At 44.4% G+C, this 142158-nt stretch overlaps 5 protein-coding genes across 11 annotated transcripts; 4 read left to right on the top strand and 1 right to left on the bottom strand.

The window, feature by feature from the left end:
• Window positions 1-2618: 2618 nt before the first annotated feature.
• Window positions 2619-12203, bottom strand: LOC131674377 (profilin). The gene is made up of 3 exons (XM_058953015.1): window positions 11790-12203; window positions 6778-7047; window positions 2619-3043 (listed from the first exon to the last, which is right to left on the bottom strand). Exons 1-2 carry the CDS (start codon window positions 11898-11900, stop codon window positions 6778-6780), a joined length of 381 nt encoding a protein of 126 aa, XP_058808998.1. The 5' UTR covers window positions 11901-12203; the 3' UTR covers window positions 2619-3043.
• A 714-nt stretch (window positions 12204-12917) lies between these two features.
• Window positions 12918-16408, top strand: LOC131674376 (nucleolar protein 10). The gene is made up of 11 exons (XM_058953014.1): window positions 12918-13174; window positions 13312-13357; window positions 13467-13681; window positions 13748-13884; window positions 13993-14205; window positions 14283-14511; window positions 14601-15026; window positions 15101-15374; window positions 15596-15833; window positions 15942-16038; window positions 16133-16408. The coding sequence occupies exons 1-11, from the start codon at window positions 13109-13111 to the stop codon at window positions 16226-16228; spliced, it is 2037 nt and encodes a 678-aa protein (XP_058808997.1). The 5' UTR covers window positions 12918-13108; the 3' UTR covers window positions 16229-16408.
• A 600-nt stretch (window positions 16409-17008) lies between these two features.
• On the top strand, window positions 17009-18762 carry LOC131674378 (uncharacterized). The gene is made up of 6 exons (XM_058953016.1): window positions 17009-17143; window positions 17208-17446; window positions 17527-17895; window positions 17969-18149; window positions 18227-18442; window positions 18512-18762. The coding sequence occupies exons 1-6, from the start codon at window positions 17009-17011 to the stop codon at window positions 18752-18754; spliced, it is 1383 nt and encodes a 460-aa protein (XP_058808999.1). The 3' UTR covers window positions 18755-18762.
• A 593-nt stretch (window positions 18763-19355) lies between these two features.
• LOC131674382 (cytochrome b-c1 complex subunit Rieske, mitochondrial) lies at window positions 19356-21806 on the top strand. Its single transcript, XM_058953024.1, is given in 5 exon segments — window positions 19356-19647; window positions 20244-20396; window positions 20483-20654; window positions 21245-21329; window positions 21331-21806. Coding segments are annotated over 5 exon segments (822 nt in total). The 5' UTR covers window positions 19356-19436; the 3' UTR covers window positions 21532-21806.
• Window positions 21807-22056: 250 nt separating this feature from the next.
• LOC131674379 (zinc finger protein chinmo) lies at window positions 22057-79581 on the top strand. 7 transcript variants are annotated; one of them, XM_058953019.1, is made up of 8 exons: window positions 27394-27409; window positions 41406-41669; window positions 42407-42640; window positions 54829-55049; window positions 55133-55491; window positions 55942-56192; window positions 56310-56591; window positions 68322-79581. In XM_058953019.1, exons 2-8 carry the CDS (start codon window positions 41591-41593, stop codon window positions 68558-68560), a joined length of 1665 nt encoding a protein of 554 aa, XP_058809002.1. In that variant the 5' UTR covers window positions 27394-27409; window positions 41406-41590; the 3' UTR covers window positions 68561-79581. The 7 variants fall into 7 exon arrangements, with proteins under 7 accessions (XP_058809005.1, XP_058809003.1, XP_058809002.1 ...); XM_058953017.1 differs by lacking the exon at window positions 27394-27409 and adding an exon at window positions 30048-30300; XM_058953018.1 differs by lacking the exon at window positions 27394-27409 and adding an exon at window positions 37595-37841.
• Window positions 79582-142158: the final 62577 nt, after the last annotated feature.

A 142158-nucleotide genomic window follows, 5' to 3' on the forward strand; every position in this document is an offset into this window, starting at 1 on the left:
TTGAAAATTAATTATACTCGCAGCAACGAAGAAGTGTCGGATAGTGGTTTCAGGTTAAAAACGCACACACATACACGAAGCGACGAACAAATAACTGAAATTTGAAAACTAAAACGACGAAAGTTCGTAAGAGCGTGGGATGGATCTGGTTAGCAAAAGGATTCGATCGTTTGCAGTTTTGTGCGAGTTTCGATGCTACACTAAGGACTAAGGAGGACTCTTGAAAAATAGACGATATGAAATGATTCTACGCGGGGTTGACTCGGATATTTCCGTTCGACTTTTCTCTAAGCGATGAAATTTCTCAAGAATATAATCGCATTTGAAAAATATTATTTGTCAGCCTTATACAAGATCCAGATGAAGTTCACCCTCTCGATAGAAAGAAAGAACGAAGCAAACCAAAAGATTTCACTTATTTTTACAATATCAATCACTGAGAAAAGTTTATTCCCTTTCTCCTGCACGTTGTTTATCGACAAAAATCATTACATTGGTAGTTCGGACCCGTTGCTTGGCAAGACTTTTTCTTGAAGCAATCAGTATTACAAGTTACAGTAATAGTAGCAGTAGTAGTTACAGTAGTAGTTTATATGTATGTTGTAGCAGTTTACAGAGCGGCAAACAATGAGAGTGGCGTAATGAGTAAAACTCGATGCACACCGCGAGCAGCTTCGGTAGTACTCTTCTATGTCGGATGCAAGCTCCATTGCAAGTTTTAGCGACGACGTCGATACCTCTTGCAATGAATCCGATACTTGATTCGGAATCAAGTCACATCCAGTAAAAGGAGAAAAATAATGTGCATAATAGTTCGTCGCGGCAAAGGGCGTTATTTAATATCGAACCTCCACTCGCGTTGGCAGCTCTTGCATCGCTCGAGCCTTTCCTCATTCTGCTCGCGTGCATGAATCATGCGCTTTTTTTATGTCTTTCTTATTGCGCGTATAAAACGAGCGTGAGTGTGTGGAGTGTGTGTTTGTGTGTGTGTGTGTGTGTCGGTGTAAGCATGCGTGTAATGCAATTTCCATTTTCTAGCCAGGCAAAGTGTGCCTTCGATCAATGTATTTTCGCGTGTATGAATAATGGCGTACGATGAACAAGCGAATGAACGAACGAATGAATCGAGTGAGTGTTCATAGCAGGACTCCTTTTTGATCATCCTTACTTATACTTATATTCGTTAAACTTGACGTTAAACGCGCCCACGACTCCCGCTCGTGCACTAATAAAACTCTCGGTAAATACGGCATAGACGATGTGGTTGTGCCCGTAGCGTGTAATCGTAATGTCGATATCGCTGCAGAGCTTCTGCCGAGCGCTCGACTCTTCCTCCGGGTCAATGACACTTTATCGCAGCCGCAAGCTTTCTCTGCTCGCTTACTCGATCCGCATCCTTGTCCAAAATGCCCACGCGCAGCAGCGATGAGAGTGGCGGTGATAATTAGCAGCTGAGAATGCGCGTGGCCGAGCGCAAAAACTTGTGCGTTTGGCGCGCAAACACACACGACATACAGAGAGAGATTTCATTCGAGTTAGACTCTTAGCTGCGTATCCGTCCCCCACCCGCAGGCACTTTATCGTCAAAATCTGCAAATACAGTATGTATACGTGTGTGTATCGTGGCTCGTTTTCTCGTTAATAGATTGGCCTCTTCCCCCGACGTCGCAGTCGAGCGCAGCGTCCACACGAGTACCATGCTTATAAAACAAGAGACTCTCCCTATGGCACCTATCGTCTTGTCTATCGGTCCGTCTATCGCGTCGCGCGCGCGCACGCACGCTTTATCAAGTTCTCGACGTATGTGTTAAGGCTGTATCTCTCTGGTCCAATACAACAATAAGGCTCATATACGTAATATCTTCGTCATCGTCATCCTCGTCTACGTGATCGTCGTTACATTGTCCATTGAGTATCGGTCATCAAAATACCTACGAAAATTCCCGTGGCTTTTTATTCTTTTTCTATTTCCATATGAAAAATCTGTTTCAGTGTGCAAAATATAGTCGTCATTATCATTATTATTATTACTATTATTATTATTATTATTATTATCACTATCACTATCGTTCTTCTTTCCGTCAGTCTGTCAGAGTATTCGCGTGTGTGTGCCTCGGAGCGCTTAAAAAACAAGTTGGGGAAAGATAGGTTGGCGAGCAGGCACGCTCCGGGATATGTGAAAATGCGGAGATGCAAGGAAGAAGGAAGGGGAACGAATTCGAAACAAATAGAGGAAGAGCAAAATAACGTCTGCGGAGGATAGGTTATTTTTTTTCAAATTACATACTGTTCTCTTCGTAAAATGTAAACCTTAATGTATTTGTGTTTTTTTTTTTTTTTTTTCAAATTCATCTCATCTCAACCGCCAATAATAAAATGTGATGATTCGTGGCTTGTTTGTCGTATTTCACTATTGCCTTCCAGAGAGTGTAGTTGTGTATGCTGCTCGTCGGAGAAACAGTGTATCTCTACCTGCTGGCCTCCTCATCGTTCAGCCAGAGAGAGAGAGAGAGAGAGAGAGAGAGAGATGAGAGAGAGAGAGAGAGAGAGAGAGAAGGAGAGAGAGAGAGAGAGAGAGAGAGAGGAGAGAGAGAAGAGAGAGAGAGAGAGAGGAAAGAGAGGGGGAGAGGGGGAGAGAAAAGAAAAGGAGACACGAAAGCGAAGAACTGCTTCTGGGTCTCTGAAAATTAGGTCGATCGACGCAGGAGGCTGCCGCTGCTGCCGCGCTTCGACTGTGCGGGGTTCAAGCGAGGCGAGTCTGAGTGTCAGTATTGATGCGTATGAGAGTGTAAATGTTGGCGCGCGCGTATCGTTTAGGCGAGCAGCGGGCCTGCGTCGCTGCCATGCGTGCGGCGCCAGAGCACGTGTGATTTGTTCTTCGCGGTGTCTCGCTGCTAGCTTTTCTTCTGCCCTCTTATTCTTCTCGTCGCCATTTATAAAATCATCGTCGACCGACATATACGCTTGTTTAGTTTGCTTTTTTTTTATTCTTTTTCTTCAATTATTGATTAAGGATATCTGTGTGCTCGAGTCCCAAAGGTCACTGAAACATTCAAAGAATGACGTTAGTAGGGACGCTACACGAGAGCCGATCTGTGTGTGGGTACAGTATGCGAGGCTTTGCGTGTTGAGGTACCATAAAGACACGATCGAGTTAGAAGTGCCGCCACGAGATCCGATTAGAGTCGAGTTCGACGAGCGCGCTGCCAGAGGACTCCGAGGCCCGCGATATTTCCGTTTGGCGGTGCTGTTAAGCCTTTAGTTGAGCAACAGCGCCCCATCAACGTTTGTTTGTTAACCGCGGGCGCACAGTTTTCGGTCGCTTGGCACTCTATTCCCGGAGGAATCCAACAAATTTCAAGTTATGATATCGGGTTTCAGCGCACGCGTACCGGGCTAATTTTAGATTCTGGCAAGCGCGCGCCCGCCAAACTCTCCACCTGTCGGCCTGCGATCAGCGATACTCGCGCGTGGTTTTTCCGCGACGACGACACCACGGGGGGATCCGTTAACGATCAAATTCGAGCGCGACTCGACGGTAACAGCGAATCCGCGATCGTTCGTCACGCTCGTTTAACGCTCGCTCGCGCTGCTGTCAGCCACGACGACTCTGTACCTTGACATCGGAAAAGCGCTGCCAACTTTGTTCAAATCCATTACTCCTACGTTGGATCGTTTTTGCCTCGTGACTTATTTGTTTTTTCCATTGCCCTGCTTAATCTCCTTTGGTACGCGTATGGTTGTCGCATGCATTACTGCTGCCTGAGTCACCTCGGTCCCGTACGTCACGTATAAATTGACTCGATCGAGCGTCGTTCACCTCGCGGCCGGGCGGCAAACTAATGCGCGCGTGCCTTATGTCACAACGCTCGAAACCTCGACGAGGTGACACTCATCGGAACAAGTCGTCGATTTGAAAGTAGCTTTCAAGACTGCTTCAAAGATATTAGCTTCAATTATGTCGCGTGCTCGAAGCGCCACATCACCCGCCTCCTTCGGCTTCAGCTCAGAGCAGATGATTTGGACTATTGCACGAGAGCGTCACTTTTAAAAAGGTCACGACGATTCGTCGGCGTTTGTCCAGCCGTAAGTTTCGATTTTCCGCGCTGCTTACTTAAAACGTCGAGTTGATCGAGGCATTGATGGTCAGATCAGCAATCAAAATTGCGCTTTGCAAATAATTTGTAAGCAAAATTGAAAGCGCATAGAAACTGATCGTGATAAGAGCCACTCGAGACAGCGAGAGAAGAAGCGGTGTTAACCGTCTAGAAGAAGCGGTGTTAACCGTCTCGAAGATTTATATTTAGCGCGAATGAATACGTTTTGCACTGCACGTTACTCCGACCGACACACGAGTAGTATCTATCATCGCGAAGCTCAATAAAGTGTCGACAAAAGAGCTTTTCCCCGACAAATCTGTACATTCGGTAGTCAGCTAGTTCTCTCGTTGCTCGTGTACGCGTATACCTTATTAGCCAAAACAAACTGAGAGCCGTGGAGTAAAAGCCTTGAACACGAGCGCGAGCAAAGAGGAGTCAGCGGTCGATTGACGAGGTTCGATTGTTCGCGTGGAACGTTCTGCTAATGCGATTCTATTCTTCTCTTCGTCTGCGTTTAGCTTATTACTTCTGTATTGTTTACGATTTGTATTTGAACGCGATCAATCACAGTTCAATTTATACCAAAGTGTGTTTCATAAGAAATTTCCTCTTACAAGAAGTCAGAAGTGGGATACTTCTCGCGTTGCTCTAACGTGACCGTAGGAGTATTTGGCGTAAAATAAGCACTCGCGAGAGAAAAGAAAGCTCGCAGTCGTAGTCCTCGCCGTAAAGGGAAGCAGCACGGGCGATCTTTCAGTCGCGTAGAGAAGGGGAGAGATGCACGCAAAAATAGGGAATGAGATTTCGTGAAATTGGCCAGCGTTCCGTCGGGTACGAGTTCAGCTTCGAGAAATGAAAGAAACATTGCCGCCGAATGGGTGGACAAGGTTAATAACGCCGAAGAAATGCGCAGTTGGCGCGGTAAAACCGAACCGTGTACCTCGCTACTTTTAAATTAGCCGATAACGCTAAAATTTGGGAGGAAGGGTTGCAGGATTCCTTGTTGGCCTGGGAAGTGTTTTCCACTCGCTGTTAAATTTGTTGTTGCGAGTAAGGACCGTTTTACCCGTCAGTTGATGCACAGCCGCGCCACTACGTATCCTCGCGGAGCGACGATTACAGCCAGTTGCGTCACGCCAGTCGAGCTCGAGCGCTCCTTTTTATCTTTCTCTGCTCGCGGAACAAAACGAAAGAGCGCGCACGGACTATGGGCACGAGAGTGCGCGCTATTCCGCGATTTTTATTGGCTTATCGTAGTTTCAAAGCGATCCTTATCCGGCGTCGATTTCACTGCCAAAGCGGTGCGAGACTATGTCGCAGCTCGCAATGCTATTGTTTAGCGTGAAAAACAGGCAATTACTGCCGAGGATGGCTGGCGAGTGCCGACGAATGCCGAATTTCGCAACTGGCGAACGGTACGCCGACAACGGGGAGAAAGACTAAGCCTAATAATATCCGGAGCTTAACGAAGCGGGAAAGCGAGGAAGGCTCTTTGCGCAAGCGTCGTACGAAAATCCGTGTCAATCGCCCGGAAGCGTCGTCGTCGTACAATGAACAATAAAGCGCGGCTCGACGCATCGATCGCGAGCAGATTGAAGGTGAGTCTCCTTGTTAGGAGAGGCTACGACGACGGCTCTCCGGTTAGCAATGTGTAATAAGCGCACTCGCCAAGGCTAGCTGCCACGGCTCGAATTGAATTTTCCCGGCGGCGAGATATTTCATTTTGTCGCCGCCGAGGCGGCTATGCCAATTTGTCTGTTTTCGTTATTGCGCTTGCCGATGATGATGAAGGTTTTCACTAGTCTAAGAAATCAAACAAGAAAAGTCGCACAAATTAGTTCAAAGTTTTATAAAATTTATTCATGATAGTAAATCTTTTTCGCCCTTGCAAAGCTGTTTTGCTGTTCCGATGTTACAATCATCGTTGAGAATCGCTTTCAACATCAAATTATTATAGATTAATATAGCCATACTTTCCGAATATACCTTCACAATGAGTATTAAAAAGTACACAATGTTTTTCGTAAAAATTACAACTTATCAGCTTCGAACAACAAAATTATCGCACAGTGAAACATTAAATACAATGGTTTACATGTTTTTCTCTGTTTATCGATCAATTGAATTTTCTTTTTCATTAGCGACTGATAAGAAACGAGGACTGCAAAAAGTAGAAGACTAAGAATTACGGGGTGGGGTGGGGTGGGGTGGGGTGGGGTAGGGTGGGGTGGGGGGAAGTAGCAGATGATGACACGATGCTTATACACATGAACTCAACACGATAATAACAAACAAGAGTGTATAATGATATCAATAAATCCCGTGAAAATTAGTACGTAAGATATCGAATTCATACTAAGTGTATAAAAAAAATGAGATTTTTGTCTCCATTGCGACAACGAGCATGCACGATTTACAGCTGTCCGAAGTGCGAGTTTGTGCACTGCTTTTCTCATACTCTATTTTTCTCTGTCTATCTGTCTGTTTCTCGGCGCACAGCACGGAGGCACAGCCTTGGGGCGCGAGAGTACAACGCACGCCTGAGTTTGTGATGTGTTAGACGACTTGGTGTAGAGTTGGGGATGCTGGACCGGTGTGGGCGTGAGCGTATGAATGTGGTGTGTGTGTGTGGCGTGTGGATGCGCGTGTGCGCGTGTTGTGTATTGGTGGTGCTGACCTAATAGCCGCAGGACAGGAGGTAGTCGCCCAACTTTTCGACAACGGAGGCGGCTTGCTGTGGCTGGATGGGATCCTCGTAAAGCGATACGACGACCGCCTGCGACGTCTTCATACAGTGCACGCCGACCTTGCCGAGCTTTGCCCTTATCACTCGGTCTGTGCCCGACAGATAAATATACCTATTGCCGGCCAGGGTCACGCCCGACGACGTCAGTACGCTCTGGTCCTCGAAGCCTTGCACCAGCTTTGCCAGCTCGTCTTTGCTCACCTGCAACACAACAGCAAGCGCGACAAGCGTTAGCGTCCCGCCGATCGTGGAATGTGCTGCGGCGCAAACTGCCGGTTTCTCGCCAAATCTCTCTTGGCCGAATTATCGTCGCTGGAGCCGTGACCGATTAAAGGATACGCGCGCGCCGTGGCCGTTTCGTCAATGGCAACGGATTAGCATTCTGCAGCCGTCGCTCGCGTTTCCCTCTCGTTCTTCAATGCAACGCTGACTCGTCTGCGGATATCTCGCGCTCGACTTGTTATGAATTTATTTACAAACACGTCGCGCAACCAGTGCGGGACAAAGCGCAATCCAAGCGCTTTGTCGCGCACCGGCCCAAAGAAGACGGTAAAAAAAGGAGGACTAATAAATTAATCTAGTTGGTTAGCGTCCGTCACGCTTGGCCGTATATAGATTAGATTAGAATCCGTCGGCTGTCTCTCGTTAGTGCAGACGTGGCTAATGGTCCGTGGAATATCGAGGCACCTCGCTTTATTAATACATAAGTGCTCGGCGCCCTTTCCCCCGCGGCCCCGCGGCTAAATCACTGATGAGGCATTATTTTTTCTTTCTTTTTTCTTTCCTTTTTTTCTTTCTTTTTTTCTTTCTTTTTTCTTTGTTTTTCCGGCTGGCCTTGGACCGCGGCAGCCTTTCGGCGTCGTCTTCGTGGAGGCGAACATTGAAAATGCAATCGACCCAGAAAGCGAACGAGTACGATTCTCGCGCGACCACGAAAATATTTTGCTGATTCAGTTGTTTACCGCGCGATTTCGTCAACGCTATTCATAGTTCATTGTCGCGCAGACTAAATTGATTGTGCGCTGAAAAATAGCACTTGTTCGCGTGAAACGTAAATAAATGTTTATTTATACCTAAGCTTCCACGGAGTCGAAACTCGGGTCAATTGGCCGACTGATGTCCAACTGGTAAGGCGTTGAAAACGCCCGTGTCAACTGTCAACTGCGCGTGCTTGGCGGCATTTTACACGTTCAATTAACAATAGCCTGCCAATTATTACGCCGAGGTGTTCGCGCGCAAAGCCTAATACACACGGCAATCGGCTATTTTTTCTTTTTTCTCTCTCCACGGGACGGCCTTTGAAATGTGTTGCCCGATTCGCGGGACGCGCATAGATGGAAGTGCGCGCACACGCTGCCCCGTGGAAAAGCCGAAAGTCGGCCCGGAAGCACGATCGCGATCGGCGCGCGCTCGGCCTCGCTCAAGGTCTTGCTGCGCGCGTCTCTCCGCTCGTGCAAGGTGAATTGCCGCCATTCGGACGGAAAAGCTGTTGCACACCGCCACGCGGTTCGGGTTGGCAACGGCCATTCGAAAGCCACCCGCGACCATCAACAATTTTAATTGCGGACTCGATCCATTTGGCACTACTAGACGCCGAGACCTAATACCGCTCAACGTAGAGTAGAGAGTGAAATAAGAGAGCAGGAGCTGTGTCAAAAGCAGAGCTTGCGACTCCAAGTGACGTTTCAATTTAGCCTCGCGAACGGTATTATTTTTTTTCTCTCTCTCTCTCTCTCATGGTCGTCGCCGAGAATTCCAGAGAAATATCGACGGACGCGTGGCGTTGGGCTTGGCACGGGCTACGCGGATGCTGAGCAGACTGCGCCGCGCTCGCGAGGCGTCGAGAATGAATCACGAGACGTAGGCACAGGTATGGCGCTAGAGGTATAGAGCGCTCGAATCTTGACCGACATACGGCCAAATGGATTCACCAGGGCCGTCCGCGGCACGAAGGGCTACGCTTCGATTGATCGCAGTCTCGCGTATTCGTTGTGCGCTAGCTATCCGCAAACAGAGATTTCACCCGAGCGCGAGCAAAACAATTATTCCGCTCGTTAAATATTGCCAATCTCGGCGGCTCGATCATTCTTCGTTATTAGAAAGCCGCTCTTGGCTACTGCAACCGATCATTACCACTCTGACTTTTGTTTTCTCAAGTAGCTCCATGGTTATTATTACTACTGGCATTCGTCCCTTTGCTATTTACCATCCACTCTTGCCAGCGATCTTCAGCCAGAAAATCAACTTTTAATGCTTGATATTAACGAATATTCCGTCCTAAACGCACGGCACATGACTTCTGTTTCTGAATTGCAGATAACTGTCATTTAGTGCGTTTAACTTCTTCATTACTAAATGCCGAAGTAGCTGTGCTTGTAATAAAACGACTCGCTACAGATGCTTTGCTAATGAGCCATGCGCTCAAAGTAATCGTAAGCATGCAGATAATCTGTCCAAACTTTATTGATATTAGAACAATAAGCCAGTGGTATTGAAAATGCTCTCTGAAACTTCTTTAAAACTATGCCGGTAATCGCGTAATTTTTCACGGAAATAACTCACTCGATCTCGTCCATTAATAGTTTCAAAGTTTGTTGGTGCTTTCGTTGCTATTAAATTAAACACTACCCATAAAGACGAAGAAAACAAGAAGCTGCTCAAGTTTATCGTTCTAAAAATAACTACTATTAACAACACTTACGAGTCGGCTTTGCAGGAGCACAAACAATTGACGTAATCAAGAGAAACAGAAAGTTACTGCATGGTGCGAGCGAACGTTCAACGATTCGAGAAATAGCGATAAAACTATGCAATGGGCCTCGAATGACACCATTCGCGAAATGGGTTATGTACGGCACTGGCAAGAGTAGCAGCAGGAGCAGGGTTGCTGCCCGGCCGGCGGCAGACTGCCGCCATTTTGGCAGCCGTGCGAGAGAGCCTGAAAAGAGCATGTATTCGCACATTCGGTACACGTCGTCGTGTAAACGGCAACCGTGTGTGCATGTGTGTGCGTGTGTACGCGTACGCGCGCGTGTGTGTGTGTGTGTGTGTCTGGTTTTATCCTCTTTTTCTCTTTGTCACATTTCCTGCTGCTGTCGAATTTTTTATTCTGCTCCGTTTTGGCCGAAAAAAACTACTTTGCGCGCACACACACTGAGACTAACGGAGTAGCTCGCTCGCTCGCTCGCTCGCTCGCTCTCTCTCTCTCTCTCTCTCTCTCTCTCTCTCTCTCTCTCCTCTCTCTCTCTCTCTCTCTCTCTCTCTCTCTCTCTCTCTCTCTCTCGCCAATTTCCGCTTCCACGCGAGGGGTAATATGCATGCACGCCCGGCGCGCACAAGCGAGACCGAGATAGGTAGACCAAGCGAGAGAGACGTAGAAGAGACTCATCCGTGCCTTTTATGCGATTTTAATAGGCCTTCTAGCAGTACGTCAAGCAGGTTATGTACCAGCAGGAGAAAGTACAAAACCTACGAGGCACGCGTGTATGCCTTTCAATCATTCCTTCTCAGAAACAGATGTGAAACGCTCTCGTTTCCGTGCGCTGGAGATTCGAACAATTAGTTATGACTATTAGAGATTATCATAATTGCCCTGCGCGCTGTCGTCATTCATTCTCCAATAAGATGCGCGTGAAACAAAACACTCCACGTACTGTCTTAACAATTACAAGCGATTGCCATTGTATTTACTCGCTGGTAATTGGTTTTCGCGAAATTATAACCTCAATGTTTCATTCTTTCCTGAACTGCTATTCGCTAAGACTCCGATTTCATAAAATGGAGAAAAGAGAAAGAAGTAATACTGACGTAACAGACTAAATTGGCGAGCTCGCGAAAAAAGCCTGGGAAAAGGCCCTCAACGAATACAAAGCACGTCGTGACTTTCGAGGTGCACGCGTGTCAAAACTTTCCTCAGCTCGCTCGGTCCAGTCATTCTTTCCGTCTCTCTTTCTGGCCGTTGTTCGAACAGGCGCCAAAGAAAGCGCGAGCAAGAGCAGGGCCGTGCGCTATTTTCAGTAGTGTGCGTTCGATCGTGTCGTCTCTCCTGCTTCCTCCTTCTGTCCAAGAATGAGAAAGAGTGAACGAGAGAGAAAGCGCAAAAAAGGAAGCTAAGCTGTGTGTATTTCGCGTGTGCAGAACGACGCCGCAGAGATAGCGGCGCCACACCCTGAAAGCCTTTTCGGCGGCTGCCGAAAGCACATGCACACCCTCGCGACTCGACAGCTCGACTGCAGCTTATCTTTCTCGAAAATTCGCCGGACGAAAAAGGCAGGAGCGCGCATAATGGAGTCGAGAGAGAATGAAACGGGAGTCAGTCTCGAATTCAAGAGAGGCAGACAGAGAAAGAGAGGCGTGCGTGTATGTGTATGTGCGGTGGCGGCGACGCGTGCACGCACGCCGGCTACGAGGAGAGAACGTTGACGGATCGATACGTATGAAAGAGAAAGAGAACGAGCGAGCAAGCGAATGAGAAAACGTGAATGCCTAGCCCATGATAATGTTTCTAGCTTGGAAGTCAACTTGTCGATTTTTATAAGAAAAAAGAAGGAGAAACGCTGTTTACGTGGCGATTGTGCGGCGCCAAAACGACCGAGCATCTGCTCGCTACACTTGGAAAGCACGCCCCGACTCGGAGAGGTTAACGTTGATATATCTCTATATCTCTATCTCTCTATCTCTCTATCTCTCTCTCTCTCTCTCGCTCTCACTCTCAACGCGCACTTGCTTTTGTAACCGTTGCCGACTCAGCATCAGCCAAATTGCCGGTACAATGAGAACGGTTGCATTTTTTCTCGTGAACGATACGTTTCGAAGCAGTGGCAACGATGGCCAGGAACAAAAAGGAGCAAAAAGGTGGGGGAGAGGCTCTCGCGCTCGGTTGTCTTTCTCCGTAACAGCATCAAAAAGGCTGCATGCGCTGGTTATTTGGTTGCGGTACTCACTTCAAAGCCCTCGGACTTTGCCCAGAGGTTGCCGTCGTGTCCGGCGATCGCCGCCTTGGACACACACCTCGAGGCAAGCAGCTGCTTGTCGACGTAATCCTGCCAGCTCATTGTGTCTGTTTTTTGCTTGCCTCTCTCACCGCGACTCTGAACAATAATGAAAGATAGCCTTTGACTAGGCTCTCTGTCGTGCCTGGATGCTTCGTTGGCTGGAGTCTTGCGCTCACACTCGGGACTGACTCGAGACCACGACTGTCGGCGTGTTGGGAGGACAAAATATCAACAATACAACGACTGCAGGAGGGCGATTAACTGATAGAGAGCGACAAAAGTAACTTCACTGTCACCAGCGACCTATCAACCCGTCACCCGTCTGACTCTGCTCGCCTGCGACTACCGACCACGACCAGCTTAGCTCCACACAGAGATTCGCCGCGCCACCGCCGCGCTCGCTCTCCTCGCACCGCTCTCCCGCCCATCCACCCGTCGCCATCCTCGTCCTATCCATAGCTCCGAATCATCCGACCTTGTTCTGCATGAGTGCGACAAGGACGTACAACACGTTCGACAGAGCCAACGACTTTTCCATACAGCCGGCGACATCTGCGGAACTAGGATGCGCGCGCCAATTCGGCAGGTGGCCATGTTTTTTCGGCTTTCACTGGAATTAAAGGCTCTGCTGTCGCCGACCGTGAATTTTCAATTTTTCTTTTAACGCAAAAAATTATAGTGAACAAATTATAATAATAATTTAATAAATAATTTGCATACAATCAAGATAATTTTTAAAAAATCTTGAGTTAGGTATAAGCATTTATCTATCACTGAATGCAAACTTATTATTTCTTTTTTGAGGAAATTTTTTATAACAGACCACTAAACCTTAAATCATTTCTATTTACTCATTGCTAATTAGCGTATTTTAATAATGCGACTAAGAATTATGCATAATGTTATAAGTGCATATAATAATTCAAAATTCGTGCACACGCAAGTGTTTGAGTACACATAAAAATATATACCATATATCTGTTTAGCGGCAATGTTATATACACCATCATTCGCTCATGAAGAGTGAGAACCGGAGACTATATATATTTACAATAAGTCACTACGCAGACTAACATTAGTATAGTCCTACGCGGAACACGCGGAGGCGAGATGGTAGTTATATAGTCTCCAGACTCCATGCGCTATAGTCTCAATTTGGTCTCAATAAAGCCATAATACGTTTGTGTCCATGCGTGCCATTTGTTTGTTGTTCAGCGGTACCCTCAATTTGTAACTCGTTATTGAAAGTTAATTAATTAATAATCAAAATGTTGGTGTCAAATCCAAATGACGTGAAAATTTACAATTTGAGCGTTGGGAAAAGTATACCTGAGGTGAGTTAATTTGAAAAATCATTTGATTGTAGGTTAGAATTATTATATTATGTAGGTTAGTTATTATTATTTACAGTGTATGTAATTCAATTTATTTGTTATACATTAAAAATGATTACTAAAATATTTTTCTGCAGTGGCTGAGTGAAAGAAAACGAAGAAAATTACTAAAACACAATGTTGGTATGTATTATGAATTTCATCGTATAGTTCAATGTTTATTTATGTTTTAAGTTGATGATACTTTGCTTATAAAGATGTTTTTCATAACTTTAATTTAATTATTTCTTAGACATGCGAAAAAGTATTAACTTAATTCAGGATTTTGATATGCCTGGTGTTAGCACATCTGTCAGAGCTTCGAGAGATGGACAGTACATCCTTGCAACTGGAATATACAAACCCAGAGTAAAATGTTTTGATGTCAATCAATTATCGATCAAATTCGAGAGATGCTTTGATGCCGAAGTTGTCACTTTTGAAATTTTGTCAGATGATTACAGCAAAGTAATTGCATTCAAAATATTATTGTCCACTAAAGAAAACTAATTATTCAACATTGTTCATTTTTAGCTTGTTTTTTTGCATGATGATAGGAATATTGAATTTCATGCTGCACATGGAAAATATTATAAACTTAGAATACCAAGGTTCGGCAGAGATATGAAATATCATTATCCATCTTCTGACTTATTTGTTGTAGGAGCTAGGTAATTTTCAATTTTTATATCTATTTTTTATTGAATATGTATAAAAAAACATGTATCTGATTAGTAAGGACTTCTTCAATAAATTGATATGTAAAAATTGATTTATAGCAATGAGATCTACAGAATAAATCTAGAAAGAGGTCAATTTTTACAATCTTTCGATTCTGAAAGCTCATCTATAAATAAGTGTACCATAAATCCAGTTCACCATTTATTGCTAATTGGAAATGAGGAAGGTAAAGTTGAGGCTTGGGATCCTCGAGATAGAAATAAAGTGGGATCACTTGACTGTGGTTTTAGTTGTATTAAGCAAGACAATAGGTACCTTTGTTGAAAATATATAAAGTTTATTTTATTAAAACAGTTAGTCTTATTAAACTATATATTGTTCATTATAGGATTGATAGAATTCCATCTATTACAGCTTTAAACTGTCACAATAGTTTGACTCTTGGTGTTGGAACTGTAACTGGACAAGTTCTATTGTATGATTTAAGATCCAGTAGTCCTTATATGATAAAAGATCATATGTATGGTGAACCTATTAGGAATATTGAATTCCATAAAAGTATGGATTATGTTTATTCTATGGATAATAATATTATTAAAATATGGGAAAAACAAACTGTAAGTATTTTAAGTATAAATATTTTTATCAATATTTAATTCAATTAACTTATTCAAGAGTATTGAAATTATGTTATTCTAATGTCTAGGGTAAAATATATACATCCATTGAAGCAGAGTCTACAACCCAGTTCAATGATTTGTGTATCATTCCTGATACTGGATTGATGTTCATAGCTAATGAAGATAAAAAATTGCAAACTTACTTTATTCCCAGTCTTGGTCCAGCACCAAGATGGTGTAATTTCTTGGACAGTCTTACAGAAGAATTAGAAGAATTGAATTATGAAACAATATATGACGATTACAAATTTGTTACAGAAGAAGATTTAGAAAAATTAGATTTATTAAAATACAAAGGTACTCCTTGTTTAAGAGCTCACATGCATGGTTTCTTCATAGATATTAGATTGTATCGAAAGGCAATGAGTATTATGGATCCATTTGATTTTGAAAAATTCAAAAAGAAGAAGATACGAGAGAAGATTGAGGAGGAACGACCTAAAAGAATACAGGTAAAATATTGGCTTTCATCTAAATTAAAAATTATATTATTAAATCAATAAAAGTAACGTTGTTCTACTTTTAGATACAAAAACTACCAGTTATTAATAAAGATTTGGCTATGAAACATTTAGAAAATGAATCTACTACTGATTTAAAGAAAAAGAAGAAAGCTACACCAAATTTGTTGAAAGATGATCGATTTAAGGCTTTGTTTGAGAATCCTGATTTCCAAGTTGACGTGTATTCAGAAGAGTATGCTCTTCTTAATCCTGTAATCTCACAAATGGGTAAAACGAAAAAACAAAGAGCTAGTAAAGTAGTAAATGAAAATAATATTGTAGAAGAAAGCGATACTGGTAAGGATTATATTGGATTTTTTTTTCAGTGAAAACTATTATTTTTTAATACTCAATCAACGTGTTTTATTCAAAAATAAAATTTTGTGATTGTTTTGTAAAAAGTGTTTGATAAAAAAGTTTTTTAAGCGTTATTATGTTGTTGAAGCTCATAAAATACTTTAATTTTGAATGATATAACATTTCATTTCTAAATTATTTTTAAAAAAACTTATTTTTAGAAAATCTACGTTCTGAAGATGAAGATATGGCTGATAGTTCAGATGATGAGAAACCTTGGGCGAAAGAGGTTCGAAAACAATACAAGCAAGTAAAGGAAAATGAGAGACGACGTGAAATGGAAGAAAGAAAAAATGAAGAAGACTCAAGTGAAGAAGTTACCAAAAAACAAGTCAAGTTTTATGAATTGAAAGATGGTATTTCTTTCAATGGACCAAAATACATGAGACAGAGAGCCAAGTAAGTAAACTTTGAATGGTAAAACCCTATCATCATTGAAGATGAAAGTTGCATAGATGAATCAAACTGAAGATAAATTATTTAATGTCGATACTTTTTCCTTTACAGACTTAGTCTCGGTGACAGATTGCAGAAAGAGGAAATGCATAGAGTTAACGTGACAGGTTCAAGAGGAAATAAAGAAATGACGTTCACTATTAAAAAGGTATTTAATTACAATGTTTCGATTCAATTTAAATTATTATTCGAAAAAATAGACCGTAGATTGGCAAAATAACAGTTTCTCTTTTTTTTTGTAGAAAAATTTCAAAAAACGAGTTGCGAGTACAACAAACCGTCAAGAATTAAAACATTTACTAAGGCCTGCAAATAATATAGGAAAAAGTAAAAAATAAAAATTTAGTGATATATGCTTAGATAAAAATGTATTGCTATACAGTTGTAAATAAAATTTATTTGTATTTTATCATAAACATATTTTTGTTTGGTACTGTACACTTTTGTTTACTGATTTTGTTTTTATGCAACCAATTTATTAACTTGCTTCAAGAGAGATATCTCTTACGAAAGGTGAAATGTCATCATACCCTGCTGATATATAATTTACACTGTCTGTGTTTAAAGATAATTTTAACATGTGTGAATGCAAATATATTGAAGTTGTTAAAAATACAAGAGAAATATGTCTGATTGTGAAGTAAATTATTCTCAACATCTACAATAATGATTAATTATCAAAGAGTAAAAGGCAAATCCTATTATTATTATTCCTATTATTATTAAATGCTGTTGATATCTTGGAGCTGTGTAGGTAAACTGTGTATACATACTCATTAGCTACAATGAAGGTACCATAGAATATTTACTCATTACTTATTCATTGAATTTAATTATTATATTTGTGTCCAGTGCTAAAGTAGCTATTTCCTTAATATACCAAAAGTTCTTAATACCGCAAATTTTCGTTTTTTATTTGAATAAATTTAAAATTATTACAAAATGAGTGAATACAAAATACTTTTGGTAATTTTACTTATTTTTTCTTAATTAAAAATAGATTTTGCCCATAAATTTTTACACAACTTTTTATAAAAATTTTCTTGGTAATAATTATGAAAAAAATTAAATTTTCAACATTAAATGTTCAATATTTGTTTAATTAAAATATTTATATCATGACTTTTTTTCAGACAAGTAGTAATATTAGTGACTCAATTCAAGGTAAAGAAGCACCTTCGCAAGAAAGCGATGAACCCTGTCAGTCATCCACGCCATCATTATTATCAGAATTACAATTGCAAAGTACAGAGGTAACAATTTAAATCGATCAATTAGATAATAAGTGCATATTATTTAAATTTTATTCTTTTCCAGATTGGAGAAATAGCAGAAATGCCAGATTATGAAACTTTGAGCACATCAGCAGTTTTGCACTACTGCAAACATAAAATATTGAAACCATATTTAAGACTTCTAGGTGTTATGGGTTTACGTCCTACTAGTGAAGAATCTGAACATTTTTCTCGTTATTGTATATTAGCTAACTTTCATACATTTCAAGTGATTATTTTCATGTGCTCGGGATATGTTTTGCAATATATGGCTTGTTATAGGTAGAAGAGTATATTGTTTTTAAAGTTCTTTTAATTTTTTTGAATAATTATTGTATCAATAGTAATTTATTCTGTTGTAGGAGAGATAGAGGATTTTGTTACGTAGCATCTGTTCTAAAAACTGAAATATCTTTGGAACCACGTACTTATGATAGAACGTGTCATGGAAGTGCTATATTTGCTTATTTTATTCCCAGTGCTCTTCATTTAGTAGCTTACTTGTATACAGTTTATTTATTTCGCATCAAAGACAATGAACAGTTACAAACCTTGATGGAAAGAGCTTTTCTGTTGTCTTCTAATCCTGCAAACTGTGGTAGTCAAAGACGTCTTGTGAGAATATTATGGTTATTTATTGGTTTGGGTGTTATCTGGATAATTATAGCTTTGATAACTGTAAGTTTTATGACTAATAAGGATGTTGTGAATTTCCAGTGGTTAAAACGCAGGTATACTGTTATTGGCTTATTTCTTTATCTATTAATTTTTCTTTCACTAATGTTATAAAAAATATTTGTTTAGCTCTACAGATATTAAAATTGCTTTAAAAATTTTTCTTATACTGTGCACATTATGGCATGACATGGTGCAGGGTACCATAATAACAAGTTATTGCATGCAAGGACAATTGTTAATATCACACTTGCATTTCTTGAGAGTAAAGTTACTTCAACACACAATACCAGGACTAGAATGGATGAAGGTAATTTACATTTCAACATAATTACATTTTATAATATTTGAGTCATATGGTTATCGATTACACATCAATATTTTTAGGAAATAAGTGAATTCAGAAAATTATTGAAGTATTTCAATGATGAATATGCCCCAGCAGTTTGTATATATACAGTTGTTAATGTATCTTGGGCAATGTCAGGTACTGCTTGGCTCTTGAGCTATGATAGTACAAATGCTTTAATGGATCCAATCACCTATGCCAATATAATAAATGTTGTTTTATGGATTTGGATATCATTAGCTCCATTTATACAAGTATGTCTTTCCTACAATTGATGTACTTTTTTTTTATAATAATGTTGTAATAATTTTTAATAATTTTAGGCTGCACGCTTGACAACAACTTGTTCTATGATTCAAAGTATTGGACATGAGGTACGAATTAGGCCTTTTGTATATCAAGGTACTCCTGGGGAAGACTTGGATACCTTGCTTTTATATGCATCATCGTTAAAAATGAATGCAAGACTGTTTAGAATCCCAATTACAGGCAGGTACCTGTGTTTACTATTGACTTTTGCAGCAGTGACCACCCTTACTTTAGGACAATGCCAATTTTTTGCATGAAAATATCCTGTAATTTTCCCAGCATATTAAAAGTGTTTTATTATGTTTGAAATGTGATTTTTATATTATATATTAATTGTTGAAGTTAATTTTGTTTAAATTAATTTTTCCTACATCAATTATGATTATTTGATGTCATTTTATGCTAATGTGCTCATAAATTATCAGTAAGTTTTCCTCACTTGAAATATAATTCTGTGTAATATATGACATTTAATGTATTATACAATGAACCAAATATAAATAATCTTTAAGACCATCCTTTTTATGGATAGAATGAAATAAAAATAATGTTCCTTGTACATCAAAGTTTTAAATTGTTTGAAATATTTGAGTGCATTCAAGAAATAACTATTAGGCGACAATAATAAAAAATATGTCTGAAATGAATACAAAGTTTCATATAAAAATATCTCATATATATTTTTATGTGAGAAATAAAGTTTCTGGTGTAAAATATTTCAAGTCAAATAATAAACTGAACAAAACATTTCTCAATATTTTGGAATTATAAACTAGTTATAGCAACTATAGTAGTCCGATATGGCCAACCTGACGAAAAGTAGGAGCGTTTTAAATGTAAAGAGTGCCAGCACTTCATTGAAGACGGCAAGCAGCGACATCCGTATCTTCTGTCGTCTGGTGCCGTGGGTACGTCTTTTACGGCGATTATCCCGTAAAAATGAACGTGATCGCGAAGTCAACGAATATCGTGCCCTTCGCCAAGGCTACGGTGAATGTCGTCACTGTGGGTACAGAGCCAGTGAGGACAGCAAGCAAAATCGCCAAAAAGAAGATCATTGCAGCTACTCCTATTCAACGACTGCTCAACTACACACTCAGCCAAGACCTTCGATTACACGGGGCTCTACGTGTGAGCTCAGGAATCGGTGGTATGTCTCGTTTTGTTGTTTTAATAAAAAACAGTTCCATTCAAGTGTTCTATTAAATATGGCAAATCTTTATTTTCAATTTTTAATTATGTAACAATGTTCAGAGAGTTCGATAACATACAGGTCACTTTATTATCAACGGAGTAAATTACGTTTGACTGTGAATATCATGTTAGAAAATTGGTTAAAAAGTTATTTTTAACAAAAATATCAATACGTAAAGTGTATCTAACTATCTCGTTCAAGGTATTTATTATCTACATATTGATGTGCAATCTCCAAATTTCAATCAATGTTTATTTAAAGTTTTCATGAGAGGTTATAAATGAGTAATAATTCGACCTGTCAAGTGTTTTTGTCAATGTTTTTATCTTTTACATTGAATATATCTGTACATACTTATATTCATCAGTTATTTTTAAAACTACGAAGAAAATAGAAATGGCAATGAACATTGTTGATAGCTGTAGACAAATACTGACTTTAAATTATTCATCACAAATGTTTAAAATGGCAATTCTTATTTAAGTACTGTTTGCGATTTAGAAATATTTTTATGTAGAGATCAATCTCATAACAATTGTTATTTTGTTTAGTGAGCTCCCAGGTAATACAACAAAGGTTAGCACATACAGACATACGAGTACCAGATTTTAATGATTACCGCAGAAATGAAGTTCAGGATCCACAAACTAAAAGTCGCGATTCTGCACCATCACGTCAAGCTATGCAGTACTTGATTGCAGCAGGTATTTTAAAGCATACTAATTTAAAAAATAAATTGATATTATGAATTAATTGAATTGTCGAGTCATAAATTTATTTTAGGTACTAGTGTTTACTGGAGCCTACGTAGCAAAAAGCCTTGTATACGACCTGGTTTCAACTATGTCTGCATCAGCCGATGTCTTGGCCATGGCTAAAATTGAAGTTAATCTTTCTTCTATCCCGGAAGGAAAGAGTGTTGTTTTCAAATGGCGTGGAAAGCCCTTATTCATTCGTCACAGGTCTGTATCAATAGATAATCTTAAATACAAGATAAGTTGAATAAATATTCTATATGTAATTTAAATAAGAAAAAAAATATTAATAATCTTTTGATGCAGGTTCTAATAAAATTGTCTGTTAATATAGTATATCTTGTAGGCTTCTTGTAAACTTAGAATATTCATATTATCATTTAGTAGATATGAAGAGTTTATGTATCTTTTATTTAACTGTTCAAAATCAAATATTTTTTGGTAACATCAGGTTGAGAGAATAAGCAAATCAGATAAATAAGCAATTTACTTTTCTTATATTTTTAATTCTTTACTTTTATATTTTCCTCAATATCTAAGGTAATTGTAAGTCACTATTTAAAAGAAAAATATATTCAAAACAAATAAATTGCACTGTTATGAAAAGTACTTTATACTTAAACATTTAAAAAATTTTACTCCATACATTTATAGAGGAAACTTTCTTAATTTATCAATTGTGAATTTAATATAAACCCAGCCATACATACATCCAGTTGTATATGGAGATAAATTGAAAAAATTCAGCTTAAGTGAGAAGCTAACAATAAATCTTAATGAATATTTTCAATTTACAGGACTTCATCTGAAATTGACAGAGAGAACTCTGTTGATGTTGGATCTTTGCGCGACCCCCAGGCTGATGCAGATAGAGTAAAGAACCCCTCAATGGCTTATTGTTATTGGAGTTTGCACGCACTTGGGTTGTGTACCAATTGCAAATGCTGGCGAATTCGGTGGTTACTATTGTCCATGCCACGGATCGCATTATGATGCTAGTGGAAGGATTAGAAAAGGACCGGCTCCTCTTAACCTCGAGGTTCCCGAATACGAGTTCAATGGCGACCTTGTTGTAGTTGGTTAATTATTTAAAAGTTCTTTCGAACTGTAGAGTATTAACAATTGGCATCGTTACTGAAAACCGTCGTTTATAAAATTTCATTTACAATCTAAAAAAGCCAAGTAAATCAAATAGGCTCTCAACATTTTAAAGTGAATACGACGACTGTCGTTATTTCCAAACAAGCAAATTTGTACAGTCGTTAAAATAAATATTTAATGATTTCCAAAGTTAATTACGTCACTTGGATTAATTTGTTTTTATTGCGAACGGCAGATCAAAGCATTAAAATAGATACAACGATATATTTTATTATAATTTCAGTGCTTTATAAGCAAGAATAAATACAAGTTATAGTTTTTTTTTGTTAAATTTATAGCTTCATTTTTTTAAGTGGTGAGTTTACTGTTTAAATAGTTATAATCCAATAAAATATCAAAAGTAATTCAAAGATCAAAATAAATATTGTAGGATCCTTTGATAGTTTACGACGAGAAAAAGTTTGAGTAGATGTATTTTACAAAATAAGTATTAGAATGATATATTTCAACAAAAGAAGATTAGAATGAAGAAATTAATTTGATAAATAAATTAACGAACAAAAGGAAGTTAAGTTGTAAGAAAGATGAAAGTATTACAAGAGTGAGAAAGATATGTTATCGAGTAGATAAAGAAGCAGGGAAAGACAGCAATGCAATGATTGTGGAAGAAAATCGAGTCGAGGGGGATAAATTGGGGTCAACTGCATGATAGGCGAGAGGGAGAATTAGAAATTAGAATGAATGCAATCCCGCGAGACGGCGCTCGGATCGAGCGCATCAAAAAAATTTTCGGGATTTCTCGTTGATCGAGTTACTTGGTGCGCACTTTTATACATGTAGGGGGGTTTGAAACGCACGCACGGCACACACGCGCTTATTCGCGCGGCAGTTGTCGGTCTTCTTCGCTGCCGGCAGCGCGAGAAAGACGCGAGTGCACATGCAAAGAAATAACAACAAAATCTCATCTTTCGAACTATACTCTTTTGGACTTGGCACTCGCGTTTATTGTCATCATTTATAAAAAAAATTGACATTCTGGATCTTTTGTTATGATTTGCATCAACTCGAGAAATCTCGCGGAATTTCAAGAAGGTGAGTCTTACTTTTCTCTATTCTCGCAGGTTAGGGTTTGTTAGAACAATGCAACGACGTATTTAGATCTGTATAAATAATTGTTGCAATCGTGTACTTTTCGCGTGTGCTGCGACATCAATTATTTTGTTCACGTGTACGACTGACGTGACTTATTGATTTCTGCATGTGTTTAAGACACTCAATCGAGAAATGCTAATAATTCTCGAGATAATATTAAAAATGTATGAAAATTAATCTTGGTTGTGATTTGTTTCGTAGCTGAAATAACAATGTCGGTAATGGTTGCGAACGTTTTTTTCATAGTTGCACACAAAAGTATGACGATTGTCATCGTTTCGTTTTAATTTATCGTTAAAGAAGATAAGTTGATATATTTTTGCAAATGATTTTTCATAGATCTTGGACATTGGAAGCTTGGACATTCTAAAGATATTAGCTTAGTTTTCATTATCCGAGGAGAAACGTAATTGTTCAATTGAACTATTTCGAATAACTCGGGTACACGCTTCGCAAATTGTTTTGGCTAGACTGTCTACGGTCGCGCGCATAAAAGCATGCGCTTTCAATTTGGCGAGAGCAAAATATTTTATTTAACGCGGTTGAGAATGTTAGTTTAACAAAGGTGTATTAATCGAGGGAAAAATGTAGTACGGGGATGAACGGATGAAAAAGTTGTGGGAAAACAAGCGAGTTTGAAAAAATGATGGTCTGGCGGGTGCAAGTAAAAGAAATGGCAATAAATCGAAGGAGGCAGTGTAGATCAATGGCGTCGTCGTAGAATTTGTAAAGGTTGCGTGTGACACGGTAGAATAGATATGGTGTTGTGCGCTGCATGCAAGCCGGAGCGAGCAAAGAATAAGTTTTGGGGGTTGCAGAATCCAGTTTTCCTTCTTCGACTGCTTCCCATCGCGCTCGTCGGAGACTTCAATTCCCCTTGGTCCTATATATCCTGTATATCTGTATGGGTCTAGAGCAGCGCACTTATACGCGTACATGTACACGCATCCAAGTAGGAGCATGCAGGCAGCGCAGGGAGAGCTGAGAGCGAGAGTTGGTGCGTGCGCTTTCGAAAGTGAGTGGGCCAACCCTTGGCAACGGAGAATCAATAGATGCGCGTTGCATCTTACCCCTCCGCTTTCTCTCTACACATAGGCTCTCTCCCTGCTTTGTGCTAGCTCGCTGCTACCGCTTCTTCGCCTCCTATCAGCCCAGCTCTCGGTCTCTGTTCTCTCGTCTATCTACTCGATTTTCGTGGCTCTCCCTCTCTTTCTTTCTCTGCTCTGCGCGCGTGTCCCTCGACCACCCGTCCGCCCGCCCGACCGTTCACCCGCCGTTTACATGTTCCCAGTCGGGAGAGTGCACTCGCGAATTTCTCCTCCCTTATCGCACCGACACGCACACACCAGAGCACTTACCTACTCGGCTCTAGGCTGCCTGCGCGTGTGCGTGCAGCAGCCTCCAGCCTCGTTTTTTCTCGCCTGCCGAAAAATCGATTCTCTCTTTTCTCGCTCTTCTCTGCGCTTCGCGTAGACTCTAGTCCTTGTTAGCCTTCTTCCCACCGACTGCTTTTCTTGCTCCAATCTCTCTAGTTCTATCGCTTTTCTTTCTTTTCACTCGGCTTGGCTATTTTCAGTCGACGATTATAGGAAAACACACTTGTCGCTGATGCTCCCTCGGCAATTACCTGCACCAATGGCCTTCGAATACCCGCGGTATTCGTCACTCTTTGAGCAAATTGCAACCTTCAGCGTGTGTGTCTACTTAAGTGAAAGCTTATTCGTATATATCAATTACGTACGAGCTTCAGTCATGGTCAATTACAATATTAACGTGTTACCAACTTTGTATTTTACTTTTTTCATTCGACAGTTATGCGTTGTTTCACGTGTCTCGCAAAATAATTGCCGTACATTAATCGACTTTTTTCTTTGTCAAATTTTGTACTCGGCTTGTCGTTGTAATAATTTAAATGGAATCTGCTTTGAAAGTGTGATTCCACGTTCACAATCTATTTTGACAACAGATAGTTCCTGATACGGATCATCGAAAAAAATTCACAAGACTAAGGTCAATCAATCAAAGACGTGAGTTGTAAACAGTTCTGTTTGATATGCATCGTGGAAATATCTGACTTTGCGACTTTCCAAAAGTCAATAGAAGCAACGACTTTGGCAAAAATGTTAGCTTGGTCCTAGCGGACATAAACATATTGGAGAATGAAAGGTTCCCCTAGAGCAGCGAGATTCAAGAGAATCCAAACATGATTCGCGAGGATCCATCGTAAACCACGGCGCATTTGGTGATACGCCAAGTCCGCCGTTGAGCAAGGAAATTCCAATGCAACATTGGGAAGCTTTCGAGGTCAAAAGGGCGAAGGCGGAGACGAAGGGCGCGCGGGGTGGGTGTATAACGCGAAGCCTCGGAATCGCGGGCGCACGAAAGTGCGAGATTCGACGGGAGTAGAGGAGAGCGTGACAAGCGGCGCTCTATATATAAACTTAACGAGACAGTTACATCGGGAGAGTAGGGAAAATGTGAGCACGCCGAGAAGGCGCGCACAGGTGTGCGAGCGTCCGAAAGCTGTGTGCCTCGCTGCGTATGCGCGGCGGAGAGGCGGCGAGGGGAGTCGGTGAGGGGCGGCGAGGCGAAACTCGAAGGTCGCGATATCGGCGAACGAGTCGAATGGAAGGAGGTTAATGATTGGTTATCCTGCGCGCGTGCGAGCGCGGCAGGGGCTGTTGCCGGGTGCAGCCTCTCCTCCTGGGCCTGTGCGACGTATTCGCGCGCGTCGCGTGCGCCGATATAGCGGCGAGCCACGCCGGAAGAGGCTCCGCGTCGGAGCTTTCTCTCTCGTTCGGCCGCGCCATGCCGGGCACCCCTCTCTCCTTCCGCCCGCCGCTCCGCGCCGCCGTAAGCACAATTTTCGGGGCTGCCGCGCGCATCCGACGCGCCCTCCGCCCGTCAGGGGGTGCAAGGTTATTCTCCCTACTCCGTTCGCCGGTGCGAGCCCCCCCTCCCTCCCCCCGACAGCCCAGTGATGTAGCCACAGCGCGCCCTCTCTCCCACTCTCTCCGACCTGTTTTTACATTCCGTTAAAAAACTTATTGCTCTCTTGGCCCCCCGCGCATCTTTCGTCCGCCGACTGTCCAGCGTGCACGCGCCGATGATTTGGCGGCGCCGCCGTCGGCAAACGAGCGACCACGGCTGCACGTTTGTTTGCAACGCTGCAAGCCCGTCTCGCCCTTCTATCTACAGCTCGAACGCGGATTGTCCATTGAGAAATTAGGTTGAACGAGAAAGCAGCGGATCAGTCCCGAGTATCGTAGCGCGAGCAGAGCCAACGAAACGTTGCAGTCCGCCTGATTTACACCGCGGGAGGTTTTACGCGAGCGTTAAAAATGTAAGCCTTGCCGCTATCAATAGCCGCGGGGGGGGGGGGGGGGGGGTGGAGATCGGGCAGAGCGGGCAGAGCGAGCAGAGCGGGCAGAGCTTCACAACGGGGAAAAATATTCAAGCCTTATACATTCGCGCGAATGGGCGTAGTCTATAGACAACGGCCATTTATCCATGCGAAATTTCAGGAAAAATGTTAAGGCCTCCGCGGCTCGGAGGGAGCCAGCTCGAGAGAATAATGAGCCACTCGAACAAATGCATTTGAAGCGTCGTGCAGATTTCTGTGTGCGCGACGTACGCGCCGCTACCCTCGCATCCGCATTCATCACTGCGAGTCCGGAACTCGAGCTTTTCAAATGCTTCTCTCTCTCTCTCGCTCTCTCCTGTTTCTCTCTTTCGCGAATTCATTATTTAACTTGCTCGGGCTCTTCCGCCTCTGACGCTGGCTCTTCTCTTTCCCTCAACGTTCCCGTACGGCTGCCTATTCTTTCAGTTTTCCGCTTGGCATAACAGGCTCAGCCACGCTAGTCCTGCCAAGCAAACGTTGCAGGCTTTCGGGGGGCTGCGATCGATCGCGCGCGCTCGATCGACGGTCAGCGGGAGGCCGACTGGCGCCGCGCGAGCAGCGAGCTTGACACGGAGCATTGAATCGCAGGCGGCTGAAGAGCCGAGCAGCTTTCCGGGAAAAGGACGAGGAGCGAAAAGCGCTCGAAAAAAAGCCGGCGTCGGCCGGCACTGGCAACCTTGTAAGCTCTCCTCCCGGCAGAGCGCGAGGGAGCAGGGCGGGGGGTGGGTGGAGGGGGGCAAAGCGGGGAGGTGCGGAGTGCGCGCGAGAGGGAAAATTGGCAACGGGACACAGGGGACGAGGCGGTGGGAGGGGAGAAAGAGAAAGTAGTTTTTAGCGAAAGTGATGGGCCGAGCGGCGTGGGCGGCCCTCCGCGCGGCAGCCGGGGGCGCCAGTGGCAGGAGCAAGGTGGCCGGCGGCCGGGAGGAGGAGGAGGAGGAGGAGGGGGGAGGAGGAGGCTAACCTTGGCAAGCGCGCACGGCCGCCCGGCAGGCAGCTCGCGGAGCCGGCCGCGCAGCGTCGGAGGAGGGGCGCGGCGGGCTGGCGGCTGGCGGCTGGCGGCTGGCGGCAAGGGGGTGGCCCGTGCGTGCAGGGGTGCGTGCGAGAGTGCGCGCGCGCTTGCAGCTTGCGCGAGGCTCAGCCGCGAGGAAAGCGCCTACGCGAGCGAGCCGGCTCTCCCTCGGTAGTCGCCGCCGTGGCAGACAGTGACGGGCGTGACGTAGTCGGAGGAGGATGTACGCCCCGGTCGGCACCGGCCCCAGCAATCATCGCTCGACCCTGCTCAATTCGTGGTGGCTTCAACCACCAGGTACGTACGCAGCTGCACCCTCTCTTCTAGCGCGCCCGCTTCTCTCGTCCGCGAGCCTTGCCCTTCTTCGCTCGTCGACGATCTCTCTCGAAGTGCAGAACGCTCGCCGGCGACCGTTCGCGTTCGCTTTCTCCTACTCGCCGTTTCTCCGGGCTGCTACGCCAAACCAATGTTCATTTGTGCGCGAACTTGCGTCGGGCATACTTAGTCTGCGAATCTCGACTAGAGGACGCACCACGCGGCCGACGGCTTATAGCACATACGCTGTTGGGTTCGCGTATTGTGGGTTATTGGGGGAGGAGGTCTAAGGGCAAGAAGATGGCACTGCTGTGTATATACACCTAAGCCGGCACGGCTTATCGCGTTCGAAGCTGCGGCTCCGAGGTGTTGTTCTTTCGGCTGACGTACGCCGGCTTTGCCGTTCTTTTCCCAATGTTCCTTGGGCCGATGCTAATTGCACGCGCGCGAGCGCTCCCCGCTCTAACGACGTCGTCGGGCGCCAGCCTACGAACACGAGAACAAGGAATAGCCGCGCGTCGCTGTAATTTTTACGCGTCCACAGGTCCTTCGCCATTTCAATGCTAGATATATACGTACGCGCGCTCGCTAATTCCCAACTCCCCGCCGAGGGCAGAGCTCGAGTTTACGTTGCGCAAACAACCTTTGATTATCGCGCTCGCGCGCATTCAGCGGATTTTCACTCATCATCCCTATTTTTTTCCTTTTCGCTCTTTTCTTCCATTCGAAGGTTCTTGGCTTTTTTTTCTCTCTCGTACGCTAAATATCGTATAGACTGGAAATCACTGACTGAGCACTTTTCTATTGTGTACTCGGGAGTTTGAGCGAAGTAGTTTCGCTCGTAATTCTTTTTTCATTAGATGTTTCTTGTTTGTTATTCATGCTGAATGTGATTACGAAAGACCCCACTCACGACCGAATCGTTTGCTCGATGGCAGTTTCGCCGTTGGAAAATATATATTGATCGGGCTCGCGGATCTAATAGACGAGGATATAAAGTATAAATCCGTTGTCGAGTGCGAATGGAGGCGTCGATGCACGGCTCATCCAAGCGGAAGGTTAACGCGCGCGTCTACTGCCCAATCCACTCGCATAATTGATCGCACGGTGTAGTTCTGCACTGTGCTTGTTGCGCTCGCGACCTTGGTCTCTCCTGCGAGCGCGCTCTTCGCTCCGTTAATCCCATCTCCCAGCGCTGTCCTTCAAGCTAGAGGCAGCACGTTTATCGTCACGGGAAAGCGTCAGATTACTCGTAGACGTTTACAAATTCGTTTCTGCTTCTTGTTGTGTTCGACGCGAGGGCGACGCGCTGGCTCGGGGTGCATTTGTACGGAGAGACGCGCTCTTGTCGCGCGCTCGTAGTTTTCGTCCATTTACGAGGATAATCGACTCTCGGAATAGCTCGACGTAGGTTCGTCAAATCAGAGTTTCATCCTTCGTTTAGGCGCGCGACTTTTCATTATTCATTGCATCCAACCGAGTATGCCAGACTTGGACGAGGATGATCGATCGAGTTACCGGAATGCCTTCGACGTTACACTCGAAAAATACCGCAGAGAAAGATCGGCAAGTACATTTGATTGCGTGGCTAAATTTTGCACGGTGTAATGGTCCCTTCGCTAATTACATACACTTTTTCAGTAGATGAAAGTTGCCGCACAAGCTGTAATTAGCTAATTATAAACTACCCAGAATTCCATTTGTATTAATTCGAGCAGGCTATTTTGGCGAAGAGGAAGCCGAGCGTATTATCTGCAAATTTGCAATTACGTAAGAAAAGTGCTCGGCGAAACTCACAAAGCGATGGATATTAGCAATGCCTTTGGCCTGTCCCCTTATGTACCAATAAACATCGATTAAGCATAGCTTCTTCCGACCCGCATTCGTTGTTCGTGGCCACTGCGAATCTGCACGACTTCACTGGGTAACGATTGCCAGTGCGATAGTATTACCTAAGCCAATGCAGAGAAAAAGCGAAGGAGGTGGAATCAATGGTCGATCGGACATACGATAATATCGCAGAGAATGATGAGAACGATGGGCTCGTAGCGATCGAATAGTGCGAAAGCGCGAAGAACGAGGGCTAATGAAAGCGACAAAGGCGATCGGCGCTGATTCCGAGAAGGAGGATGTAGCGATCGAAGGGAGAAGGAGGACGAGGATCGATGGCGGCGCACGTGTAAAATGGCAAACAAAGTCGGCAGCAGAGATACACGTGTCGGGCTGGACTGGCCAGGGGGATGATCGGCGCGCGCGCGTGCCGAAGGACCGGCAATTCGGGCCGCGCAGCCGTACACGGAGATAAGCTGCGGAGCACCGCGTGCGCGGCACTGCGATCCGCGCACATCCAGTCGCGAAAGCCGCGGCCTAAAACTTGAGCGGAGCGCTCGCAAGAGAGCGCGAGAGAGAAGGAGAGGGAAGCACGAGCAAGTCGCGAGCGAGCGCGAGAGACGGCTAAGCTAATGCCGGCATGCCGGCAGCGCTGAGCGAGCGAGCGAGCGAGCGAGCGAGAGAGAGAGAGAGAGAGAGAGAGAGAGAGAGAGAGAGAGAGAGAGAGAGAGAGAGAGAGACAGAGAGGAAAATGTGCGTGCGCGCGCGGCTCAGTCCAATTCGAGCCGCATTCGCGCCACCATCAGCTCTAACTACACCATTTAGCTCTTCTCTTCCGCCTCCGTAGCCTTTTGCATTAGGCTGTTGTTTACCTCGCGACGACAGCGACCACGGCGATGACAACGCCGGCACGCGATCGCAGCACTGCGTGAACCGTGAGCGCGGCTTTGTTGTCCTCGGCGCGCTGCGAGCAGGCCAACCGGCTGCAATTGCAAGCGGGGACTCGCATAGCCTTCTAGCCCTTGAGGGAAGCTTTTCTGCAAGTAAGTCAATGTCGATGTTTCGCTCGATTGGCACGTCTGCAGGCTCTCGCGTGCGCTTGTGTTTTTGTCAAAAGGAGCCGCAATCGAGTCACGCGCGCTCTCCCGTACGGGGATTACACATGCACCGCGCGCCGCTGCCGCCTTTGTGCTTGTGTGCGTGCGACTCTCTCTCTCTCTCTCTCTGTTTACGTTATGCATTCGCCACTTCTCTTTTCGCTTGTTTATCGCAGGCCCACTGCGTATGCTTCGCGCCGACCCGACGGTTTTTTTTCTGTTTTTTAGTTGCGGGCTTTGATATGGCAAATGTATCGACGCCGGAAAAACAAATCATTGCCCTTATCGATAAGAGAGTGGCTCGAGTTGCAGTGTACATCGCGCGTCGTCGACTCCTATTTCCACTGCGGCCGAATGCAGATTCATTGTCCAAGCGTTACCGAGTGAACTCGGGTCGGAGGCGAAAAACTAAACAAAGAGAGCAAAAGCTCCTCGCAGAGTGTACCGGGAGCAGTGTCTGTGTTTCCACTGGCAGTCTAACACGTCGTCTCTCGATGAGCGTTATAGCGAGTTTGGCTCGCGCTCTCGCGGCCACGGCGTCGATAAACAAATCGCGCGCGCACGCAGGTGGAACAGAAGGGCGCCGCATGGCGGCGATGCAACAACAACAGCGGCACGCATCGCCTAGCTTCTCTATATTTTGATAAACACGCGCGTGCGATCCGTCGCGACGACAATATACGAATGCGAATCGATTGACCGGCGAGCTTTGTTTCACGGAATCCAGCCTTGACGTTCCACGAATTTCGGGCAGTCGCGCCGCGAGCTTGCGTTCGGTGCGCGTCGCGGGATCGAGCACGCGGAGGGCAAGTGGCTGTCCCTCCGACTCCGGGTGGCAGCACAGCGCTAACAGCGGTTGGTCGGCTCGCGCGGGAAGGGAGACTACGCGCAGTCGGTTGCGGGCCGCGCCTGGCGTTTCTCAGCGCGCGCGGAGCGGAGAAACTGCGCGACCCCACTGTCGGCTGCACGCGCACACGCGCACGGCCGACGACGTCTATTAGAGAACTAGACGTCTGGGAATAATGGCAATAGGAGAGGGCCCTCGCCGCGGCGCGCAAAAATAAAGGCCTGCGCGGCCGTGCGAGAGCCCCATCCAAGCGCCGCGCTCCGCAGCAGGATGCACTGGTCGCGACATCGATTTTTCCCCGGCGCGCTCCCCGTTCCCCGCTTCTCGCCTAGTCCTAGGCAGTCGCCCTCTGTGCCGGTGCACCGATGCCAACACCTGCTCCCCGCGACTGCGACCTTTCTCATGGCCGCGCTGATACCGGTATTCCCGACTCCCTTCTACCATTGCATTGTTGCATTTGCCCATTGTCGCGGCACACTTCTCCCGGCGATTTTCCACTTGGTACCTTTCGTTACCCACTCGACGTCGTCCAATTACGCTTTGTCCGCGGCGAGCGAGCAGCGTCGCGCCAGCCCGCCTGCCTGCGAAAATCATCCGTCAGTCGTTGCTTCGGAGGCGGAGCTGCAGCACGCTGGCGGACTGGGAATGCAAATCAGGAAGCGCGCGATATAGATGAATTGGCCCAGATTTCGCCCGTAGCCGGCGACAAGGAGACAAACCTGCACCTCGCTCTCGGAAGAAGAGGGGCGGACTTCTCTCTCTTTGCTGGCGCTAGGTGCGCGTGCTCGATCGGTCACCGGTTCTCCTGTAAGCGAGCTGCTAGCGCGATGCGCCGCGCGTTTTCGGGAAGGCAAAATGCATCTTGTTGTTCGATCTTTCTTTATTGCCATCTGGATGCCACCGTCCTTGGTCGTGTCACGGCACAGCCGCGTTCGCCTCTTCGATGTCTGTCAATTAACTCGAGTGCGTGTATCAGTGCCGATTCATATTGTGTTGCCGAGTGAATGGTGGTTTATCGACCCGCTGGCGGCTTTACGAAATTTCGTATTCTTCCGATGAATGAAAACACACTGTGGGTCTACTATATTTTACGCGCGCGGCTCATGCATATTTTATTATTTGAAAAACATGCTTCTCTGGGACTGCTTGATGTATTCCTGCCGGAACGACTGGCGAACGGTCGCCAACTTTTGGCCCGCGTCGAGAAAGAGAAAAAAAAAATAAATAAATAAAAATTATAGTAAAATAAAAGGAGCGCGAAACTTTTCGGCGAGAGCAGTGGCCAGGATGCACTCGTAAACCGTCTGATAATTGATTCAAAATCCATAATTAAGGCCGAATCCCGTGTTGTTTCGTTGGTCAGTTGAGCGTACATGAATTTTGCAGCGGTTCGCGAAAGAAAAGAAGAGACCCGAATCATGCGTTTTGATTAATTAATGAGCGGCAGTCTCGCGGGTGCGGGGAGGTCGAATGATGAATATCAATTATTTGGACTGCGCGCGCGTCGCGCACAATGGCGCGCGAGTATCGGCTATCGCGTGTAATGGCACATCGCGCGAAAGCGGAAGCAGGCGGGCCGTCGGAGAGAGGGGCCACGGAAAAAAGTTTTTCGGTGATTTTAATTAGCGCGCGGACTGGCGTCCTTTCTGTTCGCCGCCGCGCGGCCAACAAAAAGCGCGCGGGGCGATCGAGCGAGCGAGCGCCGAACGGAAGAAGAAGGAAAAGCGTCAAAAGCATCAGCGCCTTTTTCCTCGTTACGCTCATCTTCGCTCTCTTCGTTTTTTCCAATCGGCGGTGGTGGGATAACAGCAGTAGCAGCAGCAGCATCGTCCCCGCGGCGCTGGCTTCTCTCCCTCCCTCCCTCCCTCCCTCCCTCCCTCTCGCCTCACGGCCGAGAATCTGCGCTTTCATCAGAATTTCTATCGTGGCGGCGGCGATGGCGGTGGTGGCGGCGGCGACCCCTTTCGCGCGCACTTCGTCTAGCGCTCGCCCTTCGGCCATCGTCGCCTCTCTCTCGCTCGCCCGTGCAGGGGTGCTGCAGAAGAGGGTAGAAAGCAAGCAGAGCGCCCGCGTACGCACTGGGGTGCGTTGCTGCAGTATTGACTGTGTGCTCTCGCCCCCCGCCGCGCCAAGAGAGAGACGAAACGACGCGGCCTGGGGAGTGAAATAGACCGAGAGAGAGAGAGAGAGAGGGCGATTGCCGAGAGGGATGAACTTGCGTGCGCTCGGTGGCTCTAAAATTCTTCCGAGCAAAACGTTGCCAAAAATAACATCGCGTTGGCATGCAGCGAGGCGCCGACCGAAAGCCGGCACTCGCCGGCAAATTGATAGGTTGCTCCTGCCGCTTCGGCCTTCGATAACCGCGAGCCGCGTGCGCCGCGTGCGTCGCTCTTAATGAACAACCGGGCTGTCCGCGCGGCGATCGATAGCCGAGCTCGAAGCTCGTTGCCCGCACTCGCTCCTCGGGCTCCAGCTGGAAAGTCCATTTGAAAAGGTTGGGCGTAGGTGGCGACGCGGGCTGCACCGGCGGACTCGACCGGCGAGGAAAGCGACAAGGAGATCAGCTCGGGGAGGCTTCGGCGGCAAGGCTGCGACGTCATCTATTCTGCATCCCCCGGCGGTCCGGTTTCCTTTCTCCGGCTCCGTCTTGCAGCCCACGCCCCCTTCGACGAAGCAAGCCAACCCTCGGTTCCACTCGCGCCTCGCTGAAAATTTGCGCAGCCTCATTCCTATTGTATGCACGGATGCCAATAATGGGATCTCTCTCATTATGCCCTCGGCCGTTTTAATATTCCCGCTGCGGGGGAACTCCGGGGCTCTCGTTTCGCCCGCAGCAGCGCGCTCCGTTACGAGACGCGTCCTTTGTCTTTGCGACAAAGATGCCGGGAACACCGTTTGGCTCGATTCTTACCCAATCGTCGCGCGCTGAGCTTGCGACGATCGAGCCAGTGCTGCTCGAGAGCGCTCGTAATTCGGTTGGGCGCGCGAGAATAGCGCCGGTTACGAGGACGCCGACGTGCGCGCTAGCCTCTCGCGGGCAGACCCGGTCAAAGCGAAGTGTCGAAGCTGGCTAGAGCTTGCGCACCCGTGGGTTCTGCTCGCGTCGCCATAGCGACTGCACGTGCGCGCAGCCGATTTTGCGGGCTCTCCGACTTTCCAAAACGACGACGCACCCTCCAGGGCGTAGCGCCGCCGCCGCCGCCGCCGCCGCCGCCGCATACTCTCTCGTACTCGTCCTTCTTGTCGTTGCACCTTGACAGTAGCTGCGTCGTTGGCCCGCGACGTGCAACAGCTGCTCGCCTCGGCTGCAGTCGCAGGGTAACTTTCCACGAGGATTGCCGCGAGAGCCAGTCCAAATGCAAATTGGCCGTGGACGGCGGAACTCGGAGAACAGCCAGACGCGGTAGACACGGCGCTTAGCGTGCTCCGGCACATGGTGTAAGGAGGCACTCAACGCCCACATCCGCATCCGCACAAAAGCGCACGCGTGTGCCCGAGTGGAGGAGCGCGCCTACAATGCGAGCAGCAACACACGTACACGGGTCGGGTGCAGTGGCAGTGGCGCTAGGCGCCGCTCCACGGCCATTGTGCAATATTTATGCGCTGGAGGGGACGGCGAAGGAGCCCGAGGAGGGGCGAGAGGAGGAGGATCGGCGCGAAAAACAGAGGAGGCGTTTTGCGCTTTATTTGGCCGATCGGCGATTCGCAGAAGCGATCGGCAGTTGAGAAGAGAAAGCGGCGCGTTATACTTTTAGGCAAAGCGACTCCTATCATTATCCCTCGGCGCTAGGTGCCCACGCTTCGGCTGCATGTGCTGTGCTCGTGAATCACTGCTGCAGCATACTTTGCCAGAGCTGCGTCTCTTTTTTACATGTCCCTCGCCTCTTCTTTTTTATTTGTTGCGTGCGCTCTCATGCTCGTAGCGCAGAAATTCTCCATGACGTCAGCGCCAAAACATCCACTCCACCGGATCCCGCCTCTTCTCTCTCTCTCTCTCTCTCTCTCTCTCTCTCTCTCTCTCTCTCTCTCTCTCACTCACTCACTCACTCACTCACTCACTCACTCACTCGGGCCCTTTCTCGCTCGATTCCCTATGTAGGTCCTCCCCTTCGCTGCGCTCCTGGCCTTGCCTGCGTTTCGAGAATTCGGCCACGTTCGATGCGCGCGGGCTGTGCTGGTTTGGCGTTTTGCGCCTGGCGACGGACGTTTCCCGCAAAAAGACGCTCTAGGAAGTTGCCTCGCGCTGCTGGACTTGCGCTTGCGGAGCCTCGCCGCTCGACACATCGCTCGCGCGCGATAAAAGTTGGCGCTGCAGTTGCTGACTACTCTGGAATTCCGAAGTCGTCGGCGCAGCGCGATAAAAAAAGAAAACACGTGCGGATAAATTTGCCGAACGCTGCTATGAGTCAAGCGCACGCGTAAGACTGAAATCGTTGCCTGCGCGCCCGTTACGTGGCCTTGAGATTGCACTCGAAAAAAAAAATGGCCATGCGCTCTCTTTCGCTCTTCGGCCGCTCGGCTGATATAAGCCGCGCGCATGCCGGTAAAACCCCGCCACGGCTGCATTGGAGCCGAGAATAAAAGTGGGTTTTGGGCGAGTTGTCAAAGGAGCCAATTTCGGCAGGCGCAGAGCGGCGCAAGGATGCCTTTTTGCCTGCTTTGCTCGGGTCTCACGATAAAAGCCGTAGCCGAACCGGGCTGGAACGGCGAATTCCAGAAAATGAAGAAATGTTGGCGCGGATCTATTGGGCAAACGAAGCGCGCGGTAAAGAAAGAAGGCGGCTGTTACTCGAGTCGGCTCATAGCTGCTGGGGGACAGCCAGCGCGCACGTTCCTCGCAGGAGAGGATGGCCTCCTACGTCCACATAAAACTCCCGCGAAGGCTCATCTCCGCGAAAAAGGTCGGGAGGCTCCGTGCGCGCGTGTGCGTGCGCGCCACGGCCGCGGCGGACTCGCCGGGGCGACGACGATGCAAAAGCCGAAAGTTTTCGTTGCCGAAAACGAAGCGGAGAGAGCTAGCCGAGGGGATTACGCAAGCGGCATGCAACGACCGCGGGAGAGCGGCAGAGAGGAGAGAGAGAGAGAGAGAGAGAGGGAAACCTAATCATCGCCGTGTCGGGATTCATGCTCTAACAATGCGACTTTGCTCCCTCCGCGCACGAGCTTTCTCTTCTCTCTGCCTGCTTTTTTTTCTCCCCGCGCTCCTCCCCACGGCCGCGCGCTCCCTCCTCCTCCTCCTCCTTGCTGCTATTTCAACTACGAGCTACAAGTTTCGTCGAGGTCGCCGAGACCGAACCTTTTTTCGGCTCTTTTTCTGCTGCGACTGCAGCATGCAAATCATCGGCCAGCTCCAGGTTCACGTGTAGAAAGGAGCGAGCAAGCGAGCGACTGTTTGTCGGGCTTTATCGCGAGCTGCTTACCATTTTTCTAAACTGCGCAAATTTGGCAAGCCGCGAAGGTGCCTCACTCGGCACGCTGTATACATCGCTATCTCGATTGTTTACGATCGCAGACGCCCGATATACGTGGCCGCGCACGTGCGGAAGTTTGGCTGAATCGAGACAAGCTTTTCGCAATCGATCGTTGCGCGTACGCGAGAAATGACTCGAGGCAGGCCGCTGCAATGGGCGGCCATGGGGTGTCGCGACGAGAATATTGGTGTATTTTCGTGCCAAGTGAGAAGCGGCCGGCGAAAAAGAAGAGACGAGGAGGCTAGTCTAAACAACAAAAATGATGTCAGTCCTGCGGCGGTGCACAAAAATACACGCGCGGGCGCGCGACCATTCAGTGAGTTCCGCCCATTACATAATTAGACGCTGCGTATGTATACGAGCGCGAGGCTCCTTGAAAATTGCAGCGTTATTTTTAATGAACGGCATCCTCGTGCGTAGGCACGAAATGGGAGCGCGAGCGAAACGGCGGCGGCGGTGGCGGCGGCGGTGGCAGCGGCAGCGGCGGTGGCGGCGGCGGAAAAAGTTACGTCGATTACGAAACGAAAAGAGCGTGCAGTCGCTGCGACGTGCTATCCGAGGCGGCAGCGGCTGCGCGCCTGCCCCTCCTTCCCCGATCGGCCGGCCGCGCGCACGCACGCACACGCACACGCGCACGCACGCGCGCACACAGGCGCGAACACGCGAAAGTCGGGCGATGCAGAGGCGCGCGTGCGGCCCTGCCGCGCGACGCGGGGCCGGCGGAGCTCGGCAGCGACCTTGGCAGCCAGCCCCACTCTCGCCCCCACGCACGCGCGAATTTCGGCTCCTTCCCGGCTCCGGCTATTATGTGTGCTGCACGCGCGCCCGCGAACGCAGCGCCAACCGAGATATAGACGAGCATAGAGCGAGAGGCGGCCGCGCCGATTTGCCTACAGCCGGCTCGCAGCTAGCAGGGACGCAGTGCAGCCAGTGCGGATTTCTGCCGGATACGCCGGCGCGCCTCCTCTTCTTCGCTCGTCCTCGGGCCACAGTCTACGCCCGAGACCTGCCGCTCGCGCGCCTTCTCCCGGAACCGCCCGCACTTGCCGTTCTCGCTCCGCCTGTTCTCGCCGCCTCGCCTCGTCTCATCCTCGCGCAGGCACTTGCTGCGACCTGCCGGCGCATGCCTCCCGTCGGTGCAATGTACGATCTGCAGCTCAACTTGGAAGGTAACCCAGCTTCGCCCTATTCTCTCTCTCCTTATTTCCCGCGCGTTGGATGGCCAGACGCGAGCGGCTTCTTTCTGGCGCGCTCGCCGAAACCAGCCGCCCCCTTCTCACCGTAATCAGGACCAACCCAATAGGGAAAACATTGAAAACATCGATCGGGGAGCGCATCGAACGACTCGACAGCTTCCTCTCGCAGCCTCGGCTCGCTACGATGGCTGCTAGATTCACTTCTTACTCGACCCAAAGACGTTTATCTGGCAACTTTAACATGGGATCGGCTGGCTATCGCCGCAAAAAAATGTTTTCGCTCTCGCTCTCGCGCGTACTGCACGTACATTAACGTCTTGTCGCTTGACCCACATTTCGATTCACACGCGTCACGCGATAAGAGGGGAAATTAAATCGGTCGACATTTTTTTCGACGACGCACACTACGCTGCATCGCCCGCTGCCTACCGATTCTCGTTACTGATCGCCTTTCCTTCTTGTGCAGCCTCCTTTTCGCGTGCGTGGCGCAAGTCGCGCGAGAATTGGTGCAGCCACTGAAAGTCACCGGAAGTCATCTGGATACACGTTGCACTGGAACGGCGTGTTTTGGAAAGCAATTGGGGATCGCACGAAAGTGCATCCAAGCGGGCGCCGTCTATTATATACGCGCGATACACCAAGCGGAAGTGGCCATACGAAATTTTAATCGGAATGTGTTTACGTATTGTCCGAAACGAACGGGAATACCATAATGTGCCGGAAATTTTAATGAAGGTTCATATTAAAAACGGAAACCTGTTACGGCTCGGTGAAAGCGACGCCAATTAAGAGATCTGGTTACCACTGAAATGCAGTTGCAGTGATGTAGCGAGAATGCGAGATATGCAGGAATCTCGAACTGCCGGTAAAAAAACTAACCGAGTAAAGCAAGGCGAAAGACGTCGCGACGGATTGCCAGAGCGAATAATGCACGCGCAATTGGCGACTGCGAAAAGAGAAGCAAATAACGCGTGACGCGTAGCAGAGCAAAACGCCGCGTGCGCTATTGATAAGTGAAGATGGTGGTAATACGTTGGAGCTTAATTATCAAGGCCGCATAGTGGCACAAGACGAGCGCGAAAGATGTCATTAAATTGCAGCATGTTATCCTCTGCGTCGACGATATATGCCGGTATAATGCGCGCACACATATAGCGCGTACAACAGAGGCACGAGTGGCATTAAAGTCGTCACATTTGCGCCCCGCGTGCATACACCGACCGTCTAAGAAAGGCGAAGGGGGACACACCAAAATGTACGCGCGTGTGCGCGCGCGCGTGCTCATAGCATTCGGCAGTAGTGGCCTCTGACGATGATGTCATTCTACGCAGCTGCGCGCTCGTGTGCCTGTCTATCTTCTACTTTTACGACTCGCGCATGTAGCGAAAATGCGCGCGGGGCTCGTACTATACGCGCGTGGATCATCGTCGCAGTATGAATCATTTCGTCAGTGGCCCATGCCTCTTTCTTCGCCAGCATAACATTTTATTGCTCGTGTTTTTTTTTTTTTTTTTTTTTTTTCTTTTTATTTTTTCTTTCGATTTCATTTTTCACGTCTTTTCAATTCGTACGATCGTGCGTCGATTTCGTCTGCGCAAATGTCAGTCGCCGTAGTTTCTGCGGAGCGTCGCTCGACAATCCACTTCTTCTGTCTCTCGTTTTTTATGCAGATGCACTGCCTGCTCAGCCGATTGTTATCGCGATATTTTATTTCCGATGTGAAACGTTTGCTCGAAATTTGATTGAAAATAAGGTTTGTTTATTTAAGCATTATTCTACAAGTTTCTTAAAAGACTGACTCAACCGGATCTTCACCTAATGGAAAAAAGTCGTTCGGTGCACATGCAACGAAAAAAGTAGCACGTGCCTTCAACCACACCTTTCCGTTTCTACTTGTTGAAAGTATATACATTAGCTATTCAAACGGTTGTTTGAGGAGCTTTTCGAACGAAATGCAAATGGACACCATGGTTAAACTAATACACGCACGCGTACGCACACAGCCCACTAAAGTTTCTCCAAGGAAATGTACACGCGGACGAATTCTCATTGTTCCATCTTTTTATTCATCCGAATGACAAGTCTGCAGACAATGGATCTATCGGCGATTCGCAATCGAAAGCGCAGCGATGAACGATAGTGCAGTAGAATTATTTGTTCTCGGAGACGAATGTCAAGGAAGCGCTCTCACGTGAGATTTGGCCTACATTACGATGTACATGGCAAATAACTACTCGCTCGATGTTATTACCATGTCACCTTGAACGCACAACGACAATCGATGCTCTGCCTCGCGGTTTACCTTCTTCATTAACGTTTGCGCCTGCTGACCTGCCTCCGCTTATCCCGCTGTTATGTCACTCTTCTCTATACCTCTCTTCACTTATCTCATTCCCATCTGTCGTAGCTTCTTGAATGATTCCAATGTACGTCCACTCGGTTTTTTATCTCGACTTTTCATTTCCTTCGACACCTCGACTATCCGTTACTGTCAGTTGTCGATCTTCGACCGAGTTTCGGGGATCAGGCAGTTGCAGCGATGTCGTAACATTGCACGAGCGACGAGCGGATAGTCGTAACAAGAGGCGGGAAATCGGTCGGCCGTGGCGTCACGACGCTCGGCTTCGGAGCTCGCGCACGAGGAGAGAGGCGACCGAGCAGCTGGAGCTTGACATTGAGCCTCTTCGAACAAAGCGGCCGCGCGAGAAAAATCTGTACCGATTTCGTCGACGGGATCGACTCGCACGGCGAGAAATGCGGCGCGCGCGCGCGCACGCGGCCCTGGATAGCGCGGCGACACGTGCGCGCCTCGATCGTCGACTTTGAGCGGTGGTGGGGCCGATTTGACTGCATGCGCCGCCGATGTGCGCGTGCGTCCCTCGATCAGTGCCACGCGGATTTCCCTCGAGTTTTTTCTTCGTATCCCAGTGCAGAGGCAAAGCACCGCCGGGGTCTATAGTTAGAAGTCTAGACGAGAGCCAGTTGTGAAAAGACAAAGAAAATAGATGCGCGGCATCGAAGGAGCGATCCGACGAGTGGCCCCGCTCGAAATAGAGCATCGATCTCGAGCCGCTGCCCAGCTGCGCGAATAGCAAAGAGCGGAGGAAGAGGAGCCGGGCTGGCCGAGTCGCGGCGGCTGGGCTACGCGCGCACCCGGGCCCGGGCCAGTGCATCCGCCGAGCCGAAGGCGCGTGCAGGAGATCCACGTGTACGCGCGCGAGCAGCGCGGAGGCGCGACGGCGCGCTGGTGTGAGTGAGAGAGCCGCGGGTAATCTAGGCTGCGGCGCGCGCGCAGCACGGGCAATAGAGAGGCTCGATTTTTTGGGCGCCTCGGAGCGCACGGCGCGCGGCGAGGTCGCGGTGCTTGCCGTGCGAGAGCTCGTGGCGCAGCTCTCCATTTGGTCGGTCGACGCGCCGCCGAGAACACGCTCTCCGTAGTACACTTGCGCACGCTGCCCGCCAACGTGCTTTCGAGCTTACGCGCGGTCACTGCCAGCAGCCGAGTACCTGATCCACGCTCCTCCTTCGATGTCGTAGCTTTTTAGTGAGCAAGTGACAAGTGCCAGTGAGTTGGAGAGTGGAGTTTGTCGAGCGCGAGATAGACCGCTGGCACACGGACGGACCGGGCGGAGCGGGCCTCGCTGCGGGCTCCCGGCAGCACGGCCGCGATCATTCCCTCGTGCCAGATCCCCGTCCAGGATGCCGAGGAGGGCAGCTCTTGTATGAATGAGGCGGCTCAGCGTAGGAAAAAGCCCCCTCGTCGATTCGTAAGGCCGAACGTCGAGGCGGACTTGGTCATTGGTACGTCAACTCGCATTCAGCGCAGATCCCCGACAATCTTCTTGTTTACTATCTTTGCATGCACTCGCGTCAATTGACGCGCATCGTAGCAGGTAGCAGTGCCGACGTCGCTCGACGTGTCATACGCGTAACGCCTTTTTTCGTGCTGCCGGCAATTAGCCATGGCAAATATTTGCAGCGAGGACGGTGGCAGCGGCTCGTCGAAGTTTGAATGGACGGCGCGGGAAAAAGCACGGGCAACAACAGGTAGAGAGAGAGAGAGAGAGAGAGAGCGAGAGAGCGAGAGAGCGAGAGAGAGAGAGAGAGAGAGAGAGCGAGCGGAACAGAGCGGAGCGAGCGGGGCCTATGAAATTTATGCGACGATTAAAATAGCTAACGGTAGGCCCCCTGCGGCATTAGAATATTGTCTCGGAGGATTTCTGACGCTGTTTCGAGGTTAGTGGAACGCCGACGGAGCAGAGCACGAGGTTGACTTATTAGAAAGGTGGTAGGTCGCGCGGCCGCGCGACGCACTGCCCAGCAGCCGACGAACTTGCAGGCAACGGGTTCCGGCTGGTCCGAGCGTCCGTCCTTTCTAACGGCTCGCGGTCCGCTACTCCTACGTTTGGCCTTGGCCATGCCTCGATCCGTGAGCGCAGCCCGACTCGAGCAGGCGCATAGATGGCGCGTACGAGCGGCCTGTGCAGGATCCCAGCGGAGAGCGAAGGCGCATAATCGTCGCTGCTTGGTTGTTTCAGCTGGAGGAGCAGTCGGGCACGGGTGCGATAGACAGGGCAACTCCATTCTGGAGGGAGGCAGCGGCACCGATAGGGCTGGCGAAGCTTACGGGGTCGGCCCCAGGGGCGGCATCATGGACTCTCACCAGCAGCAATTCTGCCTCAAGTGGAACAGCTTCGGCAGCAACCTCGCCACCGCCTTCTCCAATCTCTTCAAAAGCGAGAGCCTCACCGACGTCATTCTCTTCTGCGAGGGTAAGTGGCGCTCGGCAGCTTCTTTCGTCACTGCGCGCGGTTGCGCAAGCTCTGCTCGGGAAACCGGCGAAAGGGCCGCCGCGCTTGCTTGCGAAAGCGCGACCCATTGGTTCGAGCCCAGGCGCCGCGTTGGTTTCGCAACGCCACGCGCGCTTTCACCGCGCGCGTTTCCCGTCGTCCGATTTCCCATCGCGAGATCGCGGCCGAGGGTCCGCACAGCGACGGCCCCACGGTGCGAGCGGACGGAAAGATGGAAAGCGCGCGTGCGAGTCTCCCGCGGCGAACGGCCATGTTCGCGGCAGGCGAAAAAACTGCAACGTGGGATGCACCGCAGCGCGAGATTGGCTGCAACTGGTCTCGCGCATTCGCCGCCCCCTCTCCAATGGCGAGCGCCGAGCGCGCGCATTCGCCAACCGCCGCCTGCATTGGCAGATCTCCTCCTCTGCTCCTACTCGGCCTCTGTGCTGCTACGCATAGTCGCGCGTCCGTGCAAAAACCGAGTCGAGGCGTTCGCCAAGTGCAGTCGCCTCGGTGCGCTCGCGGGCGCCGTTTCCCATGCAGTGCGCGCGCGCAGGCCGAGCCCTCGCCGTCTAGTGCGCGACTCTCGCTTCCCTTCGTCCCTCGAGAGTTGACCGATCGTTTCTCGGTGAAATCAAGTCGAACGGCCATCGGAGAATCAGCGAGACACGCGCGTGTTTGCCGAATCAGCGGGGATATGCCAATGGTGAATAGCATCTTATTTTTTGCGTCTTGTCAAAGTTCAGCAAGGCTGCAAGCCGACCGCGAACGGTCGTTCGGGCATTATCCGTTTGGTGCCTCTCGTGCCGATAAGCGCTGCGGAAAGACTGCAATTCCATTGACGTTCTCTTTTTATTCTCAAGACTTGTGTATAGGTGCGTGCATGTGCCTAAGCGAGTACAAACCGATTAAATAAAAGAACCGACCATTTTTTACTCTCCAAGTTGACTCTCCTTCGTGTTTTCTTCTCCCAAATTCTTTTGTTTAATTTAGATAACACATTTTGCCCATATGTCTTTTATGAATATTATTTTAGTTTGAATAAGCTATTGTTTCGTCGATTTCCTATCAACAATTGCTATGTACGATCTCGTACTTCGTTTGGACAGGCTCGAGATATCGAAATTGCGCTAATAAAGAGAAAAATATGATTTGGGAGCTCGTGATCGTTTGCGAGCACCTTGATAAGAAGTGGCATTCGCGTCTCGCTGCCAACTGTACATTTTACCAAGTCGAAATTAATGAGCGTATCAATTCCTGAAAAATAACTCTAGTTGAATGCGAGCTGCGCGGACGCGCGTGCAAGAGTTGACAGCGATTGATTAATTTGATCAGCGCTCTCTCATAGTCGTGCAAAAAATTCAGTGAGGCCAAGTCGACTTGCATGATAGATATTGTTCGAGCGGCGATAGACGAGGCGAGTTGTAGCGATAGAAGCAGAGAGAGAGAGAGGGAGAGAGAGGTTAGGCAAGCACGAGCGGCCAAAAGAAGCCAAAGTAGGTCTGGGTTACAGTTAGATCTAACAGTGTTCGCTGCCGCTAGAAGGGGCCGCCCGCTTGGCGAGTGCTCATACGCGATGCACGCGGCGCTACGTCCGCTCTCGACGAAAAAAAAAAAAAAAAAAAAAAAAAAAAAATAAAGAGCCACGGCCGCTACGCATATTACGCGTACTTGCTGCTCTTTGTGCGCTGTAGGCCTCGCGCGCATGTAACTGCCGATGACGCCACCGCTCGCCCATTGTCCCGAGGCGCACCGCCACGAACAGAGAGCCCTCGGCAAAAGTGCAATGAAATATTTTCTTTTTTATGCTTTTTTCACGCCCTCCATACGTGCATGTTGTCGCGTTTTTACGACATCTTCGTACCCGTTAACCGAGGCGCGACCGAGAACTTTACGATGTGAAACTGTCACGGCTTAGCTTCCCGAAGCTCTGTAGTTTCACACGTTCGCATTCGAAATATTTGTCAAACAATAGTCTTTTAGTTAAACTTATTTTCTCTGTTTTATAATGGCTCCATAGCAGCTTTCCACTTATCAAACCGTCGTTGTGATAACGGCTCGTGTTACAAATCAATAAATGAGCGCTTTCTTCTCGTACATTGCTCGGCTCTCAGTCTCTTTCTCTCGCTCCACTCAATAAAATACAGAGAACTACTCGCGTATCGTCTCGTAAGTACTACGCCGATACGCGGCGATAAATCAGAAGGGACGGTCACTTGATGCAAACATCGAGAATTTTAAATTCCAATGAAAGTCAACGAATCGCCGCGCATCGTGAGCTTTGAACGAGAAAATCATTGATCAAATCAATGTCGTCGCGGGTGACAAGGAAAAGCAGCCGCGCACTAAAAATCAAACGAGTCGTCGTTCGAGTCGGAAGATGCGTGCGTGCGCGCTGCGACCCACATACTATGTATAGAGAGATAGAGAGAGCAAAGTAGGTCATGGGGTCCGCTGTGTGCAGCGAGCACCGAATTATCGACTGCGTTGCGTTACTGCTGCGTGTCTATACGCTGCCTAACGCGGCGCGCCGTCCAGAGAGGAAAACTGGGACGAGCGCTTCTCGCTTGGTTGTTCTTTCTCTTTTTTCCTTCGGCGATGCAGCAATACATCCGTTCGCGCGTTGCTGGATCCGAGCCGAGCGCACGTGTACGAGGCGCCGTTTCGGTAATTGCGCGGGAGCTCAAAGATGCATCGACGTGTAATTGAACTCGTAGACCGGGATGAAGCTCGTTTCTCGATCGAATCATTCGTTTTTCACAATCGCTGTTTATACAGCTAGCGTAGAATCTATTTCAAGTGGGCGCACATAGTCGTGCAGTCGCGTCTCTCGCCGTAACGACAATGAAAAATATGAGCTTGTGGCCCGGTTTCCATCGATAGTTCATGCTACAAGTGTATATTCAGTGCTGGGATGCGAACGCCTGAGAGTTTTCGTCATCGTTCCAAGGGCGGAATCGCGCTTAAAATATCGCCCACACAGCCCGACATAGATGCGTTACAAAACCGCGGCTCTGTTCGGCCCCCACGAAGCCAATTTAATTATTGCACCCAGAATAGATCGTTTCTCTTCTGCTATCCGAATATATATAGATGAATCGAGCGGTTCGATCGGCCAAGTGAATAGCACGCGCGCATTTGGACGCACTAATGGTTACGCAACGGCAGGCGCGTGTAATACACGACTCTGCCACGCAACCCGTGAAAATTGAGCAGAGCGAGAGAGGTATTGCGGTCGATCGTTAGAGAGGAAGGAAAGACGAGTGGCAATGCGAAAGAGCGAGAAAGCGAAAAACGGGACACAATACGAAAAAGGAAGAGAAGAGAGAAACACAAGCGAGCGCGCTGGTCGCACGTGCGCGCGGGTGCAAGGCACTTGACCATGCCGAAAGAAGTCAAGGAGCCGGTAACCTTGAGCGCGGGAAGCACAGTGTGGCGCGGACGCAGAGGTGTGTGACCGGCCAGAAGAAGAGAGCTACACGCCAAGTTTGCGGGGGCAAGGAGCGAGGAGGCATAGCCAGCAAACATAGCGATAAATAGATACTGCCCAACGGGGAGATGGACTGCGTTGGTGGAGGGGCCGCGTATACGCGAGCACTCGGCGCGGAGAGGCAGATTGCGCGAGCCGACTATGAGACAAAGAGCAGTGCTGCTGCTGCTGCTGCTGCTGCTGCTGCTGCTGCTGCTGCTGCTGCTGCTAGCAAAGTTTCACCGATATCAATACGCTCTCACGGGCCATCATTTGGAATTCCTCGGCATCTCTTCGTTGCCAAAGCACGTATTTTCCCTTGCGTGTTTAGCATAATGCCACTTTTATTGAATTTTGATAAGACTACCTGCTGCTTTTAATTCGCTTTCAACGTTATTTATTGATTGTTGATTTTTAACCAATTTTCTTCGATTATGTTAAATAAAACAATTCAAATGAGCAAGCATCGCTCCCCGCTTCTTTCTTCTTTTGCAAACCAAGAGGAGCTCTAATGATCGGTAAAGGAGTATAGAAAACGGCAAGCTCGTGAGTCGCACAAAAGCATCGAGCTGCGAAACAGAAGAGAAAAAGAGCAGCGAATAGCAGAGCAAAATAGTAAGATATAGAGAGAGGGCGACGAATCGCAGAGTAGGTCGACTCTTAAAGAGGGAGGAGGGCGCAAGGGGCAGGAAGAGCGAGCGAGAGAGAGAGAGAGGCAGAGCAGCCGAGTGAACGCACTGTAGGAAAGCAAATACACAGAGCACGAGCAAAGTACGTACTTCCTGGGGAGTCAAGGTTGGCACTTTGATGCAACAGGATCTGACGGACCGTCGACATGCCTCTGATTTTTTTTTGATTTTTCGATTTTTTCACTTTCCGTCTCTGTACATGCGCATGTACCTGTGATCACGGCGCACTTTAGCCATTTAGCTTGTTCCAAGTTTCACTTCCACGCTTAAGCGTATATTTACTTTCGTCTTGGACGCAATTGCAGAACTGTAACTGTGTTTTTCGACCAAGTATGCCTTGGACTCGTTGAGAAACTCGAAAACTTTCTCAAGTTTTCTTTTCGTCGTTTCTTTCATCTCGGGAAATTGGAGAAACTTGAGAAAGCAGCTGGGATTCTCGAATGAGGATGCAATTATATAAAATTGAAATGTTGTCCGTGTAGTAGAGCTCTCTACGTAACTGTACTTATTTCAAAAAAATTCAAATTTTTAACGGTCTGCATGATATCACTGCGGGTGCTCTCTCTCTCTCTCTCTCTCTCTCTCTTGCCCAGATTCCGCCGGCGTGCCGCGGCGATAAACCCGAGTGATGCCTATCTCGATAGTACGAGTTTTCTAATGAATGCAAGTGAGCACATGGCGAGTTATGGCTCACGGCTCTCTGCTCAAAGCACGAGAAGACATGACTTGCACGCGCGCGGAGTGCCAGGGCGAAGAGAGGATGACTCCACAGTTGCGAAAGCCCGGCCGCGCTGGCGGCTCGACGGCGCACCCAGCGAGAACGACGCCGAGTGTTGCGCGCGAGTTCCCGGCGGCCCCTCCGGGCTTTTCGCGCGGCGCCATTGCGCGTACGCGCGACTTCGCTGGCACTGCTATCGCGATCGTGGCATCGCTTCGAATCTTTACGCAGCGCGCTCGGTTATCTTCCTTTCCGCGGCTCGCACGTCTTGCCAAGGAGGCCTTCTGCCCGTTGCCGTTCGCGCAAACACCTTCGTACCGAGCTGCGCTTAGAGAAGATCGGGCTACGTGACTACTTTCCGGCATACGTATGCCGTCTCGTATAGTGATCGCGACCAGTTTACGATGTTGAAAGAGAGAGGCCGACAAATCGACAGCCTGATCTGTATGGCTCGCCATTGAAAGAGCCTTGAACTTGGATGAGAACGCTCGGTGAAACATCTCGACCGTGAATTAGGGGATAGTGAAATCTATCCAACAGTGCTATCGCACTTTCGTAAGGAAGAAAAAAACACGAGGCAGTCGAAAACACGTTGATCGTTAGAACCGGTTCCCTGACCAAAAAAGCGCCCATTCCCGCGCGCCGATTTTCCATCTCGAATCGATCAGCGGCGAATCGTCGAAGGGAGCGACACGGCAGCGACGAGGAAAAAAAAAAAAAATAAAAATGAACGGCAGCGAACGGTCGATTTTCCGCGTTCGGCGCTGCCGCGCTGCTGTAGCATTGGCCTCCGCGCGATACACGTGCGGATCGCGGAGCTGCTCTCGTACTAGGCTCGCTGGCTGTTTTTCACAATAGATAAGTTAGGCCGCCTCCGTGCACTCGCGCAGTCGAGCGAGCGGCTGATGTAGCGCTTTATTTTTAGAAGTTGCCAGCCAGCGAGGAGCTGCTGCCGCGACGAGTACAGGTCAAACGCGCAACGCCGCCGCATTATCTATTATCGCACTTGTGCGAGTTTTGCGGCTCGTGCGCTCGCGCCGCGATGCCGTCGAGTTTGGCGCTCCGCCGCCGCGGCGGTAATTTTCCTAACGCGCCGAGAGTTGTTCACCTGGCCACTCGCGGCGGGGCTCCCGGACCGAATTCAAATGGCTGGCGGCGCGGTACCGCTCGGCTGTAATCGCAGGACGAGCCAAGGCCTTTCGCCTGTGCGGCCACTGCCACTACGCGGAGCAGCGCTCGGTCCAATTAGCCAGCAAGTGGTTTCGATCGCACCACACTGCACGAGCGGCCGAAGAGCGCGAGATAGCCGTATTCCAGATAGATAAAAGAAGGAGTCGAAGCGACATTAATTATTTTTCCCGATAAGAGGAAAGCCGCGCGTGTCGTTGGCGCGCGGAGATCGTCCGCGGCGTGCAGGCGCGTCGACCGACCGAACGAAGGACGCCGAGGCGCGAGGGGTCCAGCCCTGGACGGAAGCGAAGCCGATCCGCTGGCAAAACAAACGAGCAAAACAAACGAGAGCGAGCGAGCGCAGGCGGCGGCCGCCGCGATACCGAGCCGGCTACACGGACGGGGCACGCGCGCGCCCCGTGCCTTATCTGCGCCGATGCGTCGTCGCTGGTGTCGTTGATCTGCAGCGGCCGCGGCGCGCGCACGCGAGCCGAGCGACCTTGATCCCGCGCCGCTCTCGCTGCCCGCCCGGAGGCGCCCTCGCGATAAGGCGCCGCGGCCGTCCTTGGCGGGCCGTTGACCGGCCGTCCCGGCCTCGCGGCCCGACCGCGTCCCGGCGGGCCCGGCCCTGCGGCCCGCGCAGGGCCCCTCGCGAAAGCCAGTCGAGCCCGAGCGCTCCTCCTTTCTCTTTTTCCGGCTGCGAGCCGCGGTTCTCTCGCGCGCGCGCGCCGCCTCGCTGACGCCGTTCGCAGGTTTTCCGCTGGGCGCTCGCCAGCCCGAGAAGTGGGCCGCCGCTCGAATAACATGGCGCACGCTTGTTTTTCTTCTTTCGCGCGAGCTCTATCTTCCGCCTTGGAGCTGGCCCCCGGGGTACCCCTCGCGGTCTAAAAATACGAGCGACGCCGCGATATTACGCACGCGGCCGCTTATTACATCGCTGGTGGCGGCGCGCGCGCTGCGAAAAGGGGTCGTCGACCTTGCGCACAATTCGCACGCCGACTGCAGATCTCCTTGGGCAGGCGCTGCTCGGCTGTCCCTCGAAGGGCCGTCGCGCGTACCTCTACAGAAATAGCGCCAAGCTATGCGCCTGTGCTTAGCTTCCTTCTCGCTCAGTTGGCGCATGGGTTGCGGCGCTAGGAGCGAATAGGAGCGCGTCCTTGGGAATGAAATCGATGTGCGTACCGAAGCGAGGTGAACGCCCAGAGAGAGAGAGAGAGAGAGAGAGAGAGAGAGAGAGAGAGGCGAAACTAGGCGTGGATGTACTTTTAATTAGGGCTGTCGGACGACGATCAACGTTTGCGGTCTTTCGCGGTTGCTCGGCAAAGAAAAGGAGAACGGCGCTTCCTGGAAGAATCGCTCGAAGCCGCAGCGGCAGATCCCAGCGCCGATAATGGAGCGCTGTGCTCGTGCGACGCTTTTCGCGCCGCACAGGTGCATTGAACCTTTGTTCGCCAGTAAAAAAACAAATACACGCCAGGGCGCTGGCTCGCGCGACGGCCAAGTGCTGGTAATACCGAAGGCAATCTTAGCCGCTTAGCTCGTTACGCAATGATCCTTCGTAAATCCTCGCTTCTTTTCCTCTCTCTTTCTCTCTCGTTTGCCTTTGTTTCAGGAAGAACGATGCCCTTAGGCACTCTCCTCATCCCGAATGCGCGCTCTGATCCTCTTTCGAGCCGCTCCTGCTGCTGGCGAACAGTTGTTGACCGCTCCGCATAGGTGAAGCCATCGTTGCCATATCGTTACGTCGTTAAGCGCAGACCCGACTTCGCAAACTTCTCTTTCATCGCAAAAAAATGCATTAATTCGCTTATATTTCTATAATGTGTGGCCCACTGAAAAATATTATGCCCGTACAAGTGCTCGCATCGATAGATTCGAAAGCCTTACTTTTACGGGCTTCTAAATACGAAAAATAATAGCGTTTATTTCACTTGGAATTCCAATTTTACGAGTCCTCGTAGACCGGAAACCATGCCTTTCGGTTTCATTCTTATTCACATTATTGGCTCTTGCAGAGCTTCAAAATATAAATGTAATTACAGCGATAAGTCGGTTGCGTATATTAATACGTCGTTAGTGAAATTATCGTTATTAATTTTAGCATTTTAGATTGAACTAATAAAATAAATGAATGTAATTGCAAAAGAAGAAACGCGAAGTGAATTTGAAAATGTGGCAAAAGTCGGCGCGATGTGATGCATTTTTTTGTGAGGTTGGTCATATATCAGCATTACGTAAACGACTTTTGTTGTTGTCGTTAAATACTGCTGACTCGTGGTCGCGATAAGTCCAAATATTCGCGACCTTGCAAGTTGGTCATCGACCCTCGGGGGGCGTTGCGCGTCACGCAACGCAAGCCAGTCATTCCCTAATGATTTTTCTTACTCCCTCGCCTCTTCTTCGGCAAGTAAGTTACCCGACACTCTTCCAAGTTCACTCTCTGTATATACGCACGCACGTACTTGTAGCATTCGCGAGCGCACGCGGCTGGCAGCAGGGTCATTGGCCCCCACTTTCCTCGAGCTGCCAATTTCACGCGCGCTCACGAAGAAACGGGGTCTGCGTATGTACAAGTGTGCAGATAATGACACAATTTGAAGAGTGAGGTGACTGCTCGCTGCGCCGCGCCGCGCCGCGCCATCGCTTACGACATCGCTTCTGCAAACCAATTTCATTTTGTTCTCTTCTCATCCTACTTTCGGCCCGATGCAATTCCCGCCGACTTGCTGTTTTTGGCAATGGCGAGTCGTTTGCCGTGTGCTCGGACATTGGATCGCGCACACTTTTCCACAGTTGCACGCGCGTACGCGCGAAAAGAGCTACGAGAACCGGGTTTTTCAGAACGAGCGAGTGCTTTGACCTCTTTATCGTCGATAACGTGCGAGCGATCGCGCTGATGATTCGCCGCACTGCAAAAAAGAAAAGAACTCGTATTCGTCGCACCTATACGTACGTACGTGTACGTGCGCGCGTGTGGATGTTTGTGTTTGCGGACGTTCACCGCGCGCGAGTCGCGAGTTATCAGCGAATCGCTGGGGTCGTTATCTCGTCGGTCCCGAATTTGCAGATGTGCACAAGGCTCTCGATGTAGCTCGTACGCCGATAAAGAGACGTTAGGCCGGCGTGCAGGCGCCACTCCGGTCATCCCCATCTTGGCTCCGCTTGCCTCAAAGAGACACAAAGTGCCACTCTGTGCACGATTGGGCAACCATTCAATTTGGAGACTTTTGACCGCAGCCTCGAAAATACATGCTCTCTGTCAATATTTAATCTATTTTTAAAGTTTTACCGAAAGGTCTCGCGTTTACGAGCGATGCCGTATCGATTCGATGTACCGTCGATCGTCGAGTATTTCTGGCGAGTCACGCGAGCACTCGCGAGTATTTATTTGGTCGTTAGAAAGCACGCAAACACTTTCTACGTATACCGCTATTTTTTCTAGCAATTACAGCCGATCGAATAATCGAGCCTAATGAGAAATAACAAACCGCGATGCTCTAATCTTTTCATAGAGGCTCTTCCTTATCGCTCGTTCAAATTGCCATTATGATGCTTGAAGACACACGCGGCATCAAACTTTTATCGGTGCGCGTTGTTCTTGTGCAATCGCAGCTTAGCTTTTGCGCAACCGACGGCTGTTGGACGAGAGTGCAATTGTAATCCGTCTTCGAGGGGCTTCTTTAATCTTTCTCTCTGCTGAATTTTCCGAAATAAATCCCTCTCTCCTTTCCCGCCCGTCGTGTATAATTTTCTCAAGGACACCCTGATAATTATAGTGCCTGCGAGCTCAAATTAATGGTACGTGTGCCGCTTTCTTTTTCTACATTCGAACGATCGATCGATGGTTTACCCCGGACGACTATTATCTAATTAAACGGCGGTGGGCATGTGGTTCGATCGCGCGGGGCAAATCCGACGAATCGCCTGTGCCTATTGGCTCTACGACGTTTCCCTGTATGCAGGAAATTGATGAGATAGAATCGAGGACTCGAAAAGCCGTGAAGCCGCGAAGCCGCGGAGAAGACAGGTGGCTCTCCTTTATGTGGCTGCACCTGGCAGCGAGCGCGGCGTGTCACCTTCCCTCTCTCCCGCTCGCTCGCTCGCCCGCTCTCTCTTCACGCCTTCTCGATCATCAGCTATACATGAGAAATCAGACCTCGTCATTCTTTTGTCTACTTTTTCTTTTTCGAATCTTGGCACCGTCAATTTTTCTACGGCATCCGTAAGATTGCGATCACCTTTTTTTATCATTCCTTCTACAACTAACGGAACTTAAATTTATTCCAAGAGCACTTATTAGCTCTTGTAACATTAGCGTCGGTGCGGCCAAGTGCAGAGACCGATCGATAACCGTTACGTGGCAAGCCATTTCGCTTGAAAATCAGTAATGGTTGTGGTAAAATTGGGACATCCAAGCCGTGCGGATCACTGTGCCGCGCTCTAACATTTTTCATTCACAATTATTGTGATAATAATATACAAATTTTCTCAGGATTTTCGAGAATTTTCGTACAATGCTCGATGAAATTGATGACCCCATCGCGTTAACATGTACTGATGGTAACTAACTGGTAATTCACTAACACTAACGCGAAACAACGCTGAAAGTCGAATATGTCATAATGTGCTTTGTTTTGAAAGTGAGTTAGACGAAAGTAAACAAAGATTACGTTATTGTGAAGATTGTGCAAGGCGTTTAAAGAAATTCACAAAAAATGATGAAATTGGATGTCGAAATTCATAATCCGAACTCTAGAGTATTACGAAGGGGAATCGGCTCTGTTTTATCGATTGAATTTGTTGATTTTGAGGAAGGGGAACGTTGACGTTGACCATGACGATTTTACAAAGTCTACGAATTTCCGTTACAAATTTTACGTTCTAGCTTAACCGTAGCGCACGGTAATTTTCACGGTGAAACTCTTGACGGTTGTTAGAAGATATTTCTTTCGGTGAATGACATTAGCATGAGGGAGCAACAGCAGTAGTCGGTGTACATATAAAATCGCCTCGTACAACGAGCGTCAGCGCCCTCGCTTTCTCGTCCTTGTGCGCGTCAACAACACATAGCGAGGTTGCGCAGAAGGAAAAAGAAGCCCGCACGCAGCAGCGGGGCATTGGACTATGGGCGCATATAATATATATCGTGTTACCTTCATCAAGTATGCGTCGCTCGTTTTCACCGAAAGAGTTTCACGTGAGAGAGTGAGAGAGAGAGAGAGAGAGAGAGAGATCAAGCTCAAAGATGGCCTACTTAGCCGCCGAGCTGCAAGAAAAAGGGAACTCCTTTACACGCATGCGGGAAAAAATAGAGCGAAGGAAAAAAAGGGTAGCTCTAGCTGTGTAGCGCGTGGGCGTGCTCAGTCGGTCAGCAATCGCGCACACACGCTAATTCCAGAAACAGAAGAAAGAGAAGAAGAGGAATGCGCGAGCGCATACCAAGGCTATCGACCTTATCGACGTTAGATCGTCGCTAGCCGATCGGCTCCTAATTTTCCGCTCGTGCCCGTCCGCGAGTGACACGCGCCAGCGTTTCTTTCGATGCCGCCGGAGCGCGCCAAGAGTGCAAAGCGCCGAGCGTCCATTGCTTGGCATGCCAAACGAAAAGCTGCTGCGCGCGGCTGCCGGTCACCTTTGCCGCGCCATTGTTTCCAGCGTCTTCCGGGACCTTCGCTTGCACGCGCGTGCGCGAGCGTTTCCGATTTAAATGCGCTCGATCGTGTGAGCGCTTTTCATTTTTTTGTTTTTGTTCGCGCACGCGCGCAAAAAAAGCGGCACTCGTGGATGCGAGCAAAGAAACGTTCGTATACCTGGGCCAGCGCGTAGGTGCGCCCACGGAAAGAGAAAGTGAGCAGCCAAAAAAATGAACAACTGGGTAGGATTTGGGATGCCGAGGCAAAAAACGCGCGGCCCTGTTGTTGCATTCAACGAGGAAGTTCATTTAGATTTCATTCATGCGGGCCGCACAAAGGGGATTAGATTATCTCGCAACACGGCCGTGAGGAAATCGCAGCGATCTCTCCGCGCGTTAAGGGACAGCCCCGAACGGCCGGCCGTCTCACGCTGTCAGCGGCGTTAATCGCGACAAGCAATAACGTCGGCGTGCCGTTGTTTCTCGTTGCAGGCGTCACATTCAAAGCACACAAGCTGATTTTGGCGGCATGCAGCAAGCACTTTCAAGAGCTGTTCGAGGGCATGCCACCGTCGCCGGCTGGCCTCATAGTCATCCTCGACGGCACGAGCGCCCAGAACATGGCGGCCCTGCTCGAGTTCATGTACCGCGGCGAGGTGCATGTGTCCCAGGAGTCGCTCAGTTCCTTTCTCAAGGCTGCCGAGTGTCTGCAGGTGAGCAAAGGCCGCGCGATTCGGAGGCGCGCGGCGCGCCCGTCGTGCCGTTAGCGACTAGCCCGGTTGGTTTGTGCGCGCAGGTGAAGGGCCTGTCGATAGAGCACGAGAAGCTGGCGGTGGCGCAGAGGCACGTGGCGGCCGAGGGCACGAGCGGCGCGGCGGGCGCCGAGGCGCACCAGCACAACGGCGGCCCCGGCGTCGGCAGCAGCGGCGGCAGCGACAGCGCCAGCAGCTGCAACGGGCCGCTCACGGGCAGCAGCGCGGCGAGCAATAACAATGGCAGCGACGCCAACGACGACAACTCGACTTGCCTGCTCGGACGGGGCTTCAAGCGCAGGACGCCCACCCCGGCGCCGCCCTCACCGGCGCCCACCTTCAGCCTGCCCAACGTCTACTCCGCGGCCCACTTCTACGACAGCCCCCAGAAGAGGCTAATGAGGTGAGACTCGGTGGGCTCCTCTCCGTCCACCGGCGACTCGCCGATACCGTTATTCCGTCCCCCTCCCTCGCCCCTCACCGTGCTCCGCGTCCTCACGCGCCTGCTGTTGCGACCGAGCGAGGGTGCTCTTACGCAACCGGCTCTGCGGCCCACCTACCTAACTACCTACCTACCTGGCTGGCTGGCTGCCTGCCTGCCTGCCTGCCTGCCTGCCTGCCTGCCTGCCTGCCTGCCCATCTCCTTTTCTCTTCGTCTTTTTGCAATCTTGGAAGTAGATTATCATGTAGCTCGGCAGCTGGGCTCGGGCAATCGGATACCATTAGCGTGCTTTCGATGCACGCTTGCACGCTTACTCCCTAATTGGCGCTCGGCCAATCCCCGATTACGCAGACAAACGTTTACGTGGAACTGACTGGCCACCTTTACCGTTGTATATCCAATGAAACGCAGGTCGCCGAGCGACGTGGACAGCCTGAACAGGGCCTCGGTGCTACGGGACGGCGCGGCCTTCCGTCCGGCTTCGGCGCCGCATCCAATGCAGCTGGAGACTCACATGTACCAGGCGTTCAACCACCCGGAGACCCCGACCCATCCGCACACGGCGCCACACACGCCCACCGAGCTCGAGAGGGAGCACGAGCGTTCGCGCTCCGAGGAACGCGAGCGCATCAGCCACGAGAACAGGGACAGCGGTGCCGAAGGTAATCGTACATCGCAGCGCCCCACACTCGTCGCCTTTCAGCCTCACCGCTCGTTCTCAGCCGCCTCTCGACTTCCGAGTGCTATTCCGAGCGCTTAAGCTATTCTTCTGCCGGCAGATCTGCGAATCAAGCAGGAGCCGGGCTCGTACGGCGAACGAGAGCGCAGCAACGACAACATGGCGGAACGCGTCTCGGCCGAGGCATACTCGGGCAACCGTGGTGCCTACAACTCGGTCAACTACAACAGTAACGAGCACCTGCAACACAACCCTGCTGCCGCGGGGATACCCAATCGAGTGCCGGTCCACCCACCCACACCCGACCGTAGTCCGGCACCACCCACTCCTGCCCTGTGGAATTCCAAGATCAACAAAGCCGGCACTGTCACCACGCCCGACGGTGAGTATCTATCTCTTCCTCGCTCTGCCAGAACAGCGTCTCCGGCGTGTGACCCGAGGCTGGCGCAACCGCGCCTCGCTCGTGCTCTCGGCTGCTGCGAGCCGCACCTTCGCGTTCGTTAGTAAGAGTGAAAGTTTTCCGGCGCAGCAGGAGAGTCGCCGCTGCGTCCCGTTATTCCGAAGGCGTGCGCGTGTATCCGTGTATCCGAGGAAAAGCCCCGTTAGAAAATGCAGCCGGGGTCTCGCTCGCGTCGCTTGGGCCGGATATCGCATACGCTTCAATTTGAGGATGCCGTAAATTTTTCGAAAGCTCGCCATCGCTATATCGGAGGAACGGAGCCGGGCGTCGGTAAGTCGCTTGTTCCTCGTACATTCGACATTGCAATTTTTTGGGCGCTCGAGCGCTCAACTACGTGCTGGAGTCGCTGGAGTTGTTTATAGCAGCAACGGCGAACGATATTTTTATCGCCTTGGCGTGGAGTCGCTGGACCGAAGCGAGAGAGTGCATTCATGCATTGGAGGTGAAAGTCTATAGCAAAGGCAATGGGTTGGCCGCGGACAAAAGGCGTGGAAAGACGGCGGCGGCCTGGCGCTTCACCCGAAGCGCATCGCCTTGCCCCGGCAGTACTCTACCGGTGCTGTACAAAGTTCTCACTGTCGCGGAAGAGCGAGCGCGCCGAAATCTGTAGCGAGCTCGACTTTGATGCACGTGCGCATCGGGATGCCGGAGCTTCTTTATCGGGGCTCCTCAAAGTCTGGCCGGTGCTGCAGGTTGCGCGCCGCGGCTAAAAAAGAACGAGGCCGTGTCTTTACGTGATCGCGCTGCTGCCCACGAAAAGCCAGCCACGGGCGGAGGACGGTGCAGCGACGTTGCACCTACCGGCCGTCTGCTTCGACTCAGCGAGCCAGCGAGCGCGCCGAAAACTTGCCGAATTATCGGCCACAAAGGGCGCACCCCTCCCGTCGTCCACCGAGAAACGACTGGCCGAAAAGTCTTTTCGGAGCCCCGGGCCGTGCTCGCGCTGTAATTTTCTCCTGCCGAGCGTGAACCTCGCAAGCTCTCTCTCCTTGATGTGCGCTATCGACGCAGGCGCAGCGCCTCGCTGGCATTGCTTTTGCGCCTGCTGCTCAGCTCGACAGTTTCACGAGCGATCGAGCTTGTCGGCTCAAGTTCACTGAAGTTCAATTGCGGACGTACGCATGTACTTTATCCCGATGGCCCTGCCTAACGAAAATTCGTTGCGCAATCGGCGCTCGCGCACGAGAACTTGCACGTATTTTTTTTTGTTATATTTCTGCGACAGCTCAGGAGATTGTTCGCGGCGAGCTTTCGCCAATTCTCGCAAATGAATATTCCAGTGACATCGTAAGTATGAAGAATTCGAAGGCGACGCCACCATTCTATTTCTAATTTACACTGGTTAACTGATGGCGTAAAGTGAACTTGAGCTGATCGTTTCGACGAGCGTAGCCCACAAGTGCATAATGGACATCGCGTGGGAACTCGAGAAACTTGTTAACAGAAACCGAGTACATAAGAAGAACTGAATAAATAATCGTCATAACGTGCACATAATTGACGAGTACGGCAAACTGGAGTTAGATTTTGTATCAGCTGCGCTCTTTGCACACAATATAGCCGTATGATTACGAGTCGTGAGAGAGAGAGAGAATCGCGCGAGGGTGAGCTGCAATTTGCTGCACGAGTGAAAGTCGTAGCCATTAAAGATTAACAAACCTAATACGCGTTGAACTAGCGAGACACGCACCGGCGTTCTTCGGTTATATGCACGCCCTTGTTTTTTCCTCTTTTAAGTGCGTAATTATCGAGCGAACGACGACGCGAGCGCGCTCCTCGCAACGACTGCTGTTTCGCCGCAAGTATCGCGCCGACGATCAGAACTTTGTCGATTCGTTGAAAAATTGCGCGCTACCGTATGAAAATGCAATAATAGATCGAACGCATTGGAATGGACGGTTGTTATACAAGCTACGCGCTCGGGGAATCCCCGTGGAGAGCCTATCGCCTATATCCCACAGCTGCTCTGAATGCGGACGTGGATGCGGAGTATAACGTATTCAAAATTAGACACGAGTTTGTGCTTTTAACGTGCCGATATGGGTCATGGCCGAACGATTTTTATAGTCGCGCGCACATGTATATCGTAATCCTGAAACGCAGCGAGGATCCGCTCGCGCTCCATGCTCGCCCGAATAAACCAGCTACTCGCTGTCGCCGATTATAAGGAAGAAATTGCAGTTAGTCCATTTGAGCGAGCAACGCTCTCGAACGTTCGATATTCTCGACGTACGTAGTGCGGCGCACGCTTCCTTTTTCAACTGGTGATGTGATTCCATTACGACACGTTGGCAATTTGAAAGATTAAAGACTGCGATGACACGGGAGCCGGAGATCAAGCCAATTAAGAAGCACTCGCCATCCTGGTTGGATCTTTTGCGCGAGAAATGGCGCGCGAAAAAAAGAAAAAAATTGGGCTCGCCTCTACTTAAGCGCTGCGAAATCGAATTATGCTTTTGTGATAGGGCCGCGTGTCTCGCGTCACCGCCGCGTGCTTGTAATAAGAATGCCACGCGGCGCTACATCGGATAGCGAAAGGTATCTAGGCAACGCGCGCCGCGGATGCCGCGATATCGTCTCGTATGAGTGACATTCAAAGACGCGCCAAACGAACCAGGGCTGTGAGCGTTGGCATGGGCAGGACCGCGCGAAGCATGGCTGATGTGACGGCGAGAGAGCCGTCCGTGCAATCGTTGAAAAGAAAGCCAACTACGATGATATACTTATTCTCTTCCGCGCGATCGCTTAGCTTTCGGGCTTCTCGATGAAATTGCAAATGAAGCCAGCTCGCTTTTGGAGCGGCTGATCGAAGTGAAACTCGATTCTCGTATCAGTCGTAATCAAAATAAATGCACTCTCAGGAATTCAGGCGAATCCATATGAATCGTAGGAGTAGCCGAGTACAGCAGTAGCCCCTCCGATTCTAGCTGTGCCAGTCAGCCCCTGCTGGAGCTTTTCCGCGTGCATTCTCGTCCTGCCTGGCCTGTCCCCCTTTTTTTAGGCAACGCACACAGAGGAGAAAGCCGGGGCGAGAGGGAAGGAAGTCGGACGTCCCCCCGTTAAAGTCCGCATGCGTATTGATCGCGGCGCCAGCAGCAGTAGCAGCAGCAACAGCAACAGTAGCAGCAGCAGCACTGCGCCGATATGCGCCAGGCCGCGTAAGCCGAATTAAAGTCGCTCTCTCTCTCGTTTTCCCTTTTCTCGCTCGCTGGCCGAGCTTTTATACACACACGCACGGCGGCGGCGGCGGCGGCGGCGGCGGCGTCGGCCGCGTGATATACCGTCCGTAATATTCTGCGATTTACGGGGGCTTTTTAATTTTCGAGCTTTTCCCGCCCGTCCGCTCGCTGGTTGGCGGCGATGCCGATGCTGATACCCTTTTCCTCCTTCCCTTTGCCACTTCTCTTTTCTCTTCGCTTCTCTCTGCCCTCGCTTTTTGTCCCTTTTTTGCGTGCGCGTACACCCTTTCATGTGTGCCCTAGGCATTTTTAGAATTCACCGGGACTTTCCAGGTGCTACAGCCAGCTAATTGTGATTAAAATTTGTGCTCTGCCGCTCAATTTGTCCAAGTAGCAGCGTGCACAATCTATTCGTTACAACTAGTCGAAAACGACGAGGATCAATCGGATCCGAGGCGAGTGCGCACACGCATTAACGCGGCGGATGGAATTAGCCTGATCGCCGCGGCGTCGACGGAACGAACGCGAGAGAGTCCCCGCGAGAGGAAGCGTTTAATTATGCTTAGCTGCAAGTGTCCGAGCCGCCGTGGCAGGCCTCGTGTCGCTCGCGGGTCACTCGGCGCGCTGGCCTCTAATCGCCTCGCGAGCGGAATTCATAAGGCATGCACGCGCACGTGCACGCGCCTCTAACGGTCGCTCGTTCGCTGCGGGGGCGTCTAACGCTTATCGCGAATGCTCATCGCGCGAGTCGCCGGATATGTATGGTGCGCGAGGCCGTAAATGCCTTCCGAAAAAGTACTTCCACCTCCCCCCTCTGCCGGTCTTTCACTCGCGCGCATGTGTCGGTGCGCTCTTTGTCTTACGCACTGCTCTCGCATTCTATTTCCTTCGTTTTTTTTAATTACGCCGGCCGCGCGTATCTTCCTCGTTTCGTTCTCTCTTTTTCGACGGCAGCGGCTTCGTGTTTGTCGAGCGTTTCACGGCTCGTGATGGGGAATTTTCGGGTACAAAAATAGTCCTATTAAAACGGAGCATGCAATTACGCGTGTCGGCGGATCGCTCGGCGCCGATTATACGAGGCGTAGGACGCTCTCCCGCGGGTGCGGAGGTGCACGTGGACGGCGCGACGAAGGTGTCTCCGGAGTAGATCGCTCGTTATCGAGCGCGCACCTCGGGTGGCGCGAGGCCGAAAGCGAAAAAAAAGCGCGTGCGCTCGCGTATCGATCAAGCGCGCCCGGCCGAGGAACAAAGGATTGCGCCGCGCGCGCGCGATCCTCGTTATTAATGCTCGCGCGCTACGACCGGCCGATCTCGTTATTGCGTGCCAACTCCTCCGTGATTGACGATAGAGCGCGCCAACTGGTCGGCTCCTTCGAGCGTTGTCGAGTCGCGATCTCGGTCAGCGGGCAATGATTAACGGCATTGGATTCCAGGCCAAGCTCGCGAGCAGTGGCCGTTTGTCGAGTGCGCGCAGACGGACTCTCTCCCGTGCGTGCAGCCCGCACGGCGCACAATGCTGCTGCCTCGCAACCCCATCTCTCCTTCTCACTCTCAGCGCGCGCGCGCGTGTGTGCGCGTGTGTGTGTGTCGCTCCCGCGCGACCGAATAACGCTAAATGCCGCTTGCCAAGGCTGCCTTTTCAGAGGGGCGCCTGCGGCATGAAATGCGTTTTCGGGAGGCCGATTATCACGTTTTACGGGATATTGCAGCGCCCGTTGCATTAGTGATGAGTGCACTCGGGGATGCCCGTGTGTAACTTTTCGTAATTGAATAACGGATTAACCGGCTAACATGCAGCTTTGCTTTTCAATGAAAAATCCATCCTTTGATGCGATTGCCTCGGATTATATCCAGGTAACAATGGAGAGCGAGGTTATCAAAGCGAGAGTGCCGTTCTCGTTTCTATGTACACGCTGTTTTTCACGTTTCTCATTAGAAATGTAGAAACAAACGAGGGACGGCAGCATCGTTGAAACTGTACGAAAATCCGGAGCAGGCAATGGCGACTCGTCAGCGGGGATGGGGCTCTAATCTACTCGACAATTGGTACAAGTGCGAGGCATATCTCTATCGCGAGCAATCGAATGGAATAAGCGTGCGATGCACGATCGCGCGCCATGAAATATTTCACACAGCTAACTGTCGCGTGGTCGTCGCATTTAATATCTTCACGCGCGATCATTGGGTCGGTTGTAAATTTTACACGCGGATCGATATACATATAGCGCTGGCAAGCCGAGATCGTATAAAGCTTAAGCCAATTCAGCGCTGAAATTGCGCTCGATACATCGATAAAATCTTGATGATCGCGCGCTCTGCTGATACGCAGCCTTGTATCTGCTATCGGCCGGCTCGTTGCCGCGGAGCTTTTTCTTTTTTCTTCCTACTCGCTCGTCGTTAACCGAATTTTAGGTCACGCGAAGCGACTCCGAGCAGCGCGTATACGCACACAGGCATGCGCGTGGAGCAACCTTAGCCGCAAGGTCGCGCCTTCGATGTTTTATCAGAGCGATAGCGAGCGCACTGGCATGAGTTCTTTGTTCTCTCTCGGGCCATGGGGCTTCCAGCGATACGTATCGCGAGTCGCTCGCGAGCGAAACGGCGAGCGTCGAGGTGCGCTCGCCGGCGAAGCTGCGCCGTGGCTCGCCGAAAATGGTTGCGTGCGCCGCGTGCCCGCGTAGCCGCGGTGGCATTGCGTGCGGCGACATTGCCGGAGCTTTTGGACGCGCTCGCGAGACCGCGCCACCTGCCCGCACTGCTGCCCGTGCACGCAGTACGCGCTGCCGAATCAATACCAAGATTTAACGGCCGCGAGCGGAATGAAGCGCACGCGAGGCGAGACGGAGAAAGAAACGAGGAGCGAACGCACGGAGTCGGCTGGGAAATGTCCGCGGGCGCGCCGCGCGCACAGGAAATTGACGAGGCAGACGGCCGAGCCCGTGAAAAGCGAGACGGCACTTGCCGCTCTCTACTCGTCCCCTCGAGACGCGCGCTTAAGCTCGCGCCGAATGGAAGCTGCTGTTCTCCGGCTCCGATGAGGCCACATGCTGCTGCTGCCGCCGCCGCCGCCGCTTCGATTTGGAAAAGCCCGTGAGTCATCGGTTGGTGCTTGCCGCAAATCCGTAGCGTACCGGGACATTGCCGCGAGGGCCGTAGCGCAGCCGCGACCTTCGGATAAAAGGGCCACCTTGAGCGGGCGGAGCGAGCGTCGAGGGGGTGGGGGAGGCGAGGTTCGCTGGGAATAGGCAACTCCGACGATTCCTCGGGAAATGGACCATTGCGTAGGTTATGGTTTTCTCGGCAGTCGGGTCGCGCGGAGACAGACGTACACGTGTACGTCTGCAGCCGTGCGCCCCCTCCGGCTGTGGCGCGCGGGCACAAGGCGAGGCGGCCGCCGCTTCGCGCAAGCAGCCGAGAAAGCAGCGGCAAGGCTAAACTCTCGCTTTCCTTGCGCGCCTCGGCGGGCAGTCGTCGTGGCGGGCTGGCGGCGCGGGAGGCGCGCCTCCCCTTCGAGCTGCTCGCGCGATTCGCCGAGCTGCAACGCACAGCGGGCCGCGCATCGATTTTGCCCTCCCTCCCTCCCTCCCTCCCTCCCTCCCTCCCGCCCCGGGGCTGCGTGCCGTGCGCTCGGCTCGGCTACGCGTTTCCTCCGCGCTCGCTTCTTTTTGCTTTCTCGACGCCGTCGCCGCCCTCCTGCTCCTCCTCCTCCGCCTCCTCCTTCTTCGTCCTTCTTTTACGACTTCTTTCGGAGCTTGGCCGCGCTGCCCCCTCCCCCGACCGACCGATAGTAACTCTCTTGCTATCCTCGTGTAAGGGCGCCCAAGGAGAGCTCGATTTGGCGCCAGCCAGCGAAATAGGTCAAGGCCTGCGACTACATAGACCTTTCGCGCGCTCGCTATTTCTCTCTCCTTCGGCTTCGCCGTTCCGGGCGTTGCCGCACGCCGCTCTCTACCTATATACCGAACGGACCATTCTTACGTAAGCCTGGATTGACCCTTGGCGGTGCTCTTTTCGTCAAAAAAAAAAACTCGATTTTCCGGGCAGCTCCTATTCGCATCCAGCCGAAATTGCCCTCAAGGTTGCGTGTATCTCGATGTTTCTATGGCTTTCCATGGTTAGCTTGTAAGCACTCCCGTGCGGCTGGAATGATTTTCGCACGGAGAAAATTCTTGTCACTCCATGCCGACTCCTTGTCTTATAATTGATTTTCAGCCGTTCTTGTATTTTGATCGTCGCGCGCAAGATATATGTAGCTATATTACTTCAATCAAGATGCGATCGGACGCCGGCAATTGTGCACGATTGAGATGTTACAGATTATTCGATTAATCTTTCATTTTTCTTTTCGTCTGCCAATTCCAACGAGTCCCTCTCTACTGCAACGAAAGATAGTTTCCTAAATATTATCTTGACGCTTAATCAATTGTTCGCGTTTTGGACGATGTAGTTCGCTTCGCGCCCAACCCAAATGTTATCCGTAAGACGGGGCCGCGGATGAAAACTTCTTCGAGATACATGTAAATCACTCTTGTGTAGAAACTCCCCGAGGAAAAACTCTTGGGCAATTTGTCAAACTTTTTCCTTTCCGCTCAAATTGCGCAGCCTTCGTCCTATACAGTTGTGAATAAAAAAACTGCCGATGACGAGAGCGAGTGCGACAAGTCACGCGTCGCATCGATCCGCATTTATATACTCCTCACTCATCCGATTACTGATTACTCGGGAATTTCGACGAAGGTCGGTAATTAGCGGCAGATTTCGGTTTCTTCCGATGACCGCAACTATAGTTCCTTTTAAATAAAGACAAAAGACACCTTAAGATATTCGAGTGTGCGGACGTGGCCAACGATAATTGTCATACTTTTGGCAATCGTGGTTACACGATTTGTTTGCCCTACACTTTGCCATTCTATCAACTAACTTGTGTACATGTGGGCTCAAGCTGAGAGAAAATGGAAAGGAGTAAAAGGGTCAAGATGATAAGGCTGCCAGTAAGACATACGTATAATATAGCTGTACGCGGTCGGTCGAGTTTGCACGCGCGTGTGTGAGTGAGCAAGTGTATGGTAGGCAATCAGGAAAGAGATCAAGAGATCGCGTTACTGGGGAAGAAGAGATGGTCTATAGGAGACCATCTTGGATGTGATGTATGTATGTATATGTGAGCCTTGGATGCTGACGGAGTTTCGTAATATCTAGCCTTGCCGTTTTCTCACTGTCCCTCTTGCAAGTTTGTATGCGTGAGCTGCGGAGAGCCGTGCGTGGCCTCCATTGGCTTTCCTAACTCTTTGGGAAGCCCTTCGCGCGGTCTCCTCTCTCTCTCTCTCTCTCTCTCTCTCTCTCTCTCTCTCTCTCTCTCTCGAGGAGAAGAGAAAAAAAAACCTCGAGAGACGACACGAAGGCCGACTTTCAAATGTACGTTTTGCTTTTGTACGGAATGCCTTACACTCTGCCTCCTCTTTCTTCTTCGCGAGATTTTCTTTCTTTATGTGACCGAGCTCGGATTTCTGCCCCTCTCTCTCTCTCTCTCTTGAAGTATAGTCTTGTTTACGATAGCCTTTTCGATGCTTACGTAAGGATGTGCCCTAGTTTGCCTAATTCTATTTCGGCAGGCAAGTCATGCGAGGAACCGATTATTCAATTTCCTTGATTCGTTTGATATTCCTAGAGAAAAAAAAATGTTGCCATCACTGTTAATGGAAACGGATCATAGCGACTGCGGAAGAGGACTCGACTGACCGGAACCTGTTGTTTCCATTGCGGAGCAAGCGACCGTTCGGTTTTCGTGAAATATCCAGGTTGTTCGGCCCGTGCAAAAAACAAACTCGCTACGAGCACGACGCAAGGAAAAGCCGGCTTTGAAAAGACGTACGCGTGGACTCGCGTAGAGCATCGCTTAGCGTCCACTTGGAAAAGAAAGCAAACATCGTTAGCATGGAAAGAGGTTGTTTACGGAAGCGCCGAACAGGCGGTAAGAGAGCGCTTCGACACCTGCCGAGAACAAGACGAAAGGCGCGCCAGCAGCACGTAACAACTGGCCGCGCGGTTTGGCAATCCGTCGTGGCTTTTTTCCCAAAGGCCGATGCGCGCCTGGGCCCGCCCCTGCCGCCACTTCTTCCTGTTCTCCGCTTTCGGCTCGTTTATGCGCGTCGCTGAAAACGAGCCCGATCCCGCGCGCAATATGCGGCTCGCAGGCCCCCCAGGCTACGGCGGCTTCATTAGTCATTCGCGTCTTCGCGCGCGCGATCGGCCCTTTGTTTCGGTGGCTAGTGGCGCGAGCTCTCTTTGTGCCCGGCTCTTTCCGCGTTCGTTCGTTTCGTTATCCATTCGCAGGACAGCAAGCAGCGCCGCTTGCCCTTGCGCTCCCTCGACAAGCCGTCCGCATTCGTTATTTCTCACTTCCGCGTGCATGGCCTTTGCCCGGATTCTTCATCCGGCTGATCGACGAGACTACCGTCACTTTGGATGCTTCGTCTGTCAGTGCTACGCAAGAATTTTAATGCCAAGCTTGGAACATTCTTAAACACTGACTTTTGACTTATTTAACATCTCAAAGGACAACAAGGGAATGTACGCGAGATCGGTATCTAATCTTTCAAATCGGTCCATTGTGCAGCTAAATAGGTAGCCCATACTATGGCAGCGAAGGACAGACTATAGCGTACTAAATAGTAAGTACTTATTCGGTGAACTTGAGCCATATAATTTCAGGGTCGACGTTAATTAACGAATTAGCGGCGTTAATTAACTGATTTTCCATAATCACATAATCGACTGTTACTGCTAACTACATCCAATGAAACGATTGGTATGCCATGTCGATGAGACTATACCTGCCGATAGCATTTTTCGATCCAAGATCGTTTTGGTGTCCAGTCAACCGTAAAAAATGACCTTTCTGCACTCGACACAAAGAATACAAAGCGAACGAGCGAACGTCATCAGGCGCCATGAAAAAAAATTCAAATCTAGCGTAGCTCTTCCACGCATACCCACACAGACACACATGTGGGCATGCAAATGTGCGTAAACCTCGAGTTGAGCAATGCGGCGACACGGCACTACCTGGAATCACCTAGCGCTGGCCTTCAAATTGTATTTCGAATCATTAGATTGTACGTTGGCTCTGATCAATTTTGATTAGATACTTGCATTGAAAGCAAACGAGTTCATGGGCTACGACTGAATGATCGATTATAATATTATAATAACATGTCAAGATTTATATTTTTCTTCAAGTTACTGGACGTGGGTTGTTGTTGTTGTTTCATGCAGCTTTCAAGCAGATTAGCAAAGGGCCATTCCTTGTCTACCTGGAATATAAATGCGTACTTATTACACGACACAGTTGCGTAAATTTGATCTTACGAGAAAAGTTGCCTAAACTTTCATTATTTTATCCCAACGCGTTTCCATAATCAAAAGGTAATTAAGGTGAACAGCACTGTAGGACGTGTAGGTATAAGCTCCAAGTGTTGAAATATAACGAGGTCTCGGTGGCAAAGGAGGGCATACGGGGACTATGTTTACCTGGGAAAGCAAGATGTATAAGCATTAGGCAACCTGGCTGCATAATCATTAGGCGCTCGCGCGGCAATGATTACGTACTTTTGTCGTATAATCCCCGAGTCGGAGTTAATTTTATAGGTAGGTTGCAACACGTGTCTGTGCGCGACAGCAACATCGTCAGTAGCGTCATCGTCGAGTCCCATACGAGGTCATCTATTTTGTACGTGTACCTTAATGGAATGTCAAGGGAAGTCTATTCATTTTCCCGGCTATGGCAGGCGCTGTGTACATAGACGCACACACTCGCATACATATATCTCATTGTACAGACCTTTGAGCGATGACTTAATCGCGCCAATGCGGCAAATAAATTAGTATCTATATGTGCGTGAGCGGCCTTGCAAGTCTTTTAACTAGAAGAAGCCAATGGCCCCTCTCTAACGTTGCCTCTAAGCACACGGACACACGGATTTTCTAAGTCACATTTTTCTTTTTTTTTTTCTTTTTTTTTTCTTTTTTTTTTCTTTTTTTTTCTTTTTTTTTCTTGCAGCATCGACCCTTAGCCGCTCTCTGCCTAATTCTCAAAGGCACGTTTTTATACGTTTTTATCTGTTCGCGCGTTTTCTCGACGCTTTTTTCGAGGCTCTCGTTCGCTCGCTGCTTCCTTTTTTTTTCGCCGGCGACGCGCGAAGGGCTTTGCGGCTTTGTGAACGCCGGGTATTAGCAGACACACGACTGAATTTGCGACCCGCTCGGGATTTTCAGAGTGTTGTACACCGAAGCGCGGTGGCCGAGGCTAACTTGTACTTAGATTCGTCGTGCTTTGTGTGCCCTTTTCAGTCGCATTTGCCTTCGGGAGACTCACTTTTTTTCAATGCAGCATTAGTAAATGAATGTTCTTCGAGAGCGAGCTGGCAGCAAGTTGAATGACAAAATGGCACTGAATCGTATTTGTGTGTTGCAGGTAAAAAGCTGAAGTGTCCGTTCTGCGAGAGGCTGTACGGGTACGAGACGAATCTGCGGGCGCACATAAGGCAGCGACACCAGGGCATCCGAGTGCCGTGTCCGTTTTGTTCGCGCACCTTCACCCGCAATAACACGGTGCGTCGGCATATAGCGCGCGAGCACAAGGAGGAGCTCAACCAGAAGGCTCTGCAGGAGGCGAACCGCTTGGTCTCCGACCGGGTGGCCGGACAGCAGTAGCCTGCGTCGACCCGCGGTCAGCCAAGGCGCCGCGCGCCTCAGCCCGGCAACAGCTGCGACCACAGTGACACCGTCATCGGTAACAACAACAACAACAACAACAACAACAACAACAACAACAACAACAACAACAACAACAACAACAACAACAATAACCACAACAACAACAGCAACAAGAGGAGCAAACTGCTCACGGCCAAATGACTGCCGCGGCCAGCCAGCCTAGCCCCAACCGTCACGCCCAACTTACCGCGCCCCCTGTCCACACTCATGCACACACACACACGCACACACGTGCACACACACACACGCACACACACCTGCACACCTGAAACTAGTCAATCAAAGTGCAACGCCAGTAATCGACTGATAAGAAGAGGAGACAACCAGAGCTACCACGGTTTATGTGTGCGTGAATGCCGTCGATGCTGCTATTGCTTCACTGCGAATTAACAATCAGATCCCCAATGAATACCCACCCACTTGTGCTTTTGTGATTCTCAAGCAGAGAGCTGACAAACGAGGATATTCGGAGGTTTTATGCGACTTTATTAATGCGCGCGAGCTAATAGTGGAGAATCTATCGTTACCGCAATAATTACAAAGACTATAGTTTATAGATATGCATGAGAGACAGATGCAAGATCATTTGATAATTATTGATGAACTAAACCGAGCTGCGATGAAAAAGAAACCGATTAATATGATCCTAGTTTTTTATACACGATAAATAGATGATTATTGTAACGCCGTTGATATACATACTACTGACGCCTATCGTGCCGTTGATAAACGCTGCGGTTTTGTCGCAACTTTACGATACGCATTGTTCTTTCGTTCTTCTCTACCGAGACAATTATATTCATGTACAAATAGACTTTACTTACGTTCGTTCTACAAGTCAGAAACACCGATGACGATCTCGAACCGCGAACGAGATGCGCACGGTGTCAAAACATAGAAGAAGACAAAATACCGACAAGTCAACTGACTTTCTCGAAAGATACACGTACACGTACACACACACAAACACGTGCATACACACCTACACAGAGGCATACAGGCGCACACGAATGTCACACCTCGATAGATTTGTTGTATTAAACGGGCGGAACGATACGTACTCGGAATACGTAACGCGGAGAGACAAAAAAATGACATGAACGGGAAAGAGATAAAGGATAATGTCAGTGCTAAGTGCGAGCGCAGACTCGCCGCGAGAGTGAGGCATAGAGAGAGGGAATGTATACATACTAGCGTTAGAATCTTAAGGACGAACAGAAACTAGCCACGTTATTGAAGCATTAAAGTAATAATAATAATAATAATACTAATAATAATAATAATAATAGTAATAATGAATTAATGAAAATGAAAAGGATGCATTGGAGGATGATAAAATGGCGACAGGCGCGATTGTCGGTGATGATAAGCTCGAGGCTCGAACTTTCGTGAAGGATGAGTTTGTTGAGAGGCGGCGCAAATCGATAACTAAGACTGCAATATTTACATATATCGACTGTTTCCCTACGTGCAATAGTTAATGATAGTAAGATGAAAAGACGATGATTATTATTGAATATGCAATGCAGGGCGCCTTTATTACGCGCGGTCCGCTGTCACGCGGTGGCCCGACCGCGGCGTAACGATAAAACGTTTTACCTGATATTTACTACTAAGCTATACTTCTACACAGACCAAGCACGCAGTTTATAAATGATGAAATATATATAATATAGGTATATGGAGCTATGCGTTTACTCTCTGTTTTTTCCTTAAATGATGACGGGTGATGATGACGATTTTGCGCCTCCTTCACGAGACTTCGACGAGCGCCGACAAGTGATTCGACTCGGCAACGAACAGGCCAATCGCCAGCTGTCTGCCGATAACTAAACATAAAACAGAGCATAACAATCAATATCATTTTGTTAACTATTTACAGTGTTTAATGAATACAGATAATCGGACTTTTGTCCGGAGCAATAGTGAAACGCGATTTTTAATAGGTGATATTTAAGCAAAGACACAAAGAGTATAATTAAACATAGTAGCCGCCGGATCGCCAGAGAATTAAATGAAATAGTTATTGAACGAAATAAGATTGATGATTTAATCGGCAAAGAGTTATAAGACCTTACAAAGTGCTGTTCTCGCGCGAGCGCGACACCCGGCCACCTCGGTGCAACCAGTGGCAGGGCTGGCTCGGCGAGTACCTCTTACAAATGTCGCTGCCAATTCAAGTCCTTGATTTTCCAAATTCATATCAAACGAAATTATTCGCGAAACAATGCAGAAACGATCAGCCCCCCCCCCTCCCCCTCTCGCCCCTTTCGTGATTCACTTTGGCTCCAGTCAGCGATTTATTCTCAAAAACTGATTTGATCAGTCTCGCACTTGCGTGACTAGCGACCTTTTTGAGTGACTATATCTATATAATATTATCATGTATCATGTATATCAAATCAAGGGGCGCGATATTGGACACTGTTTTCTAAAACAGCGATATATGTACTCGGTAGCTTTAGGATGAATTAGCGATTAGACGATTGTATTTTACACGGAAGCTCATTTATATTAAAGTTAGGTATATTCCTAGTCAGGATGGCATCGCGATATTAATTGTTGCAGTATTTACACGTTTTTGAAAAAGAATAGATTATTCTTTTTTTGTTTCCTCTCAATAGTTTTTGTTACAGAACGATTTTATAATCGATTCGCACAGAGTTACCTAACAACGACATGCCTATAATAGTGAAGAAAAAAAGATAAGAACGTTATTTATATCAAAGACAATAGAGACAATAGAGATTTATTTAAAGCTGTTTATTGATCATGATGATAGGTATTACAAAGAGGCATTTTTTACAGTCATGAACCGTGATAAATAAAAAACTAACAAAGTAATATTATACGAATTATAAAAACAGAACAATAATCGATTAATAGTACCAAACAAATACACATAGCACTGTAAACATAAAATCCGCGCGCAGATAATTATTCTGCGCGACTCTGCCAAAAGTATGGAATCTACTACCTCAGAGCCTTTTCAACAGAACTGATAGTCATGCAACACACAATATATGCGTCACATTGATATTCATTGTATTTACACGTACGAGCATATGCCATCGTAATCACACTGCATAAAGCACTTGATTTTTTTTGGAATACGCAAGTAGAACTAGTAACAATTCCTTTTTTTCTGTAGGTCAAAATACTTAGATTACCAGCACTCGACATAAAATAGCTAGTTATAGAATATTTATTTATGTTATCAAAGAGTAAATAGTTTGTTAGACAGATTTTATTTTTACATTTTTGTATTTATAACAACAATGACTTGAGTGATATAGAACATTAACTCAAAACACTCGGCATTCTTAAAGCCGGAAAATGCAAAAGAAATATTCTTTCGTTAATTGAATATTCGGTTTCTCATACCAAGAAACAAAATTTATATTTTATTTACAATTCGGTCGATCGCTTTCATTCAACTTAAGAAAAATTAAAAAGGAAAAAAAAAACTAAAAAAACAACATTAAAAAATACGAAAAAAATTTCTTCATAAGAATTATTAATTCCACGTCCGCGAACATATAAAAACTTGTATATTACTATATGCATGTTGAAATATAAGTATGAATGATGCTGCACTATTTTTACGAAAAAAATAAGGTTAGAAATTTGATTAAGTCAAAATACGCAGAAGTGGAAAGTTTCTATTTACTAAAATATTTAATAAAACTTTTGATCTACATTTCCTGAAAAAACTAAGCAAAATAATAATCATAAGCTGGAGGCGAAAAATTGGAGTGCGCTAAAATTGAAGAAAAGCATTGAACAGTGTTTAAACAAATTTCCTAGCCACAGAGACAGGATAAAATTGTCAGGAGTGGGTAGACAAAAATAAAATTGAATGGACACGAGATTTGTACCAGGCATTTGATTTACGAAATTATTCGATAACGTTCGAAGATAATTCGACAAAGCCGGTGTACCTAAATTAATCGTACTATACCTGTATCGTAATTTTGACACTTATAAAAACTTCTTGACATGTATTCTCGGACACGAAAAAACACGTGCGAAATTCATAAAATACGAGGGAGAGAAAAGTGTGCGAAAATGACAGTCAATCAAAAACAAATTGTCATGACGTTTATAGTTTGTACATATATTATTTCTTTTTTTAATTTTAATTCATAGGATGAATTAAAAAAAAATTTCTATTCAAGTGTTTTATGAATATTATTCATATTATTTTTCAAGCGCTTTATATTTCTCTGTTGAACGGAGATTGAATTTCATTGAACGTTAGTTTCTTTTTCAGTGTAACTGAAATTACATTTGTGTTAATTTTCTAATCTTTGTTTATAAGTTTATTGAGTTACCACGCGAGCTAATCATTTACCTTGTTTACTTTTATGCATTATACTTTTTTACGCATGTGGAGTTGATTTATAAATTACGCTAACAATCTGCGAGAGCTTTTCTCCTCTCTCTGAAAATGTGTCGATTAAGTGTATAACTTTACGAGAATTTTGCGCTTACTATAATATGATTTGCTAATTTGTACATAGACGTATAATTAAAGTAACTTTAATCATAAATTCACGTAATTTAATGCTTTAATGGGCGTATTTGGCGTTTTCTATTTAAATGAATTCACCTTAAATTTAGGAACTATTATATATAAAGAAAAAAGAAGAATCGACACATTTTCTAGTTTAACAGTAATATTGTACACGTATAAACATACGCAGTTTAATTAAAAAGTAGCATATTTGCATCATATGTTCGAGTAGCGCGCGCTATAATGTCTATTATAACAAAGAAGGAAATTTTTTGCGTGTTCGTGATGAATCTAATAAAACATAATTTTTGGCATAATACAAAAGAAGTGAATGTAAAATTAAGATTGCGAATGCCCGTGTAAATGGAAAGTAGCTAAGATGAAAAGTATATACTGCATTAATAATAACAAAAATATAATACGATAAGTATCAAAAGTTATTATAATTATCGCAAAAAAAGCGAAAACCGTTGAGACGTACGTGTATAGTTATATTGTAAATGTGCATGTGAAAAATATCTAATTTGGCAGTGCGGCCGGCATAACGGACAAAAAAAATATCTCTCCCATTTCGTCATCTCGTTTTACGCAATTGCAAGAGCGCAAGCCACTGTTCGATGAAAAGAGAACACGTTTCGGAAATGTTTGGGAGAGAACGAAAATTCGATTTATGTTTTGCTGTTCGACGTCTCGTCTACCAAGACATTTTGTTGTTTGATTTTTCATTAAAAAGCAAGCCGATCTCTTAACAACTGTTTGTCGACGACTAAACGCTGATACATTATCACGGACGCGTGAAATGACACTTGATCATAATCTTTGGCGCGAGATGACTCGTATTTGTTGGTTTTTCAATTCTGTTTTTGTTAATTAGTTCAAAGAGTTATTGATGATGAAGCGCGTTGGGCGGTGATATTAAGAGAAATAGAAGTCACGCTAACGTATCTGTGCGGAGCTGGACGAGGACGGGCACGGAGTGGTGCAACGCGACAGCCCAAGCTAAAGCTCGCGCAACTCGCGTGATTTCGGTACCAGAGGGAAGCGTCTCGAGACAAAGAGGTCGAGGCGCGGAAAATTGTTCGGCTAGTCTCGGTAATCGTTCAGCTCGGCCGATCGCACACCAAAGCCTGTCTCGGGTTTGTGATGGCGTAGCGACAGGCACTGCGCGCATATACGCGTTGTGATCTGCAAGTTCGCGCGCACGTGCCCCTCGCCTATGTATATATTTAATCAATCAACATTTATACATGAATTTATATTAATGGCAAGAATTGGAAACAAATCGCGCGCGTGGTTGCGCGCCGTGAGCTAGGAAACACGGAGCTATAGGTGGGAACGGCGGTGTATCTTGAGAGCTTGGCCCAAGCGAGCAATGTAATACGCTATAGGATAATATGTTGCATGTTGTTTATATAATATGTGTTTTTGAACGGATTCAAAATCCTTGTAATTGATGTCGTGGTGGTATGACACATCATGGACGCGTGCGCGCGCTTCATTAGGCGAAAGGAAACACACGTTCTTTGTGATTTTTTCTCAAAACATGGATACCATACGCGAGTGCAACGTTGCTCTATCGTTTGAGTATCCGGCAGAGACCTCCTCTTCTTGAAAAATGCAAAAAAACAAAAAAGAAAAAAGGAAAAAAACGAAAAAAAAAGTGAATTAAAAATGAAAATTACTTGCGCGCGACGTCCGTATGAGGAAAAAATAAACAGATAAAGTCTCACGTACGTATTAAAACATTGGGATTGGCGGAAACGGGAAAATCATTGAATTTCTCAAATTTCGACAAAATTCGACATTGATGTGAAAAGGACAAACACGTCTGATCGAATGACGGATTGAGATGACGAGAAACAAAGAAATTTTATGCTTGAAACTGATGACGCAAAAAAAGTATCGAGTATTAATGACGTAGAGAGCGATTTATAATAATCCTTAAATAATTGATATGGTCACTATGCGAACTTCACGCTCACTCATCACTAGAAAAGATTGGTCACCTATATTCACACGCATACTCACACACGCACATACTCAACTACACGTATATATCAATTGTTTTCAATTTTTTCGTTGGTTCGATTACAAAAGACACGCTAGGTAGGAAAAAAGCGTAGGAGAGCCGGTGCCCTTATTATATGGATGGTAGGCGAGCGAAGACTTGAAATTCATGTCATTGCGACCGTCGATCGAGTTTCTCGACGAGTCGACCGTATGGTGATCGATGTAATTGAACGATTAATGTACACAGCGAAGGAAAACAAGAATCTTATTAGAACGCCGTGCTCGTCGCGATTTCCATTGGGCTTTCGCAAGAGTTATAATCTACGCGCAGAAATGATCATAGAAACTTATTTTACGACAGTGATAACGATTGAGTATTTTTATTGCAGATATACGTAAATAATATATTTATATACGAATAGTGAAGCTCAAGATGGAAGTCGCAACGATCGGCGGCGATCGGACAAATCAGTTTACCGTCAAACCGGACTTTAAGAGAGTTTTCATTCATCACTTCATAAACAGTGCATGTTAACGTAAAATCTTGACGTGATAACTGCGCGCTTAGACGCTGCGTTATATACTGTAATAGTGTAATAACATAATGTTTATAATAGCGAATACGAAGGTGAAAAAGTAAGAAAAAAAAAAAAAGAAATGATGTTTGATTGTAGCGGCGCGGGATTGCGATGGGTTCTTATGTGGGGCAGATGGTAAAGGAAATAAGAAAACAAATCAGTCGGGGGCCATTAGCTCGACCGGCAAATCATAGTACAAAGTAATCGTAATTAGATAAGCTAGAACGTTAATCTGAATAAAAGTAAAGAAAAAGATCATGTTTGCGCGGGAAGGAGATGTGTTATATTATTATGACTTGTCTGTCTACGTACGCGATGTATGCGAGTCCAGAAAATAACGGAACGAAAGCGTTCGTTTGCTTAACATGGAAAATGTGGTCGAGTGGTGTTGCCGATGCACACGTCGATCGAATTCTATTGCTTTTTTTCTCTCAACAGTACAATTTTTATGATACTTGTTATACTAGACTACACTGCTACTGCCGTTGTTATGAACAGTATTCGATGTTACATTTCGCTTGTGATGATTTACAGTTGTGATTGTTAGTTGTTAACTAGAAAAGTACGAACGTGTCTGTGAGGCAAGCCTGCTCGATCGTGTGACTGTTCTGCACGTGTGGCAAAGCAAATGAATAAATTACCAATAACATACTGTAATAATATTTGAAAAAAAATACACGAGTACAAAGACTACCTCAAGTAATGAAGAATAAAATATAATCACGACTTACAGGGTGCACACCGATATAAATAGCTTACAACGTCTCTAAAGAAACAAATGATCATAATATACGTATTAATTTTATGCGCCAATCTAATTACAAAGCAACACAAGCGCTACTTTGCGATCTATTGTAATAATAATAGTAATAATAATAATAATAATAATAATAATAATAATAATAATAAAATAATAATAATAATAATAATAATAATAATAATAGTACGAATGATATCTGACGGTGATAAACAGTGATACTCTGTCGATACCACGTTGACGTTTAAGTATATTCACGCTAGAGTCAAGAGTTAATTAATGAAGATAATAAGATTATTAATGTTTATAATGATAACGATAATGACAATGATTATTATTGATAAATGATGCTTTAGTAATAAAGAAGGTGAAATCGAGAGTGCGCCGCGATATTATAGAGCGCGAATTTTTTCAATGTTCGTCCGCTCGCCTCCGCGCGAATCCTCCTCTCACGTATATAGTTGGAAACCAAGTACAAACTACAAAGTATAATAGTCTATAAGTAACGTCAAAGTTAAAGATGAATTTTTAATAATCAACATTTTTTTCTCAAGTAATAATATCGATGACGCGATGCAATAGCCAAGTAAGCGAGGTCGCCAAGCGTAAGTCCGTGTTCAACGACGAGATTCTCATTTTTCGACACTTAGTACACTCGACGATGTAGCGTCGTCGTCGTCGTCGTCGTCGTCGTCGTCGTCGTCGTCGTCGTCGTCCTCGTACGCGAGACTGTTGCAAGCGTTCACACTGCGCGCGAGCGTACCAAGCCGAGCCGAGCCGAGCCGAGCCGAGCCGAGCCATTTCAGAATCTCATGTCGGGCTATAAGTTGTCGACTTTCATACGGAAACACGCGCGTGCGTCAAGTTATCCCAAACAAACGATCTCGAGAGCGGACCGTACATGGGCATTGCCAACATGACGTAACATTTAATTAAGCGTATACGAAAGCACTTTACCTCGATACTTGTATTCGCGCCTACAATCGGTTCCTCATATTTATTTATCCCGAATGAATTTTTCTTACTTTTAATGTTTTATCTCGATTACTAGGATTACTCTTAAAGTATTGCGGTTTAGTGTTGTTTTCTTTTCCGCCAGACTCTCAACTGTGTGATGTTTATAAGTTTATTCCGTCGTGTTGTTTCTTCGTTAGCAGGCGTCGAGCTTGATTAACGTCCCCTCCGAAACTCAACACATCGACAGCTTTTCATTCACTCGAGTTCCCTCCACTCATATCAGCTAGAATATGTACATAGAACCGGTTATATATATTTATTTAATATTTATGTTTTCTATATGCGCTGGACGCAAGCAATTCCCGTAAACCCGCAAACTTGCTCCGTACGTTGTGATTCTTAAACTAAAAATGCCCCCGGCCCTCCTGTCCCTTTCGGACACGACATACACGAAAAAATATGTCAAGATATACGCAAAGAAAATACGCAAATACGCAAGCGCGCGCTCAGCGAAAAATACATTATATATCATAGTACACCGTAAGTTTAGCTTTAAGAGAACATGCTTGTTTGATAAAGCGCCCCACAATCCCGTCGTCTCGCAATGCGACGATCAAGAGCAAAGTAAAAAAAAAAAAAAAAAAGAATATTAATGAAAAAACTGCAAGTAGAAAGAACCTTCAATTTTCGAGAAATAATATAACGAAAGAGTAATTCGCTAAAAATTTTTAAGTAAGTAAGAAATTATAAAGAGTTGTGAAGGGAGCTGTAAGTGGGAACGTATACTCAATGTAAAATGACATAGAACAGGAAGTAAAATTCTAGATTTTACCTGGCTTGATGAATGATGCTGAGCAAGGAAAAGAAATTATAAATGATAAAAAAATTTAAATGTAAGCGAAGAAAGCAAAGAAAAACGCAAAAATCTTGTCTTTTTCGACGATCACTTGATTTCGAAAGTTTGAACGATTTTCACGTCTAGCTTGTCTGTTTATTCCTTTTTCGGACGGTCCCTTTTTTCAACTTTGTATTGTGACCTGCACGTAATTGTATGTTGAGTATCATTCCTATAATAGACCGACGTTGTGCGATGTTGCGTTGCACTTGCGACTGCAGGCGTTGCGTGGAAAGCGAGGCGGCGGTCTGTCGCGGGGCTGTCGCTCGTGTATTGTAAAGCCTCGAGCCTCGCGATCGCAGCACGTGCAGTCGCAGGTCAACTTATTTGTTGTTTCCTCTCTCGATACCGAGAATATGGTTGAAGATTAAGAGAAAGAACGAGAGTTATCTCGTTGATAGATAAATATTTAATTTTTTTAACCGTTTAAAAACGTATTCAATGCCTTAACAATAGCAACTAAATAGTCACCTTCTTTACGAATGTTAAAACTCATTTTCTTCGGATTATTCATTCACACATTTAGATAATTGAGAGAGGAAATTCGGGAAAGATAATGGATGAAAAATGGTGTAGCGAAAATAATGGTTAGCGCTTGATTTCATTTGGAAACGTATGTAATGCATGAAAAATTAAAAGGTGACACTGTTTATGTTAAAGATGACAGGAAGCGTATCTATTGAACGTAATGGCGGGGATGCGTGAAAACTCATCCGCGCGATCGCGTGCGAGCGATCCCTTCCGGCTAGCGAATTTGTATTTTGAAAATACAGATGACCACCTCTTTTTACATTTATGGGAATTTACGTTATTTATGCAGGCGAATAGCGAAAGGAAGAGAGAAAGACAAATGAGTGAGAGTATGGAAAGAAAGAGTTTTAAGAAAGGATGTAGAGCGCGCGATTAAAAGTATGTGAGATGAACAAAAATAAAGAAGACGGAGGAGGAAACAAATGCGGTCGAGGGGGAGGAAGGGAGACGCGCGCTTCTTCCAAAACAGAGCGAGAAGTCATCTCAGGAAAATTTTTCTTTCGAGAGAATCCCAGTCGAACCAGTCCAAATTCTACTTTCGGATGTATTTTCGAGTCAACGCAAACGGCCGTGTCTCCCGATTGAAGGTGGTAGGGTCTGCACGTTATATCGTGACGAGTGTAACTCACCTTTTTTGTTTGTATAAAAATTCATTGAAATTTAATTAGGCTATTGATATAACTGTTTAATTACTGTAAGATGAGAAAAACTTTACCATTAATTATAAATTACAAAAAACTTACCAAGTTGCGCCTTTTTTTACCTCGTCTTGCACTCTTTCATCATCCCTCAATCCTTATACAAATCCTTCTACTTATTTTTTATGACAACGCTCTTTTATTTTTCAATATTAACTTTTTTTATAGTTCATTTACAATTTATCAATTTTGGCATTACGGCTATTTTCATTGTTGGACTAATTTATGATGTCACTGTAACAATTACATCTTTCCTAAAATACCCAAATAATTCATTTGCGTACATTTCTATTGTTGCAATAGCATATTTATAGTTCAGATAAAGTATCTATTACGCGAATGGCTCTAAATGGGTATTGTTTTGTTGGACATATTTGTTTCAATTACATCTACGTCATTGAAAAGAAATGGAAAGTTTTTAAAAATACTTATTTGTGACGCAATAACTTGAAACTTCAAATTCCTTGATGAAATAGGATAACTGAGCCTAGGAAAAGGAGAAAGTACATGTGTAACCATCAAACGGTACATGATAGAGAATCCAGTATTATTCTGTAGATGGCACTGACGATCCGTCAAGGGGTGAGCCCTCTGAGGGAAATAAAAATATCGCGCTTATTATTTTTATTCTTACATCATTTGTAGTTTAATTTGCTCCACTTTGAATATGTATGGAAACACATGAAAAATGAAAAGACAAGGTACATTTCTTGCGTTGTTGTTACAACGCAGTATTGATAATACTGCGCTAATATAAACATATCAAACGTAAAATTTTGTGTTAATGTGTGTTTATTGGAAATAATCCTCTAATCGAACTAATGGACTGTACAGTTAATTTATTTTGATTATACTTGTTGAATAAAATAAAACAAAGTACCATATTCCAAAGTCAAATAATTGCATAAAATTTATTGCTATACATAACATAGTTAATAAACTGTTTTTTTTTTCGTAGTAGCTGTTTTACAAACCAGCTTAAAATATTAATTATGAAATATTTCCACATTTTGATACAATTGAACTTAGCTGAACAATAAAAGATTATAAGCAGTATCGACAGTTTATTCCTAACGGTTCAGTCTCGGGGGCTATTGTGGTTGATTTATTGACAAACGCACACTTGCGGTGGTTTATTAGCCATAATGAACTCCCTGAAACTATTATTGACAATAAATTTACTAGTGTTTGTGGCGAATTGTCGAGGTCAAACACACTAGTAAATATTATAACTGAGTAGGGAACAGTTACACTTTTTAAAACTTTCATTGGTAAATAAAATATTTGCTGCGAGACAGTGCTAATTATGAAATTTTATTTTTGCAGACGTTTCAAGTATATTGTACTTCTTTTCAAGGCTACAAATTTTATATTTCAACTGTGTACATATTTTATGCAAATAAGGCGAAGTCTTTGCAACTTTTCAAGGATAAACTTTATTAGTGTTAACTTTTAACTGGATTTTTTCCATAAAATAAAAAATAAATGTAAAAAATTAGTGTGTTTGTATGTAATACCGAGTCAAACTGTAAGAAAGCATTAAAAAACTAGTTGTCAATCGCTTGTCTTTCTATGATCAAATACTTCACTTATTCCTGTGACATCGTAAATTAATTGATGATAAATTTTAAATTAGTATGAGGAAGTGAAAGTGAGTAGAGAACGTCACCATCTCTCATGTTCTCTGAAAATAGCAGCTGACAAGGAGTTTGTTTTTCCTGATATATTGCGAAGAGAAAGTAGTGGACTGGGGGTAGCCAAATTATTTATTAAATTATTTCGGATGAGACAGCTTGACTGTAATAAACATTTGCAATTCAATGTTATGTTTCTTGATTATTTGTTCATTGATTGAATTTAGTGTTGATTTATATGAATTAATTAAATTTTATGTATCTTATATTCTATTTAATGTGTTGTTATGGTGAAAAATGTGTAACATTTCACTGAATTCTTACTTTTTTTTTATTGATCTCTCTGTCTAAAATTGTCAATTTGTCAAAATTAATAGAATGTTATGTTTCATGTGTCTGTGTTAAGAATGAGATTTCATATTTATCATAGATAACATCGCGTCTCTGTTCCTTTCTTCGGGGTTTTGCTTTTCTTGTTGTTAAGCCTATTTATATAGCTGGGCAGTTTGCAATCTACTTTATGAATGAAATTACAATTTTCAAGTTTGTCTATTTCGAATTTACCTAATTTTATCATGTTGTTGAATTTAATTATATTTTTATTTGTTTGCATGATGTAGAACTAGTGTAGAATTTGGTTTAGTTTCAAAGTCAAGTATCATTAGTAGTGTAAGTATTATTATCGTTGTTACTTAAATCATTTTTTTTTTTTTTTTTTTTTTTATTTATTAAGCATTTCATATCTCTATAGAGATATATATATATGCTACAGTAAAGTTACAATTTTAATTTACAGAATGTACAGTTTTCTTACAATCTATTCATTTCATATGTTACAATGATTTACACTTTTAAAGAGCATTTTTTTAGGAATTCAAAGACGCAAATACAAGCTTCGATATTTGGATCCGCAATAAGCATTTCAATACATAACGGTGGAAACAGTTTAAGTTTCATAAGAGAGTTATGTAGTTTTTTCCTAGGCTCTTCGTAGAGGGCACATTGCCATAATACATGATTTAAATCCTCATCTTCTTTTTGGCATTTACATTTAGGATCATTTACTAAATTTTTGCGATACATCGACGCTGCTAGATTATAATGGTTAGCTCGACATCTATTTATTGTAATAATAAATTCTCTCTTGAGGGATCTACCGACAAACCAAGGTTTTCTGCTACTTTTGTAATAATTATTAAAATATATAGTGCCTGTAGTAACACTTTTATCTAAATAAATCTTCTCAGATTCCGCGTACGCCTGCTTTTTAAAATCTTCATAAAGGTCAGTAAACGGAATGGCAGTGATATCAGAACTAGTGCTTTCAGTAGCTTCTTTGGCGAGAACATCTGCTTGTTCGTTGCCCGAAATACCTTTGTGGGAAGGAATCCAGAAAAAAGTTACGTTACGATTAGAGGTTGACAATGCTTTATATTTTCTTTTGATCTCTAAGATGTATGAATTAGTGGTTGAGTTGATTTTAGTCGATTTCAAAGATTCAAGTGCGCTTAGTGAGTCTGAGAAGATAAAGATTTCACGGTTTTTAGTAAGAAAGGCGATATCAATCGCTTCATTAAGAGCCAAGCACTCTGCCGTATACACAGATGCCCTGCTGTGTAATGCTTTTTTAATATGAATGTTTAAATCTGGGCAATAACAAGCTGCTCCAGTATGAAGCCCTTCAGAGATTTTGCTGCCATCCGTGTACACAGAGACTGCATGACTTTTTTCCATAAATTGCATGAACTCTTCATTCGCATTGTTACTTTCCTTCAGTCTGTTGCCTAGTTCGGTTTCGATCGGAATGGAAGTTGCTAGCGTTTCGTATTGATATTGATATATTAATAAATTGGGGTGTGTTTCGATAGCAGAGTGGTCGACCATAACAGTGGCTAAACATTTAGAAATGAGGCGAGAACTGATCTTTTTTTTCTTTTGAACAATGTAATAGAATTTAGAGATCGTTTGAGCGGTTTGGCTGTTATTGTTAGAAATTGACTTGACTAGAAAGCATTTACAAAGGAATTCAATTCTTTTAATCATTAAAGGAAGTTTCGATTCTGCGATGATTACATTGTTCGGAGTACTGTTCCTATAGCCAAGAGCAGCTCTGATTGCATTTCGCTGAATTAATTCTAACTTTTCAGCAAGTTCGATGCGTTTGGGAAAGTAGATAAAAGAACCATACTCCATTATGGATCTTACATAGCTTTTGTAAAGAAGAATAAGCGTTTCGGGGTGAGCACCCCACCACGTACCTCTCAAAAAACGAATTATATTGAGCGATTTAGAACATTTTGTTGTGACTGCGTTGACGTGTTGAGAAAATGACAATTTGTAATCAAATATAACTCCGAGAAAACGAGCCGCTTCTACTGATTTGATAGAACAATTGTCGAGCTGAATTTCGAGCGAACCCGGGGGAATATTTTTGTTGTTGAAGTGGACGAACTTAGTTTTGTAAGACGTGAGATCTAAATCAATATTTTCCAAGTTGCTTTTTATTTTTTTAATGCAATTAGTTAGAATCCGTTTTCCTCTTTTAATCGAGCCGTATTTTATGTATACTGCGATGTCGTCGGCAAACTGTGATACAATAATACTTTTTTGAATGTTTGAGAGGATGCATGCTACATATATGATATACAACAACGGACTCAAAACACCTCCTTGTGGCACCCCTTTGTAGGTTTCTCGATGATCATCCCCAAGGAAATCCGCATAAATAAGTCTTCCATAAGTTATAAATTTAATAAATAAAACTACATTTCTTGAACATCCTATATCGACAAGTTTAGTAAGAAGAATATCAATATTAATGCTATCAAAAACCCCTTGTACATCAAGAAAAGCCGCAAGGAGATGTTTTTTTTCTATAAATGCCTCTTCGATTTTCAGTGTTAACGTGGTAAGATTATCAGCGCAGGATTTGCTTTTGCGGAAGCCATTTTGACTATTTGGAAGGAGATTGTTGAATTCAATCCACCAAGAAAGTCTATTTTTTATAAGAGTATCAAATAGTTTGCACATACAAGAGGTTAGAGAGATGGGTCTCACGCCGTTGTTGTCTGCTTTGGGTATAAAGTGTATGTATGATTGCTTCCAAGTTGGTGGAAAGTCATTAGTGAGATAAATTTCATTAAATATATCTAATAAAATTAGATTCAGTTTAATTGGCAATTTCTGTAGTATTTCAAAGTCGATACCATCCATACCGGGGGCTGATTTAGTATTTTTTGTATCGAGAGCTGTGTTGAATTCGACAAAATCGAAAGGCGAATCGAAAAAAAGATTAGGCTGACATTCTGGTATCCACGATGAATCGGAAATTTTTGTTGGTAGCGAGCACAATTTTTTCAGCGCTGTGTCTATTTTTTCTGAATGTTGTAAGTTACTCGATGAGTTTTGATTACACGGTTTTGTCCAACTATTTTTTAAAACTTTACATTTTTGCATTACATAGCTCATGTTCGAATGTGCATTTAGACTTTCCGCAAATTTCACGAAGCATTCCTTTTTTTTCTTTTTGGTAGTTTTGCGAAAGAGAGCGCATTGTTTCTTATAAGTTATAAGATCTGCGAGGCTTTTTGAAAATTTCCACTTTTTGTACGAAGCGCGACGCAATCTCTTTAGTAAGGCACATTCGTTATCCCACCAAGGGAGCGGGTTACTATTCACGTGTTTTTTTTTTACAAAATTTTTAGTTCTTGGCGTACTTATTTCCATAGCTTGAGTTACTAAATAAGTAAAAAATTTATATTTTTCATTAGCCGATTTGCAGTTGTACTCTGTTGTGAAAAATAATTCGTGATTTTCTTCCAGATGATTTTGAAATTTTAACCAATCAGTTCGGACGCTTTTTATTTTAAACGACTTTTTTTCATAGCAATGTTTTTTCGTACTAACATCAATGAAAATCGGGTAATGATCAGATCCCCAAAGCTCATCATAAACAGTGACTGAGGTATTGGCATTCAAACTAGAAGAGGTTAAAATTAGATCAAGGTTAGAACTGTAATTGTGATGTATATCTTCATAGGTATATGTATCAAAATTGTGAATGTGTAAATCATGCAAATCTATTGAATTGAAAAAATATTCGCCATTATCATCGGTATCGTTACAGTTCCAAGCTGTATTGTGCGCATTAAAATCGCCGACTAACAGACAGTGCGAGCGACTGTTTACATTATCGAGCAATGTGTACCACTGTGACTGAGTTAATGGGAGGCTCGGGGATCTGTAACATGCTATGATGTCGACGGGTGGACTTACATTATTTATACAAACTCCACATATTTCCACTGATTCAGCTGGCGAAGTGAGGTTGCCAATTTCATAAAATGCTAGATTTTTTCGAACGAGGAAAATGATGCCTCCTCCTCTTTCCGTTCTTCTGTCTCTTCTAATGACAACAAAATTAGGATGGCGAATTATATGCTTCTTTGTTAGCCAGGACTCCACACATATAAGAATGTCAACATCCTTCAGGATAAGTTCAATGTCAGCTCTTCTTTTTACAAAACTTCTGGTATTCCAGAAAACTATTTTAAGGTTAATGTCTTTTAGATCAGGATCCATTTTTTTTTTTATTCTTTTGAATGTTATACTACTTTTTCACACCTATGTTTCATCGGCACTAGATTCACCACTAACTTGGAGCTCAATAGATGAATTGTTTTTTTCGAGTTTTTTAATAATTCTGTTCATTCTCGATTTTAAATTTCGATCGTCAATATTATCATGAGCAGCTTTTATCATTAGCAGCAATCCATCAGTTTTTTCAGTGTATTTCTTTGCTTCCTCGGGGATATTAAAGCAACCGTGGGATGTCACTAAAAAGTTTGCAAAATCGTCAAAACACAACGGGTAAATATCCTTTCCTTTCTCAAGTACTTCTGAAGCAGACTTTAGAATTGTTTTTATTGCCATAAAGTGGCCATCCTTATTTTTATTTGTGGAATCAAGTTTGTTGTCAGTTGTTGAGAGATTTACCGGAGAATTTGATTGTGACGAAGTACTGCTATTGCTTAAAGACAGATGTCTTTTTTTAGGCAAAGCTGGCATAGCAAACAGGTTATTTTGTTTATTCTTCGACGGACGAGTACTTTCAGGTAGTTTGGGAGGCGTTATAACAGATTCTTCTTGAATGTCTATCCCAGTAGGTGCAGTCATTTGTACAGGTTCGACGTCGTTGGAAGTGTTGGTATTATCACTCAAGTTAGCGTCTTTGTTTACATCACTAGAGCTCGGACAGTGTTTAGCTATATGGCCTTCGATGTTGCATATGAAGCACTTAAGTGTATCAGTGCTCGGGTAAATATAGTAGGAGAGATCTCCAAGATCTATTTTAATTACTTCTGGCAGTTTTGAAACGTCATTGGGGTCGATGTAGGTTTGTCTCCGGGAACTTAACACATGATTGTAACCGTCTTTGGCTATGGAAGCTTTTAAAGTAGTAATTGGAGCGAATCTCTTCACACCAAGAGTGTCCATGATATCTTCAATAAGGTGATGAGGGATCGGAGGCGCAACATTTGAGAAAATCAATCGTTTTTGTTTCGAGGCTAAAGGTCTGATGGGAATTTCGATATCTTTAACTTTCAGCGAAGTATACTTGTCTGTGAGCTCATCGACTAATGTTTTGCTTGATAAATACAAACACACACGATTCTTGGAAATTCTAGTCGCGTAAATTATATTTTCTGGTTTGACAATATCACCAATTGCACACGTGTAATCTGTTAGCGTTTATTCGTTCGAACACTCCATTATCAATCCTTGTTCTCTCACTGGGAAATCACTACTTTGTGTGGCTGCTGCATAACTTGGACTTGAATCTGAACTGACTTTGTATGTAAAAACTTTGGCACTAGTATTCTGTGAAGATTGGCTTTTGGTTAGAAAAACCATCTTGTTTGTTGTTGATATTCTTTCTAACTAGAGTGCAATAAAAGTATTGCACCCGTGTGAAGAACAATGAGATGGGCAGGGCCCAAAGTAACTTCGCGCGCGGCGAAAATTTGCGCGGTTTGTTGACAGACACGGAGCGATAGTATACACGTCTGCTCACGATGAAAGCCGAAAACCGAATCCTTAAATCATTTTGTTAATACATGCGAGCAATTAATATTCTTATATGTTTTTTTTAATAAAATTCAATGGGTATTTAATTAGCTAGTTAATGGGTATTTATTAGTTTATTAGAGAGTTGATGATTAACTGAATGTTTTTATTATGAAAATGTTTGTCAGCAAGTTGGATAGTTTTTTCTGTGATGTTATAAATAATTACTATTTTCTATGAAATAGGATAGTGGAACCAATAGTGAATGTATTGTCCCGAGGCAGTCACTTTTCGGTACCAATTAAAAAGTTGACGGAAGATTTTAACGGCTAATTATTAAGAAGTCCAGGAAACTGATATTTTTATTATTTAAAAATTGACAACTAGTTTTTAATAATTACTTTTTATTTTGTCGAAAACATCAATTTGAAAGTAAATACAAATAAATGTTATCCTCGGTAAGTTGTAAAGCCACGGTAAACCCATGTGTTTAAATTTAAACGTTTGCGACGGGACAAAGGAAGGGGAAAAATAAATGTGTGCTAAAGACAAGACAATTCTTTCTCCGGCCTCGACCGGTCGCCAGCGGAGCAGTCAGCCGATAATGTGTGCAGCTTTTATTTGTTTGGTTTGGGCGCCAGCTACCGTGCTCCCGAGTTAGGAGAGCAGGTAGCGCTGCAACATCGGCTGTCGCGGGGGAACGGATTGACGATGCGATGATGGTCGATCAGCGTTCTCTTCCTGGTCGCTGGGGTTTGTCGGATGGTTTCCCCGTTGTCTCCTTCCTCGTAGTCGTCGTCATGCACCGATCTCGCGCGCAAGCACCTATGGGAGATGAAAGAGGGAGCATGAAATCCTATACGGGATCGTTCGAGAGAATACCGAACGGAAGAAGAGGGGACAACGGGTGGTTTTTAGCCACCCACGGCTGCGGTTCGTCGGCTAGTCGGTGTTACTCGGGGTACGAGGATCTTGCCTCGGGAGCGGGTACATCGGGTGGCGTCTCCTGGACGCCTCGTTGACAGGCCAGTAGATAAGAGAGGTCCCCTCCGGTTCGTCGTCGACTGGTGGCGTGGTTCGCATGACAACGGTTATCATCGGAATGGTAATCAAATCATACGCGCGATCAAATCAAATCGCACGCTCGATAATCTCGGGACCGACCGTGAAAGCTACGGGGGATGAGGTGGTTAAGCGGGCAAAGTCAATAAGAACAATAAATTAATATGGACTCGAGTTTATCAAACTAATTCAAGAAATCCCCGGGTCAACCCAAGGCCAATCGCTCGCGATGGTCTACCTGATCTAATCCAGTAGAGGTAGGAGTGGCGCACCGCGACGCGACGTCGACTTGGACGGACGATAGTTGATGCGATCGGTCTCGATGGATTACGAACGCGCGGTTATGCAACATCCAAATTATCTACTTCGCGCTAAAGCTCAGGAATTTATTCAAGTAAACATACACGCGCGGAATTGGTCGGTCGCGTGAAGGTCAGTTGCTACTCGATCGACATTACTAGCATCTCCAGCAATAATCATATAACGGAAAACAGGGGCTAATGATGCGCACATGGAAAACTTGTCTGTCGAACGAAGGTCAGACGCGACTCGCGTAATATATCCGATTGGCTTCACAAATAACTTCGTTAACGCGCGTATGCGACTCGTCGCCCGCGCGAAGGTCGTTCGGCAATCAACGGACAATTACGCAACGAATCTACAACTAGCGTACACGGATAAATCGGCCGGTCACGCGAAGGTCAGGCTTTGTCTAATCGCAACCTATGGGAAAGTCGTTCCAAGAAATCGGCAATAACTACGTGTATGCGGACAATCTTACGTTACTCGTAAAACGGGGGAAAAGCTCATTATCAATTAGCGAATCGGTAAGGTTAGGCGAAAATTTTACGGCACATGAACGCGCGCGTGAAGAATCCGCCTTCGGACACTAAACGGAACAACGGCGCAACAAAGAAATTCGCCTGAAAGGTCAGCGACGAAAATGCGCGCACAAGTGAATCGGACGAACGCGCGAAGGTCATACGGCACTCCCGTAAACACAGACGTTCAGCAATCACGCGATCTAACAAAAAAATAAGCGTACTTAATCGGGCGCCTTTGTGACACAAACGCGACTACGGCCACCGCCGCAAATGCCGCCGTAGCTACCGCTACTGTTGCTGCTGCTGCTCCTACCGACACTGCTGTTGCTGGTTACCGCTGCTTGCTGGGCTGCGGTTTGCTGCTACTGCTACTCGCTCCTCACTCTGCTTCGCTACTTACTCTGTCTGCTTCGCTGCTTACTCTGCTTCGCTGTTTACTCGGCTTCGCTGCTCACTTCGCGGACTTATGTGGCTGGTCGGCCCCAGCACTCGGCGGGTACTCGGGTAAAGGTCCTCTGGTCGGCACCAGGGCTCAGTGAGTATTCTGGTCGGCACCAGAGTTCAACGGGTACTGGCGCGGCGTTTTTCGGCGACGCGCGGCTTCTCCTTGCTTACCTCTCCTTAACGGTTATACGATTGGTCGGCTTGTTGCTAAGCCGGATGTTAGCGCCGTCTATATCGGTATTTCATGGCAGCGTAATTTCGTTATTGGTCGAGACCTGGCGCCTAATTACCTTACTGGTTGCAAAGATAGCGTCGGTTTTACTTCATTCACCTAGCCACCCCTAAGCTGGTACCGATTGGCTAATCCGTTAGCGTCGCTTGCCTATCTTTGTCTATCAGCCGCTCGTTAGTCTTACCGATTCCCCTCGCTCGCGTCCGATCGGTCTCGTATCGGTTGTCTCGCTCGCTCTCACGCACTCGGTTGCCCCTATTTCGGTTTAACCAGGTCTGCCTTAGTTAACGGGGGCTTGCGATCAGCTGATACCAGCTGGAATCTTTACGGGCATCCAGCTTCCTGGGGGTGTCGGACCGGGTCGTGAGCGCGCGAGGGGTTGTACGCGGGCGTAAGGGTCGTGCGCATCGGTCGGGAAGATTTCAGGTGACCATAGGTCGCGAGATCTCGGACATGTGTGGGTGGGCTTGTGCGGCAACAGCTGTTCGGCCGCACGTTTCTATCCGGAGCGGGGCTAGCATAAGGTAGCGTAGTTTTTCTGTGATGACGCATCATCACATAGCCCCCCACTAATCCAGTGTATTTCACATGCACCGTGATTGGTTGGTTATCGCGGGTCCACTGATGATCTGTCCGTTTCTGGTTCTCGGCTGCTGTTCGGTTGCCTGAAAAGATGATTAGGGAAGGTCGGACAAGGTCAAATAAATGCAATTAGGTATGATTAATAGGCCCAGCGGCCGGTTTATTATCTGTAGTCTAGTCGCTACTGGATTCTTCGCAGTAGTTTGAACTGCGGGTTCTCCTGGTCCTCTTTAAATTCCGGCGTTCTGCCGCGGCCATAGCCTCCACGGCTTGACGGAGTCTATCTAACTCCTGCAGGCGGTCCTCAATGTCATGTTCTTCATCATGTGAGGTCCTAGTGGGGGGTCGACTGTGGTTTGGGTGATGACGGTGTTGGCGTCTGTTGTCCTTAGGAGGGCGTGGAATAGCGCCGGTTGCTGGTCCTGGTCTATTTATAGTTGTTAGTTGTACCACCTCTTCGTAGGAAGGGGGTTGGGGCCTCTGGATGCACAATGTTAAATGCTGGTCGGTTCCTGGCGACGCTAGTACTCCTCCGCGCATCTCAGGCAAGACTCAACCCCGGTATCCCTCCGGCCACAGTTGCCGCAATAATGGTTGGCTTCAGACGGTCGTGGGCATGTTCGGTAGTTGTGTTCGGGCATCTAGCAGTTGAAGCAACTGCGGCCAGGAGGGTCTACGGTCGGGTCTGTGGGGATTCCCGAAGCCTGCTCCGGTATCTTTGGGGCGGGTTTCGTGGTTTGTCCAGAAGCGAACACCTCGAGGTGGTGGTGGGCGGGTTGGGGGGCCTGGTTCGTCGCTAAACATGTCCGATTGGTCCACTATGCTTACTAGGTAGTTGAATTCCAGATGTCTTCTAAGATTATTCTTTCTTCTTTGGCCATCCCCCCCCCGGATCCTCCTTTCTTCCAGTTCGCGGGTTAAAGTGGTCCTATCAACTGCAGTCCGCAGGGTTTGGTTGACGTCCACGACCGGTAGCCATCCCGGGTGTGGATAGTGTTGAGATGATACCTCGTGTTGGTCTTTTGCCGGTGAGCTTTCGGCAGTGGTTGTTGTCGGCGTCGGCTCCCCTGGACTGTCTTCGGATAGATTTTCCCCCCGAGTGGTGAGGACTACCGATTTTCCTGGGCTGGATGACTGGTCTCTGGAGTTGAGTCTCGTTTGGTCGGTTTGGGTTTGTCTGTGGGGCTATCCAAGCCTTCTCCTTTAGTTAGGAGAATGATTCCCAACTCGTCAGAGCTCTGGCTGCTCTCCCCAGGTTTGTTTCCATTCGTCTTTCCAGTAAGACCTGCCAGATGTAATATTTTTCTGGTTTGTTCCTCCGGGGGAACCAGGATTGCCACCCTTTTCGCGGCCAGGGTTAGTCGGTCCTGTAGTTTTGAGGGTGGTGGCTGGTCTTTTCCGAGGCGAGCCTTCTCTTTTAAGATCTCCTCCTCGATCTCCATTATACAGGGTGTCCAAAAAGTTTCGGGACACCCCAGTAAGTCCTGAGATATAACTATTTCCGAGGAGATTAAGGTTATTCCTGTAGTAACTTTGAACGAGGAATCCAGTGGTGACCTTGGTTTTGACCTTGAGCTTAACCTTCAAGGTCATTTCAAGGTCAATTTTTTTTTCAAATGGGAACCCCTATTTTTAACAACGGTAATCGAAAGAGCGGGAAATTTTACGTCAAAAACAGTATTTTAAATTTTTTTTTCATGGCCTTGAGAAGGTCGATTTAAGGTCAAATGCTTGAAAAACTGCATAAAAGCGTTTTTTTAATTTTTAAGATATCAAAAAATGACCTCTACAAAATTTGTTCAGAACAGAGTGGGCCACCCAATGCACCAAAAACCTTTAACCTCATTTTGAAGGTCATTTCAAGGTCGAAGTGTTTTTATAATGGAAACCCCTATTTTTGACCCCGGATTCGCACATAGCGCGAAATCAGAAAGAAACATTCAAAACGCAGTGAGTGGAAAAAACTTATCCGGCAAAAAAACTATACCTATGTCTCTGCTTGCTCCTCATTTAAAACAACTTGACTTTCGGTTTGGATAACCCGTTACTTTATTTATCAAACAATCAAAGGTGACCTTGAAATAACCTTAAAATGATCTTGAAGGTCAAAGATAAGGTCACTGTAACATGCTCCCAGTAGAATTTAATAAATTTAGCCCGAAACATTTTGTAAAGGTTTCGCGAATAATATTGGATCTAAATTTCACATGACCTTAGCGATGAACGTCGCGGATCAATCGAAACTCAACATAATAACTTATCCAAACGTCGGATTTCGCGCTCTGTGCGAATCCGGGGTCAAAAAGAGGGGTTTCCATTACAAAAAACACTTCGACCTTGAAATGACCTTCAAAATGAGGTTAAAGGTCAAAGGTTTTTGGTGCATTGAGTGGCCCACTCTGTTCTGAACAAATTTTGTAGAGGTCATTTTTCGATATCTTAAAAATTAAAAAAACGCTTTTAGGCAGTTTTTCAAGTATTTTACCTTAAATCGACCTTCTCAAGGCCATGAAAAAAAATTTTAAAATATCGTTTTGGACGTAAAATTTCCCGCTCTTTCGATTGCCGTTGTCAAAAATAGGGGTTCCCATTTGAAAAAAAAGTTGACCTTGAAATGACCTTGAAGGTCAAGCTCAAGGTTAAAACCAAGGTCACCACTGGATTCCTCGTTCAATGTTACTACAGGAATGACCTTAATCTCCTCGGAAATAGTTATATCTCAGGACATACTGGGGTGTCCCGGAACTTTTTGGACACCCTGTATAAGAAGAGATCGAGAAGGAGGGGGAAGGGGGTTTAGTCCTCTGGACCTCGGGGTCTCAGTCACCTTTTCCTCTTCGTCTGATGAAGATAGGGTGATTATTGCTGGCTGGAGTGAAGCAACCTCCGTCGGCCGGAACTCTTGGTCAGGTCGATGTATCGATGGGCGCCGTGCCCTGGCCCCGAATTTCGGGGGCATCATCGTATCTATAAATCAAAAGGTCTGAATTTACGATCAATAGGGGGGTCTATTAGTCAAGGTCAACAACCAGCACCAGTCGTGCGATATTAGTCTGGTTAGTTCATTGGCGTGGTCTTATCCTGCTTACTTTGTACGGCTCTAGTTATGCGTTAGTCATTCGACAGGTCATCTAATATTGATCGGGCTTTCCCACTTTATACGGTTTCAATTGCGTTACATGAGCTTTCCCTATTTCCTTGCCAGATGTATTTTCGATAACGTATACATTATCAGATATCTGTCTCTTTATCCGAAGTGGTCCCTCAAATTTTCCTGCTAATTTTGCTGAAAATTGGTTGGTCGCACTGGACAAATTATGAGCTTTCTTCCATACTAGGTCCCCTATTTCATATCGTGTCATCTTCCTACCTTTATTATATCGTTCAACTATTTGATAATGAGCTTGATCCAGTTTATCTTGAATTGCTTCGCGAAGGTCATCCAGTTTCCTTAGTCGGTCTACCCACTCATTCGGGTCTGACACTACTTTATTTTCGGTGGACTCTACCTTCCGGCGTAGGCTTTTGGAAGGTCTTGGTTGTCGCCCGAAATTTAGGAAGGCTGGTGATGTTTGCGTGGTCGATTGCACTGCCGTGTTTATCGCGTAGCGAAATTCATTTAGATGCTGGTCTCAATCTTTATGGCTGTCATTGATAAAGGTCGCGATCATGGTCTTTAACGTGCGGTTCGTGCGTTCGACGGGATTAGCTTGCGGATGGTATGGCACGGTCGTAACGTTTTAATACCATATTTTTGCAACATGGTATCCACGTATTTATTGGCATATTCCTTGCCATTGTCGGTTAGCAGGTAGTCAGGGGTTTCCCATCGAAATAGTATTAATTCCTCGAAAGCTCGGGCGACACTTTTGCCATTAGCTGCACGTACCGGCTTCAACTCTAAGCAGCGCGTGAATAGGTCTTAAAACACTAGGAGATACTTGTTCTGAGTTTTGCTCCTGGGAAATTCCATAGTGTCAGTTGCTACTACTGCCCATGGTCGGTCAATATTCCGCCGGCCCATCAAGCCCTGGGGTCCTAATTGACTGGCTTTATACTTCTGAAATTTCTAACAGCGGGTTACATAGTTGTATACGTCGGTATATATCCCTTTCCAGTAGTAGTCTTGGGCGATTCTCAGATAGGTCTTCTCAACTCCTAGGTGTCCGGTCGTCGTCAGGCAGTGGGTGTCGTGTATTATCTGGTGTCTAAATTCGTCAGGTACTACGAGCTCCCAACTAGTCTCTCCATCTGTAATCGGGTCAGTTGACTCATCTAGTCGATGATAATATAGCATATTATCCTCGACCTTCCAGTCCGGGAATTTTGCTGGATTCTGATTAATGTCCCATCGTCGTCGCAGGTACCAGGTGTCCTTAATCAGCTTAAAGGCTAATACGACATCTGGCCCTGGTGACATTCACGATAAAGCATCGGGTAGGCCATGCAGGTTCCCCTTCCGATATTTAACGGCGATGGGCCATTGTTGTAGCTCTAGGATCCACTGACCTAGGCGGCCTTTTGCTTCTTTGTTGCTAAAGAGCCAGGTCAGGGCGCTGTGGTCAGTCACGACGGTAAACTCATATCCTTCCAGATATGGTCTCAATTTGTTTATCGCATATATTACAGCCAAACACTCTTTCTCAGTCACGGAATAATTACGTTCAGGTCATGTTAACGATCTGTTGATATATACTATCGGATGTTAGCCATCGTCGAACTCTTGGCTTAGCACTCCTCCGACGGCGAAATCACTCGCATCGGTCTGGACGGTGAAGTTTCGGCTAAAATCGGGACGAGCTAATAGTGGAGCTTGCGTTAGAGCTTGTTTTAGCGTTTCGAAGGCTAATTGCTGTTCCAGTTCCCAGGTATACACTTGATTCTTCTTCGTCAGTTTCTGCAGCAGAACTTTGATCTCAGAGCAATTCTCAATGAATAGGGAATACCACTCCACCATTCCTAACAAACTCTTCAATTGCGTGACGGTGCGAGGTACTGGGAGTTCTAATACTGACTTCGTACGGTCCGGGTCTGGCCGAAGTCCGCCGTGGTCCTATAGAAATCCCAGATAATTAAGGCGGGAGCATCCAAATTCACATTTCTTAGCGTTGATTTGTAAGCCGGCGTCATTGAGTCGTCTGCGGACTAACTCCAAAAAGTGTAAATGGTCGTTAAAACTTTCTGTTGCATTATAATGTCGTCCAGGTAAGGGAAAACATATGGTTCCTAGTAGGGTCCGAATTGGGCATCGGCTAGTCGTTGAAACGTAGCTGGTGCATTTACTAGTCCGAATGGCATCACTACAAACTCCCATAATCCCTCACTAGGACTCGCGAAGGCAGTGTATTGGCAGCTATCTTCTTCTAATGCGATTTGAAAGTAGGTTTGTCGTAGGTCTATCTTGCTAATGTATCGTGCATGTCTAAGTCGGTCCAATATCGAGTCGTCCATGTTTGGAAGTGGGTATGCGTCTTGGCGGGTCACCTTGTTCAGATTTCGATAGTCAATGCAGAACCTCCAGGTCCCGTTAGGCTTTCGGATCATTACAGGTGCGCTCCTCCAGGCACTCTTAGACGGTCTTATGATTTCTAAGTCATACATCCTCTTAATCTCTTCTCGGCTAATCTTCTGTACTGCTGGTGACATTCTGCGTAATCCTTGCCTAACTGGCTTAGAGTCCCCTACGTCGATCAAATGCTTCACTATGGGCGTGCATCCTAACTGGTTAGTCTCAGGTGGAAGCAGCCTCTCTGTTACTTCATTTAGCCTTGCGGTCTGGGCGGTCGTCATTTCTATCAGCCCCGCACATTCCGCAGAGAAGGCTGTAGCATCGTTTGGTTTACGAGGCCTCAAATAGTGCCATCGTCCCCCGTGCACTCTCCATTTCTTGTCCTTGAATAGTAACACCATGTCCCACATTCAGCTAAGAAATCTAATCCTAGGATGATTGGCGGTCCGGTCAGGTTAGTCATCGCTTTGATGTTAAACCTTGCCGTATGCCCATCACAGCTTACTTGGAGTAGTAGCTCTCCTTCTGTTCACTTAATCACCCCGGTCACCCTTTGTATTTCACTAAAACGCGGTATTAGTCGGTCTCGGTACTGGGCTGTGATCGTGGATCAAATGATAGATACTGACGCACCTGAGTCTATCAGGGCGTCGTATACTATCTTGCCGATCGTAATAGGGATGAATAGACGGTTGTTGTAAGGTGCGCTCTTAACTTGGAGGGTCCCTGGCTTATTTGTAGCCCCATTTTGGTCAATTCTGGACTCGTCTGATCGATCGGTCAATACGTCGAATGACGTAGGCTTTTCTGAGCATCACCGTCTTACTTTTTCCCTTGGTGCCAGTCTCTGTCCCGCCTGGCTCCCAAGGTCCTATCGGGCTCTTTGGCATCCGTCTCCCTGAGTTATTTTTTTTTTTTTTTTATTGAGCTTTATCAACTGCGATGCAGTTTATTACAGCTATACTATAAGTGTTATATACAGAACATTTTACATTATTTTCGCTTAGTATGTACAGGGTTCGTTATGATGTATACAAACTTTGTTATGATTTATACATAAATCTTGCGGGATTTTACATTTTGCTGGTTTTAAATGTTAATATTACATTTTTTTAAAAAGGAAAGTATATGTTCGCACGCATTGACATCAGGGTTCGCGACAATGGACTCTATATTTAAGGGTAGTTGATACTGCAACTTTTTGAGATTAGCCAGAAGGGACAATCTTTGGGAGTTGTATAAATTACATTGCCAGAGAATGTGATTGATGTCTTCCGGATTTTGATTACATTTACATAATGGGCTATCTACAACCTTTATTTTGTAAAGTGATGCTGCTAAACTGTAATGGTCACTTCTGATGCGATTGACTGTGACGATGAGTTCCCTTTTTAGCTTGAATTTACTGAACCAAGGGAATTTCGCTTCCTTGTAGAAGTTTTTAAAAAAATTTTTGCCAGTCGAGCTTGCTTGGTTTATTATTACTTCTTTAGTTTGATTTTTGCAAGTTAATTTGAAGCTTTCGAAACAGTCTGTAAAAGAAACTTCTCCTGCATCAGTAAGTTCGCATTCAGTGGCCGCTTTTGCTACGCTGTCGGCAATTTCATTACCTTCAATGCCTCGGTGTGACGGAATCCAGAAAAAGTTTGTAGACTTGTGAGGTTGAGTTAGATAGAGATTCGTTAGCTTAGTTTTTATTTCGAGAATGTACGGATTAGTTTTTACACTGAGTTTTTTTGACGCGAGAGAAGTGAGAGCACTGAGTGAATCAGAAAAAATGAAAATGTTACTATGCTCGCTATTTGCGGTTACATTAAGCGCATCGCTCAACGCTATACACTCGGCAGTATACACCGATGATAGAGAGTTAATTCTTCTTTTCACTTCGAAATGATTTTCCAGTGCAACGCATGCGGTTCCTACGCCGTGAGAGGTTTGACTGCCATCTGTGAACAGCGCTAGGGCGCTATTTTCTCGTATAAAATCAGCTACTTGTTTATTTGGGTCGGAGGAATGTTTCAGTTTTTCGCCAAATTCAGTATTCACAGAGATGTTAATAATTTGATCACGAAAGTTGTGACAATACAAGTGCGTCTTTCCTTTATTAATTATTTTGCCAATTAGTTCCATTGAGTTGATAATACTTTGACTGATGATTTTTTTGGGATTTTTGGAGTGTTTTTTATTTATATAGTAAAAGCGTTTCACTGATTTAAAGGTCTGTGAATCATGACAAGAAAATGTTTTAGCCAAGAAGCAGTTGGAAAGGTAAAATGCTCGGTGTTCAAGGAGAGATATCTTAGACACAGCTATTAGTATATTTTTTGGAGTACTCACGCGAAGACCGAGAGCTTTTCTCAATGCACTAAACTGAAGTTTTTCGAGTTTATCAACAGCGCTTTTACGAGAAGGAAAATAAATGAAGGATCCGAAGTCGATTATAGACCGTGCAAAACTTTTATAGAAGGTGAGGAGCGTGGTGGGATCGGCTCCCCACCAAGTTCCACAGAGGAACTTAATAATGTTGAGTGCTTTGGAACATCGTTTGTGAACTGAATCAATTTGTCGGAAAAATGAAAGCTTGTAATCGAAAATAATTCCTAAGAAGCGAACTGATTCACTTGATTTTATGGTGTTAGGACCAACTTTGATTACTGTTTCTCCAGGAAGAATGTTGTTGTTGTTGAAATGAATAAGATCAGTTTTTTCTGGCGCAAGCTCTAATCCTAGCTTTTTGAGATTGTTTTCAATAATTTAGATTGCTTTTTGAATTATGCTCTTGGCTCTTTTTAGCGAGGTGAATTTGATGTAGATCGCGATGTCATCTGCGAATTGTGACACTTCAACGCTTTTTTGCAAGTTTTCTGTTATACTACTAACATAAAGAATGTAAAGTAGTGGACTTAAGACTCCGCCTTGAGGAACACCTTTAGTGGCAAGTCTGGGGTTGTTGGGGCATGAATCTGAATAAATTAGCCTTTCGTAAGTGATAAATTTAATAAATATTAGGAGTTTCTCTGGGCAGCCGATTGATGCTAATTTATTAAGTAAAATATCAATTTTGACATTATCGAAAGCACCGCGTACATCTAAGAAGGCGGCTAAAACTTCTTTTTTCTCTACGAAAGCTTCTTCGACTTTGAGGGTTAGATTTGACAGGTTGTCCGAGCACGAATGTCCTTTACGAAAGCCGTGTTGACTAGCAGGAAGAAGATTATTTTGCTCAGCCCACCATTGGAGTCTATTTTTTACCATTGTTTCGAAAAGCTTGCATACGCAAGAAGTTAACGATATAGGGCGGACGTTTTTGTCATTGCTCTTGGGTATGAAATTGTAAAATTATTATTTATGGTTGATGATATGTAAAATAAGTCATATAACAAATGAAATTGCCGGACTAGAAATTGGGAGCGAGACTATGAATGTTGAGCCGGGTTGCATAACAGGAGGAAGGTCGCTAGAAGGACAAAATCGTTATTATGTACACATCATATTTATTTGGTTGCAACCACAATAAAATAAATACTTCATCCTTAACTCGACAATACTACTTTCAGTCGTGTGTCATTAAATTAGACGATAAATAACAAGTTGATAATTTAATCATAAATAAAATCCAGAAACAAATACTCGAAACAAGATATGCGGTTTCGTCAATTCACATACAAATAAAATCTGTGTTATATTAAAGTTCAAACAACATTTAAATCCAATTACGGAGATTATAACGAATGTGTCCTTACTTTAATTCGTAATTGAAGAATGATTGCTCGCAATGCTCGGCTTTCTTGTACCACACACGGATATATATATTGAAATCCGCAGCCGCCACGTGGCTCGATACTTGCGAGGAAAATAGTACGGGCCGGCTAAGCGTCGTTACCTCCAATGCACGATGATGCGAGATGTTCGATGGAGAATACTCAGCAATGGCGCAGTTCTTGATTAGATCTCGTGGACGATGTCAACTAGCGTGAGAGGCTTGATGTACGTGGCGTGCTCAAGGTGATCTTCGTCCAGCGAGAAGTGTCGTCGCGCAGGTCGGAGCTGTTACCTCGTGTGTGGCGGCCGAGCAAAGAAGAAGGAGCGCTGCCGTAGCTCGAGTTTTATAGCATGCTCGAGTTTTGGGATTGCGGCAGACCCACATGTGACGAACTGCCACGTACACATGCGAATTTGATTTAAGTTATTCCAATCATCAAATCGATGCGTTACAAAATGAATAAAGGAGTCTTTCCATGAGGTGGGGAAGTCATTAAACTGATACATTTGATTGAAGATGTCGACAAGAAGGAGTTTAAATTTGACTGGAAGTTTCTGGAGAATTTCAAAATCTAGCCCATCCATGCCACAAGAGGATTTCGTACTTTTGTCATCGAGTGCAATATTTAGCTCCATAAAATCAAAGTAAGCATCTAAAAATTCGTTATCATTGCATTTTGGAATGAAGCTTGGGTTGATTGGGCGATATGGAGAACATATTTTGTCCAAGGTTTTTTGGATGCATCCAGTGAATTGAAGGTTTTGGTTTGAACTATTATTGGAAATTTTCACCCACTTATTTTTTAAAACTTTGCTTTTATTCCAAACATAATTTTGGCTAGTGTGGAAATTTATAGTCTCGGCAAAATTCCTGAAACATTCCTTTTTTTTCTTTTTAAACGTACGTCTAGCGAGAGCCGCGCGTTTTCTATACAAAATGAGATTGTCTAGTTCCGGATACATCCTCCACTTTTTGTATGATGCACGGCGCAATCTTTTGACTTTATCGCATTCATCGTCCCACAAAGGAACAGGGTTAGTTATCTTTACATTTTTTGCAGAACTATTCAATGTGGGTGTGGCAAGCTTTACGGATTCCATAACAATGTGTGTAAAAAAGTCGTATTTACCAGGGGGTGAAAGTGATTCGTAATGATCGAGTAAAAATTGCTCGTATTTGCTTTCAAGATTTTTATAAACACAATTCCAGTCTGTGCGGACACTTTTGATTTTAAATGACTTTTTAACATAGGTGTTTTTATCTATATTAATAGTTATAAAGAAGGGATAATGGTCTGACCCCCAGTTTTCATCGTGAGCCAAGACACTTGTTTTGTCACTTAGATTGACAGTAGAGAAGATGAGATCAATATTTGAATAAAGGTTCCTGTGGGAGTCCCAATGACTATTAGAGTCGGCATTATGTAAAAAGAGATTGGAATTGTTTAATACGGCGTTCTCGAATCTAATACCATTTGTGTCAGTCTTTCGGCAATTCCAATTTTTATTGTGAACATTGAAGTCGCCCAAGAATAAACAGTGGCTATTTGGTCGGATATTGGTGGTAATAGAATTCCATTGATCTTGGCTTAGTATGAAACCGGGAGTTCGATAGCATGCAATTATATCGAGAGAAGGATTTATATTGTTAATGTGTACGCCGCATAACTCAACAGATTGACACGGAGAAATAAGGTTTTCTAGTTCTATAAATGCTTAGTTTTTACGTATAAGGAATATAATCCCGCCTCCACTTGGGTGAGTTTTGTCTTGCCTGAAGGTGATGAAGCTAGGAAATTGTACACGGATGTTGGGAGATAACCAGGTTTCAACACCAATAAATATGTCCAAGTCTGTGAGTATAGATTTAATTTCTTGACGCTGTTTCTGGAAACTTCGCATGTTCCAATAGACGATTCGTAAATTCCGACTTTCAGACTTTTTTTGTGAATTCATTTCAAAAAGAAAATTGAGAAAATTTAGTTATCGGCTGTGTTGTTGTACTCGCTGTCGGTATCACTGTGACTTGAATTTATACGCTTCATAATTCTGTCGATTCGGCTATTTAAGTTGGTATCAGTAATTTTCTCTTTGACTTCCAAAAGCATTTGTGTGAAAGCGATCATGTTATCGGTATATTTAGACGCAATTTCGGGAATATTCGATTTTCCAAAAGATTCGACTAAAAATTGTTTGAGCTCTTCATAGTTGATGGGAAATTCCGTTTGTTTACTGTTGATGAATTCTTTAGCCGGATTTACTTGACTTTCAACCTCTTGCGGATCGGCTCTTACTTTTTCGCTGGTTCTGATTTTTTTTACTATTTTCCTACTTGTTTTTACACCCTGGGTTGTGTTATTTAAGTTGCTATCAGTGCTTATCGAAGTGATGGAATTCGAGTGAAGCGGACGTTTAAGAATTGAAGGCGGAGGTTTCATTTCATTCATTTCAATATCCAGAATATTTTTTGAAGAGAGTTCGGAGTAATTGACTGTTGTTGTTGTGCGGATTGCTCAGGTGTAAGCGTGTTTGCTTCGTGTGTCTGCGAAAGAATGTCTGATGAGGCTAGCGTGTTATTTTCTGGTATGTCTTGAGTGTTTATTTCTGAAGAAATTTGAGTTGTTGATTCAGTATTTTTACAGTGCTTTGCGAGATGTCCTTCTTCTTTGCAGAGAAAGCATGTTAGTTTTTCGGCTGATAGGTAAATGTAGTAATTCGTTCCTTCGAAGTTTATGCAGATCGATGGGGGAATTTTAGCAATGTCGTCTGGATTTACATACATTTGTCATCGGAAACTTAATACGTGTGAAAAGCCGGGTTCGTTATAGCCTGCGCGTATGTATGTTATTTGTGAACAAGGCGAGATATCGAGCTTTTCAGTTCGTTGAGAATGATTTCGTTCGGAATGATGGGGCAAGCATTTGAGATGATGATTCGCTTTGCTTTGGAAATTAAAGGTCTGATTTCTAGAGTATGAGGTCCGACAGTAATTTTTGCCCTGTTTTCAGTCAGCCTGTCTGCAGTGTCTTTACTATTTAGATATAGGCATACTCTTGAATGAGAAATGCGAGAAACAAATCTAATGAATGCTGGGTCGATAAGTTTGCCAATGGCTTTCGTGTACTCATGTACTACTATTCCGTCGATGGAGTCCAAAACTATTGCTTGTTCTTTGGTGGGCACCTGAACATGTTGAGCGGCGTGAGAGTAGGACACCTTGGGTTGGGTTTTCTGTTGAGATAACATGATGGTTTATGAGCGGATTAATGCAAGTGCCCCTGAAGGCAAAAGCTACCGCGAATGACAAAAGAGAAAGAGAAAAAAAAAGAAAAGAGTCAGGTGTCAAGGGAACGCTTTTCACCTGGAACACTAGTCATTTCACAGCACTTCAATACAAAGTTATACAGACCGCGTAAACACTCGCGAGCACAGCATAAACACGTCCGCACTCTTCGGCGTCTACAAGCCGAATCGTCTCCCTGAGTTATCGTAGCTTTCCTCAGGGCCAACGGTCGTCGCGCGCTGCTACTTCATATTCCTGGGTCTGAAATTCATTCTGCATCCATCTGGCCTGACTCCCAGGAATTTGCTTCACCGTATTCCCCCCTGGGGCCTACATCCATCTGGCCTAACTCCCAGGGGTACTTGCCTATGCTGCTCATCACTCCCGGCTCTGAGTTATTTGGGCTGTCCTCAGAGTCGGGTGAATTCTCTTCTTCGTATTTCCCCTTGGGGCCTACATCCATCTGGCCTGACTCCCAGGGTACTTGCCTACTCTTATCGGTCGCTCTCTTATGGGTCGGTCGCTGGAAGCCTGGTCATTGTTGAGCTTAGGGTCCGATTTTTCCACGGCCCGGTCAACGGGGTCCAAACTTTCCAGCTTCCTTTTACTCAGGGGTGGGTACGTTGCGTTCTCCACCCTTGAGTCGGTCGGGATGCATTTGGTGGGAAGTTGCAGGATGAGAGTGTCCGGCGTTTCGAGCGTCCACAGTAACTTGCTCAGAGGCTCGTCATCTGTCTAGAGAGGTCGGTCGATGGGCATGTCTGACTCCTCAGAGCTCGTCTGCAGGGTCAAGTGAGGCATTTCGATTACGTCCTGGTCCCTAGGTTCCAACTCCGTTATCGCTTTTCCTCGTCCAGTGCGCCAACTCTCTATTTTCTCATCCTCTTCCTTCCATTGTGCATCCTTCTCGAAGCCCTCTACTGTACATCGCTGATGGCTCGGGGGAGTAGCGGGCTCACCTGCTCCCCCGAAGCCTCGTTCTCAGAAGCCTAGTACGACGGTTACTGCAGTTTTTGCAGAAGTCAAATGGCGCTCCTGGTAGCTTACATACTTGGCAGAACGTTCCTCTCGATTCTCGTGGTCACTCTTTCGGAAATAATGCAGTTCTCTTTGGGCATTGTCCTGCCATATGTCCAGGCTCATAGCAGAAATAGCACTTCCTTCTCGGGCATCTTCTATAATCATGTTCATCTGGGCACGCTCTACATTTTTCAGGCCTATAGGACTGGCGGTCTGGCTGGGGCGGCTGAGGGTTAACAGGAGGTCGCAAGGGCAGAATTGAGGGTCGTAACCATCGAGACTCGTATCCTTGATTTGATTGCGGAGGATTCGTGTTCGTCATATCGTTTGAAGTTGGAACGGTGACAGTCAAAGGGATCGGTGGTAGCCCTAAATACTGGTGCGGATTTATTGATGACATAACCTGGGCCAACATCGGTGCGACAGGAGGCTCTTTGGGTATCGTGGTCATTTTAACCTTCACAGGTTCCCAAGTCTTTGGCTTCCGATCTTGTTTCGACGTCACATCAGATGAAGTCTCCTGGCCCTGATTTGGTTCTACTTTATCTGAACTTATTGAATAAATCTTGGCCGTTCTCTTATTGGTCTTTGGTGCCGCTGCTGGAAAACGCGTCTTGCTTGACGGAAGGTAATATTGCCCATCCATTTCCTCCAGATTCTCCCACTTTCGCCCATAATAGGTCAGATCACTAAAGTGTCGTATAGGCTTATCGGCCACATACCTCCTATAAGCTGGCAATAAATTACGCTGGGCAATCTTAATCTGGGTCGAGGTGGATAGTGGATGTTTGAAGAAACTTGCAATGTGTCGAAAGACATCGAGGTAGTCGATGATGGTCTCTCCTTGAACCTGTGATCGACGTCGCAGCTCTTCCTCAATATCATCGTCAGTCAGTCTGCGTCCATAGTGGTCTCGCAAGGCTCACTTTAAATCTTTCTAGCAATGAATTTTCTTAGCCAGACTACGGTACCAGGAGGCCACTTCCTTGGTGAATGTGGACGAGATCACGTGCAATAAGTCGCTGCCGGTCATTCCGGTCCGGGCCTTAACTTCCTCAACTTGTCCGATGAACTCTTCTGGGCCGTCTGATCCATTGTATTTAATTTTTCTGCTTTCCAGTATTCTTATATTCCTCAAATCGCGTTTAGTCACGTCGTATTCCTCGTAATGCCTGTCCCGATGCGGGCGCCGTCGGTCAAGGCTACTCTGGAGGTCGCTCGAATACTCGGATTCACTGGTCTCGAATGCGTAGCGTTCGGGTTCCCGCCAATGGTCGCAATTATACCTGCGATGATGGTGTGAGTGGACCTTAACTGGTCTATGGCGGCAAGCTGGACTGCCTCGCTCACTGCTGCTGTCTGATTCCAAAGACGAGTCCCTACTTCGATGAAAACGTCTTGAATGATGATCAGCTCTCTCATGCCTATGTCTTCGACTGTAGCTCTCGTGTGCATGGTGTACTCTTGGTTTTGGTAGGTCACGGTCGCAGCAATGGGTCTTCCTATGTGATTGTATAGGACTCAGGCTCACTTGCTTCGACTGGGACTTGACTGAGCGAGTCGATTTCGTTGGTTGTCTGGTAGTCTGATCAGGAGATCTGCAGTCAGTCGTGTGCGGTCGATTATCACGTTTATCGCTACGTTGATCTGAGCTCGAATACTTAGAGTGTCTTCGCTTAGGCTGATTCGAAGAGGGTCTACGCGGCGACGTCCTCCTATCGCTCTCACTTTCCGTCTCGTCTGATAATTCCGGTTCTAATTCACCAACCCGTGAGGCATTCACATAGGCAGATGTCTTCGTTTAGCGGTGCGAACCAATGGGTCGATCCTTACTAGGGCGCAGCTGTCTACTGCACGATGTCCTAGGTTTGTCCCGATCATACCCGATCAGGTTATCCTTCCGGCTAGTTTCTGGATCAGTTGGTAGTTTCATTTCGTCTTCCAACTGAAGCAGAGACCGGTTCAGGTCTGCTCTCCGAAATGGCTCTTCGCCTCGGCCAATCCTTTGACTCTCCCTGATGGCCTGCTCGTCGGTATCAGTCCCTTTGTCTGCTCCACTCAATTCAGCGACACCTTTCTTCGTTCGAGTGACTCGGCGAATAGCTCCTGTATGCTCTGAAAGTTCTAGGTGCATCTCAGGCTGGGTGGCTGGCTTATGTGGCGGCAACCTCCGCAGATTTCTACCCTTCCTAGCCGGCTGTTCTACGACAGCGTCGGCTTTCTTATTATTGCGTGCTCCACTGATTGCTGAAGCTTGATTGGTACGCTTAGATCGTCGTAACCTTCCTGTCGGATCAGCTGTGTTGTCCTCTGAGGTACTAGGATCAGCAAGGTCGGGCGGATTAACTTGACTAGACATCTTAGAAAGCGGGCGAACCTTATGTATCTTCACTCCTGGAAGGGCATTCTGGTCATGGTCACTCTCCTTAGTAGTCTTGGTAGATTTGGGTTTTGGGCGACTTTGTCCTTCTGCTGCTGTGGGTTCCGATTGGTGTGTTTGAGCATCACTACTGGTTTCCACAGGGCGCCATAATACAGTGCAATAAGCCGGAAAGGTGCTGAGATGTAAGGATCCTTTAATTCGATGGTCCGGTTTTATCTGCTCCTCCCGCAGTCGGTACCGCAAGTACTCCAGGCGGTCAATATCAGGTAGCCCAGCTATAGAGAGTCTAAGTCGCTCCATCTCCCCGTGTACCTCGTCAAGTGTCATCTCCTTAATTGTCACCGCTATCTCTCGTCCAGCGTGTGACTTCCTTAAGGTGTCCCACATCCTCATGTTATCCCATGCCTGGTCCTCAGATCCTCCAAGAGTAACTACATCTTCGGTCCTTGAGGTTGGTATTCCTGTACTCGTATTGGATGCCATCTTACGCCAAACTGCTAATGCGTTAAGCACTGTGGTCTCCTGGCTTAATACTCGGTCTAGTTTTGCTATCACTGAAGGGGTTAAGTCCAGTCAAGGTTTATCACTGAGGTTTACGATCGCGAGGTTATTCGGTTCCCGAAGGTATAGCGTGCCCCTACTAGCCAGTTTGTCTGGTCAATAGTCTGGTTTCACTCCATGCTGGGAGTTAAGTCCAATCGGGGTTTGCTACCCGGGACAGAAAGTCGCGAGGTCGTACGGACCCAGTAGTCAAGCTCTTAATCAACGACCTGTCCAAGGTCGGTCAATAAACTGGTTTCAAGCCCTATCAGCTAAACAAAAGGTCTAGCCAGATACTTCCACAGGTCAACCACAGAAAATTCCTCCAATTCAAAACAGAGGATATAAAGGTCTCAGGTCAAGCCCAATAATCAAGATCTTCTCAAGATTTACCCGGACAGGAACAAAATTACAAAATTTCTCTGTCAGCCCACATATATATCTTATTAGTAAATGTTATTTAGCAGCATTAATCTTCAATATATATAACATATAATTGTAACATTACATCGCCATACTCGCCAAATTTCTTCAAATTTTCGCTTCGCCAGTTATCGCCGAATTCGCGGTCGCGGTACGCCATTTGGTCGGATCGGGGGCACTATTCCAGCTACTATAGTTGTCAATTCATCTCGATGGCGTGAGCCCCACGTTGGGCGTTACCGCTACTGTTGCTGCCGCTGCTCCTACCGTCGCTGCTGTTGCTGGTTACCGCTGCTTGCTGGGCTGCTGTTTGCTGCTACTGCTACTCGCTGCTCACTCTGCTTCGCTACTTACTCTGTCTGCTTCGCTGCTTACTCTGTCTGCTTCGCTGCTTACTCTGCTTCGCTGTTTATTCGGCTTCGCTGCTCACTTTGCTCATTCGCGGACTTATGTGGCTGGCCGGCCCCAGCACTCGGCGGGTACTCGGGTAAAGGTCCTCTGGTCGGCACCAGGGCTCAGTGAGTATTCTGGTCGGCACCAGAGTTCAACGGATACTGGCGCGGCGTTTTTCGGCGACGCGCGGCTTCTCCTTGCTTACCTCTCCTTAACGGTTATGCGATTGGTCGGCTTGTTGCTAAGCCGGATGTTAGCGCCGTCTATATCGGTATTTCATGGCAGCGTAATTTCGTTATTGGTCGAGTCCTGGCGCCTAATTTCCTTACTGGTTGCAAAGATAGCGTCGGTTTTACTTCATTCGCCTAGCCACCCCTAAGCTGGTACCGATTGGCTAATCCGTTAGCGTCGCTTGCCTATTCTTGTCTATCAGCCGCTCGTTAGTCTTACCGATTCCCCTCGCTCGCGTCCGATCGGTCTCGTATCGGTTGTCTCGCTCGCTCTCACGCACTCGGTTGCCCCTACTTCGGTCTAGCCAGGTCTGCCTTAGTTAACGGGGGCTTGCGATCAGCTGATCTCAGTTGGAATCTTTACGGGCTTCCAGCTTCCTGGGGGAGTGTCGGACCGGGTCGTGAGCGCGCGAGGGGTAGTACGCGGGCGTAAGGGTCGTGCGCATCGGTCGGTAAGATTTCAGGGGACCATAGGTCGCGAGATCTCGGACATGTGTGGGTGGGCTTGTGCGGCAACAGCAGTTCAGCCGCACGTTTCTATCCGGAGCGGGGTTAGCTTAAGGTAGCGTAGTTTTCCTGTGATTCTCATCATCACACGTTTAATATGACGTCACCCATAAGAAATACATTGTCCTCAATTTTAAACACTTCTAAAAGTTTAAATTCAGCGACAATGTATTTCATATGGGTGACGTCACAATTACACATTTAAAACGTTTAAATTTAAACGTTTAAATTTACTTAAAACGTTTTAATTTAATTTTAATTTTATTTTATAGGATTTTAAGATTTTGCCGTGTAAGACTTCTCCTTATTCACATAAATTATCGGAACAGTTGAAATATAAAATTGGCAGCGTTGAAAAGGAGTATAACGTACTCGAAACGTTGATAACATTGAAATTTCATAATAATTAACATTGACTCGTAGCGAATGCTTTATTCACCAATTAAAGTTTTGAATTGCGCATTGAACGAGTTATTAATTCTTTTTATCAAAATTAATTTTACTCTTGTCAATTGTTTATCTTGAGAATAAAAAGATTGTTGTAAGCGTTCTTGCTAATCGGTTTAAGTGATTATTCAGTTCGTCAGAATGATCTCAAATAATTTCTAACGACGTAAGATTTGAGTGATTCACGTTGGATTATAACTGAAAGCGCAAAAGTACAGTGGAGTATGCGCTAGGTAGCCTTTTCACGTTTGTCGCGCTTCCTTACTGAATGTACATACAGCTCATTGTACCGAATGAAAGTACTAATGCTTCGTTTAATGCGCATTCAGCGCCGTCGAAGCGAAAATATCGCACCCGTCGCCGTTTCTTTCGCGTACGGCTAATAATGGTTCTGTTTGCGACAGTAACATTCAAATTGCCGTTCTATATAATTTTCTTTCCAGAACACTTCTAATCAATTTAACAAAAAATATGAGGAAAATGTAATGTGAATTTTTGACTGGTAAGGATTGCAGATCGCAGAGTTTTTCAGTGTCAAACGCAAATAAATAATTATGTAGTGATTATTGCTCATGAATTTTTATTTGTATATCACATTTTGTTTGTATATCATGGTATTTATTTAACTCCAAGATGACAATTGTCATGTCTGCGTTATATTATATTTGTCCTGTCACCTAAATTAATTATAAACCAATCTCGTGTATTAATTAATTACGATATCGCATTGTACGTTCACCGTATCAAGATTGATTTTGATTTTACGAACTAAAACTGGGTTATCGTAGAATATAATCAATGGCTCTTGGTTGAGCAGAATTACATCTCTACGGACGAACGAAATTGTCTACTTAAAAAATATTTTCATTTATCATTAGTTAACCTTTATCATTTATTTAACCTTTACAAAAACAGCAAATAAAAAGTTATTGAATATTTATAGATATAGTATAGTAAACTGAAACGAAGTTAGTAAAATGATCAATTTTATTGTTGAATTGTCATTGAATATAATTTTTTTGATGGATTTCGCATATCATTTGGCATACATAATTTGTAATCATTTATTTTCTACAATAATTAATTAAAATATCTGGTTCTAAAAGTGAATGGATTATGTCAATTTCAATCGTTTAACGTAATCTAGTGTAATGCACTACCCACAGTCGCGACTGCGGTAATCCAATCTGTTTTTAATTTATGGAGGGAAGATCGATTGCTCTAAATTTCAAGCTTACCCGTCTCTTTCATCATTTTTTACGTTAGTCATTATATTTACCTGGTCGTGATAAACATGGCAAATATTTATTTGAAAATAGCCTACTATTTTGTGAATTAAAAAAAAATTTTGGTTGTATTTAGGTCGGATTGTGCTTTTGCATTTAATTGATTGTAAACATTTTAATGGAAGCCCTTTTGTAATATCACGAATAAACATTTGATGAGTTTTAACAAGCAAGGTATTTCAACTTGCATCGTTAATACCCACTCATTTCCATCATTAATGTGAAAATGTGTTATGTATGAAAATTATTAATTATTAATTATTAATGTGAAAATGTATGTTAGCCTTTGTTTCATGAAAAATTGCTGGAATAATAAGATATTGGCTAAAAGTAATTCAAATGTTTACACGCTCTAGCACGTTCTTTCATTTGAATTAATATTAGTATCATCAGTATCGGTATCTGTGGTCATTCTAAATTCGTGATAGCAGTTTCTAAATGAGCAGTAAATTAAGCTGAAAAAGTATCGTTGCATGCTCTCCGAGCAAACAAACGGAACGAGGGCATGATATTAGGCCAGATTTGAGGAAATAACTTTTTGTGGAATTCCGATATTGGTAATCCTTTATGTCGTACGTAGAATAGCTTGGCTTCCAGTAATGTTTCGTTGGAGCCTCTATATACTGGTCGTCAGCCAGCAGTGTGTCTCCACTCGGTCACAATTTTCTTTCGACATTAGTCCTTTTCTGCAAGCCGCTCACCCCCCCCCCCCCCTCTTGCTCTGTTGTTCGATGCCAGTGTCCAAAAGACTCATTCACTTGATTGTCCATAGACATTAGGGCATCTTCGTCTATTCTTCGACGCTTGTAAGATAATATTTATTAGTGTTTCCGATGGTTAACAAATGAGGTTGAGTAACAAGAAAATAATGAAAACGTACAGAAGTGTGCAATAAATAAAACGCTTCAGCGGCGACGTTTTTCGAATTCTGTTTTTTCTTCATTTTTCGCGTATTCCACAATTATACGTTTACGTCTTCGATTGAGATCTAATTTTATAACGATTGTATCAAAGACGCCAAGCCTTTATGACCAGTCAAGTGTCACTCGCGAAAAAGTTTTACTGAGATGTAGGGTTTCTTTTTCGTCACGTAATAGACTTTCTGAAAAAAATAAGTTTGATTTCTTTAAATCTTATTGTTACTGTTATTGTTGTTACTTTAAGAACTATACGTCCACGTGGAACGCTGTAGAGGTAAACTAAGTACCTGTACGCATTAGTCTTGGTTCCCTATAGTCATGAATATGCAGACTCACCTTCCCGATCATTTTTTAATTGATGTAGGAGGATAAAGTTTAACACGCATCATGACTGGAATTATAGTTTATGGTAGAATCCGAACCACCGTAATCAAAATGAATTTTAAAATATGAGCGAACGGAATACTGTTAAACGATCAACCAACGCGTGCCCATCGCCAAAATTGATGCGCGCATTGCGAAAGTAGGAAAGCTCTGACAAGCATGAGAGAGAAAAAAATATTTGAGACATTAGCTCATTCGATAGAATTATTCAGAATGCTTTTGAAATTCTATAAGAAAAGTTGTGTTTCTAGCGTTAGATTCTCGCGACATTATAATTTCACTGTTGTCTTCAGCCTAATTGTAGAATATTAGAATTAATTGTAAACCGAATATAATATAGTTATTACATATAAACTGAAATTAATTAAAAATTCTTTTGAAAATTCTTTATTATTCTCATTGTACCTTAACCCAACAATTGGGCTTATTTTCGCCAGTGAGTGGCTCGATCTGATCGCAATCTACCTACTTGTTTGCGTGTCTACGAACGTCAGAGTTATAACTTTGGGCTGATTTGCTGTCACCGGGAAAAACACCGAGAATGAGAGCGACACAAATGAAAAAAGAGAAAGTCGAAAGAGGCTAAGAGGGGGCAAGGGCGCACTACTCGAATCTTCGTAAATTGGGCTTATACGGCAATGGATATGAGCGGATAAAAGCTCAGAGATGTTTCCTTTTTTTCGTGCTTGGCTGGCGCCGTATTTGCCTTTGAATGGGACCGATTTGCAAGCATTCGGTCGCCGGCTTTCGGTTTTCTTTCATTTGTACCCACAATGTGTCATACATTTTTTTTCTCACCTACTTCGGATTACTTTTATGATTAGGACAATTACTGAGGATTTTTCTTTTTTCGCTAACCGAATTATTCCATTAGTATGTTATTTCACGTTTGTCTTAAGACATTAGTATAGAAATTATTCGTGTTTAGCGTTTACTGTGTTTACACGAAGAGTATTTGTTAAAAACAGATAATTGGACGTCGTATGTAAACCTAGAAGTGAATGCTTTCGATGTGAAATTCTTTAAGAAAAGAAGCGAAGATGTTTCAAAGTAGTCATTCCATTGTGGAATGTGTCTACTCGTTTTTATCGAGTAAATTTATTCTGAAAATATCGTGATAATTTGTAGAATATCAAAAATTAAATAGTAGATCCGTTGTTTTTTCTCATTAGCGAAATAAGTTTGCGAAGTGTTAAAAAATTGCAATTAGCTTAATGATTTAGTGCTTGAAAACGTCGATTAAACGCAGAAAAAGAGCTAGCTGCTAATAATAAACAATGCTGGATGGTAATTTCACGAGAGAAACCAATAAATTAGTGGTTTCCTCATTTTGTTCGATTTTGCGTACAATTTACGAAACTGCGTGCGAAACAGCGATGCTGCTCACACCGACGTAGTAATCTCATGCTCCGATGAGCTAAATATGTTAATCAAAAGGGGAAGCGTAACAAACTATCTTGTTAAGTATAAAGTAGCTTATGATCTACTTTTATGTAACGCAACTAATTACTATAACTCGACTTCACAAGATTAATAACGAAAGTTATTTTGAAAATAATCTATGCACTCGTTCGTGAGAAAATAAATCCTACGTATATTATATTCTTATATGGTCGTTATTTATGAGCTCTTCAAAGCAGACCATCAATTCAATTACTCTTGGTTCGTGATAAAATAATATAAATTACACTCTGTAGGATTTCGTTTTTCACTTTGAGATTTATCGCATGAACATAAATCGTTGTGTTCTCGAAGATCACATGCATGCTTCCTTCTTCAGGTCGCAACAGCACTTACGCTATCATCATGTCCCACACAATTTAACGATCACAACGGGATCCCAGCAATAAGCCCAATGCCTCTGCTACATATTTATTTTATTATTATTTCTATGCCATTGCATACGCTGTATTATCAAACTAAAATCAATTGTCTGAAAGTTACTATGTGTCTAGGGAATCTATATTTATTGTTTAATATTATATTACTAACTTGCGATAACTCCTACAGTTTGTTTCCTCTAACAGAAATCTTTATTGTATTGTTAAATATTTTTCTTTTCCTATATTGTCCAGTTACTTATTATTACAAATATAGCATCTAAAAAAATGTCCAGATCTTCAAAAATGTCTTTATTTGTACGTATTTCTTCTGTTCACTTCACTTTATACGATCAATGGCTCCCGAATGGTTTCGGCGTTGAAGCTTAAGATGTTGCGCATTGATTGGTCTATAAGCAGTTCATCTCGACGAATAAGTAAAGTTATGGCGGCAATCGGAAGGGGTAAAAATACGAATTTTCGAGTTTTTCCAGACATGAGTAACTTCGCACATCTGTCGTTACTTTAGAAAAGTTTGAAAAAAAGTAGCTTTTTAATTTTCGTTTCGAAAGTGAGGTCCATATTTTTTTCACCGATATAATAGTTTGATCCACAATCATGAAACTACTTTCACATTTTTTCCTAACTAAAAGTAGACACGATTTGTAAATATCTTGATCAAGTCTTAACGATTTATCTTTTGATTATTTGTAGACATTTTTTCTTCAACTTTTGAACAAATGTGAAAGAGAATCAATTCATGTTATTAACAGTTTCTGTCTTTTTCACTTACCAGGTATTGATAGATTTTTATGCTATATTCGATAAAGCACACTGCTAATGTAATCAATATCACATCTGTTCATTCGATATTTGCATTATTTTCAGTGTTAAATTCTGTTTGAAATGCTGTCAGTAGTCTTTGATTACATTTTGAAAGTTACACTTTATAGAGTGTGCAATCTGTGACGACGAATCCAATTATATGAAGGCATTAAAAATGAAGAGTCACTTTAGAAGAAGTACTTGTGGTCGAATCAATTCAACGTGAATAGCTCTTTCTCGAGAGAGTTTTACTTTCATAAACTAGCGAAGATAATTTTGTCGAGAGTTCATTTCAATATTTACAGCACACTAAAATTTAAAGTATCGAGCTGCATATGCAGAATCGATTATATTATTAGCGAGCCATCAATCAAGTAGCCTCACCGATTGGTAGCGTGGTCGTGCTTCCATTCAAGCCTAAGGAGTTTTTCTTCGGCGTTCTTTGCTGTACAGCGAGTCTTCCAGGAGTAGAGAACGGTCAAGGCAGGACGAGAAAAAAAATTCACGGCATTTATCTCGAGCGAACGGTCGGGGCCACGGCTATTTTCCTTGGCATAGTGTAGCCTTCCGACGTAGCGTGCAAGAGTGATGGATAGACTGCCGTACGCTCCAATAAATCAAAGGGCTTTTTGTCTTCTTTCGTTCCGCCAACTGTCACCTGGGTACTAATTATAAATTCTAATGTTCCGTTTTACTTAAATACATTTTTTTATTGTGTAAGTTAATTAGTCAGAATTGTTTCTTATTTTATCGGGACAATTATAATACGTATGCTACGTACCAAATTTCTTAAAAAAATATCCTTCTCATGAATAAGCTTATTTTAAATTGCCTTTTTATCATGTACATCGCAAAAAAATTAAAAAGAGAATAACTTAAGCGAGCGGAGCTCAGTGCAGCAAGTGAAAAAGTTTCGTTCTTGACAGAATGAAAAATCGGATTAATTAGTAAAGGTGTGGAAAATATTCCAAGTCATTTGTAAAAACTTTTTGAAACGAAGAATAATGTGAGCCAATGCATTTAAAGATATAATGGCGTAAATTTTGTAATTAGAAGAAACGACATTTTATCCATTCGCGGATATATTTCTTATAAAAAGTTGGAGTAATGCGAAACGTTGCGAATTAAAATGCCGGTTTTTTCAAGATGCATTTTGTTCCGCGTAAACCTCAATTTGCCTAATGCTTTCTCCGGTAAACGGTGGCCAGCGCATGGGCTTAAGCAAAAGTTTGCGCGAGTTTGAAAAAAACGTGATAAAAATAAGTGAGGCTGATTTCTCCAAAGATTATCATTTAATTATTTATATTGGAGCAGACAAGGACCTTAGCAGCTCCAAGTCGAAAGAAAAGTTGCTTTGGCAAGATAAGAAGCGAAATTCATCAGAAGTGCAGTAGAGGCCATGAGGGAGTGGTGGTGGTAGAAGCGTGGCTGCAGGCAGCGGCAGCAGCGCAGTCGACTTCGGCTTTATCTCCCGCGGGCTCTTACCGCAATCACACGATGCTAGGGGAGAGAGAGAGATCGGAAATACGTCGTGCTCTGCGAAACTCTGTTATCTACAAGACGCCCAACGTTAATTGAATCTATCGCTAATGTTGCCGTTAGCTTTAGGCGAATGGCCGCTAATCAAGCTCATTTCCCCTGTTCAATCGCTCGCGCGCGCAACTCCCTTGTTTACGACATCCGTCGACACTCGATTGTCATCGAAATCTATTACTCGATCGTCCAGTACTTTTCATTAGCTTCATTTGTGCTATCGACGTTGCACCAAGCCAAGTTCTAACGTAGTGAATGTTTTCGGAGTTGATCTACCGCGGTCAATTAATCTCCCATCAGCTCAAAGGTGTAACTCAACAAGTGAACTTAACTTATGAATTTCGGGAGATCATCGCTTTCTCTCTTTTCTCTCTTGCTCTCTTACTCTAGAATAAAAATATCACTTGCTGGGAAACTCTTTTGCATGCTGGAAAAAGCCGCGATCTGGAGCGACAAGAACCGGCAGCTCTTACGCAGGGTATTTGACACTTGGGCGTGTATGAAAAATTTTACTGCGGCGTCGCGGTCGAATAAAATAAAGAGCAAAGTTTCTTAATCTCGATCAGCTGGAGCAGGAATGCACGCAAATATATTCGGCCGAAATTTAATTGTAAAAATAGTCTCTAGTTCAGTGAAAATTTAGAGCGCCCATTCCGGACGTAGCGCACTGCTGTGAAAATCAAGTCGAAATTGCAATTGCTGCGCCGGATATACAACAACAGATCACGGGGGATACGAGGCAGCTGCGGTATCACAATTATTAACGAGCGCGCAGCCTCGGGGACCAACAGAATCAAAAACGAAGCCGAGTCTGTGGTAACGAGGCTGCCGTCACCAAACCAACAAAACGCTAAAGCTATATTGATTGATCCTTCTACCGAGGGGAAACCAAGCGAACCTGGCTTACGGCTATTCGTAACTTGTTTCAAGCTACGGACGAATATAAAAATCTTATTTTTCGGGGGAAACCTCAAGCTACAATGAGTCTTATCGTCGTCACGCGACGAACCATCTGCATTTTTGATAAATCGAAGTGAAAGACGCGTTTATGTAAATCCAGCCAACGAGGCAAATGTATAAATTCATGCGCGTCGCGGATTTCATTGACTCAAGGGACGACGTCGACGACGTAGACGACGTCAAGAGGCTCAACGCTCCTTTGTCGTGCTTGTCTTTCCTTGTCGCGCGGCTCGGCTTGGCTCGGCTCGGCGCATATTTGCATTTTAGTGCCGTGGAAAAATAAGGGAGACTCGCTCGTGCCTATGAATTTTCATATCATACAAGCCGCTCTCTCTTGGCACGCGGTTTTCCATCAGAGCCCGCTTTATACCTATAGAGCGCCGGCGCTGTTTGTTCTCATGTCCGGAATTTCTCTATTAAAAGTTCAACGGGCACGCGTATATGCATTCGTTCGTTTGTTTGTTGTGTTGCTTTTTTCCACTTCGATACACTATACCATCAGCGATTGTTCGGAATCGTTTTCGGATTCAATTTTTTTTTTTCAATCCTACGAGTAAAGTGTTTTTTAAATAAAGAAAAAAAAACTTTTTCGTGGAAAATCGAAGAGTCGACGATTCGTCACCCTACATTTTTTTTGGTCTCCACGAACATGTTCAGAGGATATGATTTTTTTTTATTGCACACGCTGTATTCACAATTTATGGAAAATTTGTTGAATAATACGCCACATTAGAGAGGTCACGGAATTAATAGCTTACCGAAGGCATCTCGGTCGCGTGAATATTCATTTCGTATATAAAAGCATAATTTGGCACTTCAAAGTTCTGATCAATTTTCAGTTCGACGAAGTTGTCACCATATAAACGATCGCAATTCTCCAGGCTCGAATTATTTCGAGATTACTACTTTTAAGTGAAAGTTGGTGAAAAATGTTGATTATGTAAAAATAGAAATCTATTTGCATATACTTACAATTCGTAATATGAAATTATTAACTTGTAGATTTATGAATGCAGATTCAGCAAAGTGTAAGCTATTCGAGTATGAAATTACGTCGGTATATTTAACTAGCCAACAACGTCAATGACGAATGTGATAAAGGGAGAGAATAAGATATGACTCGCAAGAGAGTTTCGTGGCAGGCTTAATTTTATTTGGAGCTCGCAGCGTAGCGTTGCCAGTGTATCGTTTAATCAAAGCTTCGCAGTTTCTCTCTCTCTCGCTCTCTTTCTCTCCCTCTCTCCCTCTCTCTCTTTCGTCCCTTCTTAATTCGAGACGCAATTCCATCTGGTGTTGGGTGTCTTTTTTCGCTTTTCGATTAATTCTCCGAAGTCGGCAAGCAAGGCTTTTTGTGTGGGAAAATGAGAGAAAGAGGGAGAGAGAGAGAGAGAGAGAGAGAGAGAGAGAGAGAGAGAGAGAGAGAGAGAGAGAGAGAGAGAGGAAAGAGGCCAAGAGATAAAGGGAGAGTCATTACGTCAATGGAGCTGCCGCGTGGCCGATCGAAATACAGACCAATGGAAAGTTAGGAGAGGTACGCTGAGAATAAATAGAAAGCAATGCAAGTATGTTGGCGGCGCGGCTCGAGTATTCAGATTAGTGGGAGGAAAGTGTGAGAGAGTCGCCTCGATGGGAATTAAGGGAATGGCATTTGCTAATCGAACCCTCAGGAATTCCATAGTCTCTGTCGCGACGAAGCGTCATCGCGATATAATGAAACGCAGTCAATCAACGCTATTTGTAGTCCTTCTCTCAGCGACTTTTTTCTTCTTTTTCTTCCGGATGAGTTCCGACCTTTTATTAAAAAATGCCACGCTCGGATCGCGCTGTCGAAGCTCGCTCTCGCTTTTTTATTTCACAACAACTAAAAGCTTATCAATTCTCTCTTCGTCCGTGCTGCGACCCGAGATAATGAAAGAATGGTGCCCGAGCTCGTAGGCCAAATGATCTCCTAACAAAGTAAGAAATTGTTATACGAAAAGTTGTGTGCGTTCTCTCTCTGGCTTTCACGTGATTGCCGATATATATCTTATTGTCGTATAAAACGAACGAGCAGTTTGATTACTACCCTTTCATTCGAGAGTACTCTCCAACAGATATTACCTTTTGATCTAACGTGTCATGAGAGCATCTCTTGAAAACGTTTGGCTGTCCTTTCATCTTGAATATAGCAAATCAGTGAACAAGATCAACGCACGACCAGACTAGCAGGCGAAGAAAGCTCGCGTCATTCTCCTCGCGAGTCTTATCTGAGTCTTATCATCTTTTAATACGATTAATATATTGTACAGCAACAATTTTGCTCGTGCAATTAGAGACGTCAACTCATAAGCCGATTTTATTGTCATACCTAAGGGCAGCTTGGAACCATGCAAGTTCGCAAAGTTGCCCATCGGGCATAGAATGTTGTTAAAGTAATTATATGATAAACAGTTGGTAGCTACTCGTACGGCAACTGTCTTTATTATGACAAAATTCAATTAGCAATTCCACGTTTCACTCTGTCATTGTTGAACAATTACAAAGCAAGAACGTGGTCACAGCTTACTGGATCTCGTGCCTCATAAATCTCATCGTTAGTGCGTCTATCACTCAAAAAAGGCCGGCAGCAAGTCAGGGTCAACTGTATTATCGGAGCAAATTGGATTATGATCAAAGTAGCACTGCAGCTTGCTTTGCGAGACTGTCGTTGAGTTACGTCTATATAGAGGTCGAAAACATACGAGCCATAGCGTAACGGCGGCGCTCGTTAAAGTTAAAGCATTGTTAACCGAGGTGACCACCTGCCGCCGGCAGCAAGTGATCTTGGGCGATTTCGTGGTCGTAACTTTTCTCGTTTGCCTGCGCGCTCTTTGCTATCATCACTGCGCTTGCACGCTCAACTTCTCAGTCGTCATACTTTCGTCATTTTCCAAAGTGCTGCTGCTGCTGCTGCTGCTGCTGCTGCTGCTGCTGCTGCTGCTGTCGTGGCGGCGCTGCGGCTTGTGCAGTAAGAGGCACCGTTTGACTTCGAGCATCACGGATTAAAGCCTATATCCAGAGGAGTTGCGAATAGCTGCAGAGATGGGTCGGCTAGCCTTTCAACCCCTACCACCTCGCAAGCACTTATCACGTTATTCTGTTCCAAGTGTCTCATTTGAATGTAATATTTGCATTTAAATTGCTTTGATTTCTTAACAAGTCCTTTGTGCCGCGGTTTTTCATTAGAAAAGACTTTGATTTCACTTAAAACATATTCTTTTTAAAACCTTGCAAAGTAGAATCTGGTTTTGTTCTTGAATTGCGACTTATAGCAGACTCGAATGAAAGTAGCGCGCATCATTACCGAGCTCATTTAGAGTTACAGTAGTATACGCAAGTGGGAGCGCCAAAAATAAAATCGCTCAAAAACACACGAGGAGTAATTATAAAATTTAAGCATAAATTAGGTTAAGCGCAGTAATGTATTCGCGATTGAATAGGAGGCGATCAAAAAGATCAAAATCGAATGACAGATAGCAGGCGATTGAATCTCAACTTGTAGGGGAGCTGCAGTCAAACATTGACTTGGAGTCAGAAGAGAGTCAATTAAAGGAGCTCAAAAAAATTATTTTTCTTCGTTGTAACTGTATAATTGGAGAACCTCAGCGTCGAGTTGGAGTATTATGGCATTTAATTGTGGTAGAGGCAGTAGGAGCAAATGGGAGCGCCGATTAGGCGACAGAAGGAGCTGAGATCGGCGGTTAACGAAGGCTCAGGCTAACGAGAGACAAAGCCTCTGAGCGCGCGCCGCACAACGTAAAGGTAAGGAGTCGTTTCCGTTTCTACTGCCGGTAAATCGGGCGCAGTTGTTATAGGCTCCCGTCGTCGGTCGGTTAGTTCGGTGTTGCTTGTGCTTGCGTTCTCCTTGGTCAAAAGTAGCAGCAACTTGTGAGAACGGGTTCACGTGCAACTCTCTAGCAGCCGAAAGGACGTGCACAAGTAAGCTGTTCTCACTTTTGTACTTGACCTGGCTGCCTCTTGTGGTCGGAGCTCTTGTTACTCTTTGGCCCCTTTTCCTCGTCACTTTCGCTCGAGCTCTTTTCTCTCTCTCTCTCTCTCTCTCTCTCTCTCTCTCTCTCTCTCTCTCTCTCTCTCTCTTTCTCGCTCTCTCCCGGTCTCTAGTTTTTCGGCACTTGTGTCCGCGCTCTGCGCTTCTCTCTTTCTCAATAGGTTAGCACGCGCCCCAGGCCTTACATCCCGTGCTATAATTAACAATACCGGGTCAAGTGCTCGGCGCCGGTAATGAGATCTACCAGGCATGCGCGCTCCCTTCTCGCGCACATGTACGTGCGAGCATACCTGTGCATCCAGCCAACCGCCAAGCCACTTGCCAATCTCACTGCACTGCTCCAATCGTCCTCTACGCCAATTCTACACCGCTGCACCGATTCATAAATGAGATAATGAAAGTTCATTTGTATTCCGCTAGCTGTACTCTCCGCGCCTCGTTATTTCTGCATTCGATCGAACAATTCGCCGATTCCCTTCCCTTCTCGCACTCATCTACCTCTCTTATCGTTTCCAACGCCATCGCAATTACCTCCAATTCTGCATATCGATTGGACTTTCGACACATTCAAAACTTCTCTATTTCCCAGTTCATTTGCACGCTAGACACTCATTTGTTTCGCAATAATTATCGAGTGCCGCTCAAACATTGCAATAATATTTTTCAAGTTTTAGCTTTGAATTCCTGTCTATAGTCAAAGAAAAAATTTGGCAGATAGCCAAAAATAAGCTTAGTGATTTCAGTTATCAAATTTAAAATATCGATTTTAATTTTACTCTTCAAAATCAATTTTCATACGTGATCACGACATTACCATCTATAACTAATTATCTTATAGTATTATAGGTGTGAGAAATATTCATATCGTAACCATAATAGTCCTATGTTGGAAGCACTTTCTTTGCATATAAGAATAAAGGACGTTTTCTCTGGAATGCCCTAGTGCCGAGGAGCTATGAGTTCAAGTCTCGGTTTCTTTACTTTTTTATTTACTTTATTTTTAAGGATGTATTAAACCATAACACTAGCTTCTACTAGATACTATCAAATTAGTCATGAGATGACTTATGTGAAGCTATACTCTCATAATAAATGAGCCCTTATACGTTGATACCAACACATTCTTAATAAAAAGTTATAGCAGTATTACCACCTAAGTCCTACATTGGGTTCATCTAACTTACTATAAGTTGGCACATAATAGCATTATTAACTATAATTAAATATACCTTAGTTCGTTTTTTCAATAAAAAACAAAATATAGCTCAAAATAATATTGATATTTGAAAATGATTGCCAGTAGATTTGAACTTATTTTTGATCATTTATTGCTTAAATTCGTTATTATACGCATCAAATAATAATTACACATAACATTTATACGTTTGTTTTTTTTCTCGATCAACATAAATTTTGGTAAATGGATTTTTAACGTTTTCTTTTTTGTTTCACTAGAATCGTTTTCTTTTATCACACTTATGTCGTTTCCTGGATATGACTCATAAACTCAATAGCGCCGCTTGTTCAGATTTTCAATTTACGCTTGCTATAATAGCACGATATTATATACATTGCACGGCAAATATAATGAAGGTGTTAATAGTTATAATGCTTGAATAAATTACATTCAACAAAAATACAAAGAGAAAAACTTATAAACTTACAGACGAATTGAAAAGAGCAGCTCGTAAATAAAAGTTTGAATAAAATTCTGTAGAACTAATTAATTTTAGCGATATGTTCTCTAAAAGTTTTGTTAAGATATTACAGTAATTTTAACTATAAGCAGCACGAAAGAGTGTGTGGAGTTATTTTGAAACTGCTTCTAAACGTTTTGAAGCTAGCATGCATTTCAAGTGTCTAACAATAGAAGCTTCTATTTTTCACAGGATAATCATAATGGCTATAGATCAGAATATTCAATTGACAGTTTGTCGAAATATACATCGTGAGATTTATGTTTCGACACATTTTACTCCCGCCATAGAGAAGCCAACAAAGCTGACTGACTCCCGTTATCCGGGGCTATTGCGCGTGGAAGAACTGCGAAAAAGGTCTCCCTTGTGAGAGCTTGCAGTGTGCATTAAAAGGGCTTCGGCATAGTCACGAGTATTCATATGATATTCTGTTCTTCTTCGCCAGCTACAGTAGAAGAACTTGATTTTAGTCAGGCGCAACATCATTCAAGCGAATGCATCTGTATTGTTCAGATCCCGGGACTTCCTGGATTATATTTCTTTTAATCTTTTTCGAATGACGGCGATGCTGCGAAATACCAAAATAAAGATCTCAGGCGAAATTAAAGTATCTGTCGATTTCAATGAACAAAAAGAAAGCAGTAAGAAGTAGGGTGACGCTCAGCTAAACTTGCTGCTACGGAAGTAATCAATGTTGTGCCCATCAGCCGAAGTACGTTTCTATGACATGTATTTACATATAATCTCGTCAAGAAAAAGAGATGAGGAAAATGGAAATGCATATACGCGAAACAAGAGCAGCGCTCCAAACGCTCATTGACCGTGCCATTTCGTCTCTTTTTTCACCACGCAAACAAGCAACAAGAACTTCTGTTTCTTAACAGAAGAAAACGAGAAAATGTGACGAGTGTCGTTGCAGTAAAAAGCCTCTGCTCTGTACGCGTAGCTTACTAAAGTAATGAAAAAATGAAAAGGAAAGAACAAGCACACGGCAGCATATTCAGCGAATAATTAGCGTTTTCTTTGTCATTTTGGCTAAGGATGAATTCGGGTCGGGGTTAAAACTTAAGAAGCTTGGGTCTTGCCTTAATGGAACTGAATTTGTAGCGACTATCAGCACCACAGCCGTCGCGAGGACTTAAGGCGCTGGCCGAAGTGTATGAGACAAACCGAGCCTGACTTCTCAAACTTCCCTTTAGAACTTTTATTCGACTACAAACTCCTACTTTTTCTAGCTTTTTGTCTAACAAATTTCAATTTTTTTTTTTTTTTTTTTTTTTTTATTAAACATGTTGGCCTTCTCATTTAGGAATCTTTTAAGAAAAATGACAAATAGCTTCAGCTGCAAAACAATTTCCAATACTCCAATAAAATATTATTCATGAGACCGAAATCAAAGCATCAGTGCCGAATATTTGCAAAAGAAGAGCTTGTGTGTAGTTGTATTAATTAAGTATGCATGAATAATTAAACGGAATAACGGTAAAGCTAACAAATTTACGCGGCTATTTATATTGAGATAATGTGCTACTTGCAATTTTCACAGTTCATTAGACTGTAGAATGAAATTATGAGCTTGCTCAGCAAGGAGTCCTCAATTAATAATCAAGAGACAAGAATGCGACATAGAGATAGAGAAAAAGAACGGAGAGAGGTGAAGGAGGAAAGGAAGGTCGTCGAAAAGCTGAGGACTTGCTGGACGATTAGCGCTGAAAGAGACCGAAGGGAGAAAAAAAAGTTGTAGACAGAGGCGCGTAAATGAACTTTAATTAACTCCTCGTGGGAAGCAGCCGCAGCAGCGCCGGCGCTAGTGGCTTGCGCGCGCGCGCGTCGATTAACAGTACAATGGTTATCGAAAGAGATTAATAGTAGCAGGCCTTCGGAACGAGCGGCACGACGGCTGCCCCCTGGGAGCGGTCATTAAGCCATCGACCCGCTGTGCTGATTTATAAGGAGGAGTTACCGGATAAAATCAGCACCTGAAAGACGGGACTCACTTTAGTTAGCGACAACCTATTTTACCAGGCCATAGGTTCTACCTGCTGAGCGGCGAGCTTTTTACAAATTGAATGCCCGCCTCTTCCAAATTATAAGTCTACGAGGTCGTGAGTCTCTTGCTCTTATTACTTTCTGCCTTGCGGCCACTGCGAATCTTTGTTTCTCCTTTCATTTGTCCAACTTTCCTTCTCCTCCACCTCCGTTTTCTCGAAGCTACTCTTTCTCTCTTTCTCTCAACTTGGTCAACTTTTCGAGTGACCGTTTTAGGTTAAATGCAACTTGGCTAAGACTGCAACTTTTTGGCGGTACGTCTTCCCCCGACTAATGGAAATCATATTAAGCTATCTAGTTATTAAAACTTGCGAAGCAAGCTAGGATGAATTTGTAAATTAGCTATTCACGATTTCGCAAACTTTATCGGAAAATCGAATCACGTTACTTTAAATTATTCAGCTGAAGGCCTGTTGAAGCATTAAAGGGATTAATTAGTTTTACTATTCAAGAGCAAAGCACATTGACTTCTCCTCGTCGAGTTAATTGCGTGTCTACATGCAATTTTTGGATGAGAAAGAACGTGTTTTTAAGCGGAAACGACAATTAAAGAAGATTTAATTTGACCTTCTCAAACAGAAAATGTTTTTACGTTCGTTGAAATATACTGATATAAGCTTTTTTTCATTCTTTGTTGTTTTCTTTTTTTTCAGGAAGGAAGATATCAATTTACAAGAGAAACACTCGTCCATCTAAATTTCCATTTAAGTAGATTTGCGTCTGATTCATACTTGAAGTTCTATACTTAACTTTTTCAATCAGCTTTATTTCTGATATTCGTATGGAAAAAAAAATACTTGATCAAAAGTGTCGATAAACTTTTGCTAGGAGAGAAAAAGTTTCTCCGAGTTCATGCTTTGTGTGTGGGCGCGACGCGATAATAATCATTCGAAGGAAAAGTTATTTATAACGCTAGGAAAGATGACGGAATAATATAGCTACGTAAGTCGAGGGAGGAGGGTAAGCAAGAGGAATGAGAACTATAGAATGAGAACTATAGGATCGTGTCTATGCGTCGTTGAGTTAGACTGCAGTGAAAGTGCGAGCTTTTGTGAATAGCACTGCGCCAATTAGCAGCGGAGTCTGAAGATGTAAAGCAGCCGGTCCAATGTAGCGAGAGAGGGAGAGAGAGAGAGAGAGCAAGGAGGGGAGTCGGCTAGGAATAGAAGCGCATCCTCGGCATATTATTACCTTCGCCATTAAAACATCCCCTTTAGTTAGTACTTCACCTTACGCCAGCAGCTACAAAGTGTCATGGACGGGGTGGCGCGCAGAAGGGCGCCAAAGCCAGGGCTTGTTACACGCGGTTGCACGACAAAGCCTTAGCCATGTGTGCATGCTCGCATCACCTGTCACGTGTACGTGTGTACCTGGCTACGTGTCTGCTCTACCTATATTAATATATCCAAAGACCGATCAGCATCATCGGTTTTTTCGGCCTCTTTCTCTCGGCTACTCCTCCGTTCAATTTTTAGGACGCCCTCTTGTATTCCGTGTATACAGCCACACCTTCTCTCCTACCCTGAGTCCTCTTCTTTCTCGCTTTTTCTCTGATGTTTGTTGTCTCTCGCATTTTTCAAAATGTTGGCGTGTTCGTCCCAGCGGTGATGCAGCTTATTTATAAATACCTCCTAATCCGTCGCACAGCTTATCTATAAAATACACATGCAGTGAGCTCGCTGAAAAAAAATTCTGTTCAGCCACGTGAACAATATACAGTACGAGCTTCTGCAGTTTTTCCGTACTTATCAAGTAGCCACGGTTCTAGTACTCTTGATGCTTAATGCCGTCGAATTTAACACATTTTGTAGCATGAAAGTTTTTCAACCAAGATAATATTCTGTTTCGCTTTAAAAAACGTCAATCTCAATTGAGACCAATGCCAGGGCGCACGCGCATTTATCGTTTATTGAAGCACGTATTTTGTAAAGCATAAAAGTAAAAAAAGACAATACTCAGCAACTTTGACGTTTTGAGGTCGACGAGTGCTATTGTCAATTTGGTTTTATTTATACTGAGATTTTTTACATTACAGCTTTTTTTCTTTCTTTTTCTTTTTTCAATCTGTATATATGGATAAAAGGTGCTCAGATGTGCGAAGATTTATAACTTCAATCGGATTTGCTATGGACAGCACAGTTTAGTACGAATTTATCGTCTGCTGAATTTCACAATATTGAGGTCTGTTATGTTGAATTTTAGATTTTAGGGAGTAAATTGATTTTCTTCTACACTTGAAAATTGATTTCACGATTTTGTTAAATCTTTGTAAATAAATATATGCATCGTTTATATGCTAGTGCTTAAAGTACAGCATATCTGTAAAAAAAATATTATTTGATAATAGACTCACGACACAAAAGAAAATGTTGCCATTCGTATTAAAAATACTTAGTTTGATCGGGACAAATAAAAAAAATTGATGCAATTCACTGAAATAAAAGAAATCAGTGTGATTGCTTGGCCAGCGTTCTACCAATAAAGTCTATGTTGCCGTAGCGCCACGTCATTTTCGCTCCCTTCAATTTCATTTGTCTTTTGTTCCTTCGCGACGGTTGCCCGTTGTACGGGTCTTCCTTTATGTCACATTTGTTACCAGGCATTCTCAATTATTCTTTCAGCTTTTTACGTTGTTGTCTAATATTATTTTTTGTCACTCCCACGCTGTGCATTTGTCGTGCGACCACTCCCCTTCCTCGTCATTCTTTTTAGCTTGCTGTTTATTTTTATTTCACCTTCGTTCCGGTATGGGCCACGTAAAATTTCTCTTTTGCCGCATTGACCAATTTCAGCCGAAGTGTGGCTACAACGAACTTATCGCAATGTGGAACAGAGAATACAACGAAGATAGCAATATCAAAAGCCGCCAATTTTAGCTTCCAACTCGAACTGTTAGGCTTGATTAGAGCTGGTTTTTTGTTTTCCTCGAGTTGTTTGTTTGGAGCTCGTATAAGAGGCTTAAATAGCTCCGGTGATCTGCGCCTGGTCACTGAGTGTCGAAGTATGAATGCTTAAAGCTGCGATATGCAGCTATTTTATATCACCAAAAAAATCAAACATTAAAGCTAAGATTGACGAAAATCGCTGATATTTGTAGATCTTGAACGTGACGAGAAAAATACATTTTCGAATGGGAATCGAAATGTTCGAAATTTCCGAGAACTCGAGAGAATAGGGCTCTTAAAATCAATAAGTATCGAGCAAAAGCGTTTGTCCAAAGCCGAGCAAATGCCGCGGTTGTGGACGGAAAAGCAAACAATTAGCGCCAAAGGAAAAAGCCAAGAATGGTCGGTGTAGCGCAGCCCTTCGGCGGCACCAGCGGCGTTGGCAATGCTGGCGCAAAAACAGGCGAAAAAGCCTCCGGTAAGCATGTTTCTGGTGGCCAGAGCGAGCAAGGCGAGAGCGCGACAAAGAGAGCGGAGGGATGCGCGAGCGGGGTTGCGCGACGGCAGACTGGCTGCACACGCGACCAGCGAAGCCCTCAGTCGTTCAGCGCCTCAGCCGAGCTCCGCCGTCACTCAGCGCGCGCATCGCGACGCCGACACAGCAAGCTGCGCTAATTGGTGAATTAAAAGTGCACCCGTAGATACTCGCCGCCGAGAGCCTCGCTTTTTGCCGACGATCGGCGTCGAAAATCTGGCCGATACCACCCTATTCGGCCCCCCTTCGCTGATCAGCGGTGCCGATGTAGCACAGTGCAACGCAATCGTCTCACCGTGTTCCGTGAAATTAAAATCACACCGCGACGTCATTTCATTTACTCCTTGTCACCGGCAATTTTCTGGTTCATTCTGTTCTCTCTCCGCCCGTTCTTTTTTCTTTATCGCAATTTGCGCCAGTTCCGAGGGATTACAAGCGAAACTTTGCACACTAGAAAGAAACAAAGAAACAAACACGCTGCACGTGTGTGCGACTCGCTGCTTGTCGTAAGTTCTCTCTCTCTCTCTCTCTCTCTCTTTCTCTTTCTCTTTTTCTCTCCTGCCTCAAGTGACAACGTCGTGCAATAATCAGCTTTCCATTTCACGAGTTACAATTATTACCTTAAGAATATGAAGTTGCGAGCGCGAATCACTTGGGCAATTCAACAGTAAGCGCGCTTTCCGCGATGGAATCTCCGCCGTGTTACATGCAATTATTGTACTAGTTATTAACTTTGATCAGCGCGCAGTAAATCTGTTAATTAATATTCACATTTCATCGGTGATGTAAACTGAAAAATGACGGACGCTGCTACATCTCAAGTTTCAATCGAACCGTGAATTGTGAGGCTGACAGAATCGCACTTTCGCCACAAGCGAACTTTATAATTGAAATTCATCCCATGATATTTTTCCACAGATGTACAATTAGCGTTATTAGTGCTACTTCGGCGAAGTAGTTCCTTTGTTTATGAGCGGACGTGAAGTTGCGCGCGAAATATTCAGTGACGATAAATGAAAACTGTCAAACTGTCCAATTACTTAGGTAGCAAGTGCTTTATAAACTTTCCAATGCGCGGTCGACTAACCATGAATAATTATTCAATTCACTTAACGGAATAGTACGAATGAATCACTTAATAACTGATCGATCGTATTCTCGGAGTAATGAAATTGATTACGATCGGTATGGCGCGATCCGAACGAAACGGCAAATAATAACGCGAGGGTAAAATAAAAATTGACGGGTAATGAAACGAATGAACAGAAAATTGTTGTTGAGAGAAAGTGGAGTTTACAACGTTTGGTGCTGTAAGTTTACATCGTTGCAATAAAAACAAGTTTGGCAAAGCATCATAGTCTGGGCGCGAAAGTGAGAGAAAATTTGTCGGGCAGCGTGCGTACGTATGGCAAACGGCGAGGCTGGAGGCTGGTGGGCGGCGGCGTACTCGCTGCACGTGCATACATGATATCGAGCATTGCACACATACCTACGCGCGCGTATGCGTATGTCAGGCAGCAAGCAGACACGGGAAAAGAGTAAAAGGCCAGTTAGCGATAGCAGGGATCGAGAAACAAGGGACAATTGCGACGACGCATGCGACGACGACGACGACGACGACGACGACGATGCAGTGATCGGCAAGAGAACTGGGAGCAAGTGCCGACGGTTGTAGCTGTGGAGCGCAAAAGCGGGAAATGGAAAAGGATCGCCATGCTCGAGGTGAGAAAAGTACATATATTGCGCCTGTAACAGTGGATAGTGTCTTACTTATTTTTACTTTTCTCACACCTCCCCTGAACACGATCCCATCAGCCGCACCGTGCCGGACGCGCTTACCTACTCTTCTTTTTCTTCTCCTTCTTTTTCTTCTACTACTACCTACGTCACCTTTACGCCTTTGCCATAGTCTTATATATACATACGTACAGGTCCACCCCTGCTCTTTGGCAATGGGATAACGTATAAGAATTCGCCGATGGATTCACGACCGGCGAGAAATTGTCGGGCACGAGGCTGTTTACGGCCTCAATAAACTTTTGCTCCTCTTTGCGCTCTCTGATTTTCACTTGTTTCTTCTTTTCGCCATTCATTCGTCAACTGAACTGTCGCCGATTTTCCCCTCATCTAAAATAATTAAAATATCGTTGCAAAAGATTGATTCGTTTGCTCAACAATTTCGTTCCCCCATCCTCTTAGCAAATAAAATGTATTGCAGCTCAAAGTGTAATATTCTTGTTACTTTACGTAACTACAATTTTCTTCCTTTATTATTATATATCGTAATTACATGCCAAAAGTAGAATAAAAGTATCAAAATTAAAAGACATATTATCAATTTCTAAAATTTAATTAGAAAGGTTGCGTAACGCGTATACAATTATAGACGATAACATGTATTCTAATATTAATTTTCCTTCATTTAAACGTGATGTGGGCTTATTTGAATATATTCCCAGCCGCAATCTATTTTGAAAAGATATCAGCGTCGACTATTCAATTTATCGTATCCCACGCAACCAGAGCTGAGTATTGATAGAGAAATTTGCAAATTAATAATAAAACGAGTCCATTTGAGGCTTTAAATTGGAGGAGCAGAACTATCTCTACAATTCATTAGGTAGTTGCGAGTCACTTACTTCTACTGGTACATGAAACGAGACAACACTATTTTCACTTTGAAGGATTACATTTCAAAATTTCGAGCCATAATTGCGGCCCGAAACTCACTCGGGTGTGCGGAAAATGTCTAGTAATGCTATGACAGTTACGTAAAAAGTAAGCTTTTTTAATTTAATCTCAGCCAACGTTCAATCAATTAACAAACTCTTCTTTTTTTTAAACTTCTTCATGAATTTGAAATTCTATTTAAAAATGTTCACATATCTGGCAAATGACGGCTTTTAAAAGGGTGATAATCGTGACAAATGGCTCCTATAGAAACAGGGTGAAAATAAAATGCATTCCCGAGAGATTAAGTGTTTTCGAACGATAGATTTTTATTGTTCGAGCGGCCAGAGTAGATGTGGGTTGTATGAACAATGCCAAAAATTGAAAAAGCTTGGTAAAGTATAGAGAATCGATGTCCTCGTTTCGCTCTCAAAATCATGCTGACAAGTTCTTGATCATGTCGAGTGCTGACGCGCTGAATAAAAGATTCGCAAATGCTTCAGCACACCATTTTTTTCTTTTCGGTTGCTTTACAATTTCGAATACATGAAACTCATTGAGGACGCTAGCTTGTTGTTATGAATGGCGACCGAATTGAAACAACTGCATTCAAAATTACACTTATATCTAATTGCTTATGTTTTGTCACTCGGTAATTTATAAATTTTCTTATTGTTAATTGAATCGGAATGAAGTAGTAATTTAATTATCGCAAACTAGCGCCAAAGTGCATCAACTTTTTAAATGAAATTTCGTGATAAGAATATTCTTCAGATTCGTGTATTATTGTCATCAAAACGAATGCACAAGTGTGTAATTCATACTGTATCACAGATAACCGTTATGAAATTTTATACGCAAAGAGCAGAGGATAAGGAATCAACTAAGGTGCTATTGTTAATAATTGCTGCACTCACATTTTTACTCATTCAAGGATAACAGGGATTATAACTGTATGGAGAAATACAACTGCATCACCAAATTCATTTTATAATTTTAATATGTGCTACAAATCATATTGAATATTCGTAAACACGTTTGACATATCGGAATGGCAGCATTCTATTTTATAAATGTAAGCCAATTAAGCAAGCTGACCGGCTTCGTACTCGTATTATTAGATTATTCGTCTTCACATAACCTAAGCAGTTGCACGAGTTTATACTTACGCATTCTATTTCGGCTGCCCCGCTTACCGATCGATTTAGAACGGCTAAAATTCAGGAAGTCTTTATTTTTTTTTCATTTCGCTTTGAATTTTTCTTTTTATTTCCAAATTGTACTCTCGCTGCACTTGACACGCCTTCATTTAGTTTTATTTATTCACGAAAAAGTACAGTTGTTCGGCCCTTCAACGTACAGTCCTTACCAGTACTTAATTAATAGGGTTGAAATAGTATTTCGAAGTTAAACAAGTCTCGATAGATAACTTATACGTTCTCTGAAATTAAATAGTCAATTGTAAAATTACGTACAAAGTTTGTATAGACTCATTAGCGTAACAGCGTTTAGGCAGTATAATATTTAATTAAAAATATGAAGATGCTTAGTTTACTTTAGAAGTTGAATCGCAAATAGCATAAAGATAAAAAAAGTTGGGCTGAGATAGGACGCGAAATGAGAATGTAAGATATTGGCATATTGCTATTTCCTTTTTCTTTCTAAGAGGCGACGTATAGCGGTCAGATTGTGAAACTGCTGAGAGCACACGTGTATTTGATCGAGTAAGTACTCAAAGGGTGTGTACTCAGTGAAAATGTGAAGTAAAAGAGGTGAGCAAAGAGAGCTAGCCAGGAGGTATTGATGGTCGTCGGGCACTTTGTGTATCGGTGATGGTTGCGAGAGCGGTGTTAATTTCACACCGGCCATCCCCTCCCGCGCCCAAGTCCAAGCCTCTTTCGCATCGAGCTGCGTCTGTGTGTAGCGCGTAAGCAGCGCTGGAGCAGTAATTGCGCTAATGCACCGGCCCACACGAGAGCGCCCGATAAATGTGTATACGACAAATTTGCATTAGCTTAGTGCACCAAGCGTGAGCGCAGTGGGGGAGAGAGGAGGTACAAGCAAGGCTCGCATGCGTCCAATAGTGCTGTTGTTGCGTGGCCCGTTCGCCTCGCAGGCGTGGTCGAGTCTACGTAGAACTCGAGATGTACGAGCTGCTAGTGGATGGGCTGCAAGCCCAAGAGGAAGAAGTAGCCACAATGCTCTCAGCTTTAATGCAACGCGAACCCGATTCGGACCGTAAATTAGCGCCTAACCATTTCACTTTTCTCGATAGCGCTGCTGCGCTCGACGCCTTCTGCTGTATCTCATGTTTTCACTTTACTTGCATGACTGCTCGAATCCGTATTGCGCGCGAATCGTTGAAAGCAGCCGATACATACAAGTTGTCTCATACAAGCTGAATAATAGATGCACCTTTACAAAAGAATCGTCCCTATTTCGGCTTATTCGCAGAAGAACATTTTCTATTGCCACAAAGCTTCTACGGCGGATATTCAGCGCTGAAAAAGTTTCGAAGGCTGAACTTTCGGAACGTATTAATTTCTCGGGCAAAAGTTAGTAATGGCTAGCTCGTTAGCGTTGCTGTTGCCGAAGCGTAAGTCAGCGTCGAAACTAGCAAAGAAAATTTTCCAGTGGCCGCCTCTGATCATCCGATGACATTTAGGCAGCTTCGACTGGCATCATCTTGGCTTTACAGCAATTTCGCGCCAATCCTTGTCACAGCTTCCTATTACAAGGCCAACATTGACTTAGCTATTTAATCGATGTGCTTCGACACTTTCTTGCAACTTCGCTGATGCTTTCTTTTTACGTATTTTTCTATTTCATCGTTACTCCTCTATTCATACATCTTCCAATTAACTCACACAGCTATTCATTCTAAAGCTAACGTTTTTCTAGCTTTATTATCTCGATATTTTTTCTCTTTTTATTTCATATGTATTATGTGCATTATGTACATTAGCCGTGATATATACAGTCATGACATTATAAATTTAAGAACGTTAAGCAAATTATAATCTAGTTTCAAACGCCAAACCTAAATATACGTATACATTTTAGATGATGTTTTTGTTATCTTGTTGACACTTCTGTTTACATTCCTATTTCTCAGTATCAATATTCATGACGAGAGTTCTCTTAGGCAAACATTCAAATTTGAAAATCATGTCATATCTTTGCATTTTCACGAATGTTATTGCAAGGAAAATTTTGTTAATTTGTTTCAATAGTTGATTATATTTATAAAAAGAAAAAGCAATTATTGAAAAACCCATGCCAGTTGATTACTGCATTTCCTTCTATACATTTTTATCCCTGTGTCCGATGTTATTTTACTTTCATCGAATAAGAACCTTCGCTCTTTTTCCAATTCTCCAGTACAAACGTTTTCTTCGAAATATTCATTTTTTCACAATAGCATACTAAAAACAAATTAATGAGCGTAATTTAAATAAAAATAATTGTTATTTCGCAAATCATCATGGAGTATGTGAATAAATTCTTATAAACTAAATTAAACCATGCGATGGAACTGGAATTCGACTCACGGTCTCGAAGTTGCAAGCCTAACGTTTTGATCTCTCGACCGCGGCCACAACCTCTGACTTAAGCAACTCTAGTCATCTACATATTATAATAAGAGATGCGCTTCGATATGTTTTATGTATTAGTGATGTTTAGCCCGCTTCGCGCGTTTATTTTATGTTTTTCGTTTTGTTTTTTGCATTCATTTTAATATACGAACATAGATTACAACTTTTATTGGTGAAATTGGATATTTGAAAATTCAATATCCATTAAATATTCCCATGATTTGATACGAGATACAATCGACAATATTATTTGTTGGTGAATAAATATCCAGTTAAGTTTACTTATAATGATACTTATAGTTAAAAAATCTTATCAATGACGTTTTAAGTTTTTATTATCAAAATTTTGTATTAAGAAATAATCAAAAAGTTTCCAAAATACAAATACGATAAAAATATAATATAAGTTCTAAAAACATTAATTTTTTATAAAATCATATCCTACACGATATAAATAACGTACTTCGGTAGACGGTTCATGGTTGAAATTAGTGCATTTTCAAAAACAGTTTCTAATATTTTACGTATTTGAATAAAGCCGAAATCACTGTACAATATTTTATTCTGATAATATGCGATTTTTATTGATTATTGACTACTATGTTTATTTGAAACTAAGCTTTTGTAAAGAATAAAGTCCAATTAATTTCTCTATCGAGATATCAGACAGATTTTATTTTGAGGTTAGTATGAATAAATTAACCAATTCATATTAAATTTATGCCGACTATTTATTACATAAAATATAAAATACATGACAATATTTTCAGTACACAAAAATACCGTGGAAAGTACATGACCTCTCAATTAGGGTTTCTAAAAAAAAACAAAATTGATAGTAGCTATCAACACATTTACGGAATTGAGTACGGTAGCACGTGGGATTTATGTTCATCGCTATAGTTACTTGACAGTATGAAAACAGAAAAGAAAAAACTATCCTGGTAAATAGCAATATTTTACTTACAAACTAATTTATTTAATCGATCTATTTACAATGTTAAAATAATGTGAATAGTGTTAAGTACATCACATTCGCCTCTTTTGCTGTGTTACATAGTACGCACCTGTGACACATTATTTTGATAAAAAAAATCTTTCATACGTCTTTTTTTTCAAAAATATTAAAAGTATTAATCCGGACGACTTAGCTTATTTTCTATTAAATTCAGTATTGGTTAAGAGATGCTTTGTGCTCGACTTATAGAACTCAGGTTAGCTCGTATATGTGATATTGATTTTTTCAATATCGATTGCGCCCGAGGAAGAAAAATTATAAGTCAAGATAGGTATCAAGCTGTGTCATCCCACCTCCTTATTTACCAGTCTGACAGTTACAAGACTTTTCTACTTAATATTCGTTACGTACAATCAACTAATGCCATATTCACTGATTGATGAGTTATACGTAGAAGATATTGCAAAAATTGATAATTATTAAATCATTCGTGTATTATATGTTTTGACAAGAAGTTTAGGAAATAAAAGTGATACATGATGTAAAATCGATTAATCATTTATCATTAACTAATACTATAAACATTCAAGTACTAATAAATTTATTTTTGTTTGACTGTGTAAAAAAGAACTACGTCTGTTTTACTGTTGTTATTACTGACTTTAAAAATGTTTTGTTCAAATAAAAAAATCAATGAAATTAGTGTCCTTAACAGCTTAAAATCTTAAACAAAAATTTTTCCCTAATTCTTTTACCTTTAACGTAAATAAATTTGCTACAAAATAATTTTTTTATGAAAGTAATTATTACAATATATTATTACTTCATTATGAGTGTTCTTGATTAGAATTAATCGTTTAAATGAGAATTATCATTTGATAAGTTGAAAATGTTATCTATTATTATTATTTGAATGCGTTACGCAATTGATCTAGGAACTACGACAATCTAGATTTAAGAGGCATAGACGTTTTGTGTATTTAGAACTATCAAAATCAACTGCGGTTTAACATGCCGGGTACCGCGGTGTACTTACTCATATCCATACGATTTGGGGGGAGAAACAAAAACACATTCGTAAAACTTCATTTGCAAGTATACAGTAAAAGCTGATTTTCTATAATTTATGATTTGCTTCGGTTAATTAGTTTTCAATAACTTTAATAAATAATTTTTGGATATAAAAGTTGATACCAAAATACTTAAGCTTTAGTGAACTGTCGCTTATTTTTTGTATAAGCAATGGATCAAACAGCATTATATACACATATGCACGCATGCATGCATCCATGCTGTAAGAAAAATTAGATGTACTTTTGATTAAATCTTGCTAAAAAGATTTTACGTGACAAATTTAATTATGTGATCACTTTGTTATGTTAGTAAGTTAGTTTGGAATGTAAAATGGAAATGCGATTTGGCAAACTTTTATCCTTGAGGGAAAGGTTTTGAACTGGTCGTTTTTAATTGAAGTTAAACCTATCTGAAATCAATAATTTAAAGGATGAATTTAGTGTATTGATAATCAAAATGAGTTTTCCAGAGGACTTTCATCAATGAATAAAAAATTAGACAAACTTTTCTTGCGTCAAATTTGCCTTGCTCATTCATGAGTCAATCAAGTTTCAGCCTGATAATTAGATTCGTTTCGAGGTCGTGTTCGACACGAGTAGACAGTATCAAAACAAGGCGAATACAAAAATGGAAGGCGAAGAAAGGAATGCTGTGCCAGATAAAGTAAGATAGACGAGAGAGGATCGATTGTACGTAGATGAGCCGATGGCGAAGACAACGGTGGTGCGGAACAGCAAGCTCGTGGTTGCGGAACGAGCCGTTATAAATATCAATGCTGAGCGCTCGCACGCTTGAAAGAGAATGTGCAGGCAGGGAACACCTCCGGCGTGAATGTAACGGGCTTGATTTATGGGAAGCAAAGCTTGCCTTCGCGTTCACCGCCGCATCGCCGCATCGCCGCAACACGCATACGTACGTACATGTACACGTCCATGCATGCAGACGCGATGTATAAAGTCGAGTGAATAATTTGGTATTCAGTTGAGATCGACACGTACCACCAGATAAACTGTTTGATTAAAGATGCGAGATTGCTTGATTCATGATGATGGATTAATGCCAATGGCTATCGTTTTCAAATTGAATTCCCTTAATACACGTTTACTCAATAACAATTCAGCTCAAACGTAATTATAGCCAAATCATTACAGTCTTTCAAACGCCCTACCTCTTACTCAAGATATACATTCGTTACAATTTTTACTATTCCAATTTAAATGTTGCCCAGTGTAAAATGATGAAAGCTTTTCATCCTATATATGTGAAGCATTGTCTGAACAAGTGATTTACATAGCTTACGAACTATGCTGATAATTCGTAAGCTCACTTCATATTCATCGGATTGAACTTTAATAATTCTAAGTAGTTTCAAATATACGTTGGGTTGAAATGGGAAATATCTAACATAATTTCTTGTATTGTGATAAATAGGAATACAAATATTTAAAGCGGTATGGTTTTTATTACGAGATTAATAGATGGATATACCGAATATATATCGCCTTCGTGTATTTAATAATTGTAAGTTATAGGGTGATTAAGTTTAATCGTAAATATTTAATCAGATGGAGTAATTTGTGCTTGAAAATTACTCAAATACATACGACAAATAAACTCAACAAATTTGTCCGTTAAATAACGATCGATTATTACAAATGATTAAATTATTTATTGAAATTAGAATACGGAAAGTTGTATTTGGCTCTTTTATATTCTTGCTATCCACCTTAATAGATGAGTATTATAATTTGAAGAAAGGGAAAATATTTCTTGTAGATAGGATGTAATTTTGTTTGCAAGTTAGACTATCTACATTGATTTTAATGCCATCGCGGAGAGCAAAATGCATTAAACGCGAGAAAGAAACGAGGACTATAAAGGCGTATTGTTTTGTTTAACACGCGGAGGAAGATAAGTGATGATATGCGATCATGGATCAGTATTGTTCCAAAATGAAAAATGAGTTATCTCGGTGAGACAGGAGCACTTGAGCTGAAGAGGCATGTCGCCGTCGCCGTCACACGGCAGTTGGGTTACCCACTGTACGCTACTGCGTATAGCCGGGGCCAATACACCCTCGGCTACACTTTCAGTGATTCCGCTGCGGCTTTTGCCGTCGCTCTTTCTCTCTCTCTTTCTCTCTATCCCTGCGCTTGCCGCAGCTACTTCGCCTCGATTCTGATTTCACTTCCTCCCTCTGCTCTTGGCAATCTCCGCTCGTTCCATGTTTCTGCTCTCGCGTGCGGCAAAATTGTGCGCTCGCGCCTAGTTCGCCTACCTGATTTATTTTCTTCTTTCTTTCGCGTCGTCGCGAGAACGGAGCTTTTCAATTCCTTCTTTTGTATTCGATATTCCGTTTCTTCGCCCACGTTCTTTACCGGGCGGTAGCTGCTCTTAATAAGGCTTCCCGAGCAAGCACGAGATGTTTTTGAGGCCACTCTGCGTAAATTTTCTGTGTCGAGCCGTGCTTTATTTTTGGGGACAGGCCTTCTTCATAAAATATACATAATACATCAATATGTATCCTCCTTGTTTTTTACTTATAAGCTCTTTCACCTCGATGTCCTTTTTATTTTTAATGGGCTCAGAGAGCGAGAGAGAGAGCTAGGGGACTTAGAAGCGCATGCATCGAAAACAATTTCAACTCCTCATTAAACCTACGAAATAACTTTACTTTCATTATTTCTCAGTATAGATCATGAGTTGGACAGGTTGTTTTTAGTCAAAGCCTTTTATTCCTATAAGAATGATTTACTTCTTCGTTTAACCAATAAATTATTAAACTAATAATGATATTTTCTTTCAGGTATGTATATTTTGAGTAATTCCGCATTATTCACCTAGGTAAGTCCAATGTCTCATCCTTCAATTATCTAAGTTCTTTTTACAAAAGTCAGATGAAATGGGTGCAAGTACCGATTCTCAGCTTTGACAAATATTCGTATTGAGTATACGAGTACGTTGCATTCGATTGCGCTCATTGATTTTCATACGGCCGATCGATGGAGTATGATGCAGAGCGAGCGACGACTAGACGATGACGGCAGCGACGACGACGTGCATTTGACAAATCGTTGAGGGCCACTCGTAGCTGCCTCGGTTCATTTAATTGGCCGGATCAGCCAGTCCAATTACGAGACTCGTGACTCGCACAAACGTCGTCGCCTCATCTGTATGCGCATCATCTAAATCTGGAAAAAGCGTTGCTGGTGTACTGTTGAATTTTTATATTTTGAAAGCATACTTGACATTTTGGAAACCCATGCACTTTATTTATTGAAAAATGGGACACTAGTGCAACAATGCTCATTTTATGTGTTGCGCGTAGGAGGATCATTTAATTAGAATCCACACTTATCGTTGTCATTGTTATATCAACAGAGGCGTAGCACTGTTTATCAGCATATATCCCATTTCTTGCTGTCTAGTAAATATATATGCGTTATAACTCTAGTAAAATTCGCATCTGATGCATTGAATCATTTAATTTGAATGCTCATAAATATATAGCAGGGTAAATAAGATATTAAGAGAATAGAAACTATTCTAACTTTTGCCCGGTTATAGAAAACACTTTTTTTTACTTTGCTTTCAGCAACGTGACGGCACCAAAAAAAAATGTCTTTACAAAGTTATGATTAATTTATCTTGCTAAAATATCTCCAAGTTCGGAACCGTAGGTGAAAAAAGAAGCGTACTTTCACAGTCAATTTTTTTAAATGTTGCAGAACTCGAGTTTAGTTCTTCTTGTCAAACGGTTTACGAGTAATTTTTTATTTAATTAAATAGCAGCCCACACGCAGTTGGCTGAACATTGAAAATGTAGCAGTTGTATAAATAAAGCGAGTTATTTATAGAGGCTGTTAGAGGGAAGTAATAGTATTTCAACGGTTGTGTAATATTCAGTGCAAGTACTTCTCAGAGTTACACTGACGTTACAAGATGAATCCTCTTTGAAGTGGTAGAAAGAAGAAAAGAAGTTCGAGAGGAACCGTAGGGAGTTCGCTTAATATGCCTATGCATGTACATCCTTGAAAAATCGGATCGCCGGTTTTATTAAAATTAAAATCGACAAATGATCACTCGGTCGAGCGAGGATTGGACGAGTTAACGCGTTGATGGATCCGGCTTACACAATGAAGCAAGACGATTCCGCGAGCTACGATAGTAGTAGCTTCGGACATGCGTTATCTCCTGGCCAGAGGGAGAGAGAGAGAATCGATAGGAGGCGTAAAGCCGATATTGCTTTGCACACGCGTACTCTCTTTGGGCAAATAGCTGTACCCGGCACGTACCACCACACGCTCGCGCGCTTCCTCTCTCTCTCTCTCTCTCTCTCTCTCCTCTCTCTCTCTCTCTCTCTCTCCTCTCTCTCTCTCTCTCTCTTCCTCTCTCTCTCTCTCTCTCTCTTCTCTCTCTCTCTCTCTCTCTCTCTCTCTCTCTCTCTCTCTCTCTCTCTCTCTCTATCGATGCTGCGTTTCGGATGTTCCCTATGCCAATCGCGCACCTGTATTGTAGCTCGTTGTTCGGAATACGAGCTTGTGGGATTGATCAGCTATGCTTCTCGGCTATACACTACCTTTTTCCTCGTAAATATCTTCGTAGTTCAGTAGTTCGATACAGCTGCTATTATAACGATGTTATATGATTTCCAAAATTGATTTACCACAGCAGTTTCTTTGAAACAACAAGAATTTGCTAAGTTTTAGTTAAGAGAACCAATAAGTCTTAAACACGTTTTTCTTTAATTGATCCTTTTTGTTGGTACGTTAAAACCTTTCTAATAAAAATGTCGCCGTGAACCGTTTTTTTACCTGAAACCGCTCGGAATAAGCTACAATATTTTTAGCTAACAGTTTCAAAAAATCAAGTATACATCTCAACAACAATGTGTATATATCATCTTATTTATGAAATATATATTGGCTGCGGTACTATTTTGAACGTCAGAGTGGATAGAAAACATTTTTTAAAAGCTAAGTTTTTGGTTAGAATTTATACTATGAGACGAGCGAATAGCTTTTTCAATAAATGCATTTTCTTATATATTAAAATTAGTTGTTTTAAGTTTGATGAAAACAAATTAGGAAATATTTTTGAACTAGTTTTAGAATATGAAAAACTAAATTTATACCAAAAAATATTAGCTTTTATCTGACATTACGAATCATGCTAGATGAAAGATATTTTCAATAAATAAGACAATATTATATACACACACATATTCACACACACACGCACATACACGATGATTTTGTGTGGCGTATTCCGGTACATTAATGATGTAAAAAAAGTTTTACGGCGATATTTTTATTAGAAAGATTAACACTGGTTAATCTTCATAATAGAATAGAATAACATGAGATTTAAAAAAATTAATGAACGTATTTAATAACTTGACTTAAATGAACCTTCGAAGTAAGATGCGTTTAGATGCTATTCATTCGTTATTCACTAAATTGTTAAAATTTTATATAAAAATTGTGCTAACTGTAGGAATTAAATATTTAGACTTTTAATAATTAAAAAAAACTTATATAGAGTTTGATAATATTATGATGAGATATTATATATTAATTTGAATAGTTATATTAAAGGAGGGCATCTTTCGTTCTCTTTTGACGTTTTCTGACAAACATTTTTTCTTTTGCTTCATGCTGTTTACTCTTTAAAACTGTATACAGTTGCTTTAATAATTGGGACAGAAGAGGGTTAGTTTATCAAGAATTTTGATGAGTTATAAAGTTTTGAACAGCGTCTTAAATTATACAGTTATTTGGATGAAAATAAATTTTATGCAGTTTTAAAGTATGAGATATCGGAGACAGCTCAGTACCCGGAAACTTAAGCTCTAGCAACTTTTATTCATTATTTGGACAATTAAAATATAAAGTGTTAATGTATTCAATTAAATTATAATATACATAGTAAGATTGATGGAAAAAAAGTGATTCTCATCAACAATCAGTAATTATTATAATACAATAAGTAACAAAGTTGACTATCTCCGTATATTTTAATACGCAGACAGTT

The sequence above is a fragment of the Phymastichus coffea genome, unplaced genomic scaffold (genome assembly GCF_024137745.1).
Source record: "Phymastichus coffea isolate CEN01 unplaced genomic scaffold, Cenicafe_Pcof_1.1 PCOF00235, whole genome shotgun sequence".
NCBI lineage: Eukaryota > Metazoa > Arthropoda > Insecta > Hymenoptera > Eulophidae > Phymastichus > Phymastichus coffea.

Bases quoted from the DNA above. Each gene is read 5' to 3' on its own strand.
- LOC131674377 (XM_058953015.1), bottom strand. From the start codon at position 11,900: ATGAGCTGGCAGGATTACGTCGACAAGCAGCTGCTTGCCTCGAGGTGT. The intron at 7,048-11,789 runs GTGAGTACCGCA...GTTGTGTTGCAG, and splicing joins CAAAGTCCGAGGGCTTTGAA to GTGAGCAAAGACGAGCTGGC.
- LOC131674376 (XM_058953014.1), top strand. From the start codon at position 13,109: ATGTTGGTGTCAAATCCAAATGACGTGAAAATTTACAATTTGAGCGTT. The intron at 14,512-14,600 runs GTAAGTATTTTA...TCTAATGTCTAG, and splicing joins AAATATGGGAAAAACAAACT to GGTAAAATATATACATCCAT. The intron at 15,027-15,100 runs GTAAAATATTGG...TTCTACTTTTAG, and splicing joins AACGACCTAAAAGAATACAG to ATACAAAAACTACCAGTTAT.
- LOC131674378 (XM_058953016.1), top strand. From the start codon at position 17,009: ATGACTTTTTTTCAGACAAGTAGTAATATTAGTGACTCAATTCAAGGT. The intron at 17,896-17,968 runs GTATACTGTTAT...ATATTTGTTTAG, and splicing joins TTCCAGTGGTTAAAACGCAG to CTCTACAGATATTAAAATTG. The intron at 18,150-18,226 runs GTAATTTACATT...CAATATTTTTAG, and splicing joins CAGGACTAGAATGGATGAAG to GAAATAAGTGAATTCAGAAA.
- LOC131674379 (XM_058953019.1), top strand. From the start codon at position 41,591: ATGAATGAGGCGGCTCAGCGTAGGAAAAAGCCCCCTCGTCGATTCGTA. The intron at 42,641-54,828 runs GTAAGTGGCGCT...TTCTCGTTGCAG, and splicing joins CGTCATTCTCTTCTGCGAGG to GCGTCACATTCAAAGCACAC. The intron at 55,492-55,941 runs GTGAGACTCGGT...AATGAAACGCAG, and splicing joins CCCCAGAAGAGGCTAATGAG to GTCGCCGAGCGACGTGGACA.